This window comes from Sarcophilus harrisii, chromosome 2, assembly GCF_902635505.1.
Source record: "Sarcophilus harrisii chromosome 2, mSarHar1.11, whole genome shotgun sequence".
In the NCBI taxonomy this organism is placed as follows: Eukaryota; Metazoa; Chordata; class Mammalia; order Dasyuromorphia; family Dasyuridae; genus Sarcophilus; species Sarcophilus harrisii.
Genome location: NC_045427.1, coordinates 367,232,738 through 367,376,916, shown reverse-complemented (window position 1 = coordinate 367,376,916; position 144,179 = coordinate 367,232,738). Strand labels below are relative to the sequence as shown.

At 33.8% G+C, this 144,179-nt stretch overlaps 1 protein-coding gene across 7 annotated transcripts; it reads left to right on the top strand.

Moving 5' to 3' along the window:
* The first annotated feature begins 31,018 nt into the window (after window positions 1-31,018).
* Window positions 31,019-96,746, top strand: PAPOLA (poly(A) polymerase alpha). 7 transcript variants are annotated; one of them, XM_012550500.3, is made up of 22 exons: window positions 31,019-31,240; window positions 43,560-43,733; window positions 48,049-48,115; window positions 50,535-50,616; window positions 52,246-52,355; window positions 52,665-52,718; window positions 58,229-58,340; window positions 58,897-58,986; window positions 59,080-59,218; window positions 60,800-60,872; window positions 62,700-62,820; window positions 63,691-63,775; window positions 69,278-69,331; window positions 69,969-70,088; window positions 79,627-79,736; window positions 86,112-86,233; window positions 87,960-88,099; window positions 88,496-88,593; window positions 88,797-89,017; window positions 91,264-91,326; window positions 92,245-92,319; window positions 94,528-96,746. In XM_012550500.3, exons 1-22 carry the CDS (start codon window positions 31,233-31,235, stop codon window positions 94,621-94,623), a joined length of 2,214 nt encoding a protein of 737 aa, XP_012405954.2. In that variant the 5' UTR covers window positions 31,019-31,232; the 3' UTR covers window positions 94,624-96,746. The 7 variants fall into 7 exon arrangements, with proteins under 7 accessions (XP_012405954.2, XP_023360267.2, XP_023360268.2 ...); XM_023504499.2 differs by having other exon boundaries at window positions 31,020-31,240; window positions 91,261-91,326; XM_023504500.2 differs by having other exon boundaries at window positions 31,020-31,240; window positions 88,493-88,593.
* Window positions 96,747-144,179: the final 47,433 nt, after the last annotated feature.

Genomic DNA, 144,179 nt, shown 5'->3' with positions numbered 1-144,179 from the left:
TTTATTAGCATATCAGTTACCAGAAGCATCTGGGTTCTCTCATTTTCCCCCTACAAATTTACCTGTTTGCTCCTTTCTCTTTGCTAACTTTTTTTGGAATTTAGCCTGCTTTAATTGGCATTACAAATATAATAAATTTTGCTCCTTGAGTTGGAGATGGGTCTGAGACTGCCTAATTTTTTTTTGAGAGACCATCTGGAATCGATTCCCCTTGAACTCAAACAAGATTAGTAGTAGTTTTTTTTTTTTTATTTTAGTAGAGTTATAATCATTCAACAAAGATCTATCATGTGGAAAGTTGTATCTTAGGTAACTAGAGAGATGCAGAGAGAAATTAGGCTAGTGTACTGCCTTCAAGGAATATCTAATAGTAATCAGATGCTTTATAAACAATTACTCAGTTTAATCTATGTAACAAGGATATATAAATATTATAATCCTTGATGAGTGTTCATAACAGATGGCAATAGATATTGAGATCTGGAATACTTCAATCTAAGTTCCCAAGGGAAGCCACAATTTTCCCCTTTGTGGATAGTTAGTAAAATGTTGAAATTATAGAATGCAGCCAGACTCTTTCTCTTCCAGGTCACCAAAATGATGGGGTTAGACACTAAAATGATGGAGTGAGACCCCCAAAGGCATATAGGAGTTACAGGTCGGTGTCATGAGTTATCTCAAAAGAATTTGTAATCACAGACTTGCAAATTAAGGAGTAAAGATTTTATTATACTCTTAAGTATATCCACAACAGAATGGAAAAGGGGTTTTAGCAATTAACAAAGGGAAAAACAAGTTCCATAGGGGAACTAACAATCTAAAGGAATACCAAAGCATGGTAAGTGGGGACTAACTCTAAAAGGTATTTAGGGTCCTAATAGGCCTTAGTTATTGTGACACTTAGCAATTGGAGTTAGCTATAACAAGGAGATAGACAATGGAAGTACACCATGGAGGACTAGCTCTAAAAAGGAGTTAGTCTTAATAAGAAGTACATTACCTATTGGACTAAATTCACAAGAGTAGGTTAGCAGGGAATATACATTATGAGCTGACCTTTTATGGTGAAAATATAAGGGAGGGAATGTTGACATTATAACTTGACTCTGATTGGATATAGACCTCCCCCTGAGATGGAATTATAATCAAAAGTCCACTTGAACAAAAGGCCTATTTAAAAACAAAAGATCCACTAAGACTGTGCCCTTTCCAGCTTGCCTCTGGGATAGTTAGGTTTCTAGAGATTCAGGCTTTCTCTGCCAATGCCTACCTGGCTGCCCAGGATCTCATCAGAATGATTTTGGCTGAGCAATCACTCCTTCCCACTCATTTTCAAAAAAGGTTCTTACTTGGAATCATATCTTTTACACAGCTGACATTTGAAGGCAAAGGGGTATGATTCTTTTGAGATTTAGGATAAAAACTATTTTCCTTGATTTCTGGGAGTGAGGGAATTGTTCCAGCCCAAACCTGAAAAAAACTTATAATTTAAAGAAGGCAGTCACAAAATAAACAAATATATTTGCCAAGCAAGCAAATAAGTTACTGGGAAAATCAAACAGATTAGTTTATACAGTAGCATATACAAGTTGATGGCTCTAAGACCCAGTTGTAAAAGAAATCTCAACTTAACAAAGAGAAGTTTCTCACCCAAGCAGGTTACTTTTAGCTTTCCTTTGGGGATGTAGAGATATAGAGATATGAGGTACTGTTTTTCTCAATAGTCCTGCACTTCCAGGGATCCATGGTTTATTATTCAAAGTCCACTCCTAGCCACTTAGTCTTCCTTTCCTGCCCATTTCTTTTCTAAGAGAGGCTCATCAATTTAGCAGCCCTGTATATTGACTTGCTATACTTCTGGGGATTAAGGCTACCCTAAGAGTGGGATCACATTCTAGAAACAGTACCAATTTTTATTAATTATTTATTTATATACTTCTGATAAAGCATAAAATAAGCATTTAGTTTTCTGACAAAGCACGAGATGATTTTAAGAACTCCATTTTCTTTTTCTTTTTGATAGGGTAGCAAGCCAAAATAAAAGTAAAGGGTTATATATGTTAAAAACAAACAAAAACAAACAAAAAAACAACAAAAAATGGGTATAAGAAATAGAAACTATCAATTCAGTTCATAGTCCCTCAACAACACCATGAGTCTCAATTTGAAAGGGTGATGTTGTTATGCCACAGCTTTTTTTAATCGTTCTAACTCAGTTTCCCTAAATTGTTTTGCCTCAGTCCTCCTGGTTGCAATCCCCCTTCCTGACCATTAGAACTGATATAAATTAGAACAGAGATAACTAGCCCTGACCATTAGTATTCCATAGAACCATAAATTGTAGATAGGTTATTTAGAGATAGCTAAGCATATCTTTTATTTCAGACATCCTGGCTCCTAGGTCCTCCTAATTTACCAACAATTTATGGTTTTTACCCCCAACCTGTCAGAACCGAATTTATGGTCCGTTTCTGAAAATTCCCATTCACCAGTGCTCTATCCCCTCTCCCCCCCCCCCCCCCCCCCTTCCTGATCTCTGGATCCCTATAAAGATTCTCTGGAATTCTTCACTTGTTGCTGAATGCTTTGAGACTCGAGTCCCATTCAGTCTACTGGGGTCAAGGTAGATCCTGTTTTGGCCCAGACAATCTCTTCATCTCAAAATATTAAAAACTCTCTAATCTCTATCTTGTCTCAGTTTCTCCAGCATTACAATGTCAGAGGTCAAGGTCGAATCTCTACTCGCTTCTCCTTACCCTCCACCCCCAGAAATTACTAAATATTTATATCCAATTTCTTATCTTTCTAGAGCTTTCTCTCAACACCCAGTAGTATCCTATTAGTTGTTGTTTAGTTCTGCCAACTCTTGATGACTCCCTCTATAACTGAGAAGAGGGTTAAGTGACTTGCCCAGGGTTACACAACTGGTGTTTGAGACTGGATTTAAACTCTTGAAGATGTCTTCCTGACTCCAGACGGGGTATTTGAGGCCATATTTGAACAAGGTAGGGAGAAGAAGGAAGGGCAAAGAGTCCCTGAGTAGTTTCTGCTCCCCTCAAGCATGTTCCAAGTCCTGTGGTAAACTACTATGGCAACACCCCATATTGCCAGGAGGACAATAATTGAAGTAAGGGAGTAATTACTGTCACATACTCTGCAGCATCCCACCCATCCACCCATAAGGAATCACTTTTGTCAGAGCTCAACTTTGTGGAATTTCCAGTGTTGAAACCCAGCTTTCACCCCATAACCTCACCTAACCTTTATTTTTCAAGTGGACCGTTTTATAATAATAAAATAACTAGGCGTGCAAATGTTCTTACTGCTTTAATTTTGTCTTTATGTTTCATATCCTCATGTTATTTTCTTCTGTTATTCTTTGAAAGCATAATTGTTTCTTGATTGCTAGAGATCTAAATACTATTTTCCCAATGCTAAATCAATTGGACAAAATCAACCACCTATTGTTGTGAGGAAGTCTTAGGGATTGTAAATTTAAAAAAGTATGGACAGCTGGATGGTGCAATGGATAGAGCACCAGCTCTGAGGTCAGGAGGACCTGAGTTCACATCTGATCTCAGACACTTAATACTTCCTAATTTTGTGACCCTGGGCAAATCATTTAACCCCAATTTCCTCAGAAAAAAAATTTAAAAAACACAGTTTCTGCCATCTATAAAGACCATATAATTTAAGTGGGATGGATATGAAGCCTTTTCAGAAAACTGCCCCTAGAAGAGTGCCATAATTTAGGGCTACAGTTCCAGGAAAATCTTCTCTTGTGCCCTTGTTTAATCTTGCACAAACTTCTTTGGGTAGAGTGGGTTCCCATCATAAAATGTGAGTCCTGATACTAAGTCAGAGAGAGCTGGGGCCCATGATGTAGTAAAGTTGTTTCAGGATATAAAAATCCCTGCTTTGCTGCCTGTGCTTTGCCTCCCTCCACTAGACTATACTGGAGGACTACATTCCTGCAGGGAATGAATTAACTTCTTTCTGCTCTGGACCTAAGAAACATGTATTTGAATTATTTTGGATTGGTGGTCACTGTCCTACACAGTTTTCTGGGGGCTCGTCCGGGATTTGTGTTCTCTCATCAGTGACTTTCTCTTGTCACTCCCAAAGGCAGGCTCTGTCAGAGCCCCAGTAGTCTTTGAATTTGATGGGGGAGATCACACTGTTGGGAAGTGGGATCCTGAAGAGATGAATTCGTCAAAGCAGAAACCAAAAAAAAAAAACTTCAATAAACTAAGAGAGGAATAGCTCAGTAACCAGTAAGGGAACAGTCACATAATATTTATCTATGTAACCCGCAGGTATGTTGAGCAGGACCCTGGAAGAATTATCATTGGAGAGATAGTGATCTAACAAAAGGGGAAGTGCCTAGTAAGTCCTTCCAAGTGACTCAGGGAAGAAGGAAACCCTCTGTAATTGGCCTATAAGGAAAAGACTCCTTACTAAATTCAGTAAAATGGGTAAGGAACAATCTAAGCCCATTAAGTCAGAGTCTAAACCTGAGATACCAGTAGAAAGCCCTTTGAAAAATCCTCAGAATTGGAATTGATTCCTTAAAAATAAAGGGAGAGGTAAAAGGAAAATGGTAAAATATTGTTGCTCTATATGGGGAGGAGATGATCTAGGAGGAAGTTCTATTTGGCCCAAGTATAGATCCTCCAAGGATTGGGCATGTACAAAGTTAAATTCATATGAAAATGCTAAGAAGCCTTTCAATCTGGAAGAAGCCTCTATGCAGCACTTTGGTTGCTGGGAAAACAACAGCTGCTAATGTAAAAAGAAGGTGGAAAGAAGGAGGAACAAAGCCTCATCCGTGGGATTTGTTTGTGTCTTTCCCACCTCCATATGCACTCCCTCCTCCTACTGCAGTAACTCCTGCCTTTTGGTCCTTCCAGAGAAAGGAAAAGATTTAATAACCTTGAAGAAACCTCTCCATCATTCCCTCAGAAGGGAATTAAAATAGCTGTCTGTACTAGACAGAAAAGAAGTTTAAAAGCAGTTTGTGTTTGTGTGTGAGTGTGAGTCTATGTTTTGTCTTCTATGTTTTTCTCAGCTGAATTACAAAGCAAATGGCCATTTTGGGATTTAAAAGAACTTGTTTTGTGCATTTTGGTGCAAAGTAACCTGAATTTTTCTTAAGCTTTAAAGTTTCTCCTTCTAGAAGAGACTGGGAATGACCAGAGCTGTTGTCATGTGGACTTATGTCCAGTCTAATCTCTCTAAAGAATGGTAAGCTCCTCTAAAATCCAATGCTCTGGAGTCAGCCTCACTCTCTCTGTAGATGGGTTCTTATGTTCCCCAAGCTCCATAATCCCAACTTCTAAGGGGACTCTGGATTCTGTAAAAGGGTGGTTCTATGTGGCTTGGGGATAGCAGTCCACATAGGGGAGAGTACAAAATTTAGGGGAGGAAGATAGGAGCTATTGCCATTTTGCTCCCAGGGGCCATCTCAGATCTCATATATTTTACTGCCATTTCAGAAATTTTGGACAGTCTAGGAAAATGGAGTTTCGGGAGAAGAGTTTTCTCCCAAAAATGTGACCTAAATTACTGTATTTAAGGTTAAATACATGTGATAGAATTATTTTCAATTGATGCATTTGAGACTAAGATTTTAGAAATGTGTGCATTAACATTGTAGTATTGCTACTAGAAGTTTAAATCTGTATTTGACTTGAAGTTTAAAAATGGCTATTAAAACAAAGTGGTAAATTATCTAAAGAAATCATGTTTGCATCTCCAAATTGGATGAAATATGTTGCTTTCTAAATTGTATATTGGGTAATAGTAAAAATTATGAGCTATGCTTTAAAATTTAGTCAGCTCTGCTGCATTTAAGTTTTATGAAAATTGGTCCAAAATTTTTAGATATTACCTCTATTATGAATCTTAAAGTTTAAAAAAAGGTTGTTTTTAAAAAAGGGACAAGAAAGATTGATTTGCAAAAGTAATTGATAGTTTGAATGGAACATCCAGGTAGAATTTCACAAGCTAAAGTACTGATTTTTTAAATAATTTTTTTCTCAATTGGTGTGTATCTTAAAATTAGAAACTTGACTATAAATTACATGAGATTCCTATCCATTTTTGTTATAGGCTATGTTATATATATTTGGCTATCATTTATGAAAATTATGAAATTGCTATTTAAGTTAGTTGACGTGATTGTCATAATATTAAAACAAAAGTGTTAGGTATTATGTGGGTTATGTAGACACCAAATGCTGGTAGGCACCAAAAGTTGGGGTTCAGTCATATTGATGAGATTAGATTCAGGGAACCAAAATAATGAGATTAAGGTTCCTGGTAGTCAGGGAGTTAAATGATGGGGTTAGTGACAGGTTTCAAGGAACCAAATGAAGAGGTTTGTCTCCCCTAAATCCCCTTTAAGATTCACACAAGGTAGGGAGTTATGGGAACCCCCTTCTAGCAGCACAGAGGTCTTTCATAAAGTAATTTGTGAACCGAAAAGCTAGACTGATAAAAAGAGGTTTATTATTGGCATCGGGAAGTCATCCTTTGCTGTGCATGAATAGAAAGACTGAATTCCTTATGGCAAGGTCTTGACAGAGATGTGAAGTTTAGCAGAGAAATTCTGACAAAGAGGTATAAAGTCTAATTAACGAAATAGGTGGGGGAGATAGAGGGTAATGCTGAAAGAGAATATCATTTCAGTGGGCAGAGATTGCTGTTATGCCAGGGATGGCATATTAGGTCCTCTTCAAGGAGTGAGTTTAAAATTGGCCCATTTTATAATAGAAGAGTTAGCTACAAGCCAAGGCCTGTTCCTGATGAGGGTTAGTCAGCTTGAGCTGGAATTTGAATAGAATTGAATGAGTCTTTCTAGGAGCTTAATCTTTAATTCAATGGGAAGATTAATCAATAGTGAGTGTTGTCAATGGGATGGTACCTCCCTCTCAGGAAAACAGAATGAAGCTGTTAAGATGTTTCTCTCAGGGGGTCCCCTACAGAGGCCAGATTCAAGGAGATTTTCTCCTTAAAGGAGTTTTAGAGAGTTTCAGGGCTCCCTTGTCAATATGAAGAATTCACATTGACCATTATCTTTGCCAAAAGGTAGATTTATGGTGGAAAAAACAAATTCTTTAGTGGAACTTGACATTTGCCAGGAGAAAGGAAACACCCCATGAGGTTGAAACATGCTTTAGCTGACAAGCTAAATCCTGAAAGGGACTTAGCACCCTAAAAGAGTTAGGTATAAGGAGAAGACGGGTTGGAAAGCATAGTAGAATTAGGAGAGACACTGAGTAGCACAGGGGAAAGGGAAGGAGAAAAATGTATTGCCTTGGCAAGATGAAGGTTTGATCCACCCTTCCCTCATGAGTGAAACTGCTCCTTAGAAGTGAGAAAACACTGGAGCGCCTCCCCTCCCCCCATTCCCAACTTCTGCCACTTCCCTTGCTGGTTAAATAAAATTACTTTAGCATTGATTGCTTCTATTGTTTAAAGGATTAGCTTACATTTGCTTGATGTTAACAATTGAATGTTTTTAGTTTTCAAATCTGTAGTTTTAAGGCAAAGTCATTTGTGATCCTATATCAAAGGCTCTACTATTTAGCAATGCAAGGAACTTCTCAAAGAAGTTTGTTAGATTTCTGGTTAACTGCAAATTCTATGAAAGTGGTTATTCAGCAAATTATCTAATATTTATTAAATGCATAATGGTCTCATTGTTTAATAAATATGATCTATAGATTTCTTGCTCTACAGGCACATGGGATAGATAGTTTAGGATTTAAAAACCTGATTAGTAAAATTTGATTTTGAGATGAAATCTCTTGGGATTATAACTGTTATTGAGTTTTGAATTTGGAAATGATTATCTGATAAATTAATAAATTAGTAACTCACCATTTGAGGGCTGAATTGGTTAAAGTGGGATTGTTACTATATGATTGGTTGTCAACTGTGCAGTCAGGCTGAAGCCCTGAAGGATCAGTTTTGATGCTATTATAATCATGCCCTTGCTCTTTTTTTTCTTCTTATAGCAAATCTCTATAATCAGAGTAAGTGGTCAATAGAAGCCATAAGCACAGATCAATCAAGTAACATTTTGTTGTTTTCAATCTGAAAATATATAGTCATTATATCTTATAATTGGGTAAATGAAACCTGTTAATAAAAGATTTTGTGAATACCTCTGTTATTCTGATTTCCCCCTTTCTGAAAATTGCTTTTGGAATATAATGTAGTCTCTAAAAAAAGAAATGATAATCAACTATTTACAGAATCTTCAGGGAACCTAGAAACACATCTCCCAAAAATGAAAGCTCTGCTCTTTGTACTTGCTCTTTCTCTCTTGTTCTTTCAGGTTTGTTTTCCTATAGGCTTTCAACAATTCACCTTCAAATGACCAGCACTAGACAGCTGTATTGACCAGCTTCAGGGTCTGAATTAACCCACTGAATCTTCAAATGGGATCTATAGGATGACCCAACATCCATTCTCAGCAGGAAGTAGTTTCAGAAAATGAGATTATTGCCCTATACCCCAAAAGACTTTGGGCCCCATTTCTTTGGGAAGGAGCTGGAACTGGTTGATGAATGGACCCCAAACTACCTAGTAGCTGAGTGTAAGGATGCCCTATCAAGTATCCATCAATCCTGTGAAGAAGAGATGTTACCTAAGATTAATGCTTTTCCCCTGCTGTAATTGTACTTGGGGCTTATGTTGGTTAAGATTTCCTGGGAAAGGATATCTCATAAACAATTCAGTTTGATACATGTCAAATTACAGAATTGTAGAGACTTGACTGACCTTGACAAGTAGGTACAATTGTGTCCTAATAGTTATGGAACTGCTTGCCCAATTTGGAATAATGTTTGGTTTGCTATAAGGGCTAGACATTTAGAAAATGCAGATCAAAAAGTAAGTTGGTTATATATGTAATAGGTAATTCCATGTAATTTGGAATCAAGATAAGGACTTAAAGCAAGTGATAGACACCAATACCTGGCTAGAATTAGTAAAGTACTCTGTAAAAGCGTCTGAACAAAAAGCAATTTCTATATCTGTGCTACAGATTGCCCCATGTCCAGATAGTAACATTCCCTTTGGATATGGAAAAAACATGAGAGTGAATTCTTCCTGTTCCCAAAATAACATCCTGCAATACTGGGGGGAACTGCAATACTAGTCCCTTGCCTCTGGAGATCAATCATCTGGCCTCTCATGGCAGAGTGAAAGATTCCAAAATCTAGGGACTGTAGTGACATATACCTGAGTCTGGAATGTAACTGAGGGTATCTCGGGAAGTTTATTGGATGAGCATGCCCAAGCAAACCTTGGATGGTATTGTGGAGACAGGTCTCTCAAACTTGCTTTTGCCTGGGAACTGACTGGGCACCTGGGCACCAATCTAATTGATTATTCCTTTTACCTTGGCATTTGATGAAGTAAAAAGACCGAATAAAGAAGAACTAAGTTAAGGATAGTAACTGATGAATTCAAGGCTAGAAATCTAGTTCTGGATTTGGTCATTACTACTCTGTTGAATAAATATTATTGGACAAGTTACCCCAGAGAAGCAGTGAAGGGAATAACAAAATAGTTAGATGCCACTAGCAGAATAGCATGGGAAAATAGAATGACTAGATAATATCAGGAACAGGAGGAACATGTGTTACAACTATAAATTTCACTCCTAGTACAACCCTATCAGAAGAATTAGCAGATATATCAGGGATTAATTATCCATCCATAATTAAACATCCATATAGATTGTGAGAAATGGGTAGGCATTTGTTTTCCACAGTTATAAAAATTAAATTGGAGAAATGAAACTTAAATTAGAAAACTGAAACTCACAAGGATATTAAGAAATATAGTCAAGGGTAGAGTTTATTTTTCTCCCAAAAGAATGTAAACTCCTTGAGAGCAGGGACTGGCTATGTAATGAGAGGTGAAGTATCATGTCCTGTAACTTCTGTAATATCCAATTAATGGGTAATCAGGAGTGTGATTCCCTAAGTCAAGAAGATAGGGGAAGTCCTGAATTTGAGATAGATATAGAAGTTGAAAAATTGTATCAGGATTGATATGGGGAAGTACTCAAATGGTCAAAAATAAGAGGAGAGATTAAGTAGTATTAACATGACCCCTGGAAGAGTGCTAAGGTTTAGGATTACAATGCCAGGAAAACTTTGCTTGGTACCCTTGCTTAACCTTGCACAAACTGCTATGGGTGGAGTGGGTTCCCTTGACAGATTGTGAGCCTTGATACTAAGACAGTGACAGCTGGGGTCCATGATATAGTAAAGTTGTTTCGGGTATTAAAAAACCCTGCTTTCCTGCCTGTGCTTTGCCTCCCTTCACTAGATTATACTGAAGGTAATGCCCCTTTCTTGTAGGAATTGAATAAACTGTTTTCTGCTCTGGCTCTGAGAAATGTCTGTTTGAATTATTTTGGGTTAGTGGTCACTGTCCCATGTGTAATTTATTTTATTTTATTTTTAGTTCATTTTATGGGTTCCTTTTTGTTATTTCCCACTCTCCATGTTGAACTCTCCCTTATGGCAAAAATAAATTAAGCTAAAACATTTATGTAAGGATATTTTCAGAAATGAATACAATTTTCTGTCCTGGTATTCTTCCACTCCTGTGATTTTCTTTTCTTTGAAACCTCCATTGATTTTTCCATAATCAAAGTGCAATTTCCTTATTTTAGATATATGCTGCAAAGATTAAAAAAAAAAACAAAAAACAAAACACCACTCAGGTGTGCAAGAAGTAAATTGGCTTATTTACAATTCTTGCAAGAAACTCACAGGGGCATTCAGTCCCTGGGCAGGATGCTTGTAGTTGGGAGAAAGAGCCTTTTATTTCCTATCAAAAGTCCTTCTCTCATTCCCCCAGTGTTATGGGCATGAGGAAATTAACAGACTTCTTGGTGTCCCATTACATGTTCCTCCTTGACATATTCCGCCTCCCTCAACATAAAGCCCATGTTCACAAATGGCAAAAAACTCCTCCTTTGGGAGGAGAAATTAAGATTAATTAACTCATTAAGCATGCCTACTCAGTGCTTCAATTACCTTTAAACCACTTCTTGTTTTGAGGTGATTTTTTTTTTTAAATCAATTTATCAGTTCTGCAGCTCAATATCCTGTTTTGTACAACTCAATTGGTCAGCTGATGTGATCTTTCTCTTAAATCCTCATCTCTGTATGGAAATACAACCCTATAGGTTGCTTACATCATTTAATGATCTATTCAATTACATTATCATATTATTATATTTAGAGTTGGACAGGAACTTGGAAGTCAGCTAATCCAATCCTTTACTTTTGCAGATGAAGAAGCTTGAGATCAGGATTGGTTGCTAAATCAAAATAAATATAAAATTTAATCACTTTTCTCTTGCATAATTACATGATTAAACCACTTCATAGTTCCTGTCCTTCGTTCCTTTAAGATTGATGCTCCTACTTTTTTCACTTTTTCCCATTTTCAAGATGTGAATTGAAATCTTAGAATTTCTTTAATTTGCATTTCTGTTACTATTTACTTACTTATTCTTTGTAACTTATTTTTTATTCATCCTTTGAAAATTTGTTGTTCCTATTCTTGATCACTATTGGGAAATGCCTTCTATTTGTGTCAATCTTCTGTTTATTTTGGATAACAGGCTTTTATTTTTAAAAATAATATTTTTCCAAATTACAAGTAAAGACAATTTTCAACATTATTAAAACATTTTTTAAGTTTCAAATTTTCTCACCTCTCTTCCTCCTTGAGACAATAAGCAATTTGATATAAGTTATACATGTTTAATTCTGCAAAAATATTAACATGTTAGTTATGGTATCATCTTTCCTCCAAAACCCTCCCATTATTTCTCTGTTACTGTCAAGGATATTATACCATCCTCTCAATCACTTTGACTTATGGCCTAGGTGCCATCTTTGACTTTTCTCTAGTCCTCCAAATACTTTTCCAAATATTTTTAATTCTTTATTATTATTATTATTATATTAGTCATGTTGTGAAAGAAGACCCAAACCCAAATGAAAAAAAACATTAAAAAATATAGAAAGTGGTAAACAGTATGCTTAGATCTGCATTCAGACTATGGCAATTAATTCTGTAGAGGTGAAGAGGGGATCCCAAAACTCTAAAAGTCCTTGAAGGAGAAAATCTCCTTTAACCCTGCCTCAGTGAAAGACCATCCCAGGAATTAGATAAAGTGGTTTACCTAGGTGGGGCTGGTGGAGTCCTGAGCTAAAAAATTCCAACCCTATTCAAATGAAGAGCTTCAATTCAACTCAAGCTGTACCCAGGCCCATCAAGAACTCCACCCATGAGTTCCCTTCAGCTTATAGCTAAAACTCCTGTTATAAAAGAGCCAATCTAAAATTCTCTCTTTGCAGAGGTTCGAAACATGCCAGCTATGCCATGTTTGGGATGCCAAGGATCTTCTGTCCACTAGACTAGTCTTTTCCAGTGCCATCCTCTCTTTACCCTCACCTATTTCCCTAACCAGACTTCATGCCTCTCTGTCAGGATTTCTGACCTTATTTCCCAATCCCTATAATAAACCTCTTTTATCAATCTAGGTTTTCAGGTTTGTAAATTCCTTTACAGAGAATCTCACACCACCAGAAGGGAGTCCCAAAAACTCCCTACCCTTGCACCAAATCCCAAGGGGATACAGGTGAGCCAAACCTCTCCATTTGGTTCCCTGAACCCTGAACCTGTCACTAGATCTTATCATTTAATTCCCTGTGACAACCACGCTAGCACCCAGGATACCCAGAATCAGCCTGAGTCAGGATAAGCAAAAATCCTCAGTCTTTATTCTTGGTCCTTAGATGCAGGATTGAAAAGGATGGAAGCAGAATCTCCATGACCGTCTTCTTCGTCTACTCACAAAAAGTGTGACCCTCACTTGTCTTACTCCACCCTCTAGTCTCTCCTACAATCCTCTATACACCAGTCATTGAGCCAGTGCGATAGTGGAAAGGACCATTTTCCAAGCATATGCCCATAGAGTATTGTTCAATCAGTAGTTACCCTCAAGTGCTCAGCAGTCCCGACCTCAGTGCATCAACCCAATAGTTTCAGCCCTCTACATCCCTGACCACCAGAAACCCTAATCTCATTTTGGTTCCCTAAATCTAGACCTTATCAGAGGTGTATAGATTTTTCATTGTGAGACCTCTGGAATTGTCTTCGATCACTGTACTGCTGAGAATGTCTTAGTTATTCTTGGTTGATCATTGTACAGTATTGCTGTTACTGTATACAGTGTTTTTTTAGTTCTTCATTTTATATCAGTTCCTATAAATCTGAATTCAGCCTACTAATCATTTCTTAGAGCACAGTAATATTCCCTTACAATCATATCCCAAAGAGATTATAAAGAAGGGAAAGGGACCTGTATGTGCACGAATGTTTGTGGCAGCCCTTTTTGTAGTGGCTAGAAACTGGAAACTGAATGGATGTCCATCAGTTGGAGAATGGCTGAATAAATTGTGGTATATGAAAATTATGGAATATTACTGTTCTGTAAGAAATGACCAACAGGATGATTTCAGAAAGGCCTGGAGAGACTTACACGAACTGATGCTAAGTGAAATGAGCAGGACCAGGAGATCATTATATACTTCAACAACAATACTAGATGATGACTAGTCCTGATGGATCAGGCCATCCTCAGCAACAAGATCAACCAAATCATTTCTAATGGAGCAGTAATGAACTGAACTAACTATACCCAGAAAAAGAACTCTGGGAGATGACTAAAAACCATTACATTGAATTCCCAGTCCCTATATTTATGCACACCTGCATCTTTGATTTCCTTCACAAGCTAATTGTACAATAATTCAGAGTCTGATTCTTTTTGTACAGCAAAATAATGTTTTGGTCATGTATACTTATTGTGTATCTAAGTTATATTTTAATATATTTAACATCTACTGGTCATCCTGCCATTTAGGGGAGGGGGTGGGGGGGTAAGAGGTGAAAAATTGGAACAAGAGGTTTGGCAATTGTTAATGCTGTAAAGTTACCCATGTATATATCCTATAAATTAAAGGCTATTAAATAAAAAAAAAAAAGGAAAAAAAAAAAACAATCATATATCACAACTTATTCAGCTTTTTCCCAATTGATCAGCATCCCCTCAATTTTCAATTCTTTGCCACTACAAAAAACAAAACAAAACAAAAAAACGGCAATAAATATTTTTGTATAAATAGGTCCTTTTTTCCTCCCCATTTCCCACTTTTAAAAAATGTCTTTTGGATACAGTCTAGTAGTGGTATTGGATCAAAGAATATGTATGATTTTATATAGTATTAGAAATAGTCCCAAATTATTTTGCAGAATGGTTGGATCATTTTTTAGCTCCAATAATGCATGTGTCTTAATTTTCCTACCCCCTCCAATATTTATGATTTTCTTTTTCTTTCATGTTACCTAGTCAACATCAAATTTTTATCAGTGGGATGCACATATTTTTCCTTCTCTACTATTTCTCTTGTAACCTCTGGCTATATTTTTAGAGCCATCATAAAAAAGGGAAAAGGACCCACATGTGCAAAAATGTTTATAGCAGCCCTTTTTGTAATGGCAAGGAACTGGAAATTGATGTCACTTACTTAGAGAATGGCAGAATAAGTTATGGTATATGAATGTAATGGAATATGTTTGTTCTATAAGAAACAATCAGCAGGCTGATTTCAGAAAGTCCTGAAGACACTTATATGAACTGATGCTAAGTGAAGTGAGCAGAACCATGAGAACATTATACACAACAACAATAAGATTATGTGATAATCAACTGTGATGGAGTTGGCTCTTTTCAACAATGAGGTGATTCAAAGCAATTCCAGTAGACTTGTGATGGAAAATGCCATCCATATTCAGAGAGAGAACTATAAAAACTGAAGGTGAACCAAAGTGTAAAATTTTCACCTTTTGTATTGTTATTTGTTTGCTTGTTTTCTTTTTCCTTATTTTTTTTTCCTCTTTTGATCTGATTTATTTTTGTTCAGCGTGATGCTATGGAATTATGTTTCAAAGAAGTACATATGTTAAATCTATTATCATATTGCTTCCTCTCTTGGGGAGAGGAAAGGAGGAAGAAAGGGAGAAAATTTGAAACAAGATTTTGCGAAGATAAATGATGAAAACTATCTGCATGTATTTGGAAGAATAAAATATAATTAAAATACAAATTAACACTAAAAAAAAAAAAACAAAAAGGTTTTTAGTTTTATCAAGATTAGTTATTTTATCTTTTATGATTTTCTTTTTACCTTGTATGATTAAGACACCCCCTTCCATCTGGTCTTGTGAAAGATTGCTTTTAACTTTTTATGGTGTGACTTTTTCTATTCAAAGTGACACATTCACTTTCAATTTATTGTGGTATTTAAAGTAAAATATTGAACTAAATCTAATTTCTGCCAAGCTATTCTGTAGTTTTCCTGTTTTGTTTTATTTTTAATTTCTTGTCAGGAAAGGAGTCCTTTCCCCAATGACTTTTTCCCCTTGAATTTGTCAAACATTAGACTACTATTTTCAGTTGTTTCCATTTGTTTATTTAGTCTGCTCCATTGCTCCACTTTTCTGTTTAATAAACAATACCAATAGTTTTAATGACCACTGAGTAATGCCATGCCTCTTTTATTCATGTTTTCTCAGTATTTCCCTTCATATGGTAGAAATTTTGTTCCTCCCATTGAATTTTGTTATTATTCTATCTAATTTAAAAAGTATTTTCTGGATATTTTGACTATTCTGACAGTAAATATATAAGTTGATTTACATAGTATTATAGTTTTTATTTTACAAATGAAGAACAACAATGTTCATTAACCGTGTCTTGATTTGTCTCCCTCTTCTATAAGAGTGTTTCTAGGTGCACTGATAAAAATCTTATCATGGTGTGCCATTTTATTTTTATTTAACTTGAATGGATTTTTTCTTGGCATTTCTTCTGATTTTGAAAAATTATTTTGAGTCTACTGCCTTGTTTTAACAACCAGTCTGCTGATAGTTTTGGATTTTCTAAAGTATACCAACATTTCATCTGCATGTAGAAATAGTTTTGTCTACTGTTGTTTATAGCTTTGATTTTGTTCTCTTGTCTTATCTTACCTCTAGAAGTTTGTCAAATAACAGCTATACAATTTAAATATATGCAAACAAATAACTATAACACAAATGGGAGTGAAGTAAGTGGGCGAAAAAAAGAGGTTCAAGTTATAAAGCCCTTTGGAATTTTATATGGGAAAGACCAAGCATTCTCCGTAAAAATGAAGGGAATAGTAGAGATTTAATGGGTTTGAAACCCACTATGATTCAACACTAAGACATGAAAACTAAAAAAAGGTAATGTAGTTATATGCTGAATTAGGCAGAACTCTTTTCAGCTCAGCCTCCTTAGATAAGAATTGGAATGCTCTCTGTAGCTTTTAGAGGAGGGACTGTTAGTGGATAACCTGAACTTTTCTAATTCCTTCACATACTATTCAGAGTGAGGGAGTTGATAGTTCTATTGTATTTTGCCCTGGTCAAATCACATCTGATTTATTTTGTTTAGATCTAAACACTCTTATTTTAAAAAGTGCATTGACAAACTTGAGCAAGTTCAGAATTGAATAATCAGTTCTGATTGTACTATCAGGACTGGAAGATCAATGAGGAAGTCTAGTCACTGTAGGTTCCCATTAGCAAGGGTTCTTAACCTTTTTTTGTGTCATGGACCCACCCCTTGGTAATCTAGTAAAGTCTATGAATTCCTTCTCAAAACAAAGCTTTTTAATGCTTAAAACATAAAAGAATACAAATGAAACAAATGATATAGAAACACAATGATCAAAATATTTAAAAACAAGGACATATATTCCAGGTTATAAACCTACCCTGTCTGAGAGGGAAAAAGGAAAAGATGGTCAGAAATAGAAAAAATGACTGATGAGTTCTTAAGCACAACTGAACACTAAAGGAAATTTATCAAATGCTTTGTCTTCCCTTCTCTAATTACTCATGATTCATATATGCAAAAGTACACTATTTAGAGACTGTTTCCTAAGACTGGTGCAAATATAAGGCACTATGTCCCTTTGTTCTAGTATAAAACAAGATTAAAACTGCCATTACAAAAAGGACTGCTGCAAATATTTTTGGACATGAGGGTACTTTACACTTTTTAATGATCTCATTAGGATACAAACTCAGTAGAGATATTCCTGGATCAAAAGATATACACAGTTTGATAGCCCTTTGGGCATAGTTCCAAATTGCTCTCCAGAAGCATTGGATCATTTCACAACTTCACCAATAATGCATTAGTGCCCCCATTTTCCCACATCCCCTCCAACCTTTATTATTATCTTTTCCTGTCATCTTAACCAGTCTAAGAGGTGTGAAGTGGCACTTCAAAGTTTTCTTAATCTTCATTTCTCTAATTAATAGTGATTTAGAGCATTTATAAAAATATAAATGATTAGAAATGGCTTTAATTTCTTTGTCCGAAAGTCATCTGTTCATATCCTTTGACCATTTATCAACTGGGAATGGCTTGTATTTGTATAAATTTGTGTAAATCATATATTTTAGAAATGTGACCCTTATTGGAAACACTGGTTATAAAAATTTTCCCCAGCTTTCTGCTTCCCTTATAAATCTCAGTTGCACTGGTTTTGTTTTGTGCAAAAACTTATAAATCTAATGTAGTCAAAATTAGACATTTTGCATTTCATAACATTCTCTAGTTCTTCCTTGGCCATAAATTTCTTTCTTCTTCAGAAATCTGAGTAGACTATTTTTTGTTCTCCTTATTTGCTTATGGTATCATCCTTTATTTCTAAATCATGGATCTATTTCAATCTTATTTTGGTATAGGGTGTTAGATGTTGATCAATGCCTGGTTTGGGCCATACTATTTACAATTTTCTCAGCAATTTTTTTTTTTTTCAAATAGTGAGTTCTTATCCCAGAAGCTTGAGTCTAGGTTTATCAAACACTAGATTAGTCGTTGACAGTTGCGTTTCATGAATCTAACCAATTTCACTGATCCACTACTCTATTTCTTAACCAGTCCCAAATGGTTTGATGACCACCATTTTATTATAGTTTTAGGTCTGGTATAGCTAGACCACTTTCTTTTGTATTTTCTAGTTGAATCTGGAATTATGAAATGAATTTTGGAGTACAGACTCAGCAATTTTTGCATTTGGATATTCCAGAGTAAGGAATATATGTATTGTTAAAAATATAAATTTTGGGTGGAAAGAGCTCCACTCTTTTGGTCCCTGAGCAATCATAACTCCAATTGGTGTTATGAGATTTGGAGTGTTTTATAAGCTAATAAGAGTGAGCCTGAGACTGGGCTCCTTGTTTTGTTTCTTTACTAATTATGGATGACTGAGGTAGCTGTTCTGTTTTTCTTCTTTCCCTAAGTATAGATGACTCACCAGTAACCCTGAGATGAATATTTCTGCCTTTGAGGCAACCTTGTGAGAGTTAGGAACACACCACCCAGTAACAAGAGAAGTATTCTACAATTCCAGTGCTTCTTGAACAATATGATCTTTTATGAACATTCAAGTTCCTGGAATTCTAGACTGAGCTGCTATCATGAAACTACTTAATGTACTGTTTTGCTCATTGATATAAAACTAAGCTGATACCAAGGGTGATAATGAAATAGTATGATAGGTTTCCCTGTTGATCCTTTAGAGTAGTGTGTGTACCATTTGTGGTTTGTATACTATGAATAAATCATTTTAGTTAAATCAGTAGAATGTAGCACTATGTTTCTATTCCATGAAAATGTAAATTGTATTAGTACATGAAACAATTGAATGAACTGAGACTGTTTAGCCTGCAATAGAAAAGATTTGGAGAGAAGGGGAATACAATAGTTGTCTTAAAGTATTTGAAGAATGTAGAAGAGGATTTAAATTCCTTTAGGCTGGCTCCAGAGAGCACAAGAGGAACAGTGAACAGATATTGCAAAAAAAAAAAAAGATAAATTTTGGCTTAATCTTAAGAGAGTAGTAATTTGGGTGCTGTTGTAAGAATGTAGGACAAAGGTTGCTGTCTCTACCCTACCTTCTCTACTTTTGCTAAGTGAAACTCCAGGATAATCTGCAAGATCCTGCTGTTAAAGAATGTATTATCTTGGTCATGTATATTCTAGATGTTCACATGAGTGCTAGATGCATTTGAGAGAGGGGTGTGATATGAAATTAAAAGCTGAATTCCAAGAAGAAGCATCAGGTAACAACAACAACAACAACAACAACAACAAAAATTACCTGTTTCTCCAGGTTCCAGAAAATTTAATCCTTGCCCTCATCAATCTTTCCTGGCCTTTCCACCTGAATGTACAGGGGTACTGTGCACCAATGATAGAACTAAAAATTTATGGCATCCTTTTTTATGATATCATTTTATTAAAAAAAAAAAAACATTAGTAACAAATTCATTAACAGCCTATATTGCAGAGACTTTAAGGACTGACTGAGAAAGATTAGTTAGGATGAATTCCCTAGAATAGTATTGGCAAGAAGGCACACACCATAATTCTGAGGTGTCCAGATCCAGCAAAGATCTCTGGAGAATCAGAATTGATTGGAATCAGTTCCAGCCTATTTAAGCAACAGGTACCCTGAGGGGTAGATGGGAAGCAGCAAGCTCCACCACCATTATTTTGACTATCATGTTCTCTTAAATTTTGATGGAAACAGTCTAGGACTCTGGACCCAATTGCTGTAAGTCCTCCAGAGCTCTAGATCTGCTTCTGACCTAGCTGCAAAGGAATTATTGTAGAAAAAGAATGCACCTTCCTCATCATCACCAGCAACAAATGCTAACCAACTACAACTCACAGGCAGATAGGACAAGAGCCCTGAGATTGGCAGCAACCCCCAGACTACTGATCCTGCTTCTAGAATGGCCATCATCCTTAGAGTTTTCATTTTGGGGTCTCTTTCAGGAGGTGATGGGTAGATTTTTTTCAATGCCTATTTTACACTCTGGTTCTAGGGTATCAGAACAGTTTTCCCTGGCGACTTCTTGAAAGATGTCTAGACTCTTTTTTTTTTTCACCATGGCTTTCAGGTGGTCCAATAATTTTTAGATTGTCTCTGTTGGATTTATTTTCTAAGTCAGTTGTTTTTCCCCATGAGATATTTTACATTTTCTTCTATTTTTTTGTTTTTGTTTTTCTTTGATTGATTCTTAAGTCATTTAATCATTCACTTCCATTTGTCCAATTCTAATTTTTAGTGAATTATTTTCTTCAGTTAGTTTTTTAAATCTCCTTTTGAATTTGGCCTTTTTATTTTATATTTTTACTTTTTTGCTGAGGTAATTGGGCTTAAGTAACTTTTTTTTTTTTTTTTAATTTAATAGCCTTTTATTTACAGGATATATGCATGGGTAACTTTACCGCATTAACAATTGCCAAACCTCTTGTTCCAATTTTTCACCTCTTACCCCCCACCCCCTCCCCTAGATGGCAGGATGACCAGTAGATGTTAAATACATTAAAATATAAATTAGATACACAATAAGTATACATGACCAAAACGTTATTTTGCTGTACAAAAAGAATCAGACTCTGAAATATTGTACAATTAGCTTGTGAAGGAAATCAAAAATGCAGGTGTGCATAAATATAGGGATTGGGAATTCAATGTAATGGTTTTTAGTCATCTCCCAGAGTTCTTTTTCTGGGCATAGCTGGTTCAGTTCATTACTGCTCCATTGGAAATGATTTGGTTGATCTCGTTGCTGAGGATGGCCTGGTCCATCAGAACTGGTCATCATATAGTATTGTTGTTGAAGTATATAATGATCTCCTGGTCCTGCTCATTTCACTCAGCATCAGTTCGTGTAAGTCTCTCCAGGCCTTTCTGAAATCATCCTGTTGGTCATTTCTTACAGAACAGTAATATTCCATAATTTTCATATACCACAATTTATTCAGCCATTCTCCAACTGATGGACATCCATTCAGTTTCCAGTTTCTAGCCACTACAAAAAGGGCTGCCACAAACATTCGTGCACATACAGGTCCCTTTCCCTTCTTTATAATCTCTTTGGGATATAATCCCAGTAGTAACACTGCTGGATCAAAGGGTATGCACAGTTTGATAACTTTTTGAGCATAGTTCCAAACTACTCTCCAAAATGGTTGGATTCGTTCACAACTCCACCAACAATGCATCAATGTCCCAGTTTTCCCGCATCCCCTCCAACAATCATCATTATTTTTTCCTGTCATCTTAGCCAATCTGACAGGTGTGTAGTGGTATCTTAGAGTTGTCTTAATTTGCATTTCTCTGATTAATAATGACTTGGAGCATCTTTTCATATGACTAGAAATAGTTTCAATTTCTTCATCTGAGAATTGTCTGTTCATATCCTTTGACCATTTTTCAATTGGAGAATGGCTTGATTTTTTATAAATTAGAGTTAATTCTCTATATATTTTGGAAATGAGGCCTTTATCAGAACCTTTGACTGTAAAAATATTTTCCCAGTTTATTGCTTCCCTTCTAATCTTGTCTGCATTAGTTTTGTTTGTACAAAAACTTTTCAGTTTGGTATAATCGAAATTTTCTATTTTGTGATCAGTAATGATCTCTAGTTCTGCTTTGGTCATAAAGACCTTCCCCTTCCACAGGTCTGAGAGGTAAACTATCCTATGTTCCTCTAATTTATTAATAATTTCATTCTTTATGCCTAGGTCATGAACCCATTTTGACCTTATCTTGGTGTACAGTGTTAAGTGTGGATCAATGCCTAGTTTCTGCCATATTAGTTTCCAATTTTCCCAGCAATTTTTATCAAACAGTAAGTTCTTATCTCAAAAGCTGGGGTCTTATGGGTTTGTCAAAGACTAGGTTGCTATATTTGTTGATTGTTTTATCCCTTGAACCTAACCTATTCCACTGATCAACTAATCTATTCCTTAGCCAATACCAAATGGTTTTGGTAACTGCCGCTCTATAATATAATTTTAGATCTGGTACAGCTAGGGCTTAAGTAACTTCCATAGGGTCACATAATCAGGAAGTGTTAAGTGTCTGAGCTCAGATTTGAACTCAGGTGGTCCTGACTTCAGGTCTGGTGCTCTATCCACTACATGAATGAGCTGCCCCTAGCCAATTGTACTTTTAAAGTACATTGTCAAATCATCAAAATCAGAGGAAAAAAAAAAAGAACCAAAGCCTTAAAAAATAGAATTGGCAAAATTGAAGAAAAATCTGCTGAACAAAATAGCTCCTTTAAGATTTTGACAATTCTATTTTTTAAGGAATTGTTTTCTTTTTCCATTTTGTTAAACTTATTTTTTAAGAAATTGATTTCTTCAGTATATTTTTTCCCATTTTGCCAAATTTATCTATTATTTTTCAAATTTATTTTTAAATTGTTTTCTTTAATCAATTTCTGTTTTCTGTTCCAAGCTGTTGACTTATCCCCCACACCAATTTTCATAATTTCTTTTTCCTGTTTTTTTCTCTCTCTCTTAAGAACCTTTTTGAACTCTTCCAAGAGAGCCTTTTTATCTTGAGACCAATTTACCTCCTACTTTGAGGCTTCATGTAAAGACATTTTGCCTTTGCTGTCCTCTTCTGAGTTTGTGTTCTTATCTTCTCTGTCTCCATTGTAGCTTTCTATGATCAGAGCTCTTTTTGTGTGTATATGCATTTTTAAAAAGATGAACTCTGCTCCTAGGAAACAGGCAAGATTTCAGGGGGACAGGGCTTATCTCTGATTGTGTTGGGGCTGGTGGTGCTTCAGGCTTTCCCACTGCTGCTGAGTGGACTAGCCACATCTCTCCTCTTATGGTGGGGTTTGGGGTCCCACAATTTGCCTTCAAAGTCGTTGGAGGTCTCCCAGCTGTTACTGACTCACTGGCCTTCGGAACCAGGACAGGGTAGCAAACAATGCTGTATTTTGGCTAAGAGCCTCTTGCACCTCCCTGCACTGGGCCTCCCTGCGCTCTGCCTGCACTGGACCTTGTTTCTCCCTGCCCAAGATATATTAATCTGGGAAACTGTTATACTCTGAACATTTGTGGTTTCTGTTGCTCTAAAATCCATTTATTAATCTAACCATGATTCTGAGAGAAGCTGAGGAGGGCTCCTCTCTACCATCTTGACTCTGCCCACTTACCATGTCCATCATTTAGGAGGCAGTTCCTGGGGCCAACTGTTCCAATCAATTATACCAACTTCTATTCAGAGAGCAAGCAAGCCAGCCTAAGTTTAGGCTTGACTGAGCAAGGTACTTTTAAGGAGAGAGAGGAGTCATTATGCAGGCAACTCCAACTACCACCTTAACTACCATCTCCCCTCTGATCTGATGTAGATAGCTCAGTACTCTCACATTGTTTCAAGTCCAGTATCAAATGGTTCTACATCAAAATCTAATAGGATTTTTCTAGTAAAAATTATATTAAATGAGAAGTTTTAATGTGTACTTTGCCACTAAATCTTAAGAACTTTGGGATCTTGCAGCTGAAACCTTTCATATGTGTTGTTTTCTCCATTATTAGAACATAAACTTTTTGGAGGATGGACTGCCTTACTTTTCTATTTTTATCCCTTTTTCACACAGTAAGTGCTTAATAAATGCTTTATTCATTCATATACTGGCAAAGTAATATTTAGAATACTGTAAAGAACAGTCTGAGATTCCATACGAACACAGCCTGACAATTTCCTTCTATCATATGTTAAAGTTGAGAAGATTGAGAATAATGGTGGTAACAGATTCAAAAAAAGCTCTGAATTTTCCAACTTAAGTATACATTCAGATAAGTTTGATAATTATGACTCTCCAGTTCCTGAAGAATCAAAAGATTTATCTCATGAAAAACTCATCATGAATATTAGCATGTTCTTAGTAATTGAATAGGATGTGGGATTTCTTTGAGGAGCAATGTATACCATCTACCATAACACCTTCCTCTTTAGCCTGATCTCAAAAATTGTTCTGTCAGAGATGAAGGACTTCAGAAATCACTTGCAGAAAGTGCTAATCAGTAAAAAATCATCACTAAAAATCATCACTAATATAATCCAGCATGAATGTAGCCTGAGGAGCATGAATTGTCGAGGATGTCTACACTATGGGAGAGGGGGATGTTATCTGGTGATATGAAATGAGGAACATTGTTTTTCACTAAGCTCTTTTAAAAAAAAAAATAGCTTTTTATTTTCAAAATCCATGTAAAAATAGTTTTCAACATTCACCCTTGCAAAACTCTCCCTCCTTTTGTTTCTCCCTCCTTTCCTCCAACCCCCCCCCCCCCAGAAAGCAAGTAAACCAATATAGATTTCCACATCTATCATACTGCATAAAAAAAAAAATCAGATAAAAAAATGAGAAAGAAAAAAAAAAAGGCAATGTTGTTTTGGTTCTACTCATTTCACTCAGCATAGCATCAGTTCATGTAAGTCTTTCCAAGCCTCTCTGAAATCATCCTGTGATCATTTCTTATAGAACAATAATATTCTATAACATTCATATACTATGACTTATTCAGCCATTCCCCACCTGATGGACATCCACTCAGTTTCCAGTTCCTTATTACTACAAAAAGGACTGCCACAAACATTTTTGCACATGTAAAAGAGGAACTTTCACTGAATAGGTTCAATTTTTTTCAGCAAAATATGAGGTAAGAGTCTCAGCTCAGAAAGTGGGTGAATGGGTGATATAGTACATTTTAAAGAGGATGAAAAAATTTAGAAAAACTTATGATGAGTTGGATTATGAATCTATTAGGGAGGTTTTTATACCTTGTCTTGCTACAGTGAAGGCTCAGTTGAAATTTTTAGGGTATCTAGTCAGAATATTTTCATGATTTTTCTCTAGCTTTCTTAAGCAACATATGAATAGGACTGAAGTCAGTAGATGTTAGGAGTTTCATAAGGTGAGACTGGCAGAAGTTTAAGGGAGAAAGAGATCTGAGAGAAGAAGATATTGTAGAGTTGAACTGGTTCGTCACCAACAAGTCAAGATGAGAGAGATGACTTTCAAAAAGTGAGGGACAGAAAAATTGGCGCTCACAGTGGACATGAAGAATAAGGTTAATAGTTGTAAGATAACAGAAAGGTTTTAATACCAATAGCTTAAAAAAATTTCAGAGTTCATTAACATGGAAGTGGGAACTTTTGTGGGTGATGGCAAGATCCAGGTTATGACTATCTTTGAGTATAACTGAGGAAAAGTCAAGAATTAAGTCACAGAAAATGAATAAATTGGGCAACTGTGAGGTTAGGGTTTTGGAAGATATATAAGTATGTTTGTTAAAGCTCTCTAATATGAGGGCTGGAATTGAGAAAGAAAAAATGACAGAGCCAATCAATTGAACTAGTTGAGCAAGGAAGAAAAAGGTCTGGGAAGCCTATACAACCGCTACCAGAATCTTGAATAAGAAATATGAATTGAATAAATGTCAAAGGAGGAGAGGTTATTAATAATGGTGGTGGAGGGAGTCTGGAAGTATCAATGGGAAGCAAGGAATAGTCCATCTCTTCTATCACTAATGAAGCATTAATAAAAGTGCAACCAGTGTTTAAAAAAAAAAAAAGTATGGGTAGATCTTGAGTAGGATATTGGTTGGATTGGGTTGAGGGAGATGGGAATAAAGAAGTGGTCAATAGGACATGAAGAATAGATTTTATTCAGTGATAGCCAAGGGTTCAACCTGCACATAATTCTCAGAGACCACGTTTAAGATCTCAGCTACACTAAACATAAGGCTAAAACTTCCTGATAATTTGAGTTATTCCAAAGTATGATAGGCTACATGGGAAATTAGTAGATTCCCTATCAATGAAAATCTTTAAGCAACCCCTAGATGACCACTCGGTTCAAGTACCATATATTGCAGATCTTTCCCGATTCTTCCAGGTGCTGGCATCTTTCTTTTCAAGGTTACCTCACATTTGATTTCTATGTGTCCTGTATAGGTCTGAATGTTTTTTTCTTCTTTGTTCTTCTCTTCCTCCTCCTCCTCCTCCTTCTTCTTCTTTTTCTTCTTCTTCTTCTTCTTCTTCTTCTTCTTCTTCTTCTTCTTCTTCTTCTTCTTCTTCTTCTTCTTCTTCTTCTTCTTCTTCTTCCCTCTCCTCCTCCTCCTCCTCTTCCTCCTCCTCCTTTTCCTCCTCCTCCTTTTCCTCCTCCTCCTCCTCCTCCTCCTCCTCCTCCTCCTGCTCCTTCTCCTCTTCCTTCTCTTCCTCCTCCTGCTCCTCTTCCTCCTCCTCCTCTTCCTCTACTTCCACCTCCTTTTCTCCTCCTTTTCTTCTTCATCTTCTTTTTTTTTTTTGGTTTAGAGGACCATAATATTGACTCTGGAAGACGACTCCCTCCATTCCATAAGATAGAAGGGAAGAAAAAAGGCTTTTCAGGAAGGAATAAGGTCGGGAAGGGAAGCATGCCTATTGAGAAGGTATTAAGGAGTCCAGGGAACTCGTGGCTATGACAATGACAATACAGAGATATTGCAGTTGCAATAGGGATGGAGGCAAGAGATGCTGTCACCTGAAGCCTTCCTCTTCCAAACTATTCAACTATTATGTACCATAGTCTAGGGCAGAGCTTCTGAGTAAGAATGGCTACTATTGCTACCATTAACAATATGTGGAAGAGGGGAAGGGCTAAACTACGTGCAAGATATCCAGAATAATATAGGAGAGACTATAGCTGCCTTTTTTGCTAAGAATGATGATTTTCCTTTCTTCCCTTCCTATCCTTGCTTTCCTTCTCAGGGAGACTTATCAAGTCAAATGGGGCCAGCACTACTGTTGCTTGATGCCATTAGGGCCTCTCCCACTGCCTACTATACTGTTTGCTGCTTTGGGAGTCTCTTTGCTGTCCACTTTACTCCCCCTGATGGAGTCTGCGCATAGAGTCAGAATACACATCATACCCTCTATGCCCAACAAGAAGAAAGGAATATTTTTCACATGAGATGGTTCTCCTTACATATGTATATATGTGTATATATACTTTATTGAATATATCAAAACCAATAGTTATGATCTTTCTTATCCCCCACTCAAAACCTCTTTTAATCTTAATTCATCCTCTATTCACTTTCTCCATTCTTCTCATCTTCTTTGAAAGCATGCTTCATTTATCACTATCTTTCTCTTTATGGGTTTCTTATAGCAATTTACAAACATACTTAAGTCTTTCCCATCAAAAAACCTCCACATAAATATGCCATATCCTCAAACTATCAAACTGTATTTCTTAGTGAAAGAACTGATAGTCTTAAAAAAAGAAGTCTATACTCATTGCCTGTATGTCCTCATAACCTACTTGCTCCTCAAACTCTTACAAACTGACTTCCATTCTTCCTACTGCTCGAAAAGTAATTTCTGAAAGATGACCATAAATCTGAGTTAAGTGTTTGGTCATAGGCTCACCTCAGCTACTAAATGCCTACAATGTGTTAGGCACTGCCACCTTCCTCTATTTAACATCATCCCCACCCTTTTTTACCTCAAATTCTTATCTGAATCTTTTACTTTCCTCTCTATCTTTTATAATGCTAATTAGTATGGATATACTATTCATGCCTATCCTCAATAGAATATAAGCTCAATGAAATAACTTGTCTTTTTAGATCCAGGGTCTAACATAGTGTCTTTGGCTCACTAATTGCTTAATAAATGTTTGTTAAATTGAATTGCTACATGGACTTTTATTTTCTCCTCTCCAGAAGACAGAATTGATAGTAATGAATGCAGTTTCAGAGATGTAGATTTTGGATTGCTTTAGGAGAAAACTGCCTAACAGAATTGTTCGGAAGGAGAATGGGTTAATTTAGGAGTTAAACTTCCCTAAAATGAAGTCTTCGGGCAACTTGACAGGATAACCATTAGAAATGATGTGCAAGATCATAAGATCCTGCAAATCAATTTCATGATAACTCATAGAATCATAATTTTAGAGCTGAATGTCACTTTAGAGTTCATTAATAATATTCAAGTAATTGATAATTCAATGATTAATAATTCAATTAATTCAATAACCTAGTTCATAGATAAGGAAACTGAGTCTTACTAAGATTAAATGGGCCCAAGGGCATAAAGCCTGTTAGTGGAAGAGCTGGGTTTTACACTTAAGATTGTGCGACTTCAAATACAATGCTCTATTATAATAGCCACAGTAAGTGACACTTCAAGAATAAGCATAAAATTTACTGATTATAGGAAAATCAACTTGATGGTACACAATTTTTTTTTTCTATTTCCAATGTGAGATGCAGCGTCTTAACATCAAACTGAGGTCTTAAAACAACTTTATGAGGCCACAACAGCTGTCTTATAGTATTTGATGAATTGTTTTGATCATTTGTTTTTTGATACCAGATAGAATAAATAACAATAAGTGGAATTTATGAAGGCAAATTTCAGTGTAATAAATAACAATTGCGTTTGGTGTTTTAAAGAACTGATGGGGGAGTCAGGAAGTAGGTTCCAGTCTCAACTTAGTTATTAAGTAGTTTTTCTGACCTCACTTTTCTAAGAAAGTAACAAGACTGGATTAGGTGATCTCTTAAGTATTTTCCAGCCTTAACAATTTCTCATTCTGAACTACTCAAAAATGGAATGGGCTGCTTTGGGGCTAATGAATTTCTCATCACTGCAGGACTTCAGGAAAGGCAGAGTCCAGCACTAGAGAAATAGAGCTTGGTTGGAGTTACAGTAATTATTTACTGTATTTACATAATTTACATAAATATATAATTATTTACATCAATTGAATTACAGAATTGTGTTTGGTTGGGGGAGATAAATGAAGGACATCTTAGAAAGGTCATTGACAAGTTGTGCAGGGTCCTGGTAAAACCAGGATGATGAAAGTCTCAGACTAAAGGAAACTTGAAGGAAATGAGTTTTTTAACTTAGGGAATACTTTTTTGGGGTTTATAGTTGGGGGAGATGAATGAAGGATATCTTAGAAAGGTCATTGACAAGTTGTGCAGAGGGTCCTGGTAAAACCAGGATGATGAAAGTCTCAGACTAAAGGAAACTTGAAGGAAATGAGTTTTTTTTAACTTAGGGAATACTTTTTTGGGGTTTATAGTTGGGGGAGATGAATGAAGGACATCTTAGAAAGGTCATTGACAAGTTGTGCAGGGTCCTGGTAAAACCAGGATGATGAAAGTCTCAGACTAAAGGAAACTTGAAGGAAATGAGTTTTTTTTAACTTAGGGAATACTTTTTTGGGGTTTATAGTTGGGGGAGATGAATGAAGGATATCTTAGAAAGGTCATTGACAAGTTGGAGAGGGTCCTGGTAAAACCAGGATGATGAAATCTCAACTAAAGGAAACTTGAAGGAAATGGTTTTTTAACAGGGAATACTTTTTGGGTTTATAGTTGGGGAGATGAATGAAGGAATCTTAGAAAGGTCATTGACAAGTTGGGGGGTCCTGGTAAAACCAGGATGATGAAATCCAGACAAAGGAAACTTAAGGAAATGGTTTTTTTAACTTGGGAATACTTTTTGGGGTTTATAGTTGGGGAGATGAATAGGAATCTTAGAAAGGTCATTGACAAGTTGTGCAGAGGGTCCTGGTAAAACCAGGATGATGAAAGTCTCAGACTAAAGGAAACTTGAAGGAAATGAGTTTTTTTTAACTTAGGGAATACTTTTTTGGGGTTTATAGTTGGGGGAGATGAATGAAGGATATCTTAGAAAGGTCATTGACAAGTTGTGCAGAGGGTCCTGGTAAAACCAGGATGGTGAAAGTCTCAGAGTAAAGGAAACTTGAAGGAAATGAGTTTTTTTTAACTTAGGGAATACTTTTTTGGGGTTTATAGTTGGGGGAGATGAATGAAGGATATCTTAGAAAGGTCATTGACAAGTTGTGCAGAGGGTCCTGGTAAAACCAGGATGATGAAAGTCTCAGACTAAAGGAAACTTGAAGGAAATGAGTTTTTTTTTTAACTTAGGGAATACTTTTTTGGGGTTTATAGTTGGGGGAGATGAATGAAGGATATCTTAGAAAGGTCATTGACAAGTTGTGCAGAGGGTCCTGGTAAAACCAGGATGATGAAAGTCTCAGACTAAAGGAAACTTGAAGGAAATGAGTTTTTTTTAACTTAGGGAATACTTTTTTGGGGTTTATAGTTGGGGGAGATGAATGAAGGATATCTTAGAAAGGTCACTGACAAGTTGTGCAGGGTCCTGGTAAAACCAGGATGATGAAAGTCTCAGACTAAAGGAAACTTGAAGGAAATGAGTTTTTTTTAACTTAGGGAATACTTTTTTGGGGTTTATGATGGGGTGTTAGAGGAACACTACTTTCAGATATCTTTTAGGACTATCTAGAGGTGGGCTAAGTTATTTCTTTTAGTGCATCCCTTCCCTCAGATAGTTGCAGAGAGACGAATTGAGGTTTCCTAGAAGGAAAAACTTGCTTAAAAATTATACTGGTCCAAAAATGGTTTGAATTCCCTCTACGAGTGGGGAGCTTCTCAACTTGGGAGGTTGGAGAGGCTCTTTTGAGCGTATGGATGGTCCCAGCGCTCTCTTTCCACTTCGAGATTCCATGAAAGCAGATGATTTAATAAAGAGACGACGAACAAAAAACAGCCACAACTCGGGCCACAGAGCGGGCCAACGCAGCCCCAGACAGCGGCATAGACCGAGCCCACTTCCGCGTCTCAAGTGGGGCAGGGGGCGTTTATCTCAAGTCCGGACACCTTACGTCGAACCTCTTTGATCACCCTCCCGCCTCTTCCTTAGACCAGCTATCCAAAGGTTTCCCTCCTGCCCCGTGAGGCGGCGGGCGTCCGAAAACGGAGGTCCCATCTAACCCTCCATAGAAAAAAAAAAAAAAGAATCGGAAGTAGGCCTGGAGAGACGATTGGGGTTGGGAGAAGGACAGGGAGAGGAATCAGTTTATAAGGAAGAAAAACTACAATTCCCGTGAGGCAATGCGACCCACAGGGGAGGCTGGTACGCAGGCGCCCGCAAGGCGTACGTGGGGGCGTGAGTGATTCTAGAACGTTGCTGTGGTAGCGCTCGGGCGCCATGTTAGGACGAAGGGGAAGAAGGAGAAGCGCTTAAAGCGGCGGGCGCGGGCGCGGGAGTGGGGTTGGAGCCAGGGCTGAGGCGACCCCCCTCAGCAGATCATGCCCAGGGTGCCTGTGGCGGCGGCTGCGGGGGGGAAGTGACTGGGCGGTGCCGGCGCGAGGGACGATGCCGTTGTAAGTCATTTCGATTCTGTTTTTCAGCCTCCCCCCACATTCCCCTCCACCCCCTTCTAAGACACACACGCTACAGGCCCTAAGGGGCCTAAATGGAAGGGAAAGAGAAGGTGAGGCCGACTTCTGGGAGGGAGACTTGCAAAGAACCATTTCCCTCTCTTGTTCCCCTCTCCTTCTTAACACCCCGCCTCCCCCAAACTCCTTCCTGGCTGGGTCAGGGGAGCAATTGGGCTGGGGGCCTTCCCCTTCCGGGAGGAGAGGGAGGAACCTGTTTCCCCACTTCCCCTTTGTCCTCCGCCCCCCCCCATCCTCAACCCCTCGAGTTTTGGCCCTGGAAGGAAATTGTCCACAATTTACGTGAGGGTCTGTATCGTGTTCTCTCCGAGCTGTAGGCTTTTACATTTCCTTAACCTTATTTTGTCGCGTGACTGGAAGGAAATACACCCCAGTCCTTTTTATCGAGCAATGACCAGCACTTTGATTCTTGCGATTCCTCTCTTTTCCATTCCACCTAATCTTGAACTAGAGTTTATGGTTAATCTTTGGCATCCGAGTTCCAGTGTTTTTTTTCGCCCCCGGCCCAGCCCCCATGGCGCCTTTTTTTGTTTTTGTTTTTTTAAACTCTGGAGATTCCTTTTGATCTTTCCAGTACCTTTTTATCTGCAGCGAAAGGGGCTGTCCCTTCCAAAAGAGAAGGCACCAAGCTTATTTGAAGCCAGTTATTTACACGTGAATGAGCAAATGGGTGGATGGGGGGAAGTTGGGAAGTTGGGTAACTAAAGCCGGGCTGCTCTTTATTCCTTCACTTGTTTGGGATAATGTGGAGGGGAGGGGGGAAGGAGGGAAGGGAAGAGATTGCCTACTGATTTCTGCCTAGAGGCTGAGACTGCCCAGTACCTTAGGGTCGATCCCTTTTGGCCTATATTCTCTACTTTGCACCTCTTCAAACAATGTTTTTGATGACTTTTTTTGAAGAATAAAATACAATAATAGAACTATTATGTTTTTCCCTGCTGCATTGAAACATGATTGAAGCCTTAATAGTGAGATTGTATTTCTTAAAATTTTTGAAAGTTGATGTGTAAGAGGAACACCAATTTCAGATCAAATGTTTCATGACTTGTATTAAATTTTATATCTACACTTTTCTTTTTAATAAAATATTAATTCCCTGTAGGTAGTGCACCTAGTGGTCGTGCAATGCATTTATATTATGATATGTGCATCAGGTCCAGTTTTGAGACTACGAATTTACCAGTTTTATTTAATAACGGCAGCAATTTTTTTGTGTAACATTTTACGATCTAAAAATCAGCTTACAGTAAGAGTAAATGTTGTATTAGATGTGATAAAAATGTATGTAATTTCATCAATGTTGTAATTGAAAGGTATTTCTATACTACAAAATTCTCTATAAAGTTTGAGTTTATAAATGGTCTATAATCTGAGTATTAATTTTTTCTTAATAGAATGATTTGAAATAATTTCACACAAGATTTCTATATTCATCAGTGATTAAAGAAACCCCAATTGTTTGAAATGGATTCTTGTGCCTTCATTTCACTATGATTTCATTGGATTCATTGTATTAGAAAATTGGTTTATTCCATTAATAATGGACATTTTAATTGATAGAAAATATATCCATTTAAGGGCGATAGTCTTAAGAAATAATTAAAGTAATAATTTGTGCTTTATGTTTTTTTAGAGACTATCTTATCTTTGTATTTTGATATAGTGACAACTGGACTGGGAGTTTCCAAGCTCTGCTACTACTATTACTGATTATCCTCTAATCTTCTGTTTCTTGCTCTGTAAAACATAATGGTTGGATTCATAAACACCAAGATGACTTCTGGCTCTCTGATTCTGTGGCTTAATTCTATTTTATAGTATTTGATCAGGAAGCTATAGTTTTCCATCATAGAATCTGAGTTGACAGAGACTTCTGAACCATCCTACTACAAACTAGTATCTATCTGATCATGAATCTTCTAAAGACTGCTTGCTGAGAAGTCCTTTGCTCTAAAAACACTCAATAACAGAACTCACTACTTTCTGGGGCTGCTTTTGGGTGGCTTTTTACTAACAGTTTTTTTAGGAAAATTTTCAAACCAAAATCCGCTTTTTTGTAATGCTTCTAGTTAACAGATAATTGAATACAACTATCTTGTCCTTCTCTGTGCCAAATAAGCATCTTCACTTTAATTCATCCTGTTCTGATTTCAAGGCTCTTTAACCATCCTTGTTGCCTTTTGGACAGTTGCTTAGCACATTCTTTCCTAAAATGGGAAAGCCATAAGAAAACACAATGCTTTAGATATGATCTGAACACATAATTTAAAAATGTAAATTTACAGACTTTCAAATACATTGCAGCATATACAGAAGTCCATATAGCCAGTCAATTGAATATAGACTTGCTTTTTATGTGAACAATATAGGCTGATGATAGTACTTTTTAGCTCTGTGACTGTAATTAGAAAATTCATTTAATCTTTCTGAACCTTAGTTTCCTAATTCATAAAATGAGCTAATACTTGAGGCACTAATCATAATTAACTATAAATAGAGCTATCATTAGTTCCACAAACATTTATTCAGTGTCCATTATGTGTTAGACATTGGCAATTTCTAAACATGACTGATTTTTTAAAAAAATGACTTTGTAAAAACTGTATGGGAAAAATCCTAGAACTAAGACCTAGCTAATTGATTCTATTGAACTTTGGGGGTCAAATCATTGTTAACTTTTGTAGTCCCTTTTTCAGTGGTCTTGACTGTTGAACTTTTTGTCATGCTTTTCCTACTTTTTAAGATTAAGACAGGCAATTTTTTCCTTTTTGAAGGTAGAGAGGATAATTTCAGAATTAGCTACTGCAATGTGTGTATATCATTGTCCAATATTGTGAATCTACACATTTCATATAAATCTTTTTCAAGACCTTTATATGGTATGATTTTGTGTGTTTTTTTGGGTGGGGGAGCAGGAAGAAATTTAAACCAAATAAGTGTAGATTTTTGTATTTTTTTCATTCTTTTTTGTTGACCTCTCAAGGGAAAAGTTTTCTAGCTAAGTTCCTAAAAACATATTTTCTCAGTAAATTTTGATATCTAAAAACGGCTTTCAGAAATGATTTACTTTTAATTTAATTGTTAAAACATTACTAATAATTCATATTTACATAGTGCTTTAAAATTTGACAAACTTTTCTTATGATGACTTTTGTTAGAATAAGTATCTTCATTTTCTGGGGGATGAAACTAAGACTCTAATAGTCTAATAGTGACTTTTCCCATGAAAACATAACTTGTAAGAATTTTGGCAGAAATCAAAACTTAGATCTCTTGACTTCAAATCCAGCACTATTTACTTAACCACATTCAGTTAAAATTTTAAGGCAGTTTTATAAATAAATGGCTTTTGCAAAGGTAGGTAAGTTGGGTTTTTAATTTTCTTATATTTTTCCTCATTGGTTACTTCAGTACTTCAAAGAGAAGTGATTTTTTTTGAGTGTAGATGTGAGTATTGTGGATATTCTTTCCAATATTGCAAGTATATAGGCCCCTGAGTGACTTAGAACCACAGTGTACCTTATTTCCTTTGAATAGCGGTTCAATAGTAGATAAGAATGTTCAGTAGTAGATAAGAATGCTGAACCTGGAGTCCTGGAAAATTTTCTTTGGTCAAATCTGGCTTCAAACACTTGCTGGGCAAGTTAATTAACCTCAACTTGCCTCAGTTTTCTCAAATGTAAAATGGGGACAATAATAGTAACTATCTGATAGGGTTGTTATGCGATCAAATGAGATATTTGTAAAGTTCTTAGCATAGTTCTTACAGATAAGTGGCTATATAAATGGCTAGCTATTATTACTATTAACTTGAGTTTCTTGATTTAGGTTTAAAAAAACTCCACGAAACTAAAATGTGACTGAAGATGAGGTGGTCTATTTGTGTAAGGCAAAAAATGATTACATAATGTCCTCTAAAAAATCTTCAGGTACAAGTGTATTCAGTTGAATTATCATTTTTGTTCTAGCCCTAGAAGTGTCTGTATGTTTTCCTTTTGTGTATAGTATTTTATTTTATCAAATACATGTAAAAATAGTTTTCAACAATTCATTTTTGTAAAACTTTGTGTTCCAAATTTTTCTTCGGCTCTCCCTTCCTCCTTCCCCAAGACAGCAAACAATCTGCTATAGGTTAAACACATGTAATCATTTTAAGCTTGTTTCCATGTTTATCATAAGGGGGAAAGCAAAAGAAGATGAAAAAATACTATGCTGTGATCTACATTCGTTCTTCATAATTTTTTTAGATGCAGATGTCATTTTCCATCCCATGTCTATTAAAATTATTTTGAATTCCTGCATTATTGCTGTTAGTGTGTAAAAAGAAGATTATTTTAAGAATACAGAGATTATATTGTGGGTTTTAGTAGAAATGCATTGTCTCCCTTTTTTGTTTTTGCCTTGAAAATGATTAAAAAGTAATAAGAATTCAGATGCTTAAGAAAAAAAATACTTGGGTTTCATGTTGGGTTTCTTTTGCCTTCCATGTCATATAGTATCTTTCTTTTGCCTTTTATGTTAATAGTATCATCCAGATTTACTCTTTAACTGAAGGACTAAGTAAATTCCTATATGCAAGAGTCATAGTTTTAATGGTATTTAAATTTTTTGTAAAGTAATAAAAGAAGGGCAGCTAGGTGGTGCAGTGAATAGAGCACCAGCCCTGAAGTCAGGAGAACCTGAGTTCAAATTTAGTCTCAAGACATTTAACACTTGTGGCCTTGGGAAAATCATTTAACTTCAATTACCTCAGCAAAAAAAAAAGAGTAATACAAGAATAAATTGGATATGTTCATTTGTGTAGCATGTGGTTGGCTTCATTAACAAATTATTATGTACTTTCTAGATTGCTCATTTATATTTATGAGCCACCGGTTTGCTCTTGAGTTTCAGTGTTCTTTTTACTTGTTTCTTTTACCTAAGTTTTGATTCTTTTTAAAAGTTAAGACTTTTTAAAACTTGGAACATATCTAAGGTGGGTGACTAAAATAACCTTGGCCATCCACAGCTGTTTCTCAGTGAAGGGTCAGCGGCTTCTCATTTCTGGTAGTCTCAATGCTCCTTTAGTTCTTTTTGCTTTTGTACTGAGGAAGCATAGGGAAAAGAGAATTCTACTTTTTTGTATGTGTGTGTAGATGTCTAAGAATAGCAGATAGTTAAAATTTTTTAGATCAGAATTAGAAAGGCTGGACCCCTACGCTTTTTATTTCTCATGAACAAAATTGCTTATTTTATCCTTTGATGTGTCTGCCTTCTATTGCCTGATTGTCTCTTAGTAAGTAGAGATGGGAATGTTTTTTATTATTTTGTTGTATATAGTATCAAAATGTATAATCCTTCCACTTCATGGGTTTCAATTTCCATTAGTGGAAATTAGTAGGCTTATATTTTGGGAATAGAATTTTTTAAAAATTCTATATTAGTTATATGTCCAAAGTGGCAAACAGTGGAATTTCTTTATATTAATGAAGTAATAGGCCCTGATCTGTTATAATATTGTGAACAGGTCTTGATCTCCCAGATAAAAAAGTTTAAAACTTCCTATCCAGGGCAAATAAGCAATAATTTTATAATTTAGAAAGTTTAGGGTACTGATTTACCATAGTTTAAATGCCTTCTCTGGGATTATATAGCTAGGTTATGCAGGACTTGAATTCAGCTGGCTTGATTTTGTGTCTGGCTCTGTTGACAACACCATACTACCTCATCAATAATATCACTTTGCATCTTGTATACAATTTAATTCTTTACCTTGGCAAGTGTAGATATAGATATTAAATATAGGCCTTTAAAAATAAAATCTGGATTTTGATATAGAATCTAAATGGAGCCTGTTATAAGTACGTTTCAATCTAGGTCTATATTTTACCAGAGATCTAATTTTAAGGTTGTAGAATATTTTAAAATTAATCAACATTCACATTTTTCTTTATTGAATTAATGAGGACACTCGAGAGATTTACTTATCCAATGTTATAATTTGGTGACCTTAAATGGTTTTGATCAAGCTCATAGAAATATATCTTTGGATTGATCTAGCTGTTTATTTTGATTTTATTATCATTATTCTGTTATATAGAATGGTTAGATAATGGTAATGCTAAACAAGGCTCTTATGTGGAAAAAGGATTACTTGCTCTACTTGAATCAAGAGAGAGCAGAACTAGAATCAATAACTGGAGAGACAGTTTAGGCTTTTATTTAAGGAAATGGACTTATCAAGTAATGAAACTGGCTATCTCAAGAAGCCAGGAAATTTTTTAAAGGGCATTCCTACTCATGTATTGTTTGGGTCACATGGCTCTTAAAATATCTTCTGAGTTAAGTCTTTGACATTGTTGATCACCCTTTTCTGAATACTCTTTCCTCTAGGTTTTCATGATAATGCTTTCTCCTAGTTCTCTAGTTTTTTTGATTGGTTCTCCTTAGTCTATAGTTGAATAGTCATCTAGGTTACACTCCCTAATCACTAAAGTCTCCTAAAACTCTCTCCTGGGCCCTCTTTTTTTTCTCTATTATCTTGTTTGGTGATCTCAACTACTATGGTTTTCTACCAGTGTCTTCCTCTATACATTCTGAGTCCTATTTAATCTTTATAATTTTGTTATTACTTTTATAGTATTTTCCATTTACATTTTAGTACTCTTACTTTTTTGTCTCTGTTGTGTATCAATTCATGTAAATCTTACATGTCAAAATATGTCACATACATCATTTCTTAGAATAATATTCTATTACATTTGTATACCACAATTTATTTACTCATTCCCCAAATGAAGGGAATCTACTTTGTTTCCAACTCCTACTACAAAAAAGTGCAACCATAGATGTTTTGGAGACTTTGTGGTTTCCTTGAGCTATAAACCTAGTAGTAATGAAGTTCAAAGGACATTTTAGGCTCAAAATTTTTAATGACAATTGTATAAGGAATAATTAATTCATTCAGTCCCTATAAGAAAAAATTCCAGTAACTCAATCTAGAAATCAAGATGCTCTGTTATCCAGCAGGCTTTTTTAGTTTTCTAGCTTGCCTTTTCTGCCTTTTTATCTTCCAATGTTCCCTTGTACCTTCACACATTCAAACCAAACAAAACCACTATTTCCCAGTCTTCTCTTCTGCATTAATGAATCTTCATTGCTTTTCTTTCTTTTTTCCTCTGTACTTTTATGTTGAAATCTTATTCTCTTCTCCCTTTAAACAGACCTCCCTTCAAAACATGCGTCCCTTTTCATAACTCCTATTTAAATGACATTTTTTATTACATTCTATTTTGTGTATGGGTTTAGTCCAACTAAATATTGCCATGCCTATTTCTTTTAAATTGTATGTTATTAGTATTCTGGTGTGTTGGTTTCACTATCATTGTTTGGGGGAGGAAGGGGCAGGCAGAGGTGATAAATTTTTTTGTTGGTTCATTTTTTAATTGTCCTCATTCTGGATTCACTCTTAGCTGACTTTTGGATGACCTTGTTATATTTCTCAATTTCTTTAAGCTGTTTTATCTTTCTGTTGTTTCTTAGTGTTTTATGGGACAGTATTGCTTATAATCTTGTTCTATCCTCTGAAATTTTACAGCTTATTTAAAAACAATGTCTACTTTGGCTATAGTATTTCTTAGTTTCTAATGGCATCAAAATGTTTCTGCCTCATTAGAGGAAATTAAAAAAAAATTACTCAGTTGATTATTTCATTTCTTTTTGGTGTCATCAGTTTTAAGTGTATTCAGTTTCTCATTTTATTTTTCTGGTTTAATGTTTTGATCTTTGTGCTAACACCAGTAGATTGACTTGAACTTGTGGCTTTCTTTCTCTTAAAATTTATTCTATATTGTGATGATGTTGGGTGTTTGTCATGTCCCATGCCTTTTGATTGTTTCCTTGAAAAAATTGTTATATAAGTCTACAGTTTCTTTTATGTTTCTGAAACGGACAGATTTTTTAGTTTGTTTTCACATTTACCAGTTTTATGTTTTAAGTCCCAGAAAATCAAAATACATTTTGATTTAATCTGTAGGGGCTTGTATGGTGCACTGGATAGAGATCACTGGGCTTGGAATCCAGAGACTCAAGCTTCACAAGTTTAAATTCAGCCAGACACATATATTAGCTGAATGACCCTAGGAAAGTCACTTAATCTTGTTTACCTTTTTTTCCTTTTTTAAATTAACTGAGCTAGAGAAGAAAATTGCAAACCCTAAATGGGATTATGAAGAGTCAGACAAAATTGAAATGACTTAGCAACAATATATAGTTGCTCATTTGTATTGTTTTTAAATGTTTGCTCCTTTGTAATAGTAGTTTTTGCTATGTTAGCAAGAATAGAATGGATGTTTTTCATTTTGCTACTTTACCCAATTCTTCAAGGAGTTGGAAATAAAGAAATTATACCATCCATTTTTTCCATTTCACACCCTAAAGAGATTCCATCATTTCTCTTGATATAAATTTTTAATCAATCATGTTTTTAAAATAGTTTGAAAGATTATAATATTTTCATGCATTGGTATTTCTGAAAGTAAGTATTAGAATCTGCTATCAAAGAAATATATGAAAAAAAAGAAAATATACTGATTCTGTGGACAGCCTAAGAGATACTGGTATTTTTTTAATTTTAAGAAAAGGCGAGGGAAGTCCCTTTTTATTGAGTTAACTTTATGTGGTAAACTTATGAGAAGAAATGGGGGTGGTAAGAGTCACATAGGTCAGGTAGGCATGGGTGAGTTGTAATCTTAACTGTTGTAATGTCTTCAACACAGTCTACTGATCCATTTAAGCATATGATAGTATTCTATGTGGTGAGAATTGTATAAAATACATAACCTGGATTCAAGTCCTGATTTGCCATTTACTTCTGTGACTTTGGGGCAAATTATTTACCCTCTCTAGGCCTCAATTGTCTTTATTTAAATGTAGGACTTGGATTAGATGTCCTCTAATAATGTTGAGAGGCAGGCTGACATTGAATAGAGGACTATTTTTAGAGTTAAGAAGTCCTACTGTATTGAACTGATGCTGAGTTGAAGTGTGAGTAAAACCAGGAGAACAATATAATTGTACAGTGATAAACTATGATAGTTTAGTTCTCCTTGGCAATACAGTGATCTAAAACAATTCCAATAGAGTGCGGATGGAAGGTGCCATCCTCATTCAGATAAAAAACTATGGAATCTGAATTGTATAGAAGGATACAATTTTTTTTTTGTTTTTTTCTTTCTTGTGGTTTTTCCCTCTTGTCCTGCTTTTTCTTTCACAACATGATTAATATGGAAATAATGCTTACAGTGATTCTACATGTATAACCTATAAGATTGGTTGCAGTTTTGGCAAGAAGGAGTAGGGGAGATAGGGAAGAAGAAAAAAAATTGAAATTCAAAATCCTTACAAAAATGAATGTTGAAAACAGCCTTTACATATAATTGGGATTAAAAAAGATCCAGTGTGTATCATGACTATGGGCAAGTTAATCAAGTCAGTATTAAATACCTTCTATGTGCGGGGCACTGTGCTAGACGTTATTTCATGATGCAGAGAAAGGTAAAAGATAGTTCCTGCTCTCAAGGAGCTTACAATCTAATGGGAAAGACAGACTACTGTGTACAGATAATTTATTTCCAATTAATCCTGTCTATAGCTTATGGGGATTGGGAAAGACTTCAGTGGTATCAAATACACATTCTCATTGAAGCCCATACCAGAATAAAACATAATAGGGAAACATTTGACAAAAATACATAGATAATATTATGTTTTAAGGGTTTTTGCAAGCCATATAGTTTAGTGGTCACTATTCTTTTTGTTTTTTTTTTTTTTTTAAATTTGAAACCACTGCGGTAGAAGAGGGAATTTTAGGGACTTAAAGGAAGCCAGAAGATGGAGATGAGGAGGGAGAGCATTCAAGGTATGGAGAACAGCTAGTGAAAATAACTTCAAAGGAGACCAGTGTCAGCATTTATGAAATGCCTTTAGTTCCATGTAATGTGCCTGATATTAGCTATACAAAGGTTAAAAATGAACATTCCTTCAATAAGCCTAAGACAAGTCAAGGGCAGTATTATATAGTGCTCACTTTGGAGTCAAGGATCAGGAACTCAGATCTTGCCTGTGTCTGGTAGTGTTCTGCAGTCTTGCCTCAGTTTTCTACATGTCCTTTAAGTATCTTGTCATCTTAAAAAATAGAAGAACAAGATAATTTACACTTGAGGCCTCTCAAAGGTACCTCCCATTGCCCCAGGCAGCTCTCTGACTTTGCCGTTCATAATAAACTCTGCATTGAAGAGAGTTTCCTTACATGGTGAAATCACAAATATGAATCAAATAGTAATAATAAAGTCAAGCTCTTGTTTCAGTGTACCTGATTATTAATATCTTCATTATGGAAGCTAGAAAGACTTGATTGATCATATCCTTATACTACAACATGTTTTAATTTGAAGTAGCAACTTTAAAGGTAATGTGGATAACCGACTAGTAATTTTATCAGCTTAATTTTTTTCTTCCTGAAGACATTAAAGAAACAATAGCAGATGTTGTGGGAAGTTAACCTGTCTTTTTGAATTGTTGAATTTCTTTCAGTTAATTACTGCTCTCTCCCTCCACCTTGAATATAAGATTTACAATTCAGAAATGGTAGAATATGTTTTTAAATATACATCCAAAGACCAGTGGATACTTTGAAAAGGCCAGTTATTTTGGTTCATTCAAATATAAAATATAGGTAAATAGATACTAAGTATAAGAATTATTGTCAAAGTTGTATTTAGATATTAAAGTTCATTCTGAAAGGCAATTTAAATGAGGAGAGCTACTGGAGATGATACTGTACATTTTTTAGATAAAGAAAAAAGTTGAGATAAAGAAAAAAGATTTAGATAAGCTTTTATTAGTTGAGAACATTCATGCACTTTCTGAGCAAAACAGATGGAACATAGTGGAACATGGTCTTTCTACTATAAACTGAAACAAAGTCTCAAAGTACTCAAAAATAAGTTTCAAAACCTCAAGATACTGGATGTATCTTGGAAAGTGTTAATAACCTGATTTTTAATATTACTTATTATTTATTATAAATGTATTTTAATAATTGTTAATATAATCTCTGAAATTATATTAATAATGTGCTGGATTAATACCAAAAGTCATATAGTCAGTAGTGCTTTTATTTGTAGATATTGTTCTGATAGTTCTTGAAAGACTGCAACTTGAAAAAAAAGGGTGTGAGCTCTGTGAATCAAGGATTATCTTCACTGTGATAAGTTTTTGCATCATAGTATACTTTCCATTAAAACATATATATATCAAAGAAACCACTGTCAACCAACTCAATTCACTCAACTTAGTCCTAAGTTCTGTTTGATTGTTCACAAATAAATCCAATTCTGTTTACAATTAAACACTTTCAAAAGAATGTCCTATAAATTCTGAAGGCATTTCCAAAAGAGGTTCAAAAAATGCTTTGAGGTAAAGTATTGGTAAAGATGTATTATTTCCCAAGAATTTCTTTGAAGGGGCCACTACTTTTGGTGTCATACTTTAAGCTGGAAATTTGGAAGGGTAAAGAGAATTGCCAGTGGAACTGTGATATATTATATATGTGAAGTATGTACTAGAAAAACATACTAGTATGTTTTTACTACTATTATTACATACTAGAAAAAACATAGTAATGCAGATTATGACACTTTATTACTGAGGATTACAATTTAAAAAAAATCATTGTTTTTGTTTTTATTTTAGCTATTTTTTCCCCACACAGTTTAGATCCTGAGCAGTATCCTGGGAATCTGTTATCTGGGTAAAAATGACACAATGTAAAGGGAAGAAATTTGGCTTTTTAGAGTTTTTGGTTTAAGTGAAAGAAACACTATTCTATAACAATCTGAGAGAATTTCAAGGATAGTTGGCTAAAAATTTCTCAGGACCAAGGATTCATCTAGAGTATATTTTAGTTTTTAAAATATTTCTCAAACTTTTTTTTTATTATCTTTCCTTTTTTTCTTTCTTGTTAACAGTTGGTTCATTATTTTAAAACTTCAAATTGGGAGGAAATAGGATTTTTCTTATTTTGTCTTTGATCACTTGTTTTCTTATATTTTGTTATCAGGTAAATTAGAATTTTTATAATTCTAGTAAGAATCAGCTTCTCTTAATTTGATTTTGGATTACACAAAACATTCTCTAGTCATGCATGTTTGTTACAAAATAGTAGAAATTTTTTGCAGTAATTTTATCTAATTACATTTATTAGTCCAGTTACAACCCAGGGATCACAACAAACACAACCGCCACAGAAGCATTATGGCATTACCTCTCCCATCAGTTTAGCGGCCCCCAAAGAGACAGACTGCATACTCACACAGAAACTAATTGAAACCCTAAAGCCCTTTGGGGTTTTTGAAGAGGAAGAGGAACTGCAGCGCAGGTAAGTGAATTTACTTTTTATAAATATTGTTTACTAGAATAATTAATTCTTACACAGGGGAAATGTTTTTCTAAATTGTGTAACTTTCTTCCTTTTCTCCAAATCTAGGTCTCTTATTCATGTTAAAGTTGCAGTTTCATATCAGTCATGCTTTGTGTTCTTCCTTTTTCCACCTTCCCTGTCTCTTTTCATCGTCCTCCTCAAAAAACAAATTTGAGTTTTAGTAGGTTTTTTGGCTCTACTTCCTGTAAGGGAGCATGCATGGTGACGTTCTCTCCGAGTGCATTCTGAGAAACCAAAGAAAGAGGCGATTATTCCAATTTAGTTATTGGTTTTATTAAGATTGTTAATTGGGAGAGTTTACTTACACTCAACAGCGGCCATTCGCCCTGGGTGGCTGGTAGTCCAAAGCAATATCATAGATCTTCACACCAACCCAGGGGTAGGCCAGATATCATTTAGAAACAGAAAGAAAGCATTTAGTGCCCCCAGGCCACATGCAAGTTTTCCTATTGGATAGTTAGAAATTCTTTTGCTGATAACATTTATTCAAGGTAGTTTAAATTCTTCTTTGGAAAGTCATAAATTATATACCTACTCTGACTATTCTTGTAGACTCCCCCTTATGACCTGCTCATACAATTTTTCTGTTAATATCTTATACAAAGTTGCCTAAGCAGTAGTGGTTTTGTTAACATGGAAGAAGCTCAATAATCTCAATTTTCTTTTCTTTTTATCCCTAAGGGCATTAAAAAGAAGAAATAATACCATTTGGTGATTAGTGTGAAAACTAGATATCTAAATTTAACTTGTCTAATTTCCTTTTCTTAAAAAGTTTTCTTTTTAGTTGTTTTAGGAGGGTCAGATGCTATTGAGGATGAGCATGACTTTACTCCATTTGTAACAAAAAACCTGGGACTAAACGTATAGATGCACATATAGATAAATTTTGAGTTGTATACAGAAAACTGGATATTAAATTAGTAACCTGTGGTAAAACATGTTCAGCTATTACATATATTTAAATGAAATGGATATCATGCCAGTATTACTCTTCACTATGATGACTGCTGGTTTTGAAATTCTTGTCCTTAAAATAGGTTTCTGACCTGAAAATTAATAGATTGATATTTTTAACTAGTTATTTCCATAGCATTCAGAAAGATTGAAATATTTCAGGGACTTAAATCTTACACATGATTATGTAAGTATAAGTAGATTGATGAGAAATCCAAGTAACTAATTTATTTAAATGTTTGGAATAGGGGATGATTATCACATTGAGATTGAAAGCAATTAGATCTTATATAATCTGCATTGTGCTCTCTCTACCATTTTCTCTGATTATAGAAATTTGCTATAAAAGAAAAAAAAACAAAGCAGTATTATCTGGTCCTTCATGGCACAGAATAACTGTTGCAAAAAAACTCTGACCAAATAAAAGACAGAATTGACGGTAACAATTCCATCTTATAACCAGTCCTGTTTAAATGTAAATTACACTACTGGGAAACTGGACCTTTGGTATGCTAAGATCATCTTCTTTTTAGCCCAGATACAGATCTCTATCTGTAAAAGTTCAAAATTACATTCCCTCTAATTAGCTTATGGCATATCTTTCCAGTGGTGGATTACTGATTTGATTAGAGAACTATACCTTAATTCAAAACTAATTCATAACTGATAGGTTATAGTCCCAAGAGCTTTTACCTCAAGGCAACTTTAATTAATCATAGCTTAAGGACAGGTAAACAGTTATTTTTACTTTCATGGAATTAGAGTAAGCAGTAAAAGTTTGTCAGGATTTACTCAGAATCAATCAATCTCTCTCTCAAACAACACACACTTCACTTAACATCTTTAGCTTGTTTTTCTTTTCTTCTGTAGTTCAAACTCATTCTGTTGTAAAGACAATCATTAGAAATCACTTGGGTATTGTACACAACCTTGTAAATTATCAATAACCCAATTTCATTGTTTAGGAATTCCATAAGAAGGTCTTTTCACAGAGTTGATGGCCTTTCTCAAACAGATGATTTCAGTTTTTTGATAAAGGAAAATCTTTTCTTTCTTTGTATTTTTTCCTCACACAGTAATTACCAATTCCTCTTCCCTCCCATTTCCCCTTTAAAAAATTTTTTCCAGTTCTTCAGTATTCAGACCTAATTGGCAGGATTTTTTCTTGCACTATTATAACTCATCTGGTAGTTTTAGGAAGGCTTGGGCTTTCCCCTCCTTTTCTCCTAAATAGGTTTTTCTTTTCATGAACCAGGAAGGACTTAATAATATAGGCAGGCAATTTAGTGCCAGGCGTAAATTCCAAACCCATCTTACTATAATCAGTAAGGTAATCTTCTCTAGATGAAAACAATAAATCTGTCATTCTAGGATGCCGTCCTAATTTCCTTAAAACAAAATCTAAAAGAATATTAATCCAATTAATTGCTAGCATTTATTTTCAACTTTTGTAAAAATATTCAAACTACAATATAGGTGTAAAAATAAAAGGTCCCTCCCCCCCCTTTTTTTTTTTTTAAATCTGTCTTATATATTCTAGAACCTGAATATAGTTTGGGAATGTAAAAGTAGAGAAAAAAAAAATCAAGATTTCCAGAGGTTTCCATTAGTTAACAAGACAGAAGGATTTACCAGCAAAATTTTTCCCCATCATTAAATTATTCTCCTTGCTTGCCTTACGAGGTATTTCTAGAGATCATGCTATTTGTCACACATGTACAAATACTGCCTGAGAAATTAATAACTTTTCAAAACTTTGCAGATTATTCTAATCTGATAATTCCTTTATCAAGCATATTCCAGACAGTCTTTCCTTTACTGAGATTTTCCTCTGCTCCCTGTTCCTCTGAATGCAGTCAGAAAAGGAGGGAGGATGACTTCAGGGTGAGGGATATTTTTTTTTGTCTGATGATAGAGGGCAATTGCCATTTGTAGGTCTCTCTTTATCTTTGCCTAGGTTATAAATCTCTCCTAAGCAATATAAACAATCAGCATTTGAAATTACTCTGAAGGCCCAAGAAGGCACAAGTCAGTATGCATTTACCAAACATCCCTATACTGGTATGGTTAAGGCCACCCTAACTATATATATATATATATATGTAACCAAGCTGGGATTCCCCTCTTGCAAGTCTGCTAGAATGAGAATGGCCAGAATTCCTTCTGTGGAAGCCTTACTTTCCACGCCCAAGTTAGTATCCTGTCAACTGTACCAAATGTTAGGAGGTGAAATTTGTTTTGCTCTAATTAAGGCAATTGCAGTGACATACCCTCCAAGAGAATGAGATACCAAAGAAAGAGGCACTGATGACAACTTTATTATAAATAGCTTTCATTAAGGTTAATTAGTTTAAATGGGAGAATATTTATGAATAAAGAGGCCATTTGTTCTGGGTGACAGCAGGACAAAGTAATATTATGGATTTTCACATCAACCCTGGGCCAGTTCAGGTAACATAGAAACAGAAGAAAGAAGGTAGAGTGCCAAGGAATAATCCAGAGTCACATGCAACTTTCCCGATGAGATCTTTGGAACTTATTTGGTTGATTAAATTTAATCAAGATAGTTTATATTCTGTGGAAAGTCATAGGTCATGTTTCCACTCTGGCTACCTTTGTACCTTTGTACATTTACCATTTTTTCCTTTTTTTTTTCTTTCTTTTTTTTTTAAGTGGTTTGTGTATAGTTAAGAATTTATGAGGAGAAATGGGGAACTTTGTGTACAACTTTATGATGTAACAGTCACTTAGAATAGGGCTTCTTAAACTTTCCACTTGTACCACTTTTCACTCATTTTTACGTGACCCTTTGTATATAGATATGTAGAATAGACATAAATTGAACAGTTACTGAAAATAAATCTTAAATTTATTTTAAAACAATTCTTTGGTATACATATAATTTTACCATTTATAAAAGATGAAAGCAAATTTGCATACTAATGAGATTTATTTGTATCTTTTTAAAATTTTTGTTTAATTTTATTTGATACCTTTTACTGGTGGCAATTTTTTTTTGAGACCTCCACATTGTTACATGATCTCATATGGATTTGCAGCTCAGTTTTAAAAAGCTTTAATTTAGATTAATGTATAGCTAATTTTAAAAATATTTCCCCTACATGCAATACCTTTCACGATACAGCCTAGACATCAGAGAACACAAGTCCATAAACATTTGTTATTGAAATGATTTAGCTATGAAAAAGCTTTTTGGCATTTATTTATTTTATTATAGATAATATTGAATGATGAACATGTAAATGATAACAGAAAAATGTTAATGTTTTCTCAACAGGATTTTAATTTTGGGAAAATTAAATAACCTGGTAAAAGAATGGATACGGGAAATCAGTGAAAGCAAGGTATGGAAATTTTAAGACCTAGAGGTGGAATAATAGCAATAAGCTTTGTTCTATTATTCAGATTGAACAGACTTTTAAGACATACTTAACTAAATTGGAGATCAAAAATTCTATAATGGTTAGTACATTTTAGATTGTTGATATAAAAATTTATACCTAGGTTGTTACAAATATAAAATCTTAAACTTTTGATTAAGAAATTAGATATATGTTTAATGTATTTCAGAATTTAAATTCATTTCTTACACAAGATGTACCTTGCTTTGAACAATAGCTGTGTTGATGAAAAGTTATATAAAAATCATATGTAAGTAAATGTGGGGAATTGCTCTTCAAACCAAGCCTTCACTCCTCTTTTTATGAAGTAATTTCTAATGTGAATAATTCTTATTATATTTTATAGGTTTGTATTTCCATCTCTTTTAGTGAGATTGTCCTGCTTTTACATTGTGGGATTATTTAGCAATTGATTTTAGACAGTCTTTTGAGTTATAATTGCTTTAATCTAATTAGGAAATTATTTGTTGAGTAACCTCATTCCCTTTTTGAGGGTATGACGAGTATAACCAAAGCTGGGATAGTGTATGCATTCATCAATCTTAATTCTTTTCTCACTACAGGACATTTTATTCATACAATCAGGGATTAAAATGCTGGTTAATTTCTTGAGGTAGCTTACCTATTCTATAGCTTTATTACAAAAATGAAGACCTAGAATAGTATCTCAAAGGGCAGTAACAGATATGACTTCAGAAGGGCCAGGAAGTTTTTTAAGGTACATTATGAATAACTGAAATAAACATCTTATCTTTGTTTCTATTTTTGATAACTATATAATTGACTCAATTCCATAATCAGAACATGAGGTGGCAAGTGCATATGTTTAATGTTTATGTTGCCTTATTCTTATAGATGTTTTTAGATATTTCTAATGCCTTAAATTTAATTTTTTATTTTCATACTTTTGCAGTATGCTAAAAGACTAATGGGGGAGACAGCATACAAACAACTGTACATACAATCTCTAGTATAATTGGAGTTAATAAATAAGCAGTTGACAAAGATGACTTGCAGATGGAACTTGGAAGGAAGCTGGGAAAGTTAGGAAGCAAAGTGAAATTTTAAAATAATTGTTGGAAAGCAAAAGAGAATTGGTAGATCAGCCTTTGGTTTAAAAATAATTCCCTTTGGAAGAAGAAATGTCAGTGTACAGAAGAAACATTGTGTATATTAATGCAATGCACATATTCCCCTCCATATGGTAAAACACCTCCTTCCCCCCAGTTCCCAGTAAGTGGATCATTCCACTATTCCCTGCATAAAGTAGTTTGGGAGAAAGAAAGGGAGGAAATGAGACTAGCCTGTGGAGTAAGGAGGCTGGCACATAGTTCAAAAGGGTTCCAAGGATAGAGAATTGAGAGCAGGAGAAAGAAAACATAGAGGCCAAGGGACAAAAATGGTGATATCCAAGCTCAGACAGATCTGTGGGAGCCTGACATTTGGATGGATGGGGCAAAGGATTCTCAGTTCTGGGAATCTCAAGTCATGGGCAGCCATTGGTAACAGTAGTCCATACTTAGTTCTTCTGCTTTGTCTTAGGAGGCTTTTTTGTTTTGTTTGCATTTTTGGATGAGAATGGGAGGTGATAGTGTTGAGCCAAGGAGGAGAAAGGGGGAGAGACCATGGGTGAAGAGCACACAGAATTAATAAATAGTTAATATAGTTTTTTGGGGGGAATTTGTTTATCTTTCAGAATTCTTTTGGTAAAGTTGTATTTGCTTAATGTTGATTTACATAAAGCAAGAGCTTTATGTCTGTGTTCACATATACATACACATGTGTGTATATAGAAAAGCAAAGTAGAGAGAGGGGGGAAAGGAAAGGGGAGAAGGAAATTATAGAGCACATTCATTTTATAGGCTGTGCATAAAAGAATTTAAAAGACGTACCTTGATGCATTTATTTTCTTACTTTTTAGTCATTTGAGAATGTAATTTCAGTTATTACATTGTTCTTATAGAAGGAGCTCTAGTCTGTGTTATAGTTTTCTTTATGACATAGTTTCTAGGAATGCTTGTGGTAAAAGTTGGAGAATGCTAACATTTTAAAAATGAATATTGCAGTCATTAAGGAGGGTGTATGTATGTGTGTTTGTATGAATTTGTGTGTGTAGATGTGTGTGTTGTGGCATGGGCCTTCATTCATAGACTAATACATTAGAGGATGTATCTTGAAAAATGAGATTTATGAAAGTTAGCTTGTGAAGGATACATCCATTTATAGAGATTATACACTTTGTAGGCGCCCTGAAGACCTTTCAGATCCAAATTTTTTTGGTATTTCTTTGGAAAGTAAAAATCAAAAATAATTTTCAGTCTTCTACATTTGAAAGATAAACTTGTGTCTTTTGTTTTAATAGAATCTTCCACAGTCTGTTATTGAAAATGTTGGAGGAAAAATTTTTACATTTGGATCCTACAGATTAGGAGTTCATACAAAAGGTAAAGTTTATTTTGTTTGTTTTGTTTACTTGGAGACAGTTTTTATTATATTTTGTATTAGGGATTGTTTTTGTTGGTTTGGGGGGAGGAGGAGGAGAGTGTCACTTTTTCTCCCTGCATGTCATAGTAGGGATTTGAGTGAGACTAAGGGAAAAATTTATAATTGGTAGTTTCTAAATTGGTAAAGGTGAGTGTTTTTTAGGATAACCCTAACCCTTACCCTAACCCTTTTATACTTTGTGGTCCACCAACAATATTCCCTTTGCTCAATTTGGAAGGGATAAGGGAAAAGGACATAGTGATTGATATTTTATGATTGACATTAGCCATTCATCTGTATTGATTGGATACCTGCTATGTCCGTAATACATAGTGTGTTATAGTTTCTTAAGAATCACAAGATTATTTTATAATAATCTGACACCCTGGAAGGCTGAGACAGAGTTGAGAGGAAGAGTTATTGAGCAACTAGAAATAGAGAAGGAGGAGGAGTCCTTTGTAGGCTTTATTTCTGGGGAAAAATTTTTTGGAAAAGGCATTTTATTCTGATCCAGAAATATTGAAAGCATGTGAGGATTTAAATATCAGTATTGGTGGATAAGTAAACAGTTTAGAAAGTAGATAGTATATCTGGCTCTGGAGCTGGGAAACTAAAGTCCATTGTGGTTAAGTGACTTGCCTGCAGTTACCTTGGCTTAGTAAGAATTATATCTAGTTTTAGGGCTGGTTCTCCTGTGCTAAGAAGGTGATTTGACTTGAAAAAAGAGTTGGGATTGAGAGTAGTAAAAAGTACCAAACAATTTCTTAGCTTGTTTTTTGGTTTTTGATGATGATCCTCTAAAACACAGTTTTTCCCCCAGTGGCATCATTAATCAGTCATTCCTCACTTCTGTAAGAGGCAACCTGTGTCTTCTTTTAAGAAGAGACAATAATTGAAAAGCTGGTGATCATTTATATTATGAAGTGGCTTTTTTTTTTTTAAAATGTGATGTAGATAAAAGTCTTAGGTTCATGTCCTTCTGTCTCAGAATGGATTTGTTACCCTGGCAGATTGTTTAATCTTCCAATGTCTCAAGTATCTCTCTTAAGGATTTTAAAGTATAGAATATTATGTATTTTACATCGAGGGAAATGTCTCCCTTCAGTGAAATCATATATTGTATCAATGTCATATTAGCCCCTACTCTTGAGCAATGTTTATGGGGGGAGAGGCAGAGAATGAATTTTAATGATTAGACTCATCATCACAATGATGTTGTAATGAAGCAGTGCATAATCCTGAAAATCCTAATTATTCAAAAGTGTCTTAAGTTTTCTATAGTCTTAGTGTTAAAATTTTGTATTTCTTTGAAAAATGCTTACCCATGTCAGATGGAATGCAATTAACTATATTAGGGAAAAATTTTTTTTGTCATGAACTCCTTTGGCTGTCTTGTGAAATCTACAGATGTCAGAGTAATGTTTTTAAATATAGAAAATACATAGCATTGCCTAGGAAGTCAATTATGTTGAAATGTCATCAAGACATTAAGAAAAATAAGGTAACAAATTGCAGATTGAGAATCCTTAATTTAGAAAGTTCCATTCCCTTGAGTGCTGTCTGCAATTTGATGGATTTATTTCTTTCAGGTGCTGATATAGATGCATTGTGTGTTGCACCAAGACATGTTGACCGAAGTGACTTTTTCACCTCATTCTATGAAAAATTGAAGCTACAGGAAGAAGTAAAAGATTTAAGGGTAAAGTTTAGTGTTTAAAAGTTTATTTGGTGAATTTTATCATATTTTGAGAAGGGATAGAAGATTTCAGTCATAGATTAATAATGTACGAGATTTTTTGAGTAATTTATGTTTAAATGCTTTAAGCTATGTGACCTAATAGTTAAAATATAAAGCAGTGTCATAGTTCTATCCTTCCCTAGTATTGTTTCTCTTTCCCCTCTCCCCAAAGAATTATTTTACTTAAAATGAACATATTGCTGAAATTTAATTACCATGGTAATATGAATGTAGTTTTCCAGATACTGAAATTTTTCAATTTGGTTTCAGGCTGTTGAAGAGGCGTTTGTACCAGTTATCAAGCTATGTTTTGATGGTATAGAGGTAAAGTAAAATTTTATTTTCATTTTGTCTCTTTGTAACATAACTAATAATTGACTGTGGAAGTTTAAGGATATAGGATAAATGAACTGGGTGGTGATGGGCAATAACTCAGCATTCAAACTGCCAGGTATTTGTAGGAGTTATTTTGAGATGGTAGGTAGCAGTGGTGGTCTTATACCATATTTTTTTTTTCCCCTGAGGCAATTGCCTCAGCAAAACAAAAAACAACAACAACAAAACATCACTTGACTTGGCCAGGGTCACAGAGCTAGAAAGTGTTAAGTGTCTGAGATCAGATTTGAACTTGGGTCCTCTTTACTTCAGGACTGGTGCTCTATCTTCTGTGCCACCTAGCTGCCTCTGTCTTATGCTATTCTTATATTTTTATTATCCAGTACATTGATGATCTCATCTTGAGAGGTACTCCTTTCAGTAGTACAAATTACAACTTATCTGCTCCATTTTACAGTTTACAGAGTAAATTGAGGCTTGAGGCCAAATTTGATTTTAAGTTTTGCTGACTCTAGACCCAACTGCCCTTTTGCATCAAAGATACTCTTTTTATATATGTAATAGACTCAATCTTTTTCCCCCCAGACATTTCTTTGACTTTCTGCACTTGATTATACCATATTTTTTTTTGTTCATACCATTACATACTTTTCCCATTGCCCATTGTGTGGTGCACATGAGCTTTGCTATATTATGTTTCAGATAATAGCAATATAGAGACAACAGTAATGTACTCTTTCCCTTCAGAGAGCTTGTATTCTATTGATATCTCTTATGACTTTTCAGAGACTATAATCTATGGAAGGAGAGAAAAGTCAAGAGCAAAAGGGAAAAGTAGTGGGAGAAGTGAACATAGCACGTGTTGATTTATATTCAGTGTCCTTAGAACTTTTTCTGGATGCAGATGGCATTTTCTGTCCACAAAGTGTATTGGGAGTGCTTTGGATCATTGAACTGCTTAGAAAGAACTTAAGCCTTTTATAGAAAGAACTGAACCTTTAATAGTTGATCATTACATATTCAGACTGCTGTTGGGTGTACAGTGTATTCCTGCTTCTGCTTGTTTCCCTTAGCATCCAAGCCTTTTTATAATTGACTTGTTCATCATTTTTTATAAAACCAAATCTGGGATTGTAGATCCCACTACTTTTTATAACTGGGGCTGGGGGAAAGGGAAGTATACTTTAAACTAGTCTGTTTATTTTTAAGGGGGTGGGCCATATTCTCAGTAAAAGGTTTTTGTTTCCCCCTCTCAGTCAAGCCACTTTTCCCAACTCCATTAACATTGATCCATTTACCTTCATGTACCACAGCTTGTTCAGCCATTCTTCTTCTGATGGGCATCTACTCATTTTCCAATTATTTGCTACCACAAAAAGAACTGCTGCAAACATTTTTGCACATGTGGGTCCTTTTGTCTCCTTTATGATTTCCTTAGGATTACAGAGTCAGTACTGGGTCAAAGGATATATGCAGAGTTAAAACAGGTTTGTTAAAACTGGCAATTACTCTTACAGAGATGTTTTTTTATTTTTCTTTTTTTATTCTCTATAGTAGATTTTTTTTTATTATAATAACTTTTTATTGACAGAATCCATGCCAGAGTAATTTTTTTTCAACATTATCCCTTGCACTCACTTCTGTTCCGATTTTTCCCTCCCTCCCTCTCCCCCCTCCCCTAGATGGCAAGCAGTCCTATATATGTTGAATATGTCCTAGTATATACTAGATACAATGTATGTGTGTAGATCCAAACAGTTTTCTTGTTGCATAGGGAGAATTGGATTCAGAAGGTAAAAATAACCTGGGAAAAAAACAAAAATGCAAACAGTTTACATTCATTTCCCAGTGTTCTTTCTTTGGGTGTAGCTGCTTCTGTCCATCATTGATCAATTGAAACTGAATTAGGCAGAGATGTTTTTTAATAATAAAGTATGGCCAGAAATCATAATAGAAAAGTTGAGTTTGGTTGCTTTGTTTCTAAATGGAATTTTTTTTTTCTTATGTAGGTAAACATAAGAAACCCTTCTATATCCTTCTCCTATCCCAGTGATTGCTAATTCTTTAGCTTCATAAGATTAAACCATGTTACTTCCTCATTCCTTATTCCCATTCACCTCATTTCTAGACCTTCCAGTATGCCAATCCAGCTCTACTCCAACTCTTTTAAAAGTTGCTTTTTAGAACATTTTAGAATTCAACAGATATACTATATACACTTTGCAATTCTTCCTCTAGAGTTCATTTCTGCCTTCTAACATTTATTTCCTTACACCTGGTTTGCTTGGAATAATATTGCATCCCTGTTTTTCCTTTTCAGTTATATGTTCTCATGCTCTAGAAAACACAGATTTCTAGATTGATATTTGGAATATTCTTTGCTCCCACCCCTATTTACTGTTCTACTGTTAACTCTAACTGTTAACTCAAGTTCATACTATCCAAATTTATCACCCAATCTAGATCCTTGTGTCTATTGGTTCTACCCAGTTATCCTTTCTTTCTCAGTGACTTCAGCTCCTTGATTACAGTCTTTTTTGCCATCCCGAATCCCACTTACAATATAGGATATCAATTTAAATGTTGCTGTTCCCTCACATCCTCTAATTTCCCAGTTCACCAAGTCTATTCAACTCATAATTTGTATGCTTTATTGCCTCCAGTTACAGAATTGGTCTCACCTATGATCTTGCTATCACCTGTAGTTCCATTTCTGTCGCCAAGAACTTGTATTGAACCATAATCTCCTGCCATGCCAACTCAATCCAATGCCTTATTCTTGCCTAAATCTATTGTCTTTACTGTGACCTTCAGTTCTGTCATCCTTCATTACTTGCCCAGGCCATCCCTTTTGTTCTGGGTACATTCTCTTCCCATTGTCAATTCTGCAGTATTTTTTATATGCTTGGTTCCCTTTCTGTCATACAGACTTTGCAACTCATACCTTGTTATGTCCAATTATGGATTACTCTTATCCTCCATTCCTACCTATCTGTGTAACTAGACTAAAAGTCATGCAACCTTGCTAAGTTAAAAATTCTTAAAAAAAAATAAAAAAAAAACTTTTCTAAAGAATGGAAAGAATGTCATATATGAAACTGAACTTCTTCCATCCAGAATTTTTATATATTAAATTTAATAGGACTGGCCTGCCTTCTCTTTTTGCATTAAAAAAAAAACCCTCAAAATATCCTACAATATAGCTCATGATTTTTTTCTCTTTATACCCATCCTAGTTCTAGTGTTTGTGTCATGAGCAACACTATCATCCCACTTGCCTCAGTTTTATAACTTCAATGTCTTCTTTGATTCCTCAGTCAGCAAAACATTAGAAACATGGTTAAAACATGATTTTACACTCTTCCTCTCTTCTCTCCCCCCTCCCTCCTTATTTAATAAGCTCTTGTTATATCCTTTTGCTTCTAGGATCAGATGTTTAGCATTGAAAATTTTTTACAATACTGGCTTTTAAAATACTACTTTTCAAGGTCCCTTTCACCATTATACTGTAGTCTAGGCAACTAGTTTTCTAACTCTTCTGTGTGTCAAACCAAGAAGAGCAGGTTACAAAGTGTACTTTGGAGTTCACAGGAAAGAATTTCATAACTTAACTAGTTTGCTACTAAAGAACCATTGAAAATCACTAGTCTAGGGAAATCAAGAAAGGATTCATTTATAAGGTGGCACTTCAGAGCTCGGAAGGAAGATTTTCAGAGCTGGCAGTGAGAAGGGAGTAAATTCTGTGATCCTAACCACAAATGACTTACCCTCTTGGTTCCTTAGTCAGTTGTTTAAGACAATTATATGGAGTATACTAAGCTGCATTGGTAGAGAAAATTTATTTTACCCTACTTCTCCCACTTCTTAAACAAAAGAATCAAATGCTATAGTTATTCAGTATTTTACTGTAGGGCTATTTCTATTTAAGTTTTCCCATCTAAATTTATAAATATTTGAAGTAAATGCTCTTATATGGAAAAGATGTGTAAATTCTTAATTATACTTCCTAAATATTGGTCTTGGTTTGGAAATTTCTGTATTGGACAGGATTTTAGAGATGGAAAATCATTAGGAATACTCAATAATTTTATTCTTTAAATGAGACTTTTTAACTATTATTCACTTTATACGAAAATTAGATGTGTTGGGAAGAATTTAATAGTGGCAATACACATGAGATAATGTATTTCTCAGTTCCCCAATACATATTAGAGTGCCATATCAGAGGCCTTCTATGATAGTAGTTTTTCTGCGATAACCTATGATTTTCATTAAATTCGCGCACTCTTTGCTGCTGCGTATCAACCATTTTGGTTCAAAGGATTTCTTGAGCAAAGAGGAACTAAAACGTGCTCATGGCGATATAAGTAGTATGTTTCAGGGGTTGAACGTGACTGACTTTCATACTGATCTTCTAGCTATTAGTGTATGTGTATACTATTTTATTTATATTTTAGATTGCTATTCTTTGTATTATGTTATCCTGCGTCTAAAATTCTATGCTATTCTCTTGTACCTTGAAACTTTATAATTGAGTTTGTTTATGACTAATTTTGAAAGTGCATCTAAATTCCTTTGATTGGAATTGAGGGGTTTTAGAATGGAAGAAGTAGTACAATCAATCTTCCTAGTCTAAAATACTTATTATTTCACAGTGTTAGATGTATATTGGTATCCCATAGTATAGAAATTATGTGGCTACAGAGGAACGAAAATGGTTTATATTTAGATTCAGATTTGTTTAGATTTGGGAACAGTATTTCTTTTCTAAAATATATTTGTCAATTTCACTTTTGCATTATCCCTCCCTTTTCTGATATGTATTCTTTAAAGTAACTTCTATTAGCTTCTGTTGGTAAGAAGCCCTTAGTGTAAATTTGTAGATTAAACTTATCATTATCAATAATTTGCTATATTTCAGTGTGTAGTTCTAATCTTTATCATCTGGAAATGGCTCTAGTTCCCTTTTACCATTTGAAACATCTATTTAAAAGTGTCTGATTCTCCAACTACTTGGATGTCATATAATTTATATAATTCATAGTAATTGGAGTAATGTGCTAAAATGAAATGTAGAAATGTTTTAAATTTTAAATTTCTTGCCATCCTGAAAATTCTTAATTCTCCCCAACTATAAAATATTTGGCTATTTTTAATAAATCAATAAGATATTCATCATTGAAATTAAACTAGTGTAAATAATTAATTGTATACACATAGATTCCTAAGTGAATTGACTAAATATGGTCAAAATTAGAAATATTATAGCTATGATTTGAACCACCCATTATTGTGTTTTAACACATCTGTATAGAAAGTATCTATAGTGAATAATTAAGCTTTCTTCATGGAAATAATAGGGGATTATCCATTATCCAGGGGATATGTCAGTAGTAACAGACATTTAATAGAAGAATAATTTTTTATGTATTTTGAAAATTTTTTGGAAAATTCAGTAGTTTGGTAGTTGTGAGTGATTACTTTTTGTTTTGATTTAGATCGATATTTTATTTGCAAGATTAGCACTGCAGACTATTCCTGAAGATTTGGACCTCCGTGATGACAGTCTACTAAAAAATTTAGATATTAGATGCATAAGAAGTCTTAATGGTATGTAAATATATATAATATCAGTTTTTTCTTATCAAATAAGAAATAAAATTCTTGGAGATTTCTAGTGCATTCATAGTTGAATTTTATTTTGAATTATTTCATCTTTGAGACTGGATTAAGTGTCCAGTATGGTGCTTTTAAAAAAAATCAATAGCCCATCGTTTGATCTAAAGGATTTAATGTCATTATCCCTTTAATTTGGATGATGAATTAAAGGATTCAAGCAGTAATTGTGAACAACTTATTCTTAATAACTTATAAATATGTTGATCTATATTTGATGTATTCCTTATAGTTAATATTCCATAATGTGAATAACTGTTATGAGCTGAAACATGAAGCTAAGTAGTTGTCTCCCTTTTCCCCATTTTATTGATAGTATCCTATATGTTAGACTTGTATTTTACTGTACTTGTGTTTTACTTTACAATATATAAAATAATCTTTTTTTTTCTTAATTATTGATCTAGGAAAGTTTCAATAAATTGATAGGAGATTTTAAAATGAATTTTCGATAATCTGAAATGTTTTTTCCTTCCCTTTTGTTCATTAGGTTGCAGGGTAACCGATGAAATTTTACATCTAGTACCAAACATTGACAACTTCAGGTTAACTCTGAGAGCTATCAAACTTTGGGCCAAACGTGAGTTCAGAATTTGCTAGGTAGCTAATTAAAAAGATATGGATTTTGTTCCCCAATAACTTTTTTTTTTTTTTTTTTTTCCCTTATCAACAGGCCACAACATCTATTCCAATATATTAGGTTTCCTCGGTGGTGTTTCCTGGGCTATGCTAGTAGCAAGAACTTGCCAGCTTTATCCAAATGCAATAGCATCAACTCTTGTACATAAATTTTTCTTGGTATTTTCTAAATGGTATGTGTTTAGATTATATTAAAATAAAATTGATTGTAGACACTGAAGTTTAGTCTTATTTCTATAACACTTCTGCAGCTTGTTCCAGATTTTGAAATTGTACATAATTAACAGTTTAGTTTAATGGGGACCTAGAATTTGTTATTGTTTTAGAGAGCAAAAAAACTTAAATCTCATTTCATTTCCCATTGCTAATTCCAGCCACCCCAAAAAGAATGAGACAGGCTAGCAATATAGTATTATTTCACACTAAGAAATCTTCACATAATCTCACTTTAATTTAAACCTGAATGTCACGTATAATCAAATAAAAATGGTAACTTGGGATAATCCTTTCCTTACTTGGGATCTTTTTAAAAATTTTACTTAAAATTAAGTTGTATATTTTGGGGAGCACTCAGTTAATCAGTTATTGCCAATAACATATTAATGGTATAACATGCACATGAAACGTATAAGAAGATTACATTCACAAATATATGCAAAAAGAAATATTTTTGACATTTGAAAAGTTATTTACTCTAAATTTGCTTTTCTCAGATAGTTAATAAAATTTCTACTTTTTAAAATCTGTAAATATTGTAAACATCTTTTTTTTTTTTAAAGAAATCTTGAGTAGTTTCTTTAGTTAGTTTGTCTTTATGAAATGATTTAGTGACTTTAATTTTTTACTTTTTGAAGTGTTTTAAGGCATAAGAAAAATAGTTATTCCACTGTCATTTTATGGAATTCAGTTGCATTTTTTTAATAAACTGATGATTTAAGTCTAAAGTATTGTTCTAGGTTAAGGGATTTATCCTCTTGAATTTGTGTGTAGTTACCTATTTGCAGATCTTTTTGATTCATTATTTTAAAATGAACATTACACATTTTAAGTCAAATACTTTTAATTTTCTCTAATTACATTTACATTTGCTCTAATTACATTACACATTTTAAGTCAAATACTTTTAATTTGCTCTAACAATGCTGATAAGTTGTAGACATGTCCTCTGTCTAGCTTTAAATGGGCTTATATTTGTAGCTAATTTTAAAGTATCTGACTTTAAAGAAATGATCCCACTACATAGGAAAAGTATTTTTATTTTATCCAGTTGTTAGTGCTACACCATAAGTTAATCATAGTGGATAATCTTTTGTTTATTGCATGTAGTTTTTAAAATTAATTATACTGCCATATCTATTCTCTCTGAATTGGGAGCCTAGAATAAAGAACAGATTCTCTTTTTGAAAGGGAGGGTGGGTTTCCTTTGTTTCATGGTTGAATTTAATCTGAAGAACATGCCAATATATCATAGAGCCAATCGTAATTACTGTATAATGGCTTTGCCAGCCATATTTGAGGGCTGCAATTTGGGACATTTTTCAAATTATTCTTGTGATTCTATAGTTTAGAAAGAAGGCGCCTTACATAGACTTAACTTGAAGAAAACAGAATAACAAGTCTCTCACCTGTTGATTTGTCAAGAGGGCAAAATGAAGAAGGATCACATTTCACAAAATACATTGTTATTAAAAAAAAAAAAAGTATAGATGGTAATATCCAATAGTCTTATCGAGTGCTACAATCTTTTTAAACAGGGAATGGCCAAATCCAGTGCTATTGAAACAACCTGAAGAATGCAATCTTAATTTGCCTGTATGGGACCCAAGGGTTAGTGTATTATTTTTTCCCCTATAAATTCACACTGTACAGTAAAAAGTAAAATCAACTGCTTAAAAAAAACTCCATGGAGACTTCATGTTTTAGGTATTTATGGAAGTAGTTGACTATTGGCAATTGTGTCAGCAATTCATTATTATTCTTCATTATAACATCAGCTGTAATGGTCCTATAATTTATAGGATATAATTACTTCGTACCCTGTGAACTTACAACATACTTAAGAATATATATTATCTAGCTGAACATACTGACTTCAGTAAGAGTTTTGCAACCTACAATATATATTTCATACGATTATTACTATGTAAGTAAAAGTTGTACGGGCATCTGTGCATAAGAAAACAAAATAAAAGGCTACTAAAAATATTCCCTGTATTTATTTTATGTAAACATTTTGTTAAAACTGATTTGTAATACAAAGGTTGTTGACAAAATCATTTAGTATGTGACCACTTGCAAGAAGTACGATTTTAACCATCCGTGATGTAATTGTTACAGTTGGTTTGAATTTCTGGAAACTGCATTAATGTGTTTGAAGGGATAGCTTTAATTGTAGTTCTTTTGGAGTGTTAATCATCACTACTGAAAAAATTCATTTTGATAGTTTTTTTCATTTGAAAAATAAAATTCAGGTCTCAGAATGAGAGACTTAATTGATTTTTTAAAAATCACTCATAACTTAGTGGGTTTATATATTTTTTCTTATGCCAGTATTGATTTTACTGGTCTCATCATTGTATTTAAAACTTTTCTGTTTCTCTTATTAAAAAAGACTAAATATATACCAAAGCTTCCAAACTTCAAGAGTAGATCAATTAAATTATAATTCAGACTTTTATATTTGAGATAACAGCAATTCAGCTCCTCAGTGTTAAGTCTAGAACTGGATCCTTAAATAATGCTGTTGATGTTTTTGAAAGGCAATACCAACATGATTAGTGTGACTTAAGTATTTCTTAGACCTCTTAAGTAAAATTTATAATGCGATGCAATAAAATGTAGTGCATATCTAGGGAGTTAGGAGACAAGATCTAAGTCTGATTTCTGCCATTTAGTATTTGTTTTAACTAGTGGCAATGCCTTCTTTGGGCCTCAGTTTCATCATCTGTAAAATTCAAATGTTGGGCCTAGATCATGTCTGTTCTTTTTAGTTCTTACATTCTTTGGTACTCAATTATGTTTAAAAACAGGACTATAATTTTTTAAATGTTAAAAGTTTTCTTTGGAGACCTTAAAGCATAATGTTTTAGAAAGTACAGTTTTGCCCTCTAGCACTTGGGGTTTTTTGGAGGTGGGGTAAAGTTTCTAATTCTATATTAATATCCTAATAATTAGGGTACACAAAATTTATCTTTTCATTTTAGGTACCTTGTTCTTAGTAATGCTGTAAAAGTAGATTATTAGAAGCGCTTGTGTGAGCAGATGTTTTAATATAGCAGTTTTATAAAAATGAATCTAGACCCCAGAATACAGCCCTTTTTTTTTTTTTTTTTTTTTTTTTTTTTTTTTTTTTAATGTTTAGGGTATTGTTTTGAATTAGTCTTTCTTACATTCTATATTCGCTTGTGTATCCTGAAAAATTTAGTATAACTTGCTCATTTACTTACATGGAACTTTTGACTGATAGATTAGATTTATTCTCTGATACTTTAAACGATTACAAAACAAGGCTTACTGACCTGCATTTTCTTGATTTCACCTTCATCAATGAATACAATTAAAATTGATCATTGTTCAGTTTATCAAAAAGGATAAAAGTCCAAATTTCTGTTGCATGTGTACTTGAAGAAACTGATTGGCTGTTGTTATATATAGGTAAACCCCAGTGATAGGTACCATCTTATGCCTATAATTACACCAGCATACCCACAACAGAATTCTACGTACAATGTGTCCGTTTCTACACGGATGGTCATGGTTGAGGAGTTTAAACAAGGTAAGTTCTTTTTATCCTTACCCTTTTCTTCCTGTAAAAAATTTTAAGATACTATTATAATCCTAGTAGCATTATATTATACCATATTGATTAAAACAATTTCCAAACAAAAAACTTCATAATTTAAGAATTATAGCATATTTTAGAGAATTCATTACTTAAATGCTATAGTTTTATACTTTTTCCTTTCAGATATACAAGCTATGTTTGACTTTTCACAAATAGTAAAAGTTTTAATTTTTAAATATTGTGTGAATTTTGGGATGTCTTCACTCCATTATTGATTTTTGTAGGCCAAATCTAGTGCCTTAATAATATACTGTTGCCATGTAGAATTACAGTTTCTAGTCTCTTTCACAGGCAGAGACTAAGCAAACAGGAAGATAAAGCCCTTAAGGAAGGAAGTTGGGCAAGAATGGGGATATTATCTTCTATTTTCCATCAAGAACTCCAAAACTACATGAAATTCAAAACATATAGTAAGATTTTCCAACTTTGTGTTGCCCTTTATGGGAATACATATGTTTTCAATATCTTTTTTAATAGAAGAAAAACCAGAAAGAAAGAAAAATCTACAAGTTTTTTCTCTCCATGCTAGATAACATTAATTTTTGGAGTTACTTATATATAAAAAGTATTAGAATACTATTATTGGTGATTACTTATCTGAGTCAGTATTGACCCCTATTGTAAAAGTTTATGTTTTTTTCCATAATGAATAGGTTTAAAATGAGGAAGTTTTTGTAAATATAATTAGTAACTATGTTTCATTATAATGTATGCATGTGGTACAATAAAGGTTTTTTAATTGTCGGATTGCTGATATTTATAGTGAAATATGCAAAGAAGTTTAATATGTCTTTAATTTAGGTCTTGCTATCACAGATGAAATTTTGCTGAGTAAGGCAGAGTGGTCCAAACTTTTTGAAGCTCCCAACTTCTTTCAAAAGTACAAGTATGTATTTTAAGGCATGGCAGACATTGTTTTCTTAATATTCACAGTGATATATCTGTATATATGACACTTTGTTAGACAAACATTTCCAATAGAATTAGATTTGAGGGTTCTCAGTTTCCTGTGAATCTCAGGTATTTAGAATAGCAAACACTTTTTGTGAATGTATTTATTTTCCCATCTCTTGCTTTTCAAGGTAGTATTTAGCCTTTATAATTAATTGGTTGCGAAAGAATTTAGCTAGTTTATGAAGACATCATTTAGTGAGTGTACATTATTATCAATGATTTGGCTAGAATAACAAATATGTGCTTTTTCTATTTTTAATAACCTGGATATTTTAGGCTAGTAGAAAGGTATGATGATTCAAGGATGAAAAATTAAGATTATTAGAGGATAGAAGTTCTTGTTAAAAGTTTATATTTGGAAAGATCAGTCACATAAATTACATCTCACCAGTTTACTCAGTACATAGCCAATTGTTTTGTGTTTTCATTAGGCTATGACATATCATTACCCATCCTTATTTTTTCATAATAAGGAAATCCCATCCAATATTTAAAAGAAGTTTTCCTCGTAGTCTAGAACATAAAATGTTTAACTTTAATGGTTTAATACCTTTTTAGTACAGGTCAGAAGCCTGTTTTAATTGTATTTGATTTTGATGAAAATTGTAAGTTTTATAATAAATCTTACTTGAAAAAAAATGGACTGCATTTTTATTTGCCCTGAGCTGAAATTTTGCCAGAGTCCCACTTTTTTTTCTTTTCAATTTTTTTTAAAAGATCTGACACTTTTCTAACCATCTGATCTTGTATTGGATTGTGTTATGTAATAATCTAAGCAAGATTTTAATATGCTCTTCCCCAATTAAAAAAAATGAATGGTGACCATCATAATGTCTCTGTGTTTTGTTTCTGTACCTTTTGCATGAAAAAAAAGTAATAGAGCACTTGAATTGTGTTCTGGGGATTGCATTTGGAACATTGTGTTATCAGTGACAACTTAAATAATTTATATTAATAATCTCTACTTTTCTTTTCTTTGGAAATTTTGTTTGTGTATAGTTTCCCCCCTCCCCCCCCCCCTTTTTTTACTATTGAGGACCATTTATGTTTGACATAGGCTCAGTTACAATTGTTTCTAATTTAATACAAATAGAATAGTAATTGATAACAGAAGAACAAAAAATACTATTCTTCATCATAAATATATAGTGAACACTCTTCAGACTTCTTAATGAGTCACATTCACCCAAATTTTACCCTTTGTGAATTTAAAATGTATTGGGAATTGGATTCATTGCATAAAATAGTGCAACAGACTGATATTTTCTTCTTTAGAACCCAAAGACCTAAATGCCTTTTAAAGAAAATTTTTATTTGGAAAAACCTTGACGGGTCCCTTTTAAAAGTTTCTTAAGTGGTACCTTTTAAAGTCATTTATAATTTATCTTTTTAAGAATTATTTAACCTGAAAACATTTCATAATTTGCTGCATGTGTCAAAAAAGCACCTCTTTAATGAGTAATGATAATTGGGTTTCTTCTGTTAAGTCAGAAAATGTCATATCAAGTTGGTAATATATATTTCTTTTTTGTATAATAAAAACAAACCTTATCTAAACATGAATGTTTAAAATTATGACAAATATGCCAGATATATTGCACAAAATTTCCCCCTTGTTTTGGTATTCCTCTATGAGGAGATCCATTTTTACAAAGGGAACTAAGAGTTAGGAATATTTAACAATGATGCCCTCTAGATGACATAAAGTTTTTAGGTTCTTTTTATTATAGGATTTTATTCCAAAACAGTCTCAAGTTATTAAAATGTATAAAAAGAGTTAAATGTAATAAATTGAGAGCCAAGCAAAGTTAAATTTTTCTTACTGTTAAAGTTGATTCCTCAGAAATATGTTTTTCTTGTAGCATTGTTACACACCTAAATTTGTATAACATCTCTCATTATTACATTTGTTTTAGTGTACAGTTCACTACATGCACTTCTGCCATTCGTTAGATTCACGTGTTTATATTTGAGGGGAAGTACCCAGAAAATTTGAAGATTGTTTCCTTTTTTTTTTTTTTAATAAACAAGCCTTCAGAAACCTAGTTGTCAACATTCATTAAATGTTTAAATGTGAAGACATAGAATAGATTGTGGTTATCTTGGAAATGTTTAATATTTTATATGAAGTTATTTCTGAGAGCAGGAAGACATTCAACGACTCTCAAGAATCTACAACTTTTGTTATTGATAAAAATTGAGATTCAAATTTCTTTAAGAAACATACAACTTTGGGAATATCTTTTGACTTTACCTCATGTTCAAGATAACCTAGTAGCATTGACAATGAAGGAAAGAGCTTGATGAAAAATAAATGTTTAAAGAGAAAAGTATGTTCTTTTAAGAAAAGAAAGATTGAAGAAAAAGGATTAGTAGGTGAGGTATAAGGATAAATGAAACATTCTGACTTTTATACTCAATTTTTTCTGGATTTAAATATCTCTGTAAGGTATTTATAATAAAGAACAGTGTAGGAGGCATTTAAGTTTTATTGGCTCAACTTTGGATTTTACAACTACTAGTCCAAATGCTAAATCATCAGGCTACTGTTTTTAAAAATTAGCTAATATAACACTTTTTTAATGACACTAATTCCTTTGTCAGTGTGAGATGTGGCAGTTAATTTAAGTGAATTTCAGTGACCTAAAGATAACTGTATTTGGGCTTTGGGTCATAGTTGCAATTCTGAATTCTAATTTGAATTTGCCACAAATCTTTTCAATCCTGGGTCAAACTTCTTGATTGATTGGATCAGACATGTTTGTGGTAATTTTCTTGATTCATCTGAGGATTTTTATTTGCCATTTTTTAAAAGTTCGTTTTTTGTTCATTTTAATATCTAACACTTGAAGCATTAATGTGTAAAATGTTTTCTGGAGGCATTTGATTTGCTGTCACACAAGTACTTTAAATTTTGCTATCATTTTTGTAAACTGTTTTAAAGATTTCTAACAGAGCAATTCTGATATAGCTACCATTTAAAAGTAATTTCCACCCTTTTTTTAGGCTGATGACATTTTGTCCAAATTTGGGGTACAGATGTAAGATATATTTGAGGGGAAATTTTTTTTTTGGAGCTGGTTGAGGGAACACATGATCAGCATGCTCAGGTTGGAAAGGCAGGAGAAAAGACCCATTTAGTATAAATACCTAAGTTTTAGCATGTTAGAATCTTTACAATTTACCTTCAAGGGTTACTATCTAGAAGTTGACTATATTCTATATCTGACTATATCCTAGATATCATTTAGAAATGTTTGCAGCTTTCTATCATTCAGTATAAATTGAAATGCTTATTTGAATTGTGGCATGTCTATGGACACATAATAATGATTCATTTATTCCAGCATCATTATGTTTAAGGAAATTAAGCACATTTTCCATATAACTTTAAAATTATACTAAAATTCTAAGTACCAAGCCTTAGATTAGCCTTCTGTCTTTTTTGATCTATTTTTAAAAATAGTACTATAGGGGCAGCTAGATGGTGCAGTGGATAGAGCACTGGCCTATTCAGGAGAATCCGAATTCAAACTTGACCTCAGACACTTAATATTAGTTGTTTGACCCTGTGCAAGTCACTTAAGTCCTATTGCTGCACCAAAAAACCCCCAACAAAAGTAGGACTATAATTTAATAATTCCTTGATGATTCAGTCTTCAACATCATTATTATTTCCTGTAATGTATCAAAATTGTTAGTCTTTTGTTATATGTAGATCTATTTGTCCCATATATGAAGTTCCACCCTGTTGCTATTCCTTGAACACATATTTGTAAGGGATTACTATATATAAAACATTGGGAATAAAAAGATGAAAAAATAGGGTATTTTGGAAAGAATTCTTAAAGCATTTATAATAGAGTGTAAGTTCGCAGTCAGCATGATAAATAATGAAATGTATAAAAGTTTTAAGTAGTGAGCCAGACAAAATGATGTAAAAAATTTTGGTCTGCCTTGAATTTTGCCTTTTCCTCACTTTTTCTCTTCTTTACCTAATCTGCAGTGAGTTGGGAAACCATATGACCAATCTTTATACGTTGTTTTTATAAAGAAAATCAATCAGGTTTTATGTTAGCTTTTAACAAGAAAGTATATAAATAAGGTTTATTATGGAGCTTTTAAAATAATTGTTTTTGATTGCCCAGAGATTTGCTGAATTTGTTTTGATGGTTTTTTTTTTTTTTCTGCTCCATATAGTTGAATTTACATGATAAGTGAGATGAGATGTTAGCATGTGCCTGCATGTAAAAGGTTTACTTTCTTTAAGGCACAGATAACTTTTTTGAAATGAGTCTTTTTAACCTTTCGCCAATAATGCTTTGTCACCAAAAATGAGTGTAAAATATGAACTTAATACAGCTAAACTTTTTAAAGTATTTTCATTTTCCTTGTTTTGATCTTTAAAAACTTTATAATTTCATTTAACACATTTTTTCTTGGCAAACTAGAACTAAATAAGGTGACTATCATGATTTAGATCAAAACATTTTGTCCAAAGACCATTGTTGATCTTTTAAAGTAAAGAACAAGGAGTTATTTCAAAGATAACTAAAGTGTACTGATTTTGGTTGGATTTCTACTTATCTTACTAAATTTAATGTGTTTTGTGATAAAATATTTTGGAAGAAACCTTGTCTCAACTCCTGTAACATACAGTTCTATAATTGATTACTAAATTTTTTTTGATAGCTCAGTAATTATGCATTTCAATGAACACTTCAATGCTTATCACTTTGGCTTTAATGAAAAACAAGGTTGTTGATGAAGATGAGGCAATCAAAATAAACTTGAGATTGATTCTATGGAACTTTAGCTTGGCATCAGTTTCTAAATTGAGCTTTTTTGTGTTTTTCATTTTAGAAGTATTTTCCTTTATAATCTGAGCCACATTATGGATTGGATATAATTGTGCATATTTGTATTAATAAGTAACTTTTTTTTAGGCCTGATTTTTAAAATAGTTGAGAAATGCTTCAACTCAATTTTCCTTTACTAGGTTATTAACAGTTTTCCATAATTATTTTTAATATCTATGAATAAAGCAGATTTTTGTTCATTGTCCATATAAAACAAATTTATTTTAATTGATGTGTTGAACAGCTATTAAACACTTTTGAGGAGGGGACGAGATATATCAGTGTGTCTCTGTTACTACAATTTCTTTTATCTTGTTTTTGAAATGTTTTGTAATAATCTGTTAATGAATATCTCTTTCAGAAGCAAATAAAATACCCTGTAGTTTGAACACTTATGGAATATTTATAAACTTAATGTAATCCATTAATGTGCATAGGGTGAGATTTTCACGTTGCAAAGATTTTTGGGCTAGCTCAAGTTAGAACAATTCAACGAAGCTTATAGCATTGTGGCTTGAATATCCAACTCCAAACATATAAATAAAATAAATAGCATATTGTCTTTATCTTCAAAGGCATTATATTGTACTTCTAGCAAGTGCACCAACAGAAAAGCAGCGACTAGAATGGTGAGTATAAGATAAGATTCACAGAAAAGAAACCATAAATTTCCAAATGACCCTTTGAAATAAAGCAGAGATGAAAATTAAAAAAAAAAAATGGACATATGTAGGAAGAATAAATAAATAAAATCTTCAATTTGACTTTTTGTTTTTTAGACCTAGAAATTGCTAGGACATTGGAATGAGGACTCTGCCAGTAATAGTTTTTCAGTTTTTTTTTTTTTTTACTTGCTACTGTTTTAACAATTATTTGAAATTCACTATTTATTTCTAAAACTGCTTTGTTAATCTCTTTTCCTTAAAGGTCCTGAGCAAAGACTGGTTCTCTTGAAAATTCAGTTACTTGAATTTCCTGATTTGAGTAAAGCTTTTTATTTTTAATTTTTTTAATTACTTTTTTTTTTAAAGGATAGTTATTATTTCCTGACCTTTAAGGTAGAACACTAAAAAGTTACTAATGATTTCTTGAGTTGCTTGGGACAGTGATTCCATTAAATTGCTTGTTTTGGTATTCTTAATTTTTGAAAGAGTACCTTAACTTCTACTTTCAGTATATTTCTTCTGTTTCTGTACATTTTGCTTAACTTTTATTTTTGTTTAAAAGTAAACGGACTGTTAGTAATACAAAGTGGCATTTGTTCAGGGTGGGCTTGGTGGAATCAAAAATCCGAATCCTGGTTGGAAGTTTGGAGAAGAATGAATTTATTACACTGGCTCATGTGAATCCTCAGTCATTTCCAGCACCCAAGGAAAATCCTGACAAGTAAGTATATTCTTTTTTTTTTTTAGTAGAAGTAAGAATAAATTGTTAATCTAATAAAATGAATGTAAAAACTAAATTTCCATGATACAGAGAACATTTTTTATCTAAATCCATCAATGTCAAAATTGTTTGGTTTTTTTTGTCTTACCCCCAAAAAAGGTTGTCTTTACAGAAATTAGGTATAAAGTACTGAAATCTCATAAAACTTATAATTTAAGTTAAAGTGACATGCTTATTACTTCATTTTCATTTTTTAAAATGTTAACCTGTTTTATAGGTTAGTTGTTTTTCTCTCCCAATTTGGGAAGCTTGACTTAAATGGTTTCATATTTCAAGAAAGCTAACTAAAACTGGAATATAATAGTATATTTAATCTTATTAACATTTTTAGCTTTGTTTTTTAAATGGTAGTTTTAAATATATATTTTATGGTAACAGTTCAACTCATTTGTTAGATTTTCTAGGGATATGCTGTGGTTAGTTGACAATGTATAATTAAGTTTAACCAAACATTTTTTTTTTTTATCTTTTGTTCTTAAAGATCCTTGTAGAAAACTATATTTCATTATCTTAAAATCATAGACAATATTTTTATTAAATTTATAGAGCATTAATTGTTGTTCAGAAAAGACCTAGGATTGTAGAAAAATGGACTGGATCTAATCACATGAAAAGCATGAATTAATATCTTTTATTAAGTTAAGGAGGGAGCAAAGCATAATGCATTATAGACATGTATAATTAGTTTATAAAAATCAAATTCTGGAGTTTTAGTTTACTTAGCATTTTAGAAAATAGTAGCACTATAACTGGCTCTCTACAAATGCCGACTTGGGCATATAGTATTCATGAAAAATAAATCACATACTATTTTGGGATGGTCTACAATTATTTTCTTTACTTCATCACCTCCCATCACTTCTGAACCACTTGACTCGCTACCTAACTAAAATTGCTTTTTTTTTTTCCTACAAGGTTGTCAGAAATCTCTCAAATCTGATTGTCTAAATCTGCTAAATCCAGTGGCCTTTTCTTAGTCCTCATTCTTCTCCACCTCCCTGCAACATTTTATACTGTTGACCATCCTGTCCTCCTGGATACTTTTTCCTCCCTAGGTTATTGTGACACTGCTCTCTGGTTCTCCTGACTGATACTGATCCTTCTCGGTCTACTTGTTTGGACCACCATCTATGTCCTGCCCTCTATGCATGGGTGTACACCAGGGCTTTGTCCTAGGCCCTCCTGTAAGTGGTCTCATCAGTTCCCATGGACTCAACTAGCATCTCTCTGCAAATGACACCCAAATCTACATATCCAGCTTTCATCTCTCTCCTGAGCTCCAATTCTGCATCACCAACTGCCTGCTATATATCTCCACCTGGATGTCTCGTAGGTATCTGAAACTGATCATGTCCAAAATAGAACTCATTATCTTTCCCCTTAAACTCTTCCCTCTTCTAAACTCTCCTTTTTCTATCATGAACACTATTCTTCTAATCACCAAGATTCACAACCTCAGTCATTTTCAACTCTTCCTTTTCCCTCACTCTCCATATTTAATCAGTTTACAGTTCTTGGTGATTCTACCTCTATGACATCTGTTGCATCTGTTTCTTTTTCATCACCCTTTCAGGCCCTTTATAACTGCTCACCCAGACCATTATGATAGTCTTCTAAATGATTTTTCTGGTACCATGCTCTTCCCTCTCCTAGTCCACTCTTGACTTAGCTGGATTCTTTTATCCTCTAGGATTAAATACAAATTTCTCTGATATTTAAAGACGTTCACAATCTGGTTCCAGCATATCTTTCCAAATTTAGCAAACTAATCCTTTTTATTTCACTAATTTTTCATAGGACAGTTCATCTCATATTTGAGTCTTGGCAAAGGGTATCCCCAAGCCTGGGATCTCCTTTCTCACCTTTACCTTATAGAGTCCCTGACCGGGTTTGTTTAATGATACTGATACCTTTTTCAGAAAGTTCCCCAGTTAGGAATTTTTGACTTTCCACCTCTAATACTTGGCATTAAATTCCTTGAGGGCAGAGACTATTTTGTTTTTCTTTGTACCTTTGTAGCAAGGTATTGGGTACATATCAGATACTTAGTAATTGTATATTGACTTGAATACATCTAGATATTTGTTAGATGTAAAATTTTAGAAAATATGAATAAATAGAATATTCAAGGAAGACAATCAAAATTGTGAACAGTCTAGGAATTGTTGCTGTGTATACAATGAATGTTTAAAGTAACAGAATTTAACTTGGAATTGAGAACTATAAGTGGCTATGAATGGTGATTTTCAAATATTAGATAAATAACTTAATAGGTAAGGAGTGTAACTGCAGAATAAATCTATGAACAATGTAGGCAAAATTTTCTCAGTATAAAGACTTTAACAGGAAACCAGATTCATTTGATAATGTTGATGACCCTGGTAGAAGACTTCACTTATATTTATCAATATTTTATATGCATTGAAGCAATAATGCATAATACCTAAATGGAACCTAACTTAAAGGGTCTACATTTTATTGGGGCTGGAGTAGGATGAAATATGACATGAGCGAAACTATGTATTACAGTATAGGGAGAATAAAAAGAGATCGGACAAAACTCCAGGAATGTTTGAGGGTACAGTAGCTAAGGAGATTGAGAAACTTAATGGTTGAGATAGCACCTGAGTTAAAGTTTGAAGGAAGATAGTTAAATATGGCATAGGATCAGTGATCTCATTTTTTATACAGTCAGTGATCTCAAATATTTTATATTTTCCAGTATTTCTAGCTATCCTCATCTTATTCAAGTTTTTTTTCTTGTTCTTTTATAAATCTTAAATAGGAATAGGTTGTACAATCAGCATTCTTGGAATCTCTAACTAGATTTCCAGATGTTCCATTGGTACTGCTAGAACACTTCTCCTTCCTTTACTGGTTGCTATCATGTAATGATAGTATAGTTTGTTTTTGATAAATTTTTTTTTTTTTTTAGCATTCTCATGATTATTTATGTGATTCTTTGCACTTTAGATGATCCTCAACTTTTTAAAAAATTTTTTTGAAGACTGCTATTCCATGTCTTAAAGCCACATAGCATCACTGCAAGAATATCGATGTTTAAAAAGATGGGTACTTGCATGAGGGGAAAGCATGGGGCCATTCAAAAGTTTCCCAAAGACAATTTAGCCTGCTCTTTTTCTCGTATTGTATTTTGTTCCCATTTCAGTATCTACAGTGTATATCCAAGATATGTTTGTGGATAAGTTTTAAGGAATCCATTCATTAGTATGTCATCAATGTGATTTTACTATTTGACCCAATTCTTTAATAATTGTGGGTTTTATTTAGGAAGCTATGCAATGTTTTCAAAGTTTAATGTAGGGGCAATTAGGTGTCACAGTGGATAGACCACCAGCCCTGAAGTCAGAAGGATCCGAGCTTAAATGTGGCCTCAGACACTTAACACTTCCTAGCTGTGTGACCCTGGAGAGGTCACTTAGAGAATTTTTTGGAGTATCTCATATAAAGATTCTTTATTGATTGAATATCTTATGAGAATGTCCAAATCTCATTAACAGAAGGTTGTAGATAAATTAATTTCTGTCCCATCATTAGAAGAATGTTGTGGGGTTTTTTTATGCAAATGTTGGAGATACATTGTTAAGGAGGTCCTACCTCCTTACAAAATAACATTCTGTTTTACTGAATCAAATACTGTTTTATTTAAGACAAAGCGGCAAAACAAAGTTCTAGCTTCTGCACCTTTGACTGTAAAAATGTTGTGTCTGTAAAATATGGTTTGCAGAAGTCTGCCTACAGAGCAGGATTCTGAAATGTGGAGATGTGAGCAAGTATATTAAAGGCATGAGGGAATTGCCCAAAGAAATTTAAAGAAGGTGGGAGATGATTTGGAGAATAGTAAATAATGTAGTTTGGTTGGGAAATAGTTTATGAAAAGGAGTCACTTTCCACAGTAACAATTAAGTTGGTTGAAGACTGATTTTATATAAAATGATAGACTAAAAGACTTTCCCTAGGACTAATCGGGAGCCAAGTTTTTGTGTTTAGGGTAATATATACATTCCAGAAATTTTATTTAACATTTCTGATGACTTGATTGGGGAAGAATAGTTATCTAGACTAAGAGATGAATTAAAAGACTTTTGCAGTAGACCAGAAGGAAACCATAGGGCAATGTGTAAGACACATTGTGAAGTGACACTCTAGATATACTATAGGTCTGACTTAAGTCAGCCATTATTGGAGAAGTTGTTGGGATTTACTGCTTTGTCTAGGATTGTATCTTGCTGCAACTCGTCTTTCTCACCATTGCTGAGACAAAAGAAATCCCATGCTTAACTTGTAGCATCTTGTATTAGCTTTTATACTTTGTTTTATCAGATACTTTCACCACCCAGTCTAATGCCCATTCCCCAGATACCAATTTTCACCCCAATCTTCAGGGTTTTTGAATGACCTCACTTTAAAGGCTTAGATTAGAACTAAAAGCTCAGATGCCAGGTCTTTGGCCATAAGCATTTCACTTAAAGGGCATTGTTAACATCAAATGCAAGCTTCTTCTAATGCTTGCAAAAGAACTGATATTCCCTATTCAGAGGACTTTTGAGAGTGTGAGCTCCTTATGCTTATGCTTAGCAAAATCACATCACATACTTTTTCAACATCAGAATTCCTGGTTCCCCACATGAAAATTATTTTTCTTCTCCGCCACTATTTCTTTTTATCCCATCCCTTTAGTCTAAATTCTAGTCTTTGCATATCCTAGTCTAGCTCCACCTACCCCTTTCATTGTGTCTTTTAGGCATCCCTTTTTGTTCTTTATATTTATATCATTCATACAAACCTACATCCTTTACAGAAGATGCTTTGCTTACTCGGTCTATTCACTATTGATTACACTTTTCTTTTGTATCCTCTTGACACATTTATTCCCTTCTCCTTTATGGGTCACCCAATGCAAGTATATCACCCAATTCATTTCCTAGTGCTAGTTTTTTTAAGAATTCCAGGATCATTTTCTCTTTTTTTCCTCAGAGTTCAATATTGATTCAGTGTTTTTTTTTCCCCTCTACCTTAACTTCTGTTCATTGCTCAAATATTCTGACCTCTTAGTTCCTCAGTCTCTACTCTTTCATTCTATTTCAGCCACAGCAGGAATGGGGATAGTAATTGGGCAATTACCATGACCTACAAATTTCTATAATCAAGGATTCTCAATTTCCGTATCCAACTATAACTTTTCCTTCCATCTATTCCTTATTCCTTTTAAACCTCAACTGCCTTCCTTTTTTTTTTTGGTCTGAATCCTACCATTCCCTTAAATAATAAACAAGGCTTATTACTCCTTAGTACACTTTACTAAAACCCTTCTAAGTCTGACCTCTTTGTGAATCAGTTCAGCTATATTGAAGTTTTTTGTACGTTTAGATGCTTTATTCCTTTACTCTCTTGCCTTATTGTAGCTCATACTTAGGCAAACCCCAGTCATGGATAACTTTCCACCATCACCCTCCATTCCTATTCATGAGCTGCTAATCTATGCTAGAGAGTTCATATAGTTTTTCTCACTGGGTCCATCACAAATTTATAATATCTATTATCAGCTTGATCTCATTTTAGCAAAGCGACAGACTGTGTGACCTGGGTGAGTGACTTGTTATTTTTGTCACAGTTTCCTCATCAGTATCTCTCAAAGTTATTATGAAGTATTTGTGAGGTGTTTGCTTCTTAGTATATTGTCTAAGCTTAGTAAGTGATATATAAATTTAATTATTACATCTCACTTCCAACATTGGCTATTCTCAACCTTCTACTCTCCTCAAGTCTCCTATGCTATCTTTCTCTTCATTTTTATAGGTGAGAACCTTACCTCATTTTGAGAAAGTAGAGGTCATTTTGTTGTTAATTCTCTTATTCTGTATTTGACATATCAAGACTTTGAAATCATTTCTCAATCTCTCCTGCTTTACCTCAGTTGGCCTTTTTTCTTTCCAATGCCAATTACTACATATGTGTTGTTCTTCCTATCCCCTTTGAAGTTTTTCTTCCTTCTCATTTTTCTTCTCGCCTTATCTCTTTCTACAGGTTCTTTCTCTGCTGCCTGCAGACCTGCTCAACTTTCTTCATCTTGACAAAACCCTTATTTAACTCTTTCCTTCTTTCAAACCATGTCATCCTTTATCTCTCCTACCTTTCACAGCCAAAGTCCCAGAAAAGCTGTCTATAATTCATTGCCTCCATTTAATAACATTGTCACACAACTGAAACTGCTCTCTAAAACCATCACTGATCTTTATTTGTTATTAACTTAATCATTTCACACACACACAAGCATTTCAATATATAAAGAATGAAAGGATTGTATATGAAAATCAGGTTTGTTTTTTTTTTTTGTAATAGATATCTTAAATTTTTTTTTAGTGTATCTTAAATTTAACAAAGTTCTATCTCCTCCTGAATTAGCTTTTATTTTTTTTTCCATGTAGTTTTATCGATATTCTTTTTTGCATTTTAATAAATACCCAGTAAACCTTTCTTCCTCTTTCTTCCTTTCTTCATAGACATGTGAAACATCTCGGTGTTTTGGCTTTTATCCCTCGTTTTGCTCTAGTTTACCTTTTCGACTAGAAGTTCATTTGAAGTTATTTTGAAGTCATGACTTAACATTGCTGCAGAGTCTTTTAAAGTTTTTGTTCTTTATCATATTGTGGTTTTATAAATGGTTCTACTGAATTTCTTTATTTCACTGCATTATTTCATATCTGCCAGTGTTTCTATGAATTTGTCATGTCTTTTGATACAATAACATCATTACATTTATATATCACAATTGGTTCATTCATTTTTCAATTAATGGATACCTGCTTTGGAAACAATTCTTTGCTACTACAAAAAGTGGTACTGTATAAACATTTCTATTCATATAGGTCCTTTTTTTCTGTCTTTGACCTCTTGAGGTTATATGTCTAGCAATGTATGGTTATGTATAGTTATTTTTTCTTAAAATCTCTTACTTGGCAAATTCAGTGGCCTTTGTTAATTTTTTTATTCTTGACCTCTGCTCCTTTTCCCTTTGACCAGTATCTTTTTCATTTCCTCCTCCTTACATGCCTATCCCCCTCCCTATGGGTATGCCCCAAAGCTTTGTCCCACTTTCTCTTCTCTTTCCATAAACTCTTGTAATGATTTCTTCATCTTCTATGGATTAAATTATCTATGTAATTAACACCCAGATTTTTATAGCTAACCTCATTTTCTCTTCAAATCTCCAGTTTTCTATCACTAATTTTCTGTTGAACTTTTCAAATCTGATATTCTGTAGACATCTTAAATTGAGCATATTCAAAATGGAATTCATGTCTCCCCTAATACACCCTTCTTTCAGATTTACCTATTTTTGTTAGGATTACTGCCATTATCTTAAGTCACTCAGGTTTATACTCTTGAGTCCTCATTCTCTTTTCCCACATTCAATTAATTCCTAAGACATGATAGTCTTCATAAAATATCTTATACTATCAGTATACTAGTTAAAGCCAGCTACCATCACCTTTTATTTTAACTATTTGTAGTAGCCTTTTGAGTAGTGAGTCTCCTTTTAAATGTCTCTGTCTTCCACATAGCCACTTAAATGATTTTCCTAAATTGTAGACTTTACTTTAACCTTTAGTGCCTTGTTATGTCTTCTACAACTCACTTTCCTCTCTTTTCTTCTTGCTGTCTTGGATCAATTATCAACTTCTCTGTTAGTCTCTGTGAGTCCTGATCCGTTGCTCATATTCTTTAGGCTAGTCAAACTGATCTTTCTATTCATACATATTTTATCTTCCCATTTTAGATTTTTATTTTATTTTTTTACTTTTTTTGATTTTTTTAATTTTAAATTTTTTAATTTTTATTTTAATTTTTAATATATTTAATATATAATATTTTTTATTTATTTTATTTTTATTTTAGATTTTTTTATTTAGATTTTTTTAGATTTTATTTTATACTTACTTTCACTTCATAAAATCTTTGTTTCCTTCAAAAATTAGATCAAACACTACTGAAGCTTTTCTTGAACTTCATAGGTACTAGTATTTCTCCCAAATTCTATATGCTTTTTATGTGTACATTTTGTATCCCTCAGTTGAATATAAGCTTCTTGAGGATATAGAATTCTTTTTTTTAAATAATCAGGACTTAGTCATAAATAGTAGGTACTTACTAAATGATTGATGGGTAATTGAGGTACAAGTAGCAGGTCTGATTATAGCACAGGGTGTGGTTATAAACCTGAATTGTCTTACCCTCAACAGAGAAAAGGGAAATTTGGATTAGAGGCAGGTTGAAGAAAAGGAACAAATATGTTCATTTTTGGACTTAATTGACTTGAGGTACCAGATGACAATCCAAATCTTGATGTCGTCTAGCAAGTTGGAAATGCATGAATGGATTTCAGAAGAGAGATTTTTGTAGTTTTTCTAGGATTAGGCAAGTTACTTAGAAATTGAGATCTCAATTTCTTTAACTGTAAAAGAGAGTTGAAGTAGAAAGAGATCTTTGAGATAAAGGCTCATAGAATCATAGACCGCGTCTCTGGACTTCAGAACTTATCCACTATAATTCTCTCTTTTTGTAATAGAGGAAAGGGCAAGAAATTTTAAGTAACTTGTGTAAATAAGGTAATAGGGCCAATATTTGAACTTAGGTCCAAACATAGTGCCTATTTTAGACAGTAATTGAACCTTAGAGATAGAGGATCATAAGAGTCATATAACTAGATTTTGAAAAGCAACTCAGATCACCTAGAAGTGACCTCTCTCTTTATACTTGAGGAATCTGAAGCCCAGGAAAGTTAAGTGAACTTAATAAATTTGTTAAGAGTAGAGCAAGGATTTGAACCCAGGTTCAAATCCATGTTTATTCTACTGTCCCACTAGATGTTCTCTTGCAGCTCTAAATCTGTCTTTCACAAATATAGACAGGTAAGTTCTATAATCAGTCATTTAAACTAGAAGCTTACAAGTTCCTTTCAAAGAATTTCGTTTGATCTTCTTTGGCTGAAGTCTGTCTTTTTTTTTTTTTTTTTTTTTTTTTTTTTTAATATTCAGGATATATTTCTAGCTCTTTCAAGTGTCAGTATGAACGTGTTGATATGTATAGTAGCAAAGACATAGAAAATGAAGATTGCTTAATCAAAAATTTTTACATTAGGCTGCATTTGTTTTATTTTTTATATTAATATCCTTTGCTTTAACATTACCTCCTCATTTCAAATATATCCCTCCCTGCTCTCCCACATAGAGCCATCCCTTGTAACAAAGATTGCATTTAAGATAAGACTTCTAGACATTTGGATTTTGTGTAATTCCAGATTTACTCTGATTCAATTATGTGATCTGATAAAATTGTTATAAAGATTATTTTACTATGTATAATTTAATTTAGAAAAATTTTCATTGTCCAGATTAATCAAGTTGAAAAGGTTTTCAGAAATTTTATGACTACTATGTACTGACATATTTTTCAGGGAAGAATTCCGTACAATGTGGGTGATTGGATTAGTGTTTAAAAAAACAGAAAACTCTGAAAACCTCAGTGTTGACCTTACATATGACATTCAGTCTTTCACAGATACAGGTAAGATCCTTGATTTAAAAAAACTTTTTTTTAATTTAAGATAATTAGCATGTATTCTCACTGAATTTGGAATAATCTTTGTGGTAGTAATATTTATGAATATTATATTTATGAAAATGCCCCTGTTTGTTTTTGCAGTTGGGATTATACACATTTCAGAAAAGAATTAGGGCAATAATGCATAAAGAAGTACGCCTTTATCATGGTACACATAGATCACTAGAAGGTCCAGAAAGTCCAAGACCTTAAGATGAGTCTTCGACATGAAGATTCAAAGGAAAAGATCTATCTGAGAGTCAGTTCTTGAAAAGGGAAGCATACAATTTTAGTTTCATTTGTAAGATTTAAGATGGGGATCAACATAAGTTCTGCAGTGACTGCCCATAGGTTTCTCCTTCAAATCAGGGCAGCTGACTAAGCCCAGGTGAGCATCATGCTTTTATAGAGGAGGGATGGTCTTTTACTGTAGCATGTCTGGGTGGTTTTCTGTCTCTGATTTTACAGACATAGTGATTATAAACAGAATAAGTAGAATAGAAACACAACAAGTTTTTAGGAACATTTTTTTTAGGAAAGGGGTCAAAAAGGCAGAAAGAGGAAGACATGCTGAATATTCACATAAGAGGTGGCCTCCTAGAAATGCATTTTATGGTTTTTGGGGAGAGCAGAAAAAGTTTCCTGGAGTGTAACAAAAAGACAAAATAATTTGGATAATTAAGCACATGTTCTTAGATTTGATTCTTAAAGGTTTTGGGGGCATATGTTACTAACTAAAAATAAGGAAATTTGGCTTACTGCTATTAGTTTCAGTGTCAATATAGTCTACTTTGCTGTAAGGGGAACTTTTAAAAATAGGACAGACAATACTGACCTTAAAATTTATTTCATCTGTATACAATCTAGTTGAACCCTTGTATTTGGATTGCTTGGAACTGGAAGTGATATGAATAAGTGTACTGAAATCTGGATAGCTTGGCATTCCTACCCTGCCTCCTACTCTGAATCTTGGAATTGGAGGTTGCACCCAATCCACCAGCTGCCATAGGAGGTTTGATCTTTACAGCAAGTATAGGTCAATTGTATTTTCGTAGGAAAAAATTGAGAAAGGAGGGTTTTTTGTGCGTGGATTAATTATCAGGTTGACTTATATCATGGTATAAAAGGCTTTTTAAAAAATAAAACTTTTATTCCTATCTTTATTTTCTTGATATTTTATACATTTTCCAACATGACCTCTGTGTATGCATACACGTGTGTGTGTGCATGTGTGTGTATATATATATATGTGTGTGTGTGTGTGTATGTGTAAGTGAGTGAGAGACTAGAAATAGGTTTTTAGGGGTCAAAGGGCATGGGCATTTCAACCATTTCATTAGCATATAATTTAGAATTGTTTCTGTAATAATTGGATCACTTTATAGCCTTACTTAGTGCATTAGTGTTTATTGGTCTTTTCACAGGCCCTACAACCTTGACTTGAGGGTTACTGTTTTGTAATCTTTGCTAATTTGGTGTTCAAGGTGAAACTTTAGGTGTTTTGATTGGCCTTTCTCTTATTTTTAGGGTCTTGGATCATCTTTCTTATAATAGTTTGTATTTTTTTAGAATTGTTTGTTCACATCATTTGACTACTTATGTATTTGGGATTGACTTTTGGACATAGATATTTTCTGTTACCAACATATATTGGACAGCAGCTTGTTATCAGAGATATTTGACTACAAACATGTGGATAACTGGATCACTTATCTTATCCTAGTTGTATTTTTTTATGTGAAAATGTTTTCACGTAATAAGAATGGTCTCTGATCTTTTGTGGTCATCTTTGTCTCATTTTTGGTTAAGAATTCGTTGAATTCATGTCCTTCCTGTGATTGTGAAAGGTACCTGTTTTTTTGTTTTGTTTTGTTTTTTAATTGCACAACCTTAAATTTTTAAATCCAAAATACCTAGTTGGAGTTATATGGAATAAAGAATAATATTTTCCTCTAAATTTAATTTTTGCCAGACTTTGCTTTCCAGTTTTCTCCCAGAAATTTTACATTTTCAGGTTTATTGAATAGTGGGTTACTGAATTAAATGTTTTATTCTCATTTGTGTAGTCAGTTCTACTGAAATTTTTTTTTTTTTTTAACCAATACCAAGTTTTAAAAAACTCTTTGCTTGAAGATATAATTTGAGTTCTGGAAATGTTCTGTTTTCATCATCCTTTCTCCCTCCCTACCCCCTCCGTTGTCTACTTTGAGTTTCTTGAACTTTTGTTTCTCTGAGTTAATTGTATTTTGTCAAGCTCTATTCCTTTAGTAGTTTGATTAATATATTACTACATTTGCAAGTTAATTCTGATACTGGTGCCATTTTTGTTATTTTATCATGTTGCAGAATGGATGTAACCTTTCTCAGAGAGTCTATCAGAATTATTTTTATGTAATAAATCATCAGTTTAAACTCATGCTTCTACACTTGCGAATGGGTAAAATCTCTATGAGCAGTTTAATTATTGATAAAATGAAAGAGTTGGAGAAGGTAATAATCAGATAATCACCTTTTTAAATCAGATAATAACCCTTTTCAGTTTTAAATCCTTGATTTTTCTCCTTCCAGGGACAGTGGGTATTTATAATAGTCCCTGTTCCTTCTCCTCTCTCTACTGTGTGTCTTCCCCCTATCTCTCCCCTCCCCCCCCAAAAAAAGAGAATGAAAAAGATTTAACAATAACTCTTAGTTTATAAATATGGTTTAAAATTATTTTGTACTCTGGAGATGTTTCTCCAAAACTGAAATCCTTTAGACTTGGCCACTACTGGGTTGGTCTATAATGGAAAATCAATTTGAAGATTGTAGAATGCTAGACATAGAAAACATTTGTGTCTTCAAGACTTTGCTAGTGAATAATTTGACTTTTTCACCCTCAGACATGAAAATAGATTTGTGTATTAAGTAGAAGCTTAAAGCAAAACTTAGATTAAAATTATGTGGTCTCTGATAAAGGATTTCCATTTTTTTTGTTAAAACAATACTTTGTTATCAATTTTTAGGTAAGATACAGGAATATTTTACTTTTACTTTTAAGCAACTATTCAATTATAAAATAAGATACAGAAAAATTACTATAAAATAAAAACTTTGAATGAAAAATTAATTATTAAAAAGATTTATCATGGTTGAAAATACTGTGCAGCAATCTTTTAGTTTGAGACCTCATGAGAGCAGGTGAAGATGAGACTTGTAATTTGAGACCTCATGAGAACAGGTGAAGATGAGACTTGTAATTTACTTAAGATTCTTTCTTAACTACAGTTTTGACTATGTCTCAAAGTGGCCTTGATTTTTTTTTTTTTTTTTTACACACTTAAAGTATTTCCTATTGTTATCTTTTTAATTTTCTTTAATTTTTCCTAGGATCTTTAAAGTATATACTTTTATTATTCTTGGCAAGTTATTTTTATTGAGATTTTGCTAAATACAGATCCTGAGTATATAATTCACATTTTTTGGTTGCTGTTGGGTGACCTTCTGAAACAGGTAGTATGATTGTCCTTTATGGTTGAAGGTTTTCATGGTCACATAGATAGAAAGTGTTAGAACCCAGGTCTTTGGATTCCATGTCCAGTGTTTTTTACACTGTCATTCAATGCATAATCTCTAATTGAACTTTAATTTGTTTTGCAACCTTTTAGGATCTATCTGTGCCCCTCTTTTTTTTTTTTTTTTTTTTCTTAGTGACTTCTTCATTTTCTATGAGTTCAGTTATTGATAATTAATTGATAACAATGATTATTATTATCCAGTTTTTCCCTGTTTGTTAGTCTTTTATCACCTATTTAACATTTCAAACTGAGTTTATCATGTCCAAAATAGAACTTTCTGAACTTTGACCTATCCATAACTCTTCTAATCTTTGCTATTTTTATTGAAGACACTACCTTAAGTTCTCACTTATTGTCACTCTTACATATCTATTCATTTATCACAATTCTTGACACACTTCTTTTTCCAGCTATCCCTTTTTCTTTTTTCACCTTTTGCTTTTTTGATTTTGCCTTGGTGTTCTAATTGATCTCCATTGCTTCAGGTCTCTCTTCATTGTATTCCATCTTCCACAGTGCTGCCGACTTGTGACCATGTAACCTCTCACTCAGTAAATTCTAGCAGTTATTTATTGCTTTTAGGATAAAATTCGCTCTTCTAAAAGTCCTTTACAACCTATCACCAATATATTTTTTCAGTCTCATTGCGCATTACTAGTATATTGCCCTTTTACATAGTGCATTCTAGCCATGCTGGCTTTCTTTGTGTTCAATTTACATCATACATGTTGGGTAATTTGTGTTCTTTGTACTTGACTATTTGATATTCTTAGGTTATATTTTCTCTATACTTTATAGAATCCTTCTATTCCTGCAAGATAGTTTATGATCTACCTCTTTCTTTAGAAGTTTTTAACCTGGGATCTGTGCACTTAAAATGTCTCCATAATGATTTCACTTAGTTTTCTTTTGTAATCTTATCAGTTTAGAAGAGGTGTGTTGGCTTCAAAATACTGTCAGAGGGATCTGTGATGCAAACATGGTTAAGAATCTTTTGTGTACACGAAGTCTTTCAAGATCTTACTTGCTAAAACTCTCCTTATTATCTTGTGTTTATTTGTACTTATTGTCTTTATCTCTTTATCTAATCATCAGGAATAGAGATTATTTTATTTTTTGTATTTGTGTTCTTAATGTAATACAGTAATAGGAAGAACTTAATACAGGATTGTTAATTGATGTGATCTGCAGTGATAGAATGCTCTTATGGTTAAATGGTTTATTTAAATTGTTTTTGTTCATTATAGTAATTTACTTTGTCTTATATAAATCTTACATCTGTAGCCCTTAAAAGATGTTTTTATTTAGTGCATGTTTCTTTCATTCAAAAAATATAGAGGAATTTTAGGCTTTGAGAGAGTTACAGGGATTTGTCTCTTAGGTAATAATTCACTGTTCAGTACTACAAAGCTACTTTTTTTTACATTGGGATAAATTGATAAGCTTTTAATGTTTTTATTTATGTAGTTGTAGAAAATATAGTTAAATGCTTGTTGCTATATTGCTATATTTGTTCTTGTATACATATGTAGAAAAATAATGTGAAGTAGAAGTAGACTATGAAGGAATTAGAATAGTAATGTATGCTTAATAGTGAATGAACAGTATTACTACATTCTTTGTGTGTTGATATCTCCTTAAACTCATCTAATCTCCTCCCCTCATCTAATACTGTTATATGTGGTAATGCTTATACTCTTAAGTGAAAATTGTAACACAAAACTTTTGAAGCAGATAAAGTTGTATATTTCTAATTGGGATCTAAAAATGAAAAATTTAAATTGAAACATGTCATAATAAATATATTCCCATCTTGAGTCTTCTAAATCAAACAGAAATGATTTTTCCTGCCTAAAGATTCCTTCGATGATTTCTTTTTGTTAATTTAAGAATGAAAATTTTTAGTAGTATTTTCTTTTTCCAAATACATGCAAAAATAATTTTCAGCATTAATCTTTGCAAAACCTTGTATTCCAATCCACCCAACCCCAGCAAACAATCTGATATAGGTTAAGCATATGCAGGTCTTCCAAATATATGGGAATGAAATTTTAAAAATTTATTATCCATTACAAAACATACTGCTTCTACATAACGTTTGGCATGCTCTTGGATCACAGTTACCACTTTTACCCAGTGGAACATACTATACTATCTCATGTCTTAAATATTTGATTTAACAGTGTCCTGAAAGAACACGTCTGTCAGATATAGAAATGTTAGTGAAATGGACAATTTACATCATACATGTTGGGTAGTTCTCTTCATCAGGTAATACAGATGTTGATAAGACCTAATATTTTTTGTCACTTATATGAGGGCTTTAGAACAAGGAAAAATAGAATAAAACGTTATTATTGAAGAAATGGTTCTTTTTCCTTTTTTTGCATAGTAATTATTTTATAGTGCTTTATGATCTCCAAAGTTTTCTTTCTATAATTATTTTACTGTGTAAGTATTGATTTCCCTGTTTTATACTTGAGGAAACTCAGAAGGTGGGTAGGGACTTGCATTGACATCATACAGCTAGGAAGTATGAACTCAATTATTCTAATTCAAATTTAATTCCATTTCCTTTTACTTCTTACAACTAGGGCAGTACCAGTTTGCTGATGTTACTCAATATATTATACAATTACATATCTTAGGCAAATTGTGATAATCAGGTTAGAAAACCATTTTAGAGGAAAAAGAAAATAAGGAAGAAAAGAAAGTTTCCTTCAGGTTAATAAATGTTTTTCTGAAAAAATGTTTAAATATTATCATAATTTTTTTCTAATTATAGTTTATAGGCAAGCAATAAATAGCAAGATGTTTGAGATGGATATGAAAATAGCTGCAATGCATGTAAAAAGAAGGCAACTTCATCAACTCCTACCTAATCACGTGCTTCAGAAAAAGAAAAAGGTAAATTTAGATGTAACTAACAAAAGTATTAATAAAACATCATCATTAAGTATTTAATTTAGCATTCTCAAAGAATATAATAGGAGGAGTATAACTATGAAATAAGAGTCATAAGAATTTTTAGATCTTCTATTAGGTTGCATTGTATTAAAAAACACTTGGTGTCCATTTGTAATTCAAGAGGATATATTTATGCATGTATTCTGTTTCAGAATTTGTTGTAGGAATCTCTTTTTAATTTCTTTCTAAATTATATAAATCTAAAGTGTTATTTGTTGATTTTTTGAGAAACTTAGTTATTTGGTGTCAGCATGAAAATTATAGAAAGGCATAATGCAATTCAAAATTTTTTTTGCCAAGTAAAAATTTATTAAACCATTTAGGTTTAATTATAAATACCACAGTTAAATGTTATTTGATATAATTAATCTGTGTAACTAATAAGTGATTGATACATTTTTAAACTGATGGTTGTTTACTTCAATGAAATCTTTAAATGGCAACCAAACAAAATGTTAGAACTGAAAGTTTATCATTATCCTAAGGGGAGGTCCTTTACATGTAAAGGCAGATATAACTACTTCTTATGAAATTAATTATTACCTCTACAGTATAGTTGATGTGATAAACAGTGATAAGTATATTAGGATGTTTACAAAATTTGTTTTTAAACGTGTGTGTATTTAAAAAATTATATCATTATATTATATATTATATATATTATATTAGTTTGATATATATATGTAATTACATGTAAATATACATATAAATTATACATACAAATATATATAACTAATATAAATTTATCAATATCAGAATATGTATTTATGTGTGTATATACATATTTATATATATGGTGTACCTCTATTTTAGCTTTCTTTTTAGAAAATGATTTCAACTTATTTCTACTGATTTTTACAAAATCTGAAATTTATATATATGTGAGATTGATATTGATCAGTTCATAATAACTCATTAAGAATATAATTGAGTTAAGAGTTTTTCTTCTTTAAAATAATAATATAATGGTTGTTCTCTCTAGGAGCAGGTTTCTCGCGGAGGTTTTCTAGAGGCAGGCTTAGTTTCAGCTAAAAGTATTAATCATTCAAATGCAGCCAGGTGCTAAAAGTTCAAGTTTTTTTTGTGTCCTTCAATATAGTAAAAAATTTTAAAAATATGTAAGCTGTTAAAATAATAAGGGAGAATAGTTAAGGAAGCGTGGACGGCTCAGTCATTACCATTATCAAAAGGGGAAAATACTGCACTATGTTAGAATAAAACAGCACAGGGTTTCTTACTCTTTATTTCTTTGCAATTCCTAGAGCAACATAATAGTAGTAATAAAGTAAAATTGGTAGCTATTAAAAAAACTTGAGTTAAAATTCTGCTTCTGTGAACTTGTTAGTCATGCCACCCTGGTCAGATCACTTAACTTCTCAGGTAACTTCTTAGGATTTACCTGGAATTATGTGTAATTACATAAGCTTTCCATGTTTGTGAATGCGGTTGTTAATATATTATTGGATTGACTCTCCAAGTTTTAACTGCTGCTTTATATCATGAGTAAATTTTATAATTTTGATATTATATAAAAATGATCAAAATGGCACTTGGGTGATTTTCACAAATTTTATTTATAACTGTGTTTGAAATGCCACTTATTAATCATCTCTTAAGTGTCTTTGGTAAAATACAGATGTGTGATTTGTTGTCTTACTGGTTTCAGCATTCATCAGAAGTTCGATTGACAGCTCTGAATGATAGCAGCCTAGACTTGTCTATGGATAGTGACAACAGCATGTCTGTGCCTTCTCCTACCAGTGCTATGAAGACCAGTCCATTGAATAGTTCTGGCAGCTCTCAGGGGTAAGACAGGATAATGTAATAGGTATTCATGTTTAATCACTGAGGGGTAGACATGATGTGCTTAGATATTTCTAGACAATGTCAGGGAATGTTTGAGGGATGCAAAGGAATTGGGGTTAAATGGGTCAATAAAGTCTTTTTAATATGTAATATGTAAAGAGAGTTTTAATAATTGAAAAACCTAGGCTTTTCAGATTCCTAAATTCCAGTTAAAGAAATGTTAAAGTAATCTATGAGCCTTTTAATCACATTTTTTTGAGACAAGGTTCAAGTTTGTTAACTGAATCCAGCCATAACTTGTATATAAAGTATGATTGGAGGTAATGGGTTCCACACAGAAAAATAGCTTGTGCATATGTATTGACTTTTCTTATACTACTTTTTGTGTATTAGCAGAAACAGTCCTGCTCCAGCTGTAACAGCAGCATCTGTGACCAACATCCAGGCAACTGAGGTTTCTGTGCCACAAGTAAATTCCAGTGAAAGCTCAGGGGGTAAGGAAACTCAGTTAGTATTCAATATGAAGGGGTGACATTATGACTTCAATTGTGATTTTAAATAGATTATAGCTATAGTGTTTAAAAAAAAACCTCAATATTCCAACTCTATTCTTTTACTAACAGTAAAATATTCCTAAAATTAATTCAGAGGGATACAGGAAACTTTTATATGGGATATATGTTTATTTCCATTGTAGGTACTTCAAGTGAAAGCATTCCTCAAACTGCCACACAGCCAGCCATTTCTCCACCACCAAAGCCTACGGTCTCCAGAGTTGTTTCCTCAACACGTCTGGTAAACCAACCACCAAGACCTTCAGGAAACACAGCAACAAAAGTACCTATTTCTATAGCAGGAGTCAAAAGGACATCTTCACCTCATAAAGAAGAGAGTCCCAAGAAAACCAAAACAGAAGAGGTAATTTTATTTTTTTTAAATTCAGATTATTAAAGTTTCATCAATATTTTTATGAATTCCTTGGGAATTATAGCAAAATCCTGGTTACCATTTGTGTATTGGAGAAATAGTAAAGTAAATTTTACTGAGAAGGGAGAAAGTGTTTAAATGGCCAGGTATTTTAAGAGTCTTGCTTTTGATATCTTGTGTTCTCAGGTAAACTGTAAGGCATTAAAGAGCAATGGCTGCCTTTTACTCAGTTCTTTGGCCTTTGGTGTCCCAGGTTTTAGCATAATACTGAATATTTTTAACTTAGTAAATTATATGTTTTTGTTTTTGTTTTTAGTAGCTAACTTCTTCCAAGGTAGACTTGTGCTCTTTATTTTGATGTATTTTTAAAAGAAAAAAAAAAAGGAATTTTTGTATTTCCTCTTATTTTATATAGGTGCTCAGTACACATTTACCTGATAAAAGGAGTTGGAAAGTTTTACAAAATAACATCTGGAAAACTAGAAGGACCCTCCATTTTACATTTTTGTATTTAATTTTTTTAGTAGCTCTTTCTATTATGATCAGAAATCCACTAAGAATAGTAATTCTCAACTATGTCCCTGGCTTAGTTAACTCCTGTTTTCTTTGTTATGAAGCTTTTGGAAGAAAAAGAATCTAATTCAATTTCTGAATCCATTTCTGACTGGTCAGAAAATTTAAGTATTACATTAGAAAAATTTTAAAGATGTAGTATAGAACAGGCATCTTAACCAATCGCTGATAATATGAGAAGTTGGAATAGGAGAACAACTTTCCAAGATTCAGTCGATGACTCTTCCACACCTCCTTCCTTTAAAGATTTAGTAGAAAGAGAATGTATTTGGAGATTGAAAATCTAAAAAAATACCATTATTACTCTATTATTTGGGTGATACTGCGTGATCACCTCCCTTCTTTGGGTCTCATTTTCACATCTAATTTTTAAACTAAGGATGTTGGACTAGATGTGCTCCCTTCCAGTGCTGAAAGAGAATTTTCAGCATTTTAGAACTGAAAGGAACCTCAATGGACATTCATTCTAACTCAATGAATAGATGAAGAAATTGAGGCCCAGAGAAGTCAGTGACAAGGTTGCACAGTTAATATTTATTATAACCTGAATTTGAACTTCGTTCCTCTGTATCCAGATTTTTTTTTTTTTTTTACTTTTTTAATGTATGTTGTCTCCTTATTGCAATTGATTTTAAAATTTATTTTAAAAGGTCTTTTCCTTTTCGTTTGCTATTTTTCAAAGGATTTTCCTTTGAATTTGTTCATGACACTCAATTGAGATAATTTATGGCATGCTTTTTAAGGGTTTTAAAAAAATTATTGTTAATAGTTTTTAATTTTCAAAGACAGTTTTCAGCATTTGCCCTTCCAATATTGCACCCTTGTGGTATATGGCTGCCAGGGTCCTATTTCCTCCCACACTAGCATAGCATGTCTTTGTGATGGAAGAGAATGGCGTCTAAATTAAATCTTTTTAAGCTACTCTTCTTGAAAAAAAAAGAGGTATAAATCTGGGGATGGAGAGAGGTAGAGAAGCAGGTAAAATCAGAGATTCTTGTTTAGTGTTATACAAGAATGTAGTCACCTGCATTTAAAAAAAAAACTAATTTTTTAAATTTTATGTAATATTTTACAGCTATAGAGTATACAACAGGGACATTTTTTAATACATAAAAATCTAAAGTCTCTAAAGAGAGGAATAGAATCCCCATTTAGGCGAGGTTGGTTTTCTCCAACTTATTTTCATTGCTTAAGTTCTTAGTTTATTTTGTAAATAAACCAGAAATAGATAGTTCACTAATTTTTTTTTTCCTGAAAAGTTACTAACAGTGGGTCTAAATCATTTGGGATCACTGTTGTATTTTGTAACAAAGTTTCATTAACTTTGACTTTTTAAATTTTTTTTTGATCAGATGGATTATTTATGGGATATTTATTTTTGCCGCTATCCTATGCATCTGGAACGTCTGCATAAAATAGATGTGACTTTTTGTCTAATTCTGTTTTTACAATTCAATTCCTCTGGGTAGAATTTGTTGATAAAATTTTTAGAATTTACTTTTAGAAATAGTAATAATTCTCTTTTAAAACAGAATTTACGAGTCAATTAAAAGTCTTCATTAAGTAGTTTTTAGAATGTAAAGCATAAATTGATAAATTATTTTAAAATTGTGTTTTCGTTAAATCTTTTTCCCTTTTTTTTCCTATGTTTTTTTTAATAGCAGGATGAGACAAGTGAAGATGCCAACTGTCTTGATTTGATTGAACATGATAAACAGGAAAACAAGGTATGCTATTTTACTCCATGTGTAAAATAGTGCTACCCAACTCTCATAGAGGTAGAATATATTTTTGCTAGATGACAGGGTTTCATTCCACACTCTTATCTACTCTCCACAATTAACTTTACTTTTCCCCCCCTTTTTTCCTTTTTGTATTCAAAGTAGCAGTTCCTTTTAGCCCAGTGAAAACATTGTCTGGGGTTTGCTGCTGAGATGGAAATGTTCGGGTCTTTGTGCATTTCTTTTGCTATAGTGCACAACATTACAAATAATTAACCTTAGTTGTAAAACTTGAAGATTGTGAAATCTCTTGTTCTGTTGATTCTAAGTAACAATTTTTTTTTTTGCTTCTGCTGCTAGCGCTTTATTATGGGAGTTAAAGAAAATCCAGTTTTATGGAGCCTTTGCTGAAAAACTGTTTTAACTTTTCCCTGTACATAGCTTGTGGTTTTGGGTTTCTTTATCCCAACTGCTCACTTTGAATTTCAGTGTAAATCCAACAAAAGTTAGTGAAAGTTTTTCTCCCTTTCTCACCTAGGTTTACTTAAATTTTGTGTTCTGCTAATTATTATCTCAGTACTCATTTATAGTATAAAAAAAACACTATACATTAAAAAAAAATTAATGCTGATTTGTATAGTGGATTATTTCATCACACCCACATTGGAGGGTGATTGAAGATCTTGAGATAATTTGTTGTGATGGAAAATGACATAAATGAAATATTTGAGTCAGAAAATTAGCTTACAATAAAAACCTTGCTTGCATTTAGCTATATGGTTTTAGTCTTTTTTTTTAAGCTCTCTCCTTATTGGAATCCTAGCTAGGATTCCCACCTACCTAGTTTATGGTACTCTTTATTAAACTACAAAAATCCAGTGATACTCTCATTTAAAAATTAATAACTCCCCTCCCCCTCTTTAGGAACAACTTGATACAGAAACAAGTACAACTCAATCTGAAACTCTTCAGACAGCGGCTCCTCTGTTGGCTGCTCAGGTACTAAAGCAAGTAGAGTTGGGGTTGTGTTTTTTAATGTTCCTAAGATGAGTTAAGTCTTCAGGAATAATAATAGTGCTTATGAAATTAAGTGTTTTGAGATCAGTTTTGTGAAAGTGATTTATTTAACTAATAATGAGTTTTTTGTGCAGGCTGAAGACAAGGGATCAAATTTGGCCATTCTTTTCTTTTTTAGTGTGTAAAGATGCTGACTCTTCTCTTTAGTAGTAGTTATTTGATAATATAACAAGTATTATTTAATCTTTACTTGCCATATTCCCATTGTGATATAAAAAAATTTGGATTACAGGAAAAAAGGATAAGATTAAAATTTTATTTGAAATATGTAATTCTTTGTAATTTTAAATGTTTGACTTTCTATTACCCACTTTTGTTGTTAATTTAACCTTAAGTATTTTTTCTTATAAGTAGTATTTCACAATATTCATTATTGCTTTGTAGCAGAGGTACTAAGAGTACCTCCAAGGATCCTTGTGTGTTAATTTTCAAATGAAAGAAAGACTTGTGTATAAAATGGGAATACACACATGTAAAAACAAGAAAGGAAAATTTTGTATGCTGTAGTAAGAAATGAATTTTTGTAGTGTTTGTGATTATAGTTATTGAAATAAAAAGGATAGCTCTTGTGTAGCATGCAAATAATTATCTTTAAATTTAATTTTTTTTACTGTCCCCTCCAGCAGCATTTCCTTGTATGTTTTATGAATAACTCTTTGCACATTGATTGGTGAATTCTTTTTTTTTTTTCGCCCTTTTTAACTGACTACTATTTTAACTTTAATTCTTTTGAATTGTAAACAGCACTAAGATGTCCAGCTTACTCTTTGCTACAAAGGAAGTATTTTTCTGAAATTTTATATCTGGTGGACATGTGAAATTTAAATTGCATAAAAATGTCACTTTCTTGGGTAAACTAAGAACATTTCTATTGAATGAATATTTGCACAGAAGGTATGCAGAGTTTGATTTCAGTAAATTTAACAAGTCTCTCAAAAAGCAAACCAGTATAACCTGACCAGTACTCCTTTTAAATTGTATAGTAAATCAGCAAGTATTTATTAAGCATTTAATACATGCTGAAGCATGTGGTGGGGCCTGTGGATACCAAGACAAAAATAGAAACAAAAAGTTTCTCAAAAAGAGTATATAGTCTGTTGGGAGAAATAACACACACACACACACACACACACACACACACACACATTCATTCTCTGATTCATTATTTTTGTTTTGACTTTTTTTTTCCTAATGCCTTATCATTACAGAAGAATAAAGTGCATATGGAGGGAAAATAAATCGGTTACTTTGCTTTTAGCATTTTTCCTAGGATTCTTAGGAGAATTTAGCCTAATGCTTTTCTTCACTTTGTCAGTTACTGTGTGGCATTACTGTTTAAGGAAATGTTATTGCCACTGGAGAGAAATATTAAATAAGAAATGAGTATAGCTATATCTTCCCTTGTGGTATTTTTATAGGTGAGATGTAATATTTGGTTATGTGATTTATAAAAGTTTTTTTATTATATGTTCACAAAGGCAGCCCAAATATAGTCAGTAATATTATTTATTAGTATCTACTATTTCTATTATTTTGTGAAGTTCGAAAACACCTTTATTGAGGAATCCTGCACTTTTACTAATAAGAAATAAACCTGTATTGTGACTAAGAACTTTTTGAAAAATTATTGATAGGAAGGGAAAAAACAAAAAACTTGTTGAAAACTTATTGCTAGGAAGGGAAAAATCTTTTCTTTGATACTTGAACAAGATTAGGAAACAGAGCATTGAGGGTTTTACTGTTGTTAAGTATAATTTGATATGAAACATGGATGTTGAAATGAATCTTCACTCACCCTTAAAAAGAAGCTCTTAACTCAAGATTATAGTTGGTGATTCAACTTGGTGTGAGACTTATTTAACTTGATGCTCCTTTGAAATCAACTTCACTTTACTTGAGTGCTCATCTTAGATTGTTTACATCTACATATTGTTCAAATTCTACATGTCCCAGATATGTCCATATTTAATTTTGCATATAATTCTGATGATTGTCTAGCGTTTGGTTTATAATACATTCTTACCATCATGAACCAGCATTCATTCAATTCATAGTAAGTAAAAAGTTGATAGTTACATTGAAAAGTTACAAAGCCTTCAACAGTGTTGTTATTTTCACCTTCTTTCTCAGAAAACATCCAGTACAGACCTTTCAGATATCCCTGCTCTCCCTGCAAATCCTATTCCTGTTATCAAGAATTCAATAAAACTGAGATTGAACCGGTAAAAACAACCTCAGGGGTCCATAAACAATTATCTGCCAACTCAACCTGTTGTCTTCTAATGCTAAAAAGGAGAATGGAGGGTGCAAGACTAGACATGACTGAAAATGGATTTAGGTTTATTTGGTGAACCTCCCTTACTGGGCTAATCAGCACTTGATCGGAAGTCCAGGTTAGTATGTGAAGCCAGGAGTACTATTAGTAATGTGTTAGCAACAGTTGCATTAACTATTTCAAAGGATTACTGCCTTTAAAAGAAAAAAAAAGGAGGAAAGAACCTCAAGTTATATTTGTATCCATATTTAACATCTGATTGGATTTCTGTTTGATGCATTGTTTGAAAAATTTGCAATACAAACTGGCATAAGAATTCCTTATATTGATGATGCACTTTTATGTATTTTTTATTAGAAAGTAGAACTAATTTTTAGATCTTGAGCTTGATGCATTTTTATTTTTTCCTGAAGTTTCTTCATCATTCTATAAATTGGATAACATTGTACAGTGGTTATACTATTGTACTTGGAGATAAATGATATGGTTACATCTAGTTCAGTCCCATTGAAGTAACCATAACCCTTGAAAATGAAATGTTAAATCTTGGGGTATGTCAAATTAAAAGAATAATTGGGAAATAGTTGGTTTTGAATGGGACATGATTAAGAAGTAGTGTATTGGTTTTATTTATAAAGTTTTTTAGTGCATACAAATCAGCGATCAAACAAGCTAATATTTTTTCCCATTGAGCTAACAATGCTCCATTCTTCTCCCTTGTCTTCAATCTTTTTTCTTTGAAAAGAGCTTTTGTTCCTTTTTTTTTTTTTTTCCCCAGTTTGTATGCACACAATAGGAGTAATTTCATCAAAAATTATTGCCAGTATTTTCTTAAGCCATGATGTGAAACAAACCATCCTGTGGCCACATGGCACAAACCATCAAATTTTGGTCTTATATGCTTCAAACTTTTGGGTGACTAAGTGGTGCCTGCAAAGCATAACATCTCTTAGGATGGCCATTTGATCACTAATATAAAAAGTTTCATATGTACACTCCATAGATTTCCTGCTGCAGCCAAGTAAAACATTTCAAATTTTGAACATAAAGGCAAAGCTATTTTCTCCAAGAATTTAAAAACTAATTTTTATTTTTAAATGGCTCACCAAAAATTGTCCGTAAATATTAGATAGAAAAAAAAGCATACTTAAAAAAAATCATTTCCAGCAAGCACTTGACATCTAGTCAGCTCTCTTTACTCCTTTTTGTTTTATTCTTCAGTCTTATCAAAAAGATTTAGGAGCTCCTTTCTTTAAAAGGAATTTTTAAGTCCTTCCTGATTGCAACAGAATACCAGTATCTAGAAAAAATGTGAGGGATACCAGATGTAGATAGCAAGCTTAAACTTAGTTACTTATTCTTAATCTGGGGGGGGAGGGGGAAGCAAAACCAACAAAAATCTTCCCATATTTTCTGATTAGCATGTTTTATGAATCCCCCATTGTGCTCCATCTTATTACATGTGCATTTTTCATGTTAAACTGCAATTACTTACACTCTTCCACTGTCCTTCTAAATTAATTTTATAAAGTTGGAGTGTAGTTTCTTTTTCCCCTTAGGCTATGCAGTAATTGAGGCTTTCTTTTCACCATTTCTTTAAGATGTCTAGTATACAGTATTTCTATTTCCCTTATCTTCTGCCCTGTGCAGCCACCTTGCCCTCCCTTTCTACCACCTATGAAAAGATGATTATACTAACAGTTGAAGCGTACAAGGTGTCTGTGTATTTTGTGTAGCTATGGAGTTTAGATCGAAATTGCCAGGCACAAATTTAGTCTTGTCATTTTGTTTACACATTGGGGAAAATAAAATTCAGTTTATTAAACGTTTCATGTAACTGCACCCAAGTTTTTCCAAGCAGGAAACTTGGAATTTTTCTGTATAGTGACTTTTTAATTCTAGTTTTCATAATCTGGAGATCAGACTGTTGCTTTCGCATGATGTATGTAGTGTCTCATGACTGGAGTTTGCTTTGTTTTATAGTATCTGTACTCCTTGTATTTTTCAAGAGCTATTTTGTAAACAGATGATGTATTTCTCCATTGAAAACACAATAAAAAACAGCACAATCCCACAGTTGCCTGATTTCTTTTGACTGATTTAAATTATTTTTTTTTCTCTTTATATTAGATTTTGACTTAATGGCTTAATTGTTTACAGTGTATAAGCTTTGTGTAGTAGTGCATAAAACATTACATGAAAGAGAATTTATCGCATATTTGTTAATTTCTAACATGTTAGATATTCCATGATAACTATAGTCTTTTAGTCATTTTGTGATGCCTGGGAAAATAGGATTGTTAAAGTAAACCCGTTTTAAATTGATTTTATATTACTCATCAGGTATTTGTTTTCGACTGTTCTGCTTTCTACATGTCAATGAAGAATGTAGAAGATTGAAAAATTCACTTTAAAATAACCTATCACAGAAGCATTATTCAGCCAGTATTTGTAGTCACTGGCTTTATTTTAAATAACTCAGAATTTTTTGAGGTAGCCTTGTTTTTTTTTGATGTCAGTAGGTGGCACTGTTGCTTTATTTTCAGCAGTGATTTCTGCGTTTTTTCCCCGAAAGCTTATAGACAGAAGCAGCCAGCAGGGTCCTATATTCATTCATTATTAAAAACGTTGTAGAGGCATACTTTCTCTTCTTTATAAGACACCAAATTATTTAGCATTACACACTAAGTTCTTTTGGTTAAGGGGAAAAGATGTATTCCTTATAGTGTTTTGTTATTTCGACTATTCTGCTTAAATGTCTCAGGCTGTTTGTACTTTCTTTTTTTAAGTGAAAGTATAGAGTGTTTTATAAAAGCACTTGAATATTCAAATTGCAAATTTAGAAATTATAAATCACTTAAAGTAAATGTAAATATAACTCGTGATTAAAGGGCAAAAGTAATTGTAATGGAAACAAACTTGATTTTTGTGCTCTTTGTAATTTAATCTCAGCCAGTATGATTAAATTGATTCTCGCTACTTTTTTTGTAAGCCTGTTGCAGAATTAGTCTTGCTGTTATCTTTCAAATTGACTGGCACTTTTGGGGTAGAGATTAAAAAAAAAAAATATATATATATATATATATATATATATATTTATATATATATATATATTTATATATTATGCCTATGAGTTTCAGTAAACTGGCATCTGTTTTTTTTAATTAATTTAGTATGATACTAGTAAGTAATGGAGAATTATGTGTTATGTGGAACAGGGTATATTCTAGAATATAGTTTTTCACCTTTCTAATTAAAACCTTTGTTTTTCTCTCCACACAGAAAAATGTTTAGAGTTCTTCGTAGCATTAATTCTGGCTGCACTCAAGGTGGCAATAAATGATCAGCAGCTCCAAGTAGTAATTGTCATATGAAAGGATAAATCACTAAATATACAAACTTGTAGAACAAGCCCTGGAAATCTAAATGTTAGAGCACTTAAATGCTTCATTTAAACAAAAAGATAAACTGTTTACTTAAAAAGGCATTGAACAATCCTTTGCATATACTTTTGCTTATTTTACTCTTAATAAAAACGAACAGTACGAGGAAATTTAGTTGCTGTTAGCTTGAATTGTATTTTGGGGGGTTTTCAATTTCCCTTCGCTTTTTCCTTGTTCTCCACTAACTTTTACTTTTCCTATTTAGTTACAATGCTTTCCTAAGATGTAACTAAAATTTTGGTGCTATCTTAATTCAGGTTTGAACATAGTAAATGAAATAAGGGTTTTCAATCAAGAGTGATGAACCTCACTTACATCAAGGCAAATGGTCTATTTAATTCTATGGGATCATTGCCTCAAATATTTGCTGATTCAATAATTTAGCTACATTTTATTGTATATTTGGCAGACTAAAGTAATTTCCAAATTAATATAACACTCCAATTGGCATCAAAAATAATCGAGTACTTGCATGAATCTTTTAACTATACCATTTAAGAAACAATTTCATGAATTTGAACATTATTTCAACTTTTTTTTCCCCCCATGTGAAACATGCTTTTTCTCTCTTTATTCTGGGAACATCGCTGCAGTTGAGCAAACCACAAAAGTATTTTGTTCAATGTAGTGGAATTTTAAGTACCTTTCTTTTCTCATCCCTTTTAATTCATAAGCTTTCTCTTAAAAAGTGGGATTGATGGAATAAGTGTTCACGTTTCAAAGACCTCCATGTCCATGTGGAAAGATGATGTACTAATTAATACACTTTTTACTTTAGTTCTTAAAGATATGTTCCATAAAAACAAAGCTATTTTAGATATTTGAAAATAACATATACAAAGATCACAAAGTACTGTTTGAAATACTCAGATTTGAAAGTTATTGTTTAAAATGTTAACTTCATACATAAAAATATTGATGATACTCAATTTAGTAAGCATTTAATATGTACCTAGTTGAGAAGATGGTCCCTGTCAATTTTGGGGGGGTTGGGTATTTTAAATTTTAGTAACAGGGCAAGAGAGAAGTGTTGGCACTCCATTGATAAACTAAAAAACCAGTTTTTATAAGGACAAACTTTATGGGGATTTTTTTTTTTTATATATATATATAATCTTGATTTAATCATAGTGGTGTTAAATTTTAAGTTGGTACTATCAGGACAGGAACGTTAAAGGTTTTTATTGGTGGGGGTGGGGAGAGAGTTAATTAAAGAGAGAATCTGAGTTGTGTGAATGGAATGACAGATCCTTACATTTATTTGCCTGATACCTATTTTGTGATCAATAGCATGTGTATTGCATTCGTTGAGGTTAGAAATGCAATATGTGATCTGGAAACAGACCAGAACCAGTAAGTTTATATAAGAACTACCTTTTAACTTTTAACTTTCATTAGCTAACACAATTCTGAACTAATTTAGCCATTTGAAGTAATTAGCCACAGACTTGAAACAGTATATAATTTGTTATATACCAATACTTAATATTTAATTTTGAAAAAAGGTAAGTTCATTTTTAGCAATGTCCTAATTGGTTTTTGAATAGAGATTGAAATATTTGAATTGAAATTGAAAGTTTTTAGTGCTAGTAAATAGTATTTTTAACAAAATTGTTCTGATATATAATTATCTTAATAGACTTAAATGAGAAGCAAAGTAGAAGGGAAAACAAGCTCGGGCCAAAATCTGCCTTACTTTAAAGTTGTTTTAGGTTGTCTAAGGGACAGGAATAATTCGGATGAAAAGGATCATTTTTTATCTGAATTTGTGTCAAAATAATGGGAATATCCATTTCTATAGTACTCCCCTCTTTTCTTCCCCCCCCCCCCCCCCCAAATAGGGTAAGTGATGAGTAGTATAATTTTATAGCAGCCTCAGAAGTAAAAAGAAAAGGTGACTAAAATCAAATCTCTTTTAAGGGTATGTGCCCTTGGGATAATAGTGCACTGAATTCATAGATATGATTTTATTTTCTGAATTATTTTACCATATACAGTTACAAATACATTATGCCATTAGTTCTTGAGAGTCCTCTAAAACAGGTATCAGATTAGCCTACAAAGCTGGAGTGCTATGTAGTGCTATGTGAAACATAAAATATCAATTGGGAAATGTTTAACAAAATAAATAAGCAATACATCATAGAGATTAATTTGAGTCTGTATGTGATGGTATATTTGAGTTTGGTACCATTACCCTTAAAAAACAGCAACCATCTACCCATGTGTAATTTTTCCTCTCCCTCATCTCTGTATACTTTGGTTTTGTTGTTTTGGGTTTCTTGTATGAGTGTTGTGCATTTTTTCAGAGTTTGGCCAAAAAAAAAAAAAAAAAAAAAAGCCAAAATTACATTTATTTAATGACTTTTCATTGATCTGGCCCCATTTAAAACAAGCACCTCAGTGTTGTGTGTGAATGCATTTTGAGAATTAAGATTTCATTCCTAAAGCATTTAAAACATTTATTTTGTCATAAAACAGTGAATTATTTATTAATGCTGAATGGTATATTAGACCTCATACTTCTGACTAATGTAACTTTTCAAATGGAAGTGCTCAATGAAGTTGTTAAACAGAATTAAAATAATTTCCTCCTACCTTTCAAAATTAGTGAAAATTCAGAGTATTCTTAAATAAAGGTCTTAGGCATGAGAAAATGGATATTATTATAGAAACAATTACTTGAAAGTTCCCCAACTTTTTGCTTTATTTCTTATGGATGCTGTGTTTTTCCTGGCACAACACTCTTCTTACAAACTTTCGCACTGTATGGTGCCTGGTGCTATGTGATTTCCAGAAATCTGGCATGAGAATTGGTCCTTGTTTGCGTTTTCTGTCTGCAGTGGAGCTGTTAATAAAGAGATTGATGATAAAGTTGTCGGAAAGAGACAGTTGGACAGAACTACTCCCCATGAATGACAGAGGCCATGATCTGCCTTCACAGCCAAGAAAACCACCCCCAGCAGAGAGCCGACCGTGCCTGGACACTGTGCCAAGACTGTTAGAAGGAGCTCTTTTACACTATTAGCCTACTACACGACATTTATTTATTTATTTTAAAATCTAGGCTCTCTTCACACTTTTTTGTCGTTCATTTTGACATGCTCTGAACAAATACAGTTACAAATAAGACACCTGTGCATTTCCATATTGAAAAACCAACAATTTATTTTGGTGGGGGTGGGAAGGGAAACAAACGGGCTGTGTTGGGGCAGTTTTTTCCCAAGTAACTTTGTTTTCATTCTGACCCAGTCTTGTTTTAGTAAAAATCTTTTAAAGTGCTTTAAATTCTTAATTGGGGTTTTCACATGAATGCATTTTTAACTCTTTGGACATCAGTTTCCAAAAAGTCAGTTTCTTTGGAAGTTAGGATAAATGATGGCTAGATGGTAAGAAAGGTTATTTGAATCAAAATGATGGCAGAATACTTTCATTGCAGTCAGTCAGATGGAAAAGACTGACATCAGTAGAGTGGTTGGTCCATCTGTTTTCTGTGGATTCCTCATGTGGGCCATTAGGAATTCTATCTAATATAACAGTGAAGAGCAAGAAATAAAAAATTTCCAAAACTATATTTGCTTTTAAAAATGGAAAATGAATTTTTATTAACGAACTCTTAAGTAACAGTTTGTTGATGAGATCTTTATTATCTAAATCCTGGAAATGGTTTGACTATTGATAATGGGGTAATATTTGACTTTGTAAGAGAATCAAATATTGGAGTGAAGGAGTGGAGATAAACTTTGAGTATATTCAAGGCGCTCATCTTTAATCAGAACTCCAATTTTCTTTTTGTTTTTGTCATAAACTTACATGATTGCCTGGATATCCCCTAAATACATGCTGTAAATTCAATATGTCTAAAAAGCAATTTCTTGTCTGTCAGATTCCTCTTCCTCATTCTGTTGTTAAGTCATCCATTCTGCATTGCTTTTATATCTTCACTTGTGAGTCACCCACCATAGTTCAAGTCATCGTCCCTCATTTAGGCATAGCAATATCCTGAACAAACTGCTTCATTGTGTTTTACTGATAACTTCCAATGCAGGTGCCAAATGTCTTTAGAACACAACCTCCCTCCCCCAAACATTTTTATATTTTGGTCACTTCCCAGTCTTAAGAACGCGTGCACGTGTTTGTGTGTGTAAAATCTATGAAGTGATAGGTATAAAAGTACAAAGCATGAGAATTCCTAATAGAGCTTATGGTCTGAGAATATAAGAAGATGGTTAAATGATAGTTAAAAGATACTATCTTTTCTTTTAACTACTATCTAATAGTTGGTGGAGGGATCATAAAAGGATTCACATAGTTTGTACCTGAGATACTTAAAGGGAGTGAGAGAGGGTGCATTATGGGCATGAGGGATGGATGGCTAGTGCAAATTCATGGAGATGAGAGCATATGTATGGGAAGGCAAATTAGGTAGGTGATACTTCAGGATTAGAAGCAATATACAAATGAGGTTGGAAAGGGGCATTAGGCTTTGAAAGTTGAGCAGTGGGGCAGCAAGGTGGTGCAGCAGATATAGCACCAAATCTGAAGTCAGAAGGACCCGAGTTCAAATCTCATTTTGGACACACTTCCTAGCTGTGTGACCCTGGGCAAGTCACTTAATCCCAATTGCCTCAGCAAAAAGCCAAAAAAAACCCAGCTTTTATTTTAGAAACTAGAAAATTTATGGAATTTGAGTATGTCACTTGCATGAAAAAGCTGCGAAAGATTCCTCAAACTAGTGCAAGCTAGATTGTGATTTATCCAAAATCGCACAAGTTAACATTCTAAATCTTTTATTTCCATGACACCAACCACATTTACTACCCTCATCGCCTCTTGGACCATTCTAAATCCTTATACTTTCTTCCCAATCTTTTCTGTCTCCCAAATTATCCACCAACTAGTTGTCAAATGCATTTTCCTTTAGGAGAAAATGATTTTTTGGTACATCTCATGTTTCTATCCCTTAGTCACACAACAAATGATTATTATGATCCATTTGTACGAGGCACTGGGAATAAAAACAATGAGACAATTTTCTTCTGGTGCTATGTGTTTCCATATGTTTTTCATTCAAAACATTCGTTTTCCTTTTAAATGATTTTTCCTTGACCATTCCTATACCTAGGATGTATTATCTCCTCACTTCTACTTAGGAAATTCTTTTTTTGTCCCCCATTTGCTAGTATCCTTTTTGCCAAACTACATTTAACTAATTTCATGTTTATTTAAATGTTTCCCACCAATAGGATTTTCCCTTGCATTAAAATAGGAATAAGGAAAGACTTGGACCATGTTTAACAATAGTTTCATATCTATTGTCCATCACTTTTCTGCTAAAAATAGGGAAATATTGTTTCACTCAGTTTTCTGGAATAAAAAGTCATTAATTCAAGTTTTGATAACTTTTATTTTGTTAGGCTCCTTTTGTTAATCTTTTGTTAATCTCCATTTAATTTGCTCTGGATCAGTCTGTAAAAGTCTAATCAAATTTCTCTGAATTCTTCATAATTCATATTTTTAAGATGCAATAATTCGATTTTCTTGTAGCACAATTTGTTCATTGATTGTAGCTTTTCCTAATCACCAAACTAGTACTAGAAATATTTTTATATGAAGTGGATCAAAACATTTAAGATTTCCAGTAGATTTCTAAATTATTGGCCAGAACACTTGAACCATTTCACAGATCTATAGAGAGTAGAGTGATGTTTGAATTAGGAAGTAGAGTGTTTTCAGATGACCACAACAACCACAAAAAACTAACTTTAAACCCATTGTAATACTGCTCTGGTCAAAAATCTAACCATCACCTTTTGTGTTGCATTTGTTCGAAGGCTGGAACGGGACAAGAGAAAAATTCTTTTTTGAGCCAAGGGCAATTTTTGTGTCAAGTTTCACCATGATTAATCTTAGCATGCTGATAATGGCTCCTGTTTTCTGATAGTCCTTAATTTTATTATGGCTACAGAAAGTCATTTATTACTAAGCAGCTATAGGGGTCATAATGGATCAAGCTCTGGGTCAGGAATACCTGAGTTTAAATCCTACATGTGTGATGCTGGGTAAGCCACTTTGGCCTGCTACATTTCTTCATTTGTAACATGGAGATAATGGAATCATCTTTACAGCCTTGCCATGAAGATAAAATGAGCTAGTATATATAAAATGTTTTACAAATCTTAAAACACTACAAGGATGTTGTTGCTGTTGTTATTGTCTCTTCAGATTCGGAATCTAAAGGCAATTATAACATCACCCGGTTTCCAACTAAGCACTCAAAAAATAGAAATAAAAAGAATCTCAACCTTGTACAAAACAGTATGTATTGATGCCAAAATGGTTCAGTCAACCTTTAAAGAACAGTATTTGGACTCAGCTGGGATTTAAGTTTTCTACTACCTGGGATGAACTGCCATTAAAAAAAAAAAAAAAAAAAAAAAAAAAAAGGCACACATGAGGCAGCCAGGAGCACTGGCTGTTGAGTCAGGAAAACCCGAGTTCAAATCCTATCTCAGATATTTGACACTATGATCCTGGGCAAGTCACTTGATTCTGATTGTCTTGCCAAAATAGAACAAAAAATAATGACACTTATAAGAATGAAGAAGGTGGGGGCTGGGGGAAGCTGGATGAACCAAATGTATTTAATAAAAATGGGTGGAAGTTAAGAGAAATTATATATTCAGCTTTCTGGATATTGCCATTCTCCAAATAGAAAAAAAAAAATAACTCCTTAAGGCTGCTGCTTTTCTAAAGCAGAAATATGAATTTTAGATAAGGTTGGTGTTCAGGGAGAAATGAACAGAGTAATCCTGGCTAGAACATATGTGTGTTCTCAAGATGGTTCACTTTGGGGGCATTTTGTTCTTGGGCAAGTCTTCATTTCAATTCTTCCATGAAGCTATATCCTTCAGGAGAGGTAGAGTAGGGGGAAGAAGAGAGGGGCTAAGAAAAATCTAATATATCTTCTCTATCTCATATAGTATTGTGTACATAGTAACTATTTGTTAAACTAATACAGCATTTCATCAAAATTTACTAAAGAGTATAATATATGAATTCTTATGCTAGGTCCTGAAAATAAAAAAAAGTTTTAAGATGGAATAGTTATTCCCAAAGAGCTTGCAAACCATCTAAAGGTTTTGGTGTACAGGAAAGAGTATTGGACCTAGTGTCTGAAGCCTGACTTTGTATTTTATTTCAATTATGTTTCACTTCCTCTTCTCTAAAAAGGGAATAATACTTGCATGGAATTGCAACTTAATCAGAGGAAAGGTTGGCCTTGAAGGCAGGAATATCTGAGTTCAAATATTGTCTCTGGCATCTGTTAGCTATGTGACCATAAATAAGTCTCAGTTTCTCAGTGTCCTGGGGAACCCTTTAAAGATCGTAGATTCTAGAGGAGATGCTGATTTGCATCTTTCTTGTATTAATGAAATCATAAGTAGGCCAATTAAAATAACAGCAAAAATCCCAAACTTTAGTTAACACAAGGTTGTCATGGGGAGGAGAGGGGTGAAGGCAAGAGTGGGGAAAGAGTTTTGTAAAAACTGCTATAGAAATTAGATCTGAAGTTACTATCTTTGTGTTTTGTACCAGCCTCATGGTATAAAGAGCACTGGCTCTGGAATACATGGACCTAAGTTCAAATCATTCCTCTAAAATTTACAATCCCTGTCACCTTGAAAGTGAATAGTAGATGGTTCCTTGGAACAAGTTTTTATCTGTTACATTAGTATTGGGGCATCATTCATAGGCAAACAGGGAACCTACTGATATCACCTTAAGAAGCTACTGTATTGTGGTCAGAGGATGTCTGGCCTAAAATAAGAAAAGAAAACAAAAGTTCATAAGTTTTTACTAATGGAATTTTTATAACTTAGTAGTAGTACTGGGGATGCTAAGAATCACTAATTTTTAGGTGATCTACCAACATAAATTTATCTTAAGTGCAAGATTCTTGTCTAATGATACATAAGTAATGATACATACTTGCTCGAAGAGCAGAATTATATAAAAATTCTTGCTATGAATGAAACCAGGAGAAGGAAGTGGTAGTTAAATGGAAGGAAAGGTCACAGGTACTCTTTGGAGAGGTGAAGAAAATAATTGATGGAGTTGACTTTATTTCCATCTGATTGTTTTTTACTGCGGTAATGACAAAGTATTTGCACATAGACCACTGTGTAAACAATTGCACCTTATGCATCAAAATTCATTGTTAAGAATGAAGAATTAGAGAAATTCTTATGAAGAACTTGATAAACCCTAAAAATTAAATCACTATACACAATGATAATTGGTGACTTAAATGCAAAGGTGGGAAAAGATAGCAATGGAAGGAAATTTATGTGAAAACATGATTCAGACAAAAGGATTAAGAGAAGCAAAACACTTGTAGACTGTGCAGAAGCCTTATGCCTATATATCATGACTACTTTATTCAAGAAAAAAATTGATAGACATCAGTGGGTGTAGTGAGCACCAAACAGCACTACAAAAAGTGTATTTCACTTTTGTTTGATTCAATTCAATTCAAAAATCATTTAAGTACTTTTTATGTTCTAGCCACTGTGCTAAACATTGGGGATACAAATAAGAAAGAAGACGTTCCCTTTCCTTAAGTTTAGAATCTAATGTCAGAAGACAGCATCTAAAAGGAAGCTATAAACTGGGTGCGGATAGGGTGGGAAGAAGGGATTACTAAGGGGGTTGCTAATGAAGAATAGAGAGTTGGTTGGTTGGTCTTTATTCTCAAAGAGGACCAAAATGACATTACTATGGAAGAATCCAGTTAGTATGTCTGACTGGCTGATGAGACCAATCTGAGCTTGGAATGCTCTCCCACAGGTTGGACACAAATTGTCGCTTTGAATATTTGGGATGTATACTCTAATTTAGCACTTCTTGCATTTCTCCTGAGCTAATTCAATTCTATTTTGCTTATAGAACACAGTATTTTCTTTGAGGAAGAAGATGCTGTGATGCATACTGGATGGTCCTGTGCCAGTATCTCCCATATCATGCAATCAAGTCTAAAGTTCTTAAGAAAGGCCTTGAGAATGTTCTTGTATTGTTTTGTTCTGACCACCTTGTGAGCATTTACCTTGTAGGAGTCCTCCATAAAATAGTCTTTTTGGCAAGTGTACATTTGGCGTTTAAACAATGTGACCAGCCTGATGGAGTTGCATTTTCTGCAGTAGAGTTCAAGAAAGGATCTCACTATCTGGTATCTTATCCTGCCAGATGATCTTCAGAATCTAAGACCATTCAAAATGCTGAAAAATCAAAGCCCTTGGAGCTTGGGAGGAGCTTGCCATCCTACCCTCCAGACCTCCCAACAGAGTATCCCAAATTGAGTGGATCAATATATTTATGAGATTGCAGGTGATTAGCTTATCCTGTGGGAAGGCATACCATTTTTTCCCCCTTATTTTTTATTTTTTTTTCTAATCAAAGCTTTTTATTTACAAAACATATGCATGGGTAATTTTTCGACATTGACTCTTGCAAAACATTCTGTTCCAAATTTTTCCCTGCTTCCCCCTACTTCCTCCCCTAGATGGCAGGTAATCCAATACATGTTAAATATGTTAAAATTTGTGTTAAATCCAACATATGTATACATATTTACACAGTTATCTTGCTGCACAAAAAAAAAAAAAAAATCGACTCTAGAAAGGGGGAAAAAAAAACCTGAGAAGGAAAACAAAATACAAGCAAATATCAACAGAAAGAAAGAAAATGTTATGTTGTAGTCCATGCTCAGTTCCCACAGGCCTCTCTAGGTATATATGGCTTTCTTCATCACTGAACAATTGGAAGGTTTGAATCATCTCATTGTTGAAGAGAATCATATTGTTGCTGTGTATAATGATCTCCTTGTTCAGAACGCTCATTTCACGTAGCATCAGTTCATATAAGTCTCTCCAGGCCTCTCAGAAATCATCCTGATGTTGGTTGTTTCTTACAAAACAATAATATTCCATAACATTCATATACCACAATTTATTCAGCCATTCTCCAATTGATGGACATCCATTCAGTTTCCAGTTTCTTGCCACTACAAAGAGGGCTGCCACAAACATTTTTACACATGTAGCTCCCTTTTCATCCTTTAAGATCTCTTTGGGATATAAGCCCAGTAGTATCACTGCTGAGTCAAAGGGTATGCACAGTTTGATAACTTTTTGAGCATAGTTCCAAATCACTCTCCAGAATGGCTGGATGTATTCACAATTCCACCAACAATGTATCAGTGTTCCAGTTTTCCCACATCCCCTCCAACATTTGTCATTATCTTTTCCTGTCATCTTAGCCAATGTGACAGGTGTGCAGTGGTGTCTCAAAGTTGTCTTTTAATTCGCATTTCTCTGATCAATAGTGATTTGGAGGAAAGCATAATATTTTAAGAGTTATCTTCAAGTAAGCTATTACAGTTTAACCTGTCATTTCACATGAGATATTCTACAGATAAGTTAAATAAATAAAGTATAATATATCATACTCCTTTTCCAATTTTAAACCATCAGTTGTCCCATGTTCAATTATAACTGTTATTTCTTAACCCACATACAGATTCCTCAAGAGACAAGTAAGATGATTTCGTATTCCCATCTCTTTGAGGACTTGCCACATTTTATTGAGATCCATACAATCAAAGACTTTAATATAGTAAATGGAGCAAAAGTAGATGTTTTTCTGAAACTCTTTTGCTTTTTCCATAATCCAGAAAATGTTGGCATTTTGGTCTCTAGTTCTTCCGCCTCTTTGAAAACCAGGTCACATTTTTGTAATCCTTGGTTTACATGGTTACAAGCTTGGTTTTAAGCTTGTCTTGCAGAGTCTTAAGCATAAACTTCTTGGCATGTGAAATGGAATTGTTTGGTAATTAGAGCAATATTTAGCACTGACCTTTTTTACGATAAGGATGTAACTTTTGCAATCAGTGTTGAATTTTTCAAACTTGTAGACATATTGAGTACAGTATTTTAACAGCATCATCTTTTAGGATTTTAAATAACTTAGCTGGAATTCTGTCATCTCTATTAATCTTATTGTTAGCAATGTTTCCTAAAGCCCATTTGATTTCATTCTCCAGGATATATGACTCTAGATCAATAACTACATCTTTATGATTATCTTTAATGTTAAGATCATTTTCATAAAGTGCTTCTGTATTATTCTTGCCACCTCTTCTTCACCTCTTCTAATTCTGTTATATCCTCACCTTTTCTGTCCATTTTTATGTGAAATGTTCCTTTGATGTCTGCAAATTTCTTGAAGAGATTGTTTTTCCCATCCTATTGTTTGCATTGGTCTCTTGTTATTCTCTGGACTTCTACATTCACTTGGGTATATAGTTCCTTTTCTTTCCCTTGTACTTTCCTTATTTCTTTAGTTATTTGCAAAGCTTCATCAGACAGCCATTTTTCTTGTTTTTCTTTTTCTTTGAAATATTTTTTGTTGCTGCTTCCTACACAGTATTGTGTACCTTCTATTCATAATTCTTCAGGTCCTCTATCAGGTGTAATTTCTTAGTTCTATTCATCACTTCTACTTCATATTCATAAAGGATGTAATTTAGGTCTTGATAGTTTCCCCTACTTTCTTCAATTTAAATTTGATTTTGCAATAAAAAGCTCATGCTCTGAGCCACAGTTAGCTCCCAGTGTTGTTTTAACTGACTGGATAGCCCTTTTCTACCTTTGGCTGCAAAGTATATAATAAAATTGATTTTAATATTGATGTCCATTTGTAGGGTCATCTTTTGGGTTGTTGAAAAAAAGTGTTTGCTATGGCCAGAAAGTTATCTTGACAAAACTCTTAGTCTCTGCTTTGCTTCATCTTTTACTCCAAGGCCAAACTTGCCTCTTTTTCCAATTACCTTTTCATTTCCTACTTTAGCAATCCAATACCCTATAATGAATGTGTTCTAAGTCTTCAAACAGATATCATTCTGACATTTTTGAAATTATATTCTACTAGTGCTTTTCTCACTCTTTTAGTGATTTTTTTAGGACTACTCCATTTCTTCTAAGACATTCTTGCTAAAATTAGTATATATAAATGATCACCTCAATAAAATTAACCCATTCCCATCCATTTAAGTTTACTAATAATCCCAAAATATCATTGTTTAATCTTTTCCTTTCCAGTTGGATCACATCCAGCTTACCTTGGTTCATAGAGCTTATATTTTAAGTTTCTATGGAATATTGATCTTTATAGTATAAGATTTTTCTTTTGTCACAAAACACAATTACAGATGAACTTCCTTTCAGCTTTGACCCAGCCATTTCATTTTTTTTCTGGAGCTATTTGTAGTTATCCTTCAGTAATATATTGGATACTCTCTGACTAGAGGAGCTCTTCTAGTCTTTTTTTTTTTTTTTTATCATTTTAAAACTGTCCTTTTTTTTTTTTTTTTGCAAAGATACCAGGATATTTTGTTGTTTCCTTCTCTAGTGAATTGTCTTTTTTCAGAATTCTCTATGACTGTCCATCTTGGATACACTGTACAGCATAGTTCATAGTTCCATTGAATGGTGCAAACTCCTTCCCTATGACAAGGCTATAAAAAATTAAAATGATTAAGAATTAAGTGATTCTTAGTCCCCCCCCTCCCCCCAGCAACTACTATGGGGCTATAAAAATTCCATTAGTGAAAACTTATGAACTTGATTTTTCTTTTCCTAATTTAGGCTAGACATCTTCTGTCCACAATACAGTAGTTTCCTAAGGTAATAATGTCAGTAGATTCCCTGGTTGCCTATGAATGATGCTCCAATACTAATGTAACAGATAATTAAAGACTTGTTTCAAGGAATCATCCCACTATTTCCTTTTTTAAGAGATATCTCTGTTCTTTCTTGCCTCCCTGCTGCTTATCAAGATCATGGATCTAGTAGCCAGAAAGGACTTCAGAGAAACTTTATATCCAAGAGGGGACAGATACAGATGGAAGATGATAAATAGAAGCAAAAAAGAAAAAAAATTCTATAACAAACTTTTGAGTGTTAAGGGTGACTTTAACGTTTTATTTGGACCCTGACTTTATTACCCTGGATGTACTTTTATCCATTGTAGAAATGGCACTAAAGAGCAAAAAAAATTGGAAAAGAGTATTATATGTCACCAAATTAAATAGAAGTGATCAACTGTAGAAGAGACACAATTTTGAGGTATCTGAAGGAAGGAGAGCTACTAAGGACATAAAAAAATCTCAGACCTTAGGCAAAAAATAGGTTCAATGTCTATTGGCCTATATACTTACTCCGCCATTGATAGAAAATCTATGTGTAAGTCATCCTTACATGAATCAAGAACAACTAAGTATTATTAAGACACACAATGTTAGATCATATATTTTTGCAACTGATGTTAGATCACATATTTTCAATTTCACATTTAGTGATTGGAAAATATAGTTTTATACTATTGCTGATAGCTTAGATTTCTTCCTTTGCAAATTGTCCATTCATATCCTTTAACAATTTATCGGTTGGAAAAATGGCTTTTAATCTTAAAAATTTAAATCAGTTTCTTATATATCTTGGGTATCAGTTTTTTTATTAGCGAAAGTTGCTGCAAAGATAATTTTCCTAGTTACCTATTTCCTTTCTAATTTTCACTGTTAGATTTATTTGCACAATAACTTTCAATTTTTATATAATAAAAATTATTTATCTTCTGTGATACTTTTTATCCCTTGTTTGTTGGTGAAAATTTTTCATACTCAGTGACTGGAAAAATAATTTCTTCCCTGTTTCTCTAATATGCTTATGATGTCAACTTTTACTTCTAAGTAATATATCTGAATTTGAGTATCCATATGGTATTTAGATATTTGTCTATAACTAATTTCTGTTATAGTGTTTTCCAGTTTTTTTAATAATATTCCATTGTATTCATCTATCAAAATCTTGTTCAGTCCTTAGTTGATGAGCATCTATTTTGTTTCCATTTCTTTGATATAACAAAAAGTATTATTATGAAAATTTTTGTAAAAATCTTATTCCTCCTTTTTGGTCTCTTTGGGATATATGATTAATAGTGGTTATCACTGAGTCAAAAAGTATGGACAGTAAGCTAATGTAGAGTGAAGTGAGCAGAACAAGACAACATTGTACACAGGAACAGCAAAATTATGTGATGATCAACTATGGTGGAACTGGCTGTTCTCAATAATGTGATGATTGAAAATATCATCCATATTCAAACAGATGACAGGAAACTATAGAGCCTGAATGTGGATAGAAGTACCTTTTTGTTGTTGTTTGTTGCTTTTTTTTTCTTGCATTTTTTTCCCTTTTGGCACAATTTTTCTTGCACAACGTGAAAAATATAAAAATATGTTTAAAAGGATTGAATATATTGCTTGCTGTCTTGGAGAAGGGAGAGGTAAGGGAGGAAGGAAGAAAAATTTGGGACACAAAATTTTACAAAGATGAATATTGAAAATTATCTTTACATGTATTAGGAAAAATAAAATACTATTGAGGGAAAAAAAAATTATGTATAGTTCAATCACTTTTTTGGATTTTGTTCCAGAATGCTCTAGACTATATATGCCTTTGGAACAACAGCCTTTGGAACAATCAGTATTTTTTTTTAATTTTTTTTTGCTGAGGCAACTGGGGTTGAGCTACTTGTCCAGGGTCACACAGCTAAAAAGTGTTGTGTCTGAGATGAGATTTGAACTTGGGTCCTCCTGACTTCAGCGCTTCGCACCATCTAGCTGCCCCAATAATCAACATTTTTAAAAATCATTTTTGCCAATCTGATAAAGATTAAGTACAATTCAGAGAATTGTTTTCATTTATGTTTACCTTATTATTTCTGATGTGAGCTATTGATAGTTAACTTTTCTTCATTGGAGAACTGTCTATTCATATCTTTTGGCCATTTATCCATTGGGGAAAGACTTCTGTTTTTAGTCATACCAATTCTCCATATTTTTTGTTTAGCAGATTTTATAGAAAGTTGCTATAAAAACTTCTCCAGTTAACTTTTCTCTCTCTAATTTTAACAGCACTGGTTTTGTGTGTGTGTGTGTGTGTGTGTGTGTGTACATGCACAAAAGTTTTTCAATTTTATGGACTCATTATTCATTTTATTTCCTAAGATCATCTCTATTCCTTGTTATAAAAAAAGAACCCTTTATCTATAGTTGTGAAAAGTGTTTCCTTCCCTGTTATTTTAATTTATTTAAGATATTATCTTTTATATTTGGATCATGTATCTATTTGGATTTTATTCTGGCCAATGATATGAGATATTGTCTACACCTAATTTTGTTACACTAATTTTAGACAGTTTTTGTCAGATCCAACAACTAGTGTCCTTGGGTTTACTGAATATTCTGCTACTCTTTTTCATGGTATATGTATATCTTTTTCATAGAATATATGTGCCTACAAAACAAATAAGAAAGAAATTAAAGAGGTAAATAGAACATTAGAAAAATTAGTATGATAGATCTTTGGAGAAAACTGAATGGAGACAGAAAGGAATATACTTTCTTCTCAGCAGTTCATGGAACCTATACAAAAATTGACCATATATTAGGACATAAAGACCTCAAAATTAAATGCAGGAAGGCAGAAATGGTAAATGCATTCTTTTCAGATCATGATGTAATAAAAACTACATTCAACAAAAAGTTAGGGGTAAATAGACCAAAAAGTAATTGGAAACTAAATAATCTCATCTTAAAGAATGATTGGGTGAAACAGCAAATTATAGACACAATTAATAATTTCACTCAAGATAATGACAATGATGAGACATCATACCAAAATTTGTGGGATGCAGCCAAAGCGGTAATAAGGGGAAATTTTATATCCTTAGAGACTTACTTGAATAAAATAAAGAGAAGATCAATGAATTGGGCTTGCAACTAAAAAAGCTAGAAAAAGACCAAATTAAAACCCCCCCAATCAAATACTAAATTTGAAATTCTAAAATTAAAAAGAGACATTAATAATATTGAAAGTTAAAAAAAAACTATTGAACTAATAAATAAAACTAAGAGTTGCTTTTATGAAAAAAAAATAAAATAGATAAGCCTTTGGTAAATCTAATTAGAAAAAGAAGAGAGGAAAATCAAATTAGTAGTCTTAAAAATGAAAAGGGAGAACTTTCCACCAACGAAGAGGAAATTAGAGAAATAATGAGTTACTTTGCCCAACTTCATGCCAATAAATTTGATAACCTAAGTGAAATGGATGACTACCTCCAAAAATATAGACTTCCCAGATTAACAGAGGAGGAAGTCAATTGCTAAAACAGTCCCATTTCAGCAAAAGAAATAGAACAAGCTATTAATCAACTCCCTAAGAAAAAATTCCCAGGACAAGATGAATTTACATGTGAATTCTACCAAACATTTAAAGAACAATTAGCCCCAAAACTATATAAACTATTTTTAAAAATAGGGAATGAAAGAGACCTACCAAATTCCTTTTATGACACAGACATGGTATTGATATCTAAAGCAGGTAGGTTGAAAACAGAGAAAGAAAATTATAGATCAATTTCCCTAATGAAATCTTGATGCTAAAATCTTAAATAAGATATAAGCAAAAATATTACAGAAAATCATCCCCAGAATAAAACACTATGATCAAGTGGGATTTATACAGGAATGCAGGCCTGGTTCAATATTAGGAAAACTATCAGTATAATTGGCCATATTAATAACCAAATTAACAAAAGCCATATGATCATCTCAATAGATGCAGAAACAGCATTTGATAAAATCCAACATCCATTCCTATTAAAAAACATTTGAGAGTATAGGAATAAATGGACTTTTCCTTAAAATAATCAGTAGCATCTATTTAAAACCATCAGTAAGCATTATATGTAATGGGGACAAACTGCAACCATTCCCAATGAGATCAGGAATGAAACAAGGTTGCCCACTATCACCATTACTATTCAATATTGTATTAGAAATGCTAGCTGTGGCAATAAGAATAGAGAAAGAGATGAAAAGAATTACAGTAAGTAATGAGGAAACCAAATTATTACTCTTTGCTGATGATATGAAGGTATACTTAGAGAACCCCAGAGATTCTACTAAAAAGTTATTACAAATAATCCACACCGGAGTTGTGAACGAATCCAACCATTTTGGAGAGTAGTTTGGAACTATGCTCAAAAACTTATCAAACTGTGCATACCCTTTGATCCAGCAGTGTTACTACTGGGATTATATCCCAAAGAGATTATAAAGAAGGGAAAGGGACCTGTATGTGCACGAATGTTTGTGGCATCCCTTTTTGTAGTGGCTAAAAACTGGAAACTGAATGGATGTCCATCAGTTGGAGAATGGTTGAATAAATTGTGGTATATGAATTAATTAATATTAATATTAAATGCTCTTGGATAGGACAAGCAAATATAATAAACATGACAATTTAGGTAGTATTGTCTACCTAAACTACCTAAACTAATCTATTTATTTAGTGCTATACCAAACAGACTCCCAAAAAAACTATTTTAATGACCTAGAAAAAATAACAACAAAGTTCATATGGAAAAACAAAAGGTCAAGAATTGCAAGGGAACTAATGAAAAAAAAATCAAATGAAGGTGGCCTAGCTGTACCACATCTAAAATTATATTATAAAGCAGCAGTTACCAAAACCATTTGGTACTGGCTGAGAAATAGATTAGTTGATCAGTGGAATAGATTAAGTTCAAAGGACAAAACAGTCAATAACTTTAATGATCCAGTGTTTGACAAACCCAAAGATCCCAGCTTTTGGGATAAGAACTCACTGTTTGACAAAAATTGCTGGGAAAATTGGAAACTATTATGGCAGAAACTAGGCATTGACCCACACTTAACACTATATCCCAAGATAAGGTCAAAATGGGTTCATGACCGAGGCATAAAGAATGAGATTATAAATAAATTAGAGGAACACTGAATAGTTTATCTCTCAGATCTGTGGAAGAGGAAGGAATTTATGACCAAAGAAGAGCTAGAGATCATTACTGATCACAAAATAGAAAATTTTGATTATATCAAATTGAAAAGTTTTTGTACAAATAAAACTAATGCAGACCAAATTAGAAGGGAAGCAATAGACTGGGAAAACATTTTTACAGTCAAAGGTTCTGATAAAGGCCTCATTTCCAAAATATGTAGAGAATTGACTCTAATTTATAAGAAATCAAGCCATTCTTCATTTGTTAAATGGTCAAAGGATATGAACAGACAATTCTCAGATGAAGAAATTGAAACTATTTCTAGCCATATGAAAAGATGCTCCAAGCATTATTAATCAGAGAAATGCAAATCAAGATAACTCTGAGATACCACTACATATCTGTCAGACTGGCTAGAATGACAGGGAAAGATAATGTGGAATGTTGGAGGGGATGTGGGAAAACAAGGACACTAATACATTGTTGGTGGAATTGTGAATACATCCAACCATTCTGGAGAGCAATTTGGAACTATGCTCAAAAAGTTATCAAGCTGTTTGATATAACCCTTTGATTCAGCAGTGTTACTACTGTACTTATATCCCAAAGAGATCTTAAAGAAGGGAAAGGGACCTGTATGTACAAGAATGTTTGTGGCAGCCCTCTTTGTAGTGGCCAGAAACTAGAAACTGAGTAGATGCCCATCAATTGGAGAATGGCTGAATAAATTGTGGTATATGAATATTATGGAATATTATTGTTCGCTAAGAGATGACCAACAGGCTGATTTCAGAAAGGCCTGGAGAGACTTACATGAACTGATGAAATGAGCAGGGCCAGGAGATCATTATATACTTCAACAACAATACTATATGATGATCAATTCTGATGGACCTGGCCATCTTCAGCAATGAGATGAACCAAATCAGTTCTAACGGAACAGTAATGAACTGAAGCATCTATACCCAGCAAAAGAACTCTGGGAGATGACTAAGAACCATTACATTGAATTCCCAATCCCTATATTTTTGCCTGCCTGCATTTTTGATTTCCTTCACAGGCTAATTGTACAATATTTCAGAGTCTGATTCTTTTTGTACAGCAAAATAATGGTTTGGACATGTATACTTATTTTGTATTTAATTTATACTTTAACATATTTAACATGTATTGGTCATCCTGCCATCTAGGGGAGAGGGTGGGGGTAAGGAAGGGGAAAATTGGAACAAAAGGTTTGGCAATTGTCAATGCTGTAAAATTATCCACGCATATAGCTTGTAAATAAAAAAACTATTAAAAATTTAAAAAAAGAATATATGTGCCTATGTTTCAGATACAAACTTTTCTATATTTCTGTTTGTTTCTATGTTCCAATACAAACTTTTCTATGTCTTAAAAAGTGTCGAACAATTACAATGATTATTTTTTTTTTGGTGGTATGTTTTGAGATCTGCTACAGCTGGGCACCCTTCCTTCCCACTCAAAATTTTTCTTACTTGAGATTCTTGTCTTTTTGTTTCTCTGGATGAATTTTGTTATTATTATTTTTTTGTAATTCCCTAAAGCAACATTTTGGTACCTTGTTATGGAATTGATTTGCAAATTAATTTAAATACTATTTTAACTTTTATTTGGTTGATTTAACCCAACCATGAGCAATTAATATCTTGCTAATTATTTAAGTTTGGTTTTGTTTCTGTTTTATCTTAGCAAAATTAAAGATCTTCACGGGCAAAAACTAATATAAAACATCAGTGCAAAGACCATTGAAATATAATGATGAGGTATTTTTACATATAAATGGAAATTTTCACACATTAGAAGGATTCTATGTCTTTGAGCAACCTAGTCAGACCCGGGGGTCTGCAATCTAACTTTTTTCCCTCATCATTCCTTCCAATTCTGGTTCCATTCTCCCGGACCTTTCAATGAAGGCCAAGAAAATAGCTCAGATAAAGTCCTGTATATTAATTTTGAACTGTGTAGCCCTAAACCCCAACCAGATCATAGACTTTGTCTTTGCTGGAATAAAAAATGTGAAGTTACTATAGGAATTGGATGTGAATGACTTTAAAGAGTAATTTAAGATAAAATTTCAAGGTTCTTCTTTGGTTTGGAGTGCCAAAAAGGAAAGGAAATACATAAAGGTTCCAGTGAAGTGACTCACTGAGGACAATCAAGATAAGAATTTGTCATTGTTTATAAAGCCCTGATTTTGTCTGCTAGGCTATAGAAATATAAGATTTACAAGCCCTCAGCCCAGGCTTTTTGAATGTATAGGTTACTTATCAAAGAGCATCTATTTCTGTAGATATATTTCCCTTCCTATGTTTCTCTTGCATTCTGCATTTCAGAATTTCTACTCAGTTCTGGCCTTTTAAGCAGGAATAGTTAATATTTAGCTATTCTATTAAAATCTCATTTTTCTTCCTCTGTAGGATTATACTAATTTTTTCAGGATGAGTTCTAGTTTTAAACCTCTTTTTTAGGCCAGGGGTGGAGGTGGGAGGTACTTTTTGGCATATCATATCCCAAAATTTTCTCTCTTTAAAAAAAAACACAAATGCTGCTAAATCTTGTGTGATTCTGGCTTGGGTTCCTCAGTACTTGGAATATTTTTTCCTGACTTGTAGTATTTTTTTATTTGATGAGGAACATTTGGATTTTGGCTATGGCATTACTGGATGTTCTCAGTTTGGGGCTTCTTTCTTGGGGAGATTATGAATTCTAATTTTTTTTTTTTTTACTTTACCCTCTGGTTTCAATTGATCTAGAGTATTTTCATCTATCATTTATTTTTGAAATTTGGTTTTCAGGGAGTCTGATGCTTTATTAATACATTTTTATTTAATATTTTATTTCCCCCAGTAACATGTAAAACAGTTTTTACATTTTTTTTAAACTTTGAGTTCCAGATTCTCTCCCTTCTTTTCCACCTTCAACTCCTCATTAAGAAGGCACATGTGAAGTTATGCAAAACATTTCCTTAAAAGTTATATTGTGAAAGAAAACAGATCTTCCCTCCTCCAAAAAAATCCCTCAGGAAAAATAAAAAGTTTTTTTTTTTCAAGAGTGTGCTTCAATTTGTATTCAGACACAATCAATTCTTTCTCTGAATGTGATAAGCTAAGTTTATCATAATTGATCATCATACAATGTTGCTTTTACTGTGTACATTATTTTCCTGGTTCTGCTTGCTTTACTCAGTATCAAATTTGTGTAAGTCTTTCCAGGTTTTTCTGAAATCCACTCGCTCATCATTTCTTATAACACAATGATATTCCATCACATTCATATACTACAATTTGTTCAGCCATTCCCCAGTTGATGAGAATCCTCTCAATTTCTAATTCTTTGCCATCACAAAAAAGAGCTGCTATAAACATTTATTTTATGTTTAGGCATATCTCCAAATTACCCTCCAGAATGATTGAATCAGTTCACAGTTTCACCAACAAGGCATTAATGTTCTAATTCTCCTACATCTCCAACATTTATCTTTTTTTTTTTCTGTCACATTAGTCAATCTGATAGATATGAGATCAAAGTTGGCTTAATTTATGTTTCTCTAGCAAATAGTGATTTAGAGTATTGTTTCATATGACTATAGGTAGTTTTAATTTCTTCAACTGAAAACTGTTCATATCCTTGACCATTTATCAATTGAGGAATGACTTGTATTCTTATAAATTTGATTCAGTTTTCATATAGTTTAGAAATGAGACCTTTATCAGAAACAGTGGTGGTAAATTTATTTCCCAAAATTTGCTTTCCTATTAATCTTGATAGCATTTTTTTTTTCATTTGTGCAAAACCTTTTAAATTTGATGTAATCAAAATTTTCCATTTTGGATTTCATGTTCTCTATCTCTTGTTTGGTCATAAGTTCTTCCTATGGATCTGAAAGGTAAGCTATTCCTTGCTCTACCAACTTTTCTAAGCCATTAATTCTTCTTTTGTTTTTTTCTTCCAGTCTTAATTTCATTTCTAATTGCATTGATTTCCTGAAGCCAATTTTATAGTCCTTATATATTAAGTATATTCTTTTTTTTCTTGGAAGCTCTTCTTATAATTGTTGTGTAGTTACTCTCTTCTTTAAGGTTTATCTCTTGGATTTCTTTTAACCCATATTTCTTTATTATATTTGATATGGATAAAATCTAGAATTGAAGTAAAGAAAAACTAGGTTCAAATCTTGCTTTAGGCATTTATTATTGTGACCCTGGACAAATCACTTTGATTCACTGTTCCTGTTTCTTTCTCTGTAAAATGAGGGGACTAGAATCAATAAGATCTTCTAGATCTTTTCTAGATCCAAATCTATGATTCCAATATCCCATCAGATTTTCAGCTGTTATCAATTATTGGAATGGGCTTTTATTCTTAGGCCAGTTTTCTCTAGCCATTAAGAATGGTTTGGGTAGGCATTGTTTGATCTTATTCTCCTTGTAGTGTCAATGTTGCTGCTGATCTAGTTAAGTAGGCCCAATTCTCTTCCCTAACTCCTTATTTCTTTCTCAGTCTCCTGTGGCTTCTTGTCTCACTCTTCTCTTTCTATGATCACCAATTAGAAGTCAGTTCTGTCACCTACTATGGGCCTAGCAGGCCCCATTGGTATGTGGGAGATCATGCTGTCCTGCACAGTAACCACTAATACTGGTATCCACGAACTGAGTTGTCCTTGTCTCCTTCTATTGGCCCCAATACTCCGAGGACTGTGGGACTTGGTGTTTCTCTCTGTGTGATGATCCATGGAAGTTGGTTCTATTTCCTGCTTCTGTTCTAACAAGTCAGAGCCAACATATGGCTTTAGGTTCTTATTACTGGAGCTCCTACTGGCTCATGATATTCTCTGTTCCTTGGTTCCCTCTTTACTCCCCATATTTCAGAATTCTTCATGTAGGTTTATGGAAACTCACACATGCTTTCCTATCTCAGCTCCTTTCCTCAATTCTGTCAGTTTCCACACTAACTTAAATTCAGGTGAACTTATGTGACACAGCATCTCCCCCTGCCTCTGTTTTTTATGTGTAATTCTGTACTGCATTAAGAAACTTTCTTTATCAATGGTCCTTTTGAAATCCTTTTCAGTTATTTTCTAGGTTTCATGTAGGAGGGGCAGCCTTTTTTAAGACCTTTTGCATCATCATATTAACCATAAGTTCTTTGTATAAAAATAATAATAGTAATAATAATAGCTAACATTTACTTAGTAGCTACTATGTGCCAAACAGTGTGCTAGGTACTTTACAAAATATTATTTCAAGTGAACCCCACAACAATCTTCGGAGGTGGATGCTATTATTATCCCCATTTCACAGTTATAGAAACTGAGGCAAATAGAGATTAAATGATTTAATCAAGAGTACATGGCTAGTATTGTTTGACTTAAGGTCCAATGCTCTATCCAGTATGTGATCTACCTGCCTATAGTGTATTTTGTCTGCATGCACACACATATATACATATGTATGTAAATATACACATAATTGTATTTTCTTACATCAACATGTGTTGTTTCCCCTGAGAAAATGTAGACTCTTTGAGGTCAGGGAGTTTTCATTTTTGTTTTTGTATACACAGTGCCTCAAATAGTGGGTTTTTAATAAATACTTATGCATTGGTTATTTGATAGATCAACAGATGAATCTGTTCCTGGAAGAAATTTGTAGTGATTAAAGTCACTAAATAATTTCTTAAATGAAATCCAATTCACTCTCCCCCTATTGAATTCTGGTTTACTTCATTGTTTAGCCATAATAATTATGTATTACTAATAGTCCTTATTAATAAGCATTAATTATTAATCAGGATATTGTTCATGATCCTTATTAATACTAATGATAATAATTTCAGTCCCAAGATATCTTATACAGTTTGCTGTGAATAATCTTTATCTCCTTTAGGGAATCCATAATTTAGAAAACAAAACAAAATCCATTGATTTCCATATCATGCTTTTGATAATTCTTCAGTCTTAGAATTCTACTCCTCCCTCCCTCCCTCACTCTCACCACCTACTCTGTTTGTTGTAATGGGAAGTTCAGGGCTCTGAAAACTAACATGTGTCTTTTAGGGTTGCTTAGATCAGCATTAGCACCAAAAACATGAGTAGAGAAAGGAGCAGTTTTCTCTATGCTACTCCTAATACTACAGAGCCTAAGTCTACTAAATACAGTTTGCATTTGGTTTCCATCTATGTTAAGAGTAAAAATGTGTCACTGAAACCAGCAAAAATGCTGAGTAAGAGGATACTGTTTCCATGCAGTCACTCTCTGTAGCACTATTTAACCTATTAAGGTAAAGGAATATATCTTGTTCAAGAGTCTGTACTTGAAAGCCTTTCTAGTTCTTTGGAGATCCATCAAATACTATACACAATTGAATATTTATGAGGCCTTATTTAATTAGGACCAGACACATAGTCCTTTATATTTTCACCGATAAACTAGCAATTGAAATATGGACAGTACTGATACATGAAACTTCTACTCCCAAGGCAATGCTTGGCATTTACCCATATTCTCCTTTATCATTTCTCTTGATTCCATAAGGAATTGGCAGCTGACCTCCTGCCCTACTATGCACAGAATGGACAAAGTTGGGAACTGGATTTCTCTCTGTTCCACGAACTCACTAAGAAAAGAGGGAAGTATGTATACTTCCTTAGGTCTTCATTTTTATTAATAATACTAGTCCACCTTCATAATATTTGGCTCTAAATGTGAAACAAATTCAGGAGAAGGGAAAAATACATCTAACTTTTTTGGAAAGTTTGTTCTTTTAACATTGCTTATTGGTGTTCTGTTTCTAATTATAACCTTCACTAAAGGCTGAAAAGTTATACAGTAGCTAATAATAAGTATTTTCTCAGAAATTAGGTTGGGGGATGAGAAATGGCTATATGAGGGGAAAGGATGAATAGAAATGAAAACAGATCTGCAATCTGATTGGTTGTGTGTTGCAGTAGGCAAAGCACTAAGATCAGAGGATCTGGGTTTGATTTTGGCTCTACTACATACTAATCTCATTTTGCTCTTTATAAAGTGAAGAAGTTGGATCAAATAACCTCTGAATACCCTGCTACTTCTAAATCTATTACCTAAATTTTGAGGCTGTCATGACCAATAAGTGTGGATTAATTAAGTAAATACCCCTTTGGAAGAATAATTTCTGACTCCAGGAAATAGAGAGGACAGGTCTGTGACAGGAGATGAGCTAGCATTAACTGAGAAGTCAAATCAGCTTGGTGCTCTTGGGAGCACAGAGATTAAAAACTCTGAGAGGGAGGAAATCCAGATGCTGAAGTAGACATGCCGATAAGGGCAGAACAGAAAGAGTGATACTAAATCAGGAAGCAAAATACAGTTTGTCTACTATGACTTGTCCTCTTGAAGTCTTAGTCTTTTCTATGGCAGCTTCCTATCTTCAACTTCTCCATATCCACATCTCCTAGCACTGGAATGTCAATGTGGTAAAGGGTCTGATATGTCTCCTTCTCACTTGATTATGCCCATTGGAAAGTGAAATTGTGTACTTGATTTGTAACTTAGCAATTGGGATGACCTTAATCAGTCATTTCACCATTCTGAAGCTCAGTTTCTTCATCTTTCTTCATTTTTCATCTGGAACATGGAAAAAATAATACTTGTATTATTGATCCCTCTCCCAAGGCTATTGTGAATGAAGTGCTTTGTAAATTGCAAAACACTATAGAAATGGGAACCATTGTTGTTTAAAGGCATTTTGAAAGGCCTCTAAAGAGGCATACTCTAAAGAGACTTTTCTCAAATTAGTGGAACTTTCATGGCTTAATGAAAATTATATGCCATTCCCTTCTCTCCTTTCCTTCCTTATGCTAGGTTTGAGTTCTAGGTCTACCTAGACCTAGTAGACCTAGAACTACTAATAATTCACTGTGCCTTTCTTTGAGCAGATCACTTTCTTTCTTTAAGAAAGAATGTCTCCATTTCTTCACCCATAAAGTAAGGTGATTGGGTCAGAAAATATTTCAGTCCCTTCTGGGATTAGCAATTACAAATTAGAAAAGTTTCTAGAACAGGAACAATATTGTATATTTCAAATAGGAGATTATAGGGATTTAGGAACCAGTAAGATCAACTTGTTCAATTTTCTTTAATTTGGAAATGATAGTATTAGTCCCTAGAGAGGTCAAATGATATGTCCAAAGTCTCATAGCTGGCACATCTTCAAAGAATCAGGAATTATATACTAGGTTGTATGATTCTACATATAGTGCTTCTTCCATCATCCTAAGAAGTGATGAGGGGAAGAAGGCATCAGTTAAGATTCTCATTGTGACAATGAGGCAGATCCTGCAAGGAGACAAATTCCTTCTTCCCTTTTTTCCCCTTCCTCTTTTACAGGAATTGTAATGAGCAAAGTATTTAGAAAAGTGAGCTGCAGGGAGCTGTTCTCCTGTGACAGTTCTGGTAGTTCGAAAGAGAATTCTTTCAAGGACAGAAGTATTGCCTTCTTCATCTATAACCTTGCAAGATAGTCTTTGACCCTGACTGTTTTTGTTATCAGATTTACACTGTATTACTTAGCATCGTGTTCTAAACCACTGTTATTGGATTAAAGCTAATTGCCTGTTAACCAAAGTCTTCCATCCCATCACCTGGCTAAGCACACTTATAAATATTTGGAAATTAAGTGGTAGCAGCAGAACACATTTATTTGTGTAAAAGTTGTGTTACAATTACTATTAACAGATGAAATTATCCTGTTACTGGTATAATATCAAATAACCTAATCCTGAGCCTAGGCTTTGTATCTATTTGATCCAAAGTGCTTATTGTGTTATTTCATGAATTTCACTTTTTAAAAAATTGATAGAAATGGTATTGTTCAAGTAAGTAATACCCCATTAGTATAACAACTGATATTTCTGAGAGCTACAAATGTGTTTAATTTTTTTTCATTTTATTCCATTATCAAAAATGAATTCAAAAGTTGAAATGAGCAAAATGAAAACCCAGGGAGTAAATGAGAGATACAGAACTACACTGAGTAGGAGTGAAAACTGTAAATTAGGATTCTGGAATCTGGGGCAGGTACAGGATGAGATGGGGTAAGAAGACTTTGAGAAATGACGTTGGACCTTGAGATATAAGATACCTTTGGAGAGAGAATCAGGGATAACACCCTATAGCTGGGAGATAGAGGACTTTGTCTGTTGCTGCTGGAGAAGAGAAAAGGGTAGGTTCCAGCTGCATAAGAGATCCCCAGTGGTGTAGCAAGGCCTTAGAATCTCTTACATGGTTTTATTTGGTAGCCATGGTACCATCTTTTGTCTGAGCTGTTTGTGGTCAAATGCAGTCGTGCTAGAGGAGGGGTAGTCCATTTCAGAATCTGGCCTACCATCCTGATATATCACCCCCTTAACTGACAGAGATGTGAAACTTTAGGTTTCACCCTAACCTACCATCCTAACCCTAACCACATCCTAAAGTTTATGTTCCCTTTAATCTGTAAAATTATCACTCTGAAATTATGTCTCCTTTTGATCTATAAAAGAAGGGAGATTCCTGATCTCCCAGGCTCTATAAGAGTCTATGAGAGAATATATTTCTCAGGCTGGGCCTTTTTAAGGTAAATCATCCCATCTCCCCCCCACCCCCTTTGATAGCCAGATCCCCATTCAAATTCTATTGGGAGATCTGGACCTGATATTGAGTAATTAAAACTGTAAGGTGAGCATCTAGGCCTGGGGGGGGGGAGGGAAGGGGGAAGGGAATTGGCTTTCTTTTCAACCTGAAACCTGAGCCAAATTTCTATAAAGAATATTTCTAAACTCCTGATCCTTGCAGAAGTCTAGAGTAGGGCATAGCTGCCTGCTATGACTTCTGTCCACTGTGAAGACATTCTCTTCTCAGCAAAAAACCTTTTATTATTTCTCTGTCACTGAGGAAATCAGTCTCTTAGTAAAGATGACTTCTCATCCTACAATAAATGTCTCTTTTTGCTACTTAAACCTTTCGGATTTGTGAATTCTTTCACGAAGGATCTGCACCAACCAGAAGGGGATGATTCCTACAACTCTCTAAACTGCTACTAACCTCATCATAGCCAATCTAACCTTTCTCCCTGCCCCCTCCTCCACTCCCACCCTCCCTAGGAAGATGTGGAACATAGAACTGTGATAGCAATTGTCTCTCTCAAACAGTTCCTGTAGTGTAGTAGACTGATCACCAGTTTTGGTTGGAGAGTAGGGACAAATATACCACAGATGTAAAGGTGGGGATGATGGCATGGAGATTGCAGATAACTACAAAGGGGGAATACCATGAATTAGAATTAGTTCACCTACTGTGTATTTAGCACTTTGAGATAATGGGCCATCTTGGTCACTGTTATGGTAGATACTCAAAAATGATTTATTATTGGATTTTTCTAGAAACTTCAAAGATCTCTTTGGTTTCTGAAGTTCTTAACTTTTTCCCCATAAAATAAACTAAATTATCATTTTGCTGTTTAATGTTGAACAAGTTACTTGCCCTTTCTGTGTTTCAGTTCCCTAATTGCATTAAAACTAAACAGTGTAGAAAGGGTTAGACTAGATGGGTTCTAAGGTCTACTTCCAGGTCTAACAATCTATTCTATGCTTTAAGGTTATTTTTTATAAAGGGGCTTAGTCTGTGTCAGGAATACCCCAGTTTTAATTTGGCCTTAGACACTCAACCATTCATGTATCCCTAAGCAAATCACTTATCCTATATCCCTCAGTTTCAACTTTAAAATGAGAATAATAAGAAAACCTATTTCCCAAGGGTGTTGTGAGGATCAAATGAGGTAGTATTTGTTAAATGATTAGTATACAATAGGTGCTTAATAAATCATCATTTCCTTATTCACCTCTTTTAGTTGTGGAGCATCTATAAATCTAAGTTTCCTCACTGGATTTTTTTCCTGAAACTCCTTAACTTTAGAATATCCTTCACATAACAAGTATTTACCAAGAGGTCAGAATCTCCTCCATAGAAGAGTTGCCTTCTAGGGAGTAAGTGCCTTGATGACTCTTGGCTTCTGACCATAAGCACAGTTTCCTTTTGTTTACTCTTGAGCAGAATTAAAAAGAAAGGAACCAGGTGCCCTCCTGCTATTTCATAAACATGTCATTATGAATACAGATACTACAGTTTGCATATTAGCATATGTGCCAATCTAAATCCAGCTGTGTGTGCCGTTAAGTGAAATATAGATTTCCCAAACTAGGCCACAGCTTTTCTATGAGTGTAATCGAAAAACCTTTGAATCTGGGTATTGCATATGCAATAGTTCTTTCTTTTAACTGTGGTGGTGCTTGAGGAAGGATTTTTGGGAAAGGGAGGGCATGTGCTTTATTTTTCTCTGTGCTCCCATTAAATTTAGGGAACTTCCAGAGCTCAGGCAAGATCACATTATTATATAACTGAAAGAGAACTTAGAAATCGCTTAATTTAATAACTTCATTTTATGAAAGGGGAAATTGAGACTCTGAGAAGTAGAGGGATTTGTTTAAGGTCTACTCTATTGAGGTTACAGGATTCAAATGCCATTTCACTGACTCCAAATCCAATGCTCTTTCCATTATACCACACTGTCTTTTGAGAATCTAATGCTATCACTGAGAGGACTTAGCTCAGGCTTGCACTAGTATCCCTGAATGGCTGTGTATTAGCTATTTAGTCTGATCCTATTAGCCAATGCATTTAGTTTTTTCATGTGATAATATCATATGAGTGAATATTGGTTAGTTTTGAGAAGTCTCTGTGGCCAGGAATAAGCAGTCACTGGGGAATAGAGCATTGACCAATGTTCAACTTTACTCACCTGGGAAAAAGACTTTTCTGATTATGGTCAAAGTGATTCTTGGACTTGCTTTTGGTATCAACCTTACTTTCTTGGTTCTTCTTGAAAAAAGTTTCCATAGATTCCACATAAGTGACAAAATTACTTTTATGTGATTCAGAGAGGAGAGAGAGAAAAAGAGAGAGAGAGAGAGAGAGAGAGAGAGAGAGGAGAGAGGATGGGGGAGAGGGGAGAGGGGAGAAGGGAGAGGGAAAAGAGAGAATATTACTGGATTTTTTGCTGATTCATTTTTCAAAGGTTGAAATTGAGAAAGAGCCAATGAAAACCCAGTAGTGTTGTCCAAAAGTGGAATTGGTTACTCTAGAAGTAGAGAATTCCCTGTCCCTGGAAGATTTCAAGATGATCTTGATCCTGGCTTATCACATTTTGGGATGCTGTTGAGGGAATTCATATTCGTGTATGACTTAGATTAGCTGATCTCTGAAATTGCTTCCAACTCAGAAATTCTGAGACATTTCCTGTAGTTTTGTGGAGAACACTTATATATGTGTCTGTACATATATGCACTTATACATATAAATTTATATAAGGCTTTAAGATTTATAAAATATTTTATATACATTATTTCATTTGAAATAGGATTCAAAAGAATTCTATCAGGTAGATACTATTATATCCTCATTATATCCTTATTTTATTCTCTAAACTGGAGTTTAGAGAAATTAAGTAACTTGTACAGGGTGGGATTTAAAATCATCTTATCTTTACCCTTTCTTTTCTGTCCTTCCTCCCAACTCTTCCAACATTTAAAATCTGACAAGGAAGGGAAAGATGGCAATGGAAAGAGAATTGGAAAGCAAGAAAATTTTTTGTAACATTTCCACTTAAATAAACTTGAGTCAGTCACTTATTCTTTGGACCTCAGTTTCCTCATCTGATAAATCAAAGATTTGAATAAAATAACCTAAGGGTCTTTTCTTGCCATAACATTCGATGATGCAATAATCTTAGATTTCTGTCTCTGACTCCATTCCTTTGTCTGTCTCTGTCTCTCCCCTGCCCTAACGCCATGAAAATGATGGCAATTTATGCCCTCTTTTTTCTTTCTTTTTTTTTTTTTTTTTTAAACCGAGAATTGGGAACTGCTTGGCCCAAGAGGGTGATTACCCAGGGAAGCAGAGGCTCTGGCATCCCATAGCACATCCCACCTACAACTGGTGCAGAAAAACCTTTGTTTAGAAGGTGAGACACCCTCCTTTTTCTCCCTCCCTTATATACACATATATACAATCCAAGCCTACCCAACTACTTTTTTGACCTTAGGGCCTTCAAAGCTCGCTCTTTTCTTTATCCTTTAGCTTGCAATAACAGGTGCTTGGCTTTAACAATCTTCCTTCAGTCTTCAGTTCTGGTAGATTTAATAGCATAGTGGCTAAATTGAGTTTATATAGCTTATCCTGTATATATTTAGAGATAAGAAGTTCATTTAGGGATTAGGGGCTGTTTCTTGTATATGCATCATTAAGCATAGCACATCTGCTACTGAACTAGCAATCAGCAGAATATTGAGAAAAGTTATAAAGAAATCTTTGCGTTGGTTCATTTTCACATACATCCACACTCACCCTGGCTTACAGATATTTATGTACAGGAGGAAATAGATTAGGGGCTTTTAAAGTAAAGCCATACAGCCCCCTATACCAAATCCAGATTTGCAAAAATAATTGAACTTTGGCCGACAGCCTTTGTGTGGTTGTGAATGTGGGTGGAGAAGATTAACAGTTTGCTAAGGCAATCGGCACATTCTCCCAGCAGGATAGTTGGTTTTCTCTGAGCAATGAAACCTCTTTGAAGATGTCCCAAAGTGGGGGGGCAGTCTTTAAAGCAGATCATGTCACCCAGGACTCCAAGGACATGAAGTGGCAGACACGAAGGGCAAAATCTATTTAACCTTAATAATCTGAGTTCAAATGTGCTGTCTGTGCCAGAGAGACAAAAGTCACCCCCTCAAGGAAATACAATTGGATACTGCTTTTGTTGTTAGGTCGATTTTTGTTTGTGAGTTTTCCAATGTTCTCAAGCTATCCACTGATGCAAAAGCCCATCTTTTAGACACACAAGAAGTGATGGTGTAAAAGATATCACTGAGAACACAGAGGAATAGGAAAACAAGCACTGAGATCAATGTCTAACAGATGAACAGACGTAGTACTATGTTAGCGTCTGGGAATTACTGAAAGAACTAGAGGAAAACTTCCATTATAAAGGAGATTATAAAATCTATTATTGAGAGACTGCTAATCTGGGCCTTTGGGTCTAGAGTGCTGCACTTCTCCCTGTTCTTTGTTAATCTAGGCATGCAGTTTTGACCAGGTTTTAGATTAATTTGACCTCTAGTAGGTTGATGGTCCATTTTCTTATTATCATCAGCTTGCTAAATCCCCCAGTTGTGGTTACCTGGGAGATAATTTTAGTTATAGTAAATTATATTTTGAGTCACAAATTTAAAGGGTTTCCCAAAGGGTGGCAGAAAGGAAGGTACTCAATATACAAAATGAATTGGGTATGGGACTAGTAATTTATTTCTAACATTTAAGAAAAATTAAGGAAAAAACAAAACAAAAATGAAGCCTTCACAAATGTGCAATAACATTATAGGGTTCAGTAACTTCATGGAGTTCAGAAACTTAACAGGATTCTGTAACTTAACTTAAAACTCCTGTTATAATCTTCTAGGACACCAGTCTTTAGACCTCATCATCACAAAGACATTCCTGTCTTTGCAGGACTGTTAATAGGAATTTTACATTTCACCTTCATTCTCTATTGTTGTTGTGCTTCAGTTTCCACTCCAAATCCAAACTTTCTCTAAATTTTCCAATGGGCTGTTTCTACAGTTAAAACCTCTTAGGTTTATGCTTCATCTAACCTCTCCAGTGTTGTCCTATTCTTAATTCTTTGCATTTCTTAAACTCAAAAAGCTTGTTGCTGAGATCAGACACATAAAATCTGGAGATTGTTATTATTTGGGAAAGGAAACATAAAAGAGGCAGAGTCTGCCAGGATTCCTTCCATTTGCAAGTTTGCTTAGTTGAGACCATTTTCTGTGTGCAGAGACCGCAGGGGGGAGGGGAGGGTGTTTACTATGATATTAGGGTGGAAAACAATCCATTTTTGCCCATCTCTCACTGAAGTCATATTATGCAATTTATAGATTGATAGTCAAGAGAGAGCCAGCCAAAAAGGAAGAGGAGGGGAATGGATAGGTTGATTATTTTTGTCTGAAATGTAATGTTGGAGAAACTGAAGCAAGACAGAGATTAGGTTTTTAATATTTTAATAGTGGAGAATTTGGACTAGTCAAAGCCAGCCAGCTGAAAGGGACTCTTGCCTTAACATATTCAGCAGTGAGCAATGAATTTCAGAGACTTTTATAGGGCTCCAGCTATCAGGGAAACAAAGGCAAGGGGGGGCCCAGAACACTAGGTAAGTCATAATTTCAGGAAAGACCTTAACTTTTTAATTCTGATAGGTTGGGGGTCAAGAAGGTCAAGAACAAGAGACAGAGAGCCTGGGACAAGAGATACCCAGGCATTTGAGATAAGCCATCTGGAGTTTTATGATTCACTGGAATGTGAAAGTGACCAGAGCTTAATGGGGTAAGAAAAGTGGGGTTGGCCATAATATTTTATTCAGGATATAACCTAATAATTCAGGGAAACTGAGGTATTATAATGAAGGAAACTGAGGTATTACAATTCAGGGAAACTGAAGCATTTCAATACAATGCATCAACAATTCAGGTACCAATGAGAGGACTCTTTATTATGTCATTGTAAACCCTGCTTTAAGTGAGCTACAAAGCTATTATGCAATAAACCAAAACCAGTAAGAGTAATTCTGAGCATGGTCCATGTGTACAGTTGGAGGGTGGGATGGGATTAGATTGGGAATATCCCAAAATGAAGGAAAGATGTAGACAATAACCAGAACATAATTGGACTGTAATCTGAAGTCACAATTGTATCCAGTCTAAGTTTTTTAATAGTGGAGTTAAACAAAGATATATTCCAGAGGTTGGGAGAATAGGACATTTATACCCCCTGAATAAAATTTAAAAATCACAGCCTTTTTATTGTCTAGTGGAGGCAGGGAGTTTTCACTGTGAGGCATGCAGGTCTGATTCCTTCAATATTAAAGTTTTGTGACTTCATATCTATTAGTTTAGATTTATTTGATTTATTGCACAGTATTCATAAACAATGCAATATTATTTCCATTGAAATTCTTGCATTTGTAAACACCCTTTGATATAGTAGAAAAGGTGCTGACTCTGAGAGTCAGTGGATTTGTGTTCAAATTCTGCCTCTGATACTCACTACTTGTGTGATATTGGCCAAGTTATTTAATGTTTCATTTCTTGTCCTGACCTGGCAAGATTCAAAAAGGTGTCAAATGGTACTGTCATCAGTCTTCTTTGCTGTTAGGATTCTTCCTACAAACCAATGGGAGCCATGCCATTTTTGGTCTTGTACTCCGATTTCTTTAAAATGGTTGAATATGGGCTATCAGGCACCTCAGAATAACAAATCAGACTTCTTTCATTTCTTTTTGTAGTCTCCATTCTAGCTGGACCAATAGGGAAGCTTCAGCCCCTAAGGATAACATGGTAACCAGAAGCAAGGAGAATTTATTTACCCATTTGATTGAAAGGAATAGGTAGCTTGGACAGCAGAGAGAATGCCTGTTTGACTCTTAAACCCTTCCCACTATTCCTGCTGACCCAATATGAGATGATGATATGTGTTGGGCTAAACTGCAGGTGTCACTGTTAGATCTGAAATCAGGGTTTTGCTCTTTGACTGTGGCTGTTAACTTCAGTGGCTTTCAGTGAAATCTTCACTTCTTCCAAGTCTCAAAGAGAGATAGAAAGAGACCAGAAAGTACCCAGAAATGGAATCGATTCCCCTTTGATTCTTTCCTCTAAATTACACACACACACACCACCGATCTTCCTCTCTCACCAATATATGTGCAAATACCTATCACTAAATCAACACTTTCACAAGGAAAGCAAATGTCTCTGTAGGAAAGATTGCAATTAGTCTATTACTTTTTGATAGAGAAATATTCAAAATTCCAGTATTTAGGAATTAGTATTTAGCCTTCACTGACCCTTTGCAAACTAGAAGATAGAGCTACAGCAGGACTTAAGCAGATGTAAACATTATAAAGCTGATTTGATCCATGAGGTGCTGAACAGTTAAAATTATTTGCAGTAATTTATATTAGCCCAGAAACTCAATCAACAGCATTATGTGTAAGAGATTAATTTTCTCTTTCTTTTGTGAATTCTTTATTTCCTGATCACACTATATCCTTTCTTGCTCAAGAGCTGGACCTATCAGAAGATGTATATTTCAAGTGCTTTTCATTTAAAGGGAAAGAAAGAGAATGAGGACTTTTTATGATAAAGAAGGGAAGTACTGTTGAGGTGTAGACCATGTGTTGAGGTCTAGATTTGGGGTACCTAAATGAAATTAGGGTTTAGTTAAGGTCTAGTGGCAGGTTTGAGGTACAGGGAGTCAAAGAGTTTCCCTGCAACCCCCTTGGATTCGGCGCAAGGATACGGCGGTAAATGAGGTCTAGTAGCGGCGCAAGTCCCCAATAAAAGCATTTATTGGCCCGGGGAGCTAGATTGATAAAAGTTTATTATTGAGTTTAGAAGTAGGAGATAGGTGAAGGTAGAGACAAGGAGGGCACTGGACAGTGGACAGAGGGTCCTCACATGGCTGGCATGTTTGGAATCTCTGCAAAGAGGGGTTCCCAGCGTGACCCTCTTAAGTTGGAGACTTAGCTTGAGGGGCTTTGGGGTGTAGCCCCAAAGTTGGCTCAGTTCCGGGTGGGGCTGGGACAGGTCCGGATCTTCTATTGGAATTCAAAGGGACCAGGATTTGTGAGTCAAAGGGTAATTTACATTAACTAGGGGGGGTTGGGAATCAAAGATTGGAATCTTTCCCACATCAGTACTAACTTTATTTTTTGGTTTTCAACTCGTCAAACAAACTTCATTTTCTGTTTGCCTCGTACTAGTTTAAGAGTTTTTAAAATTGCAGGATGCTTCTCTGAGTCATGACAGACTGAAAGCTTTCTATGCAGGGAATTTTTATCAGAAATATAATTTACTTGTTAAATGTCCATCTCCACTGCCAGCTATTCCTCTGCCTGAATTGTTTGACCAGTATCCTGCTATATGGCACAAAAATTTAATAGAATGTGAATATTTATTCCTGACTACCCCTCACCCTCTCTGGTCCTCAATCCTTTAGACACACACTTTGGTTAGATTTGTTTTTAGTATGTTTAAATGGTTAAACAATGAAACCTAAAAAGGGCCTAACTGTAATGTTTAGTTATTTCTAGTGTTTATTTATTCCTTAATCAATATTTTGGTCTTTTGAATTCCATGTTTCATTGTGTGCTAACCTCTCAAGGTAGACACAAAATCCTCAAGGAAGATTTCTTTGATGAGGGGCAACCCCTTCAAATTTTCCCCTATCAGAAAAAGGAAGGTATGTCATTCTTGCCCTGAAATATACACAAGAAGAAACAGCTCTCCTTGTTGATTTGGTTCTTCCTCACTTAGATCTCATCTCTCCTTCCCAAGAATCCCAAGCAAAACACTGATTGTGGAAGAAAGGATGGGGAATATTTCCAGTCAAAAAAAAAAAAAAGGCAAATACATTTTTTGAATAAGAATGGTCCATGTTCTGTGACCAGAGGGCAAATGCAAATGGCTGTTTTCAAACACAGACTCTTGAATTCTTATTAGGAGTTCGTGACTGTGCCTTCAAGCACATCATTACATATTCATAAGGGTGAGGGAAATGGGCTGCTTCCTTCCTGGATTTCAGGTGTGTCTTCCTAAGTGGGATAGCTCCCTTACATCTTAAAATAAAACAGCACATTCAGAAAATCAATCTCTCTCTCTCTCTCTCTCTCTCTCTCTCTCTCTCTCTCTGTCTCTCTGTATCTGTCTCTGTCTCTGTCTCTCTCTCTCTATCTGTGTATCTGTGTCTCTGTGTCTGTCTCTCCCTCTCTCCTTCCTTTCTGTCTCTCCTTTTCCTTTTCCCTCCTTCCCTCCCTCCCTTTCTCTCTCTTTCTCTTTATCTCTCTATCCTCTCCCCCCCCGCATTGCATTTGGTCTGTTTTCTTCAGTTCATAAAGTGTTAAAAGACCATGAGATAAAAGATGCTCTCCTAAAAAGCAGCCATGACTACTCCACAAAGATCTTTTTAGTGTCAACTTAAATGTACACAAATAACAGATGATGATCTCTTTTATTGGACTAACATTTATCCAGTAATATCCACACACTTTTAAAACCATTGAGGCCTCCTCTTCAGGTGTTCATTTGAATAGAAATAGCTGAATGAGTGTTTTTATAATTGATCCCCTGAGTACTGAATGTCTAGTGCTGCATAACCAACATTTTCCCATTGCTGGGGATTTTTTTTTCAAATTGCTACTCTGCAAAATTAGGATTTTGTACAGTTTTGATAAGAGAATTAACCTTCCACATGCCAAATTCCCTTAATGTGAGCTGCTAAACTATACCAGAGTCCAGAGGAGGTTTCCTTTTTCACAAAAGCCTTTATTATCATCAATAGTATCATTGGTATGGTCATCTAAAAGAAAACTTTACTTGACACAAAAAGATACTGGGAAAGTTGGGAGGGGAGAAGGAAAGAAGAATCTCATTGATAGATACACCTGTTTCTTTAAAATTTGAGAGAAAGACCTTCCTCTCCCTCACTGCCTCCCCACCACCACTTGAGACTTGGGAATTGCTTTTTTTCCTACCTCAGCAGTAAATTTGGTAGAAATTTCCCAAGTTATTTGACTCTGGTCTCTGGGGAGAAATGTGAGATGATTTCTCTCTCTCTCTTTTTTTTTTCTTAAAGAAATGGTCTAGGATTTGGGTGGGATTGTGAGAGAATAGAAAGAATATTGACTGGGTTCAAACCTTCTGTATATTGCCTATGTTTCCTCGTGCAAGTCATTGAACTTTCTCAAACCTCAGTTATCTTATCTGTAAAATTTGGTAGTGGATTAGAAAGCCATTGAGATCCTTTCCAATTCTAGATTTATAACCCTATGAATATTTCCAAGGGAAAAAGACAATGATTTTATTAATTAGAGAAGAATTTGACTAAATTCACATTCAACCAATATTAATCAAGCACTTAGTAGATGAGACAACAGCACCAAGAAGAATTGAGTTTACATTCTACTGGGGGATATGATAAATGACCCACCCTTCAGGGCAGTTAAGTGGTTTCATTATTAGCCCAGGACCACTCCCTACTTAGTAGCTTGAATTTAAGTGGTCTCATTCAGCTGGTAATCTGGACCTGATATAACTTAAGTGGTCTCATTCAACTGGAAATCCAGGCCTGGGCAGTGACAACATTGAAGGAATCTCAGTCAATGAAAGCCCTACCCCCAGACTTCTTATAAAATGACCATTTTGAACTTCAAATCTTTGCAGAAGTCTGAAATAGGAATTATGCTTTGCTAAGGAAGTTCTCTTCTTGGCAAAGCTGCCTGCTAGGACTTCTGCCACCATACAAAGACCCTCTTCTCAGTGATAACCTTTTGTTATTTTTCTGCCAGGACCTCTTGCCACTCAGAAGTCTGTCTTACTAGCAAAGCTGACTTCTCAGTGCCAATAAACTTCCCTTTTGCTATTCAGACTTTTCAGGTTTGTAAATTCTTTCACAATGGACCTGTGCATTGACCAGAGGAGATTCCCATGACTCTCTGCACTGCTACTAACTGTATTTTACACATACACACACACACACACACACATAAATTATTTTATTTCATTAAATTCTTCCCAATTACATGTAAAAAAATTTTTAACAATCATTTAAAAACTATTTAGTTCCAAATTTTTCCCTACCTACTGCTTGAATTTCTCTCCTCTCTGCTTGAGAAGGGAAGTACTTTGATTTTTATTTTGCATGTAGGGATATGGCCAACATATTTCCTATTTAGTTATGTTGCAAGAACAAAATAAAACAGCAAAACCCACAAACAAAAAAAAATAAAGTTTAAAAAAATATGTTTAAATCTGCATCAGAGTTCATCAGTTCTCTCTTTACAAGTGGATAACATTTTTTATCTTCAGTACTTTGGAAATTTCATGGATCATTGCCTTGACCAGGATAGTTAAGTTTTCATAGTTGATCATCCTTATACTATTGCTATTAACATATACAATGTTTTCCTGCTTCTGCTCACTTTACCTTGCATGAGTTCATACAAGTCTTTCCTTGTTTTTCTGAAACCATCCTTCTCATCAATTTTATAAAAATAGTTTTTTTGGGGGCAGCTAGGTGGTGCAGTGGATAGAGCACCAGCCCTGAAGTCAGGAGGATCTGAGTTCAAATCTGCCCTCAGACACTTAACACTTCCTAGCTGTGTGACCCTGGGCAAGTCACTTAACCCCAATTGCCTCAACAAAAAATAAATAAAATTTTAAAAATAGTTGTGGTTTTTTTTTTCAAAATACATGCAAAGATATCCTTCAACATTCAATTTTGGAAAACCTTGTGTTCCATATTTTTCTCCCTCCCTCCTCACCACCCCACTCCCCTAGACTGCAAGTAATCCAATATAGGTTAATCATGTACAATTCTTCTAAATATAGTCCCGCATTTATCATGCTGTACAAGAAAAATCAGATCAAAAAGGAAAAAAAAAAAAGAGAGAGAAAAATCCCAAATAAGAAAACAACAACAACAACAAAAAAGTAGAAATACTATGTTGTGATCCACATTCAGTACTCATAGTTTTCTCTGTGGATGCAGATAGCTCTCTTCATCACAAGGTTATTGGAATTGACCTGAATCATCTTATTGCTGAAAAGAGTCAAGTCCATCAAAGTTGATCATCACATAATCTTGCTGCAGTGTACAATGTTCTTTTGATTCTACTCACTTCATTTAGCATCAGTTCATGTAAGTCTCTCCAGGCCTTTCTGAAATCATCCTGCTGATCGTTTCTTATAGAACAATAATATTCCTTTACATTCACATACCATAACTTAAGTCAGTCATTCCCTAACTGATGGGTATCTACTTAGTTTCTAATTCCTTGCTAAAAGGGCTGCAACAGATATTTTTTCACATGTGGCTCCTTTCCCTTTTTTTATGATTTCTTTGGGATATAGACCCAGTAGAGACACTGCTGGCTCAAAGGGTATGCAATTTGATAGCCCTTTAGGCATATTGCTCTCCAGAGTGGTTGGATCAATTCACAAATACACCAACAATATATTAGTGACCCAGTTTTCCCAATCTCTTCCAGCATTTATCAATATTTTTTTTTTGTCATCTTAGTCAATTTGAGAGCTGTGAAGTGGCATTTCTCTGATCACTGCTCATTATTTCTTATAGCACAATAGTGTTCCATCACAATCATATACGACAAAATTGCTGGAAAACTGGGAATTAGTTTAGCAAAACTTGAATTGATGAACATCCCCTTGATTTCTAGTTCTTTGCCAACAAAATAGAACTACTATAAATAATCTTATACAAATAAATTCTTTTTCATTTTTTTTGATCTTTTTGGGATACAGACCTAGTAGTGATATTTCTGGGTCAAAGGATATGTACAGCTTTATAGACCTTTGGTCATAGTTCTAAATTGCTTTACAGAATAGTTGGAATATTTTATAACTCCACCAAAAGTGTATTAGCGTTAGAATTTTTCCCACTCTCTTCCAGAATTTGTCATTTTTCTTTTCTGTCATGAGAGCTAATATGAAAGATGTGAAGTGGCATCTCAGAGTTATTTTGATTTGCATTTCTCTAGTAAAGATTTAGAACATTTTTTATGTGATTATTGATACCTTTGATTTCTTTTTCTGAAAACTGCCTGTTTATATCCTTTGAACATTTATCATCTGGGTAATGATTCTTATTTTTATAAATTTGGTTCAATTCTCTTTATATTTCAGAAATGAAGAGTCCATTAGAGAAATTTGTTGAAAGCTTTCCCCCAGTTTCTTGTTTTCCTTCTAATTTTGACTGCATTAGTTTTCTTTGTGTAAAACCTTTTTAATTTCATGTAACCAAAATGGCCTTTTTGGTTCCTGTAATCAATCTCTTTGTTTGATTAGAAACTCTTCTTTTATCCATGCTAGATTTGACAGATATAGGTAGTACATTTTTCCCATGCTTCCCAAATTTACTTATGAATTATTTATCATTTTAACCTTATCTTTTCAGTATTCAGTGTGAGATGTTGATCTATGCCTAATTTTGCTAAACAAATTCCCAGTTTTCCAGCAATTTTTGTCAAATGTTGAATTCTTAACTCCAAAGCTCAGATTTTTGGGTTTCTCAAACACTAGATTTCTATGGTCATTTACTGTTGTGTATCTAAGGGAAGGTAAATGGGGTAGTGGATAGAACACTTGACCCAAAGTCAGAAAGACTCATGAAGATGAATTAAAATCTGGCCTTAGATACTTACTAGCTGTATGACCTTGGGCAAGTGATTTAATCCTGTTTGCCTTAGTTTCCTCATCCATAAAATGAGCTGAAGAAGGAAATGGCAAACTACTTTAATATCTTTGCCAAGAAAACTCCAACTGGTGTCACAAGGACAACTGAACAACAGTTAATAATATTATGTACTTAATCTATTCCACTGTTATACTATTCTATTTCTTAGTCAATGCCAAAAATTGTTTTTGATGATTATAGCTTTGTAAAATAGTTTGAAATCTGAAACTGCCTTCCTTCATAATTTTTTTTATCTATTCCCTTGATATTCTTGACCTTTTGTTCTTCCAGATGAATTTTTCTAGTTATATAAAGTTATTCTTTGGGAGTTTGATTGATATGGTACTGAATAAGTAAATTAACTTAGAATTGCCATTTTTTTACATTGGTGTGACCTGTCCATGAGCAATTAATATTTTACCAGTTGCTTAGTTCTGTCTTTATTTGTGTGAATAAGTTTTCAAATTATATTCATATAATCCCTGAGTTTGTTTGTTAGGAAAACTCCCAGGTATTTTATATTGTTTGTAGTTATTTTAAATGGAATTTTTCTTTCTATCTCTTCCTGCTGGAGTGAATATGTTGAACAATTTCTAGATGATAAGTGCAGGATAAGTACAACCAAAGTGCTATAATAATTCACATTTGTATATGGCTTTGTTTATAAAGGTTTAGGATTGGGGAAAGATACTACTGACTGGGAGGCATTGGGGAAAGTTTCCTCCTCAGTTTCTTTTGTATAATCATCATCCATATGACACCTTACAATAATGTACCTTGGGGTAAACCCCAAAGTTCTACTGTGTTCCTTCTCTTGCTTCTCCACATTCTTTTTCTTGGTAATCCTATTATCTTCCATGGACTTTATTATGATTTTTTTTAATGGAGAATACTCACAAATCCATATATTCAGTCCCAGTCATTCTCTTCTGAGCTCTACTCCATCATTACTAACTGACTGGCAAGATAGGCATCCCAGAAGCAACTCAAATTCATTGTTCAAAATAGAACTCTTCTTTCTTCCCCCTTCTTCCTTAAGCACATTTGTTTGTGCATGCCATTTTAGAGACATATTGTATGATTAAAATGCAACCTTGTTCTTTCAGTTTGCTATTTACAGTTGACTGACTACAAGTCAGATCACAAGAACTAACAGCCTGGTCAAGCAAACTTGAGGCAACAAACAATTGAGCCTTTCATTGCCTGGACTAAGTCCAAAAATAGACTTTCCTTTAAGGGCAGAACAATACATAATGAATCTAGTTAAATGATTCAGAAAGCTGGTTATTGATTATGTTAACAAATGTCTTCCATATAACCATATACCATTTTCTGAATAAACTGCTTTCAGTCAGTAGCTTCCTTAGAATGCTAATAAAGCTTTTCTCTTTAGTTGAGTTCCTGAGCTTATTTGCCCACCAGTCTTCAAACTCATTCATGGGCAAGATTTTCTCTAGGAATACGGACTGAGAAATTCCCCAACACACCCCTTTACCAAACTTCCCTCTTTCTATTTAGGATACTGCCATCATTGTAGTTTCCCAGTGTCAGCCTCAACTCATTACTCTTTCCACATGACAGTCAATTGCCAAATCTTGCTATTTCTATTTCTGTATTTCTACTTATAAAGCTGCTCCTTTTCTACTCTCAAAACAATTCACCACCTTAGTTCAGACTCTCATTACCTCTTGTCTAGACCATTATATTGGCCTCCTAATTGATATCCCTGTCTCAGATTCTTCTTCACTCCAATCCATCCTCAAATTAGGATCTGATCGTGTTAATGTCCTACTCAATCAATTCTATTGGTTTTTATTGACTCTAGGATTAAATATAAAATCTTCTAGCTCCTTGGGCCTCTTATAACCTGGTTCTTACCTCTCTCTTCATTGCATGTTATTCTCCTTCCTATGATCTATTATTCAAACAAATTGGCTTTGCATAGTTTGTTATACATGATACTCCTTGAGAGCAGGAATTGTTTATTTTGAAAAAATAATTGTATCCTAGGCACAGTGACTGGTATATATTACAGGCAGCTTAATTAATGTGTATTAATTCATTGATGGAGAAAGTAGCACTCAAATTGGGCTTTATAGGACAAGTATTTTAGGAATAGGGAATAATACAAGCAAAAATAAGAGAAAGTAAGGCAAATGAATGAAAAATATGGTTTGACAGGAGAAAAAAGTATGTGGAGGGGAATAGTATAAAATAAGATGGGAAAGGTGGAGCAATTCCAGATTTTGAAGGCCTCAAATAGTCAGTCAATAAATATCAATAATGCACAAGATACTATGCTAAACACTGGGGATACAGAACCCTTAAGGAGCTCACAGACTAATGGAAGAGGCAAAATGTAAACAATCATATACAGGATAAATTGGAAATAATGAACACAGAGAAAGCATTAGAGTTAAGGAAGATTAGGAAAAGATTCCTATAAGATTTTACCTGAGATTTTATCTGGGAGCAACAGCAAAGGGGGGCCAATTTCACAGGATTGTAGAGTAAGTGGTGATTGGATAGTTTAAAATGTAAAAATGGGAAACAAGTGGAGGGGATGGGTGGTGCATTATGAAGGATTTTGAATTTTATGTTGATTCTGAAGATGATAGGAAGTCACTGAAGTTTATTGAATAGCAAACCATTTTGAATTTTAACCAGTGAGCAAGAAGCTATTGAAAGATTTTGTGTCTAGGAATGATAGGACTATGTCTTTGCACAGAGAGACTTATTTGGGTTTGGTGTGAAGGATTAATGAATGAAAGAAGGAATGAATGTGTATTATATGACTTTATGTGCCAAATATTGTTCTAATTACCAAAGACAAAAACACAACAGTGAGAGAATCCTCTTATGCTTTGAGGAACTTGCATTCTAATAAGGGGACATATTCTACTAGGGGGGAGTGAGACCAGGAAGGAGACTTTGATCTGAGGAGTCCCAGGGATGATGAGTGGAACTATAGAGCAGTTGATTGTTGTATATTTTCCAATACCGATGGTAACATTAATTTGATTACTGTTCACAGAGCAAGAGTAAGAGGTAGAAAGTGGGGTAGGAATAGGTAGATGGCAAAATCCTATGCTTGGTAGGATCTAGTTTCAAGGTAGAATGCCAAATGGAATGTGCAAGATGCTTTGGGGCCAATTAGGTATAGTGGGTTAAATGAATTTTCTTTCACTCACTTACTAATGATGGTAGCTCAGATCCAGAGTGGAGTGGCAAAGTACAGAGAAGGGAACGTTTGAAGACAGGAAAACCTTTTGAGAAGCTATTGCAAGTCATTGTATGGGTGGTACTGAGGCTACAAGGGTAGTTAGTGGTAATCAAAACAGAGAATAGAAACCAGAACTTGGTGATGCATTTTATGTGAAGAATGAGGGAGAGGAAAGGATAATATATAGATAATTGGAGATGGGATCAGAGAACTATACATGGCAACCACTTAACAGCAATTAAGGCCAAGAGAGGTCAAGTGACTTAACTAAAATCACATAGTATCACAGACAAAGATTCAAACCCAGGTTTCTGATACCAAATTGTCTGGGCTGGTGATGCTGCCACACAGATAGGTAGTGAAGTCAGCAAAATGAACAGGTTTTTGAGAAAAGGTAATAAACTTTTTTTGCACATGGTTTGGAATTTGATGAATATCTAGACTATAGAATCGTAATGGATGTATGTAAAACTAGAGGTATACCTCTGTTCTTGGTTTTGTGTTGGTCAGCTTGGATGGGAGCTAAATGTCAGGCTTATCAAATATGATGACTCAAAACTGGGAGGGATATTTAATACCTGACAATCAAAAAATCAATATGTAAACATTTATTAAGTATCTACTGTGTGCCAGGCACTGTGTTAGGAACTTAGATATAAAAATAGTAAATGAAATAAGAGGAAGGGGAGGAAGAAAGGGAATAAGCACTTATTACTAATTAATTAATTAGTCAATTAATGATTACTATTATTAATAAGCACCTATTATGTATCAGGGACTCTGCTAGACACTTAAGTTATATTGTAAGTAAAACAAGGGGAAGGGGAGAGAAAGGAAGGGAATAAGCATTTGTTAACTACCTACTATGTTCCAGGGACTATGCTAAGCAATCACTTTATAAATGTTATCACATATGATCCTTACAGAAACCCTGGGAGATAAGTACTATTATTACCACATTTTATAATTGAGGGAGCTGAGGCAAACTGAAATTAAGCAACTTGCCCAGAGTCAGACAACTAGTAAGTATCTGAAGTTGGATTTGAACTCAGGTCTTTCTGACAATGGATTTAGCACTCTAATCATTGATCCCTAGAGTTCTCAATATGTTTGAATGGTTGTCCAAATCAAACAAGACAAATTTAATAAATTTTGGGTTCATAAGATCAGTAATCTAAATACAAAGTTGGGAGACATGGCTAGGCAATAGTTTATTTAAGAAAAACCTGGGGGTTTGAATGGCTCATACTCAATATGAATGAGGCACAAAGAGTAAAGCACAAAAGCTCCCTTCCATCAAAAAAAAAAAAATTAAATGCAAACTGAAGGTGAGGACAGTTTGACTATTCTGTCTTGGTCAGGTCACATTTGTGTCCTGTGTTCTGTCCTAGGACTATCTTTATGAAACAACATTAATGAAGTGGAATGTTTTCAGGAGAAGGTATAGTGATGATGAAAATTGTACCATAAAAAAGATTTATTGAAAAAATAGAGGATGTCCA

Coding starts and splice junctions, on each gene's coding strand:
- PAPOLA (XM_003756568.4), top strand. Junction 58,341..58,896: donor ATGCATAAGAAGTCTTAATG/GTATGTAAATAT, acceptor TTTGTTCATTAG/GTTGCAGGGTAACCGATGAA. Junction 59,219..60,799: donor TTCTTGGTATTTTCTAAATG/GTATGTGTTTAG, acceptor CTTTTTAAACAG/GGAATGGCCAAATCCAGTGC.